The following is a 121,896-nucleotide window of genomic DNA, read 5'->3' as shown; positions in this document are numbered from 1 at the left end:
AGGTTTTGTCCCTGAAAGCTATGAGTATGGCCAGCAATACCAAGTCAGAATAGAAATAAATTGTGTAGGTGAGGAATAGGGAGTTGGTACTGCAAATTTACTGCCTATCTGATCTTAATGCTTTTATTTTCAAATTAACAAAACCCTTTTACTCTTGGGACATCATATCAATCATTGGGTTTTTTAGGTTCACAATATTTTAAAGCCTGTTGGCTGGAATGCTTAATGCTAATAAATTTTATTAGTTTATATTAGTAAGTATTAGTAAATATTTTTTAAATAGTTAACCTAAATGTCCAGAAGCATTAGAAACATTCTTTTCAAAACAGGGCTTTTTGGTATTGCAGCAAGTTTTGTTCAGTAAAGGTCTTTAACCCTGGTATTGCTATTCTCTTTCTTTTACCTTCTCCTCCATTCTGTGACATTTTCTTTAGTAAAGTTTATCAAAATCTATATTCTTAAGCCTTATCCTGAAAGTGGATTTGATAAATCTTTGACATTTCTTAGCCTTGTGGCGTATGTCTGAGCATGGGGCTGTGCATGGATGTGAAAATGAATAGCGGAAGACAAACTACTGAACTTCTTTTGCAAGTAAGTAATTTTGCGTCAAAACAAGTAAAATTGCCAGCAGTATATCTGTAGTATTTTAAAATCAGACAAAAATAGGATTGCTGTATTCTTTAATTAACATAGCTGAAAGTTAGCCAAATCGGCTTCGGACACAGCAGGAGACGTACAGTTTGTCCTGATTTTGTGGGGAATGAAAAAAATGTAATAGTTGGCACATGAACTAGCTGGGCTAACTCGAAATGTTACCAAAACATGTTCAACTAGATCAAATATGGTGGTTTACCAGAGATTAGCCCACATATTTTAACAGAACAGAAGAGCACAGTTTTAAAGTTGTATGTTACTGAAATAAACAAAATCTAGAGAAAGTGATTATCAGTGACACAAAAATTTTGAGGAAAACTACTTACATATTGAAATCAGTAAAGTCTTTTGGCCAAATCCTGGCATTCTTAGTGACACAGAGTAACATCATCCCCTACAAACAGTTTTGTTGATTTGGGAATCCAGCCTTCTATGGCAAATGAAATTTCAAGGTGTTTCAACTGGAGTGAACATTTTCAATTGTCAAGATGTCAAAATCCACCACTTCTTAATTTCTATGTGCCCAGTTGCATAAGATGGGTTTTGATGAGGTTAGAGGTATAATATTAATATGGGGTAAATTGGTTATTAAAGATAAACAAACATCAACTGAGTAAACATCTTATTAGTGCTTACAAAATCTAGCCTAGATGTAGTTCCTGCCTGTATGTGATGGAACTGCACTGTCTTCCTAAGCAGACACTTCCTTGTAGAAATTTAAGGGCAGAATTCTGTCATTCTCAAATGCACATCCTTAAGAAAAGATCCCCTCAGGAGTCATGAAAAAACTACAGAAGTCCAATAAGAAAACCTCTGATGAAACTAGGTGTAGGCTTCAAACCAGTCCTGTTACTAAAAGATAAAATGGATTCTTCTTGAGCTAGTGAGGACTGAATCCGGAGAAATTCCTTGAGGAGGGGCATTGCTACCCTCCCTGCAAAGTTTTACTGTTTTAAATTGCAGTTCAAATTCCTGCCAGTAAGGTGAAGAGGATATGCATTAAATTATTTCATGTGGCAGCTGCTCTCACCATTCACTTCTCTGTAAACAGCCCAGCTCAGTTTGGAAGTAACACTGGCCCCTGTGCTAGAGGGCTATGTGCAGACAGCTACCAAATTTACATTTAGTGGCCTTTGCAATCCTCAGAATTATTTTTTTTTCAAGAACGGAAGATTGCCTCATTCCCAGGTATGACATTTCATAGCTTTAGAAGAAACATTTACCAGAAGAACTTTTCTAAATTGCCTCACAGACTACAACTCTTAGTGTTTCTCTAATCTGGGTCATTTTGTTTCCTAGAAAGTACAGCTCATCATTTCATAGGACTGACTTTCCCTTGCACAGATGCTTTGCCTGTTAAAAAACTTTCCTTCAGAACCCACAGTATAACAGGAGCACCCTTAGGCAATAATTCCCAAATTTGGGCTTCTGACCCTTCATGATATTGTAGTAGTCCTGAGTGAGGTTGTGATTATAGCCAAAATTAAGTAAGCTAGATAGTCACAGGGCTGTGAGCCAGTCTGAAGGGGAACTTGCAACGGAGTTACTAAAAAGTCAAGTGGAACACACCTTACTCTTTTACCAACTTCCATCTTTGGGGAATTTGATGATTATACACATCAGACTGTCGATAAGATGTATCCTACAGTCACAGAGCTTGATGATTATTATAGTCCACACATTTTACAGACAATAAACACCAAGACAGGAAGCACAAAGACAAGAAGGGCCCCAAAGATTAAAGGGTGATGCAGAAATCTAGCCTTTCCTCAAGTCAGGGCCAGTTATTCACTTTGCAGGACACTCCACAGAGCTGTGACCTCTTTAGGTGAGACACAAGTGGTGGGCATCCTTCCACAAAGATCCTCAGATCTCTTTTCTACGCTGACCCCATATCCCTTTGGTGGGAGGAGGTAGGATGGCTCAGTCACCCCACAGGCCCTCTGTCACTTGTCCCTGATACATACTGTCAGCAAAAGCAGAATGCATCCAGGTTCTTTGGTACACAAAGGGATATGTGGGAGCATTTGTCCCCTTAGAGACTTTGTATGAGTAGAGGGAGCAGTGTTGAAAACAAAGACATAATTCTAGAGCTCCTGCAAAAACATCTGGCCAGCACTGTCTCTTAAAAAAACAGACTGGAGGAATGTAAACATGTGTTTGGCCAGTAAAGAAGTCGTTACATAAATGCTAATTATGAAGAGGATTTCCCATGTGTACAGGGCTTTTGACAGAACTTTGATCCCATGCAGGACACAAGTCTCAGGAGTCACATGCTCTGCCTTAGAACTATGCCGACACTTCTCTGAGCCCTAAGAAGCTGCAAGGACATTTGCTGTAGCACAGGAACAGAAGAAGCTTTGATGATTGAAAATGAAGTTTGCACAGCATCATGCTGAAGCAACTCCCTGTTTAATTAAACAGTTCCATTGGTCAGAACTTGTGAATATCTAGCTGTGATGCTTGGATGGCCCATGCATGACAAAATACTGGAAAAAAAATTCTAATGAGTCTCTCAAACTCTCATAATCTAGTTTAAACCTAATCTAGCTGAAACCATAATCTAGCCGAAACCAGACAGAAGAACCATCTATCTCACCTGCTCAGCAAGATATTATCTTCTGCCCAGTGCCTGCCTTTGGTCTCCCCTCACCTCCTGCATCTTCCCAGAGGTCTTTACAATGCCAATACAATTCAGGCTACACCTACAGAGCACACTACAGCAGGTAGGTGCAGTAATGAGAGGGATTGCTGAGTCAGAACACCTACAGTGTGTACTGCAACCCAGCTAGTTTGTTCATTGTATGGACTAAACATATTCTAAGGTCTTCTGTATCCTTCCTGACAGTTCTTCCCTCTTGTCCTTGCTTCCTATGCCTTTCTCTTCCTTCCCTCTCCCCCCTTACCTTCCACCCAAAATTGTTTGCCCCTTAGTCTTCTCGTGGCCCTAATCTTGACCTACACTCTTCTGCTGTCTTCTTGGGACATGCTTTTTAAAGTAGGATGTATTTAAAGATGCTTTTCCCTTAATGAACATCAAACAAATAGTTAACAAAGGCCATACATTTGCATTAGAAAGGGCAGTGGAGTCATTACATTTTTGCTGTTATGAGTGTAAGATTCTTCTCTTAGCTTCCAACGTTTTAAGCTGTTAGGATCTGACTTTCATGCCTTTTTCCTCCACAGTCAGGAGAGATTCAGATTAAACTGATCTTTCCAGAGGGATGGTGAGATTCTCACATGGGTAACATGACTCCAGGCTCCCACAAAGATCACAAGAACGGGGAAAACCTTTGGCTTTCTTTGCTGTGAATAGTGCCATTTAGCAAAGGGAATGACTCACCATGTCCAAAGCGAAGCATGTCCTCAGACCCTTGGGGTGAAGGCACCAGAAGACCAGTTTAATAATCAGCTTGTGGCATTGCTTAAGCAGGCAATGTGACACTCCTCCTGCCACTGCGGCTACCTCTACCTCATGCACTGCCCTTGTTCATGCAGTGTTTGTGCTGCGGGGTGATGAATCTCACCAGGGAACTAATCTGACCAAAAAATACCGCTGGTGTTTTATCAACACTTTTTTTGCAGAGTTACTTTTTCACTTGCATTGGAGTTTCCTGTTCCAGTTTGTGATGTGGCTCCAAAGTCGGGAGAGTAAAGGCGATGAGAGGTGGGAATGTACAGGCAAGAGTGGGAGTTTAGGGATATGAAAACCATAGGTCTTTGGCAGTCCAGTGACAGAATATTGAACCATACTTTGGGACTGAAACTTTCTGTTTGTCTTGCCTGTTAAACTCGTATGTCATGTGGTGCTCTATAAATAATGTCCTTTGAAACTATAGCAAGCCTATTTTAAAAGAGAAACACAGTTACTGAATTTATCACTGTGATTTATCTTCCAGCCCTCCTCCCTTCCCAGTTCCCTGTGGCTGAACTACTCATTAATGTATTTCACAAATGCGAAACAGAATACTCCATTGCTTTTGCCTCCATTCTTAAATAAAATTGTGAGAATCCAGCCTTTCAAAATGACTAAAAAAAGCAACAGGACTTCTACTCAGGAAGAAAGGGAGAGATCTACATTTGAGGCTTTAGGGGGTTTCACATAGCAAGAAAGAATTGAAGCATTTAAAACCCAGAATTCTTAAGTGACCTTTTAACTGAAGGAGTGTTTTATATATCAGAATTTCTGCCTAGATCCAAGGGGCTGTATAGGAGTTGTGTACTGGCATCAGAGAGAGTTTGTAGTCACGAGGTAAATGTACACCTTGACTTAGTTAAGATATTAATGCTGAAAATAGCAGTAAAATATGAGCTACAGTTCTAAAGTTGACAAAATTTGGAGCATATTTATGTGCAGTAAAAATCTGCCTCTGAAGGAGGAAATAATAGTTCATTGATAATATTGATTCTGAAATAAACTCAGTAGTGTCAGAGGTACAGCTTTTCCAAGAAGATGATTCTGTGAGTGCCATTGGTACCCACAGAGCAGGTGATAAATTATGCATCCTTGATCTATGGCCTCTAGCCACATTACCTTTTCTTTAAGTGATGTAATAACAAGCTCCAAAAAGGTGTCAAAACCCCAGCTGTATTTAATATTCACTCACAAGCTTTTGTCACAGGCAAGCATGATTTTTTGGTGTCTTTGACACCCGGGAAAGAAGGATGACTGAGAGACCTATAAATCTCAAAGTCCTGCTTCAGGCATAACAGAGTGCAGGAGAGAAAATTATGACAACGCAGCATCTACATGGTCAAAGTACTACAGTTGTAATAACAGCCCAAATAACCTTGTAAAGCTAAGGAGTAAACATTATTATCTCCATACAGAAGCTTGCCAAAGGTGATATGTGCTGGAATTTATTTTAAGTAAGATAGAACTCTTCAGTTCCTCTCTAGAAACTAACAAGAAGCTGCAAAGTAAACCTGTAGCAGAATTAAGAATAGATACTGTGTGTCTTGCTGGAATTCAAGCTCATACCACCTCACAACCATTAAAATTTCCTATCCAAGAGGTGGCTGGAAGCTATATCAAAATCTGGAGTTTATTCTGTTGTTGCTGCAGGGTGGGCCAGTTGTCTGGAATTTGTCTCCTGCAAATTGTCCTTCCTTTTGCATGTCCCTGAAAAGAAGTAATCTTTGTTTCCGCTTCTGGTGATAAACCACAAGTTAAAACAAGCAGGTTTTTCCTTGAATGCCAACCAGCTATTATTATACAATTTGTTATCGGATCAAAGCAAACATGACCTTAGCCCTCGGACAGTGCATCATAGCCCCATACCTTTCACATGGAAAGGAGGAGGAAGGGGGAAGAGAATACCTATCCTGCTTTGCTCTCCAGATGTGACTGCAGGTATTTTAAACTGTAATTATGGAGCCAGCTAAGCTCTTTGGCTTTCAGACTGCTGGGATGTCTTGCCGCCTCAGTCTATTTCTGGGCGCTGTAAATATTGCTGTTCATGTAGCAGGAAAATAACTGAGCCACAGACATGCTGACTAATGACTCAAAAATGTGAGGACAGAGAGAAGCCATACCCGTTTCTGAAGTCACTTGCTCAGCAAATCAGGAGATTGACGCAGCCTTTATACCTTTGTAATAGTCCTTGCTGCACCTGAGGGTTCATATTGTGACAGGTGTCCTTCCTCAACCTGCCCCTTTCTGTGCCTTGCAAGAAAGACAGACCAGAGCTCAAACTTGCCACCTGCAGGAAGCCTTTGCCAAGAACAGAGGATACTTTCCCAAGCTGATAGCTCTGTTGTTGACATTTATAATTCTTTGCATTTTACATTAAAGCCCACCTTCTGGAATTGAGTGGTAATGGGAGAAATTCAACTTTTGTTTATTTGTTTCGAAGGTTTCTAGTGTTCAGGTTTGCAAAGAAAGGACTTCTGAATTCAGGGCTCAGAAGTTAGAAGGAAGGGTAATCCCTCTCCGCAATTGCTATCTAAAGGAAATTATGCGATTTTTAAGCAAATCTTATGGTAATGAAATCTGAGTCATGATGTTTTAAGATCTGGCCTGTTGATAGTGCCTCTTTTAATGTCCTTTGCATAGTCCCACAGACTCTTTCACATCTGGTCGTGGACCCAGCACACAGTTTGTGCTGTATAACAGCAGCACAACAGGTTTCCTGATACCTGCTTGCATCTCAAAAGTCATGTCAGCTAGGCACTGCTTGCACCTCCACAATTACTTATTTTTCTTTTGAGAAAAGGAAGAGCTTTAGGCCAATGTGGATGGCACAGGTGGATGGCTTTTCCCTGCTTTTCTCAATACAGTGTTTTCATTAGCATTAAAAGTGAGCTCAGTACACAGTGCTGCTGTTCTTAAATATGGTTCTTTCTGTAAAGCTTCAGCTCAGCATTGTTTGGGCTCTGAAGATGATCCCCTTTTCACATGCTGCTCACACTTTCCATTATAGCATTTTGAGCAATTACAGAATATGTTACAGACTAATTTATCCCTCACAACACCCCTCAGAGCTGCACAAATGTGTTTTATTACCCTTCCTTTACTGATGTAGAAAGCAAGACATGGAAATAAAGGTGATATTCTTTCCTTTGTTTTTGTTTTTTTTTTGGAAAAGAGCCAAATTTATTAAAATCTGGCTGAATTTTGGGGGAGGAAAGTCAAGATGTGGGGACAAATCTGAGATAAACTTCTACTATTCCCTGGAGAGTGTTAAAAGCAGTTCTGCCATGACCTTTGGAGATCAGGTCTCTGGGAGATCCTGGACATGACAAAAAGAGGTAAGAGGGGGCTTTGTGATGAGATAAATTTTCCATCAGTCTCAGTTGAAGGTTCCAGTTTGCCACTGCAGAAATAGGAGGCAGCGAGTGACACAGAATTTTTAAGGAGCCTATATTTACAGGGACAGCAAGGTGGCTATATGAAGTGACAGGGCTTCAAAGTTCACTCAGTTCAAGTGGACCTTGAGAGGAGGAGCTGTTGGTAAAGAATGGGGAACAAACACCATGAACAGCAGAATGGTGGAAGGTTTGCTGTGACTCCTGTTCTGGTTTAGCTAACAACACCAATGAGCCCTCCCTGCTCTTGCTGCAGCTGAAGTGTTCCTGGCTCACAGAGGGAAAGGCCAATCCATTAGGAAAGAGAAAATTGGATTGATTAAATCAAACAGAATTTGGAATGCATTCATAAAGTCTGTAACTCGCAGTGAACAAGATATGTAATCCAAGTATGGGGGGGGGGGCAAAACAGGGCTTTTAACTTAATAGGAAAACTATATTCTAGTGAGAATGTCAGAATGATAGAGAGGTATCATCCCCTCACCCTTAGGACAAGGCATTGCTTGAGGGATCTGGATAGGATTTCCCAAGAGAATTATGAATTCTATGTTAGATGAAGCAACTCCTATACTTAAAAATCAATGGAAGGAGTCTCTAAAACAACTAGTACCTGGCAAAAAATTTGTGTTCTTTCACTTAAATTTGTGCCACAAACTGATCTTCCTCCATCCAGCTGCCTGTCCTAGGCTCCAGTTTCTGGAAAAGGAAGGAGATGCCTCTATCCATCACCTTTTTAAGACTCAGTTGACCCACCACTGTCATTCCAGAGGAGCAGAGAGAAATACGTTGTTCCTCTGAACTCTGTAATCTGTAAATTTGTTTGGGATTTAGAAAACAAGGTGATAGATGTCTTCTAAATGTCAGAGACAAGATAGATAAATGTTCCCTCCTTAACCTATCATTTTCTTTAAGTTTCCCCATCTGTTTCCTGTCTTCTTATTCCTTGTTAATTGTGGGCTTTAGAGCTAAGAACTGCTGTTGTATACAGCATGGACAGCCCTGTGGCCAGGATCCCTGACTCCTCAGCACTACCAGAACTGTACTGGTCACAGCGGCAAGCTCTCTTGAATACACATGCAAAGAGAGCCCAGTCATCATTCGTGTAGCTCTGTGCTTTCACTTCCTATATCCAGGAGAATCATTAGCCAACATGTTCCGTCCTGAGAGTGATATTTCTTCTTCTCTTCCTGTTTTCTTGTTCACTGATTTTAGTTAGCCTGGTATCCGGTGTTCCAATTTATATTCTGATCTAATCCCACTGATTACTGTAGACAAAAAATGGAAAAATCTCACTCAGGCAAGGAATTTTTTTACAGTAAGGCTGGTGAGGCACTGGAACAGGTTGCCCAGAGAAGTTGTGGCTGCTCCATCTCTTGAAGTGTTCAAGGTTGGACAGGGCTTTGAGCAACCTGGTCTAGTAGAAGACATCCCTGTCCATGGCAGGGAGCTTGGACTAGGGGTTATTCAAAGGTCCTTTCCAACTCAAACCATTCTATGATTCTATGGTTCTATGACAGAAATAAGTTCACAGAGCAGCTCATAAGCATAATTATGCCTTGTTGCAAGATGAGGGCTAGCACACATTTGGGTAAGGCTTGTCAGGCTGCATTCCCTCTTTCTTCTCCCACAGAATCTCTTCTTGAGGCTGCACTTTTCCTCTCACATTTTTATTTACTTTTGTCCCAACTAAGACCCCACCAACACTGTGGGACCTTCTCACCTACGTCCTTCTGGCCTTGGCCAAGCCAGTCAGTTGTGGTAACAGGAGGACTGAGCTTGACTGATCCCCCCAGTTGTGAGGTTTCTCTTCATTTGTCTTTTTGACCTTGTACAGAATAGCAGTTCTGTTCCAGCAGCTTACCAGAGTGTTGCTACTGTTGGGAGTCCTTTCCTCTTTGTGCCTCTCCACTCTTAAGTTTTTAACCTTTTGTTGTCATCTCTTTCCTTCTTTTCAGTCATTGTTCCCTGTAGTCCTTTGGCTTCTCCTTTTCTTTGCCTTCTCTGTTTTTTCATCCCTCCTTAATTTCTGAGGGAGTACTTTGATGGTGTTTCAGAGCTGGGCTAATTCCCATCCCTAAGACCCAGGGACAAAAGAGACAATGGCCAAGCTATGTTGGGGTAGCCCCCCAGCCTAAACCACTTAATTCTGGCTGCTTTTACATTTGATATCTACCTTCAGTCACTGTTGGAACCCTATCGCTTTTCCAGTCACTGCTAATGACTGATGAGGTGCTCAAGATGAGCTATTCCCTGGGTCATATAACTCACACACTGCTACTGATCTTGTTAACACAAGATTTTGGTGAGTGCAGTTGAATATGTTGCCTTGAGATCTCCAAAATATGTTTTTCAACAGATGCTAATCCTGAGCTACCCAAAAACCCATAGGTACAGGAAAGGCAGATCATGTTCTGCAAATCATACACTGGGATGTAGCCAAAGTACAAAAGAAATTAAACAAAAGCCTCAGTCAGCCCTTTGAAGGTAAAATGTGCAAAATATTTGCTCCTGTTAAAAATACTCTGACCTCTTTTTTTTTTCATGTGTCAATCTTCCTGCAAAATCATTTGCCTCTATAGCCTTTTTTCCTCTAACTTTGGACACAAAATACACAGTGTGGATGGCTGCCAAAATGGTGAGGTAGCTTCTCTTAGAGAAGCTTCTCCTCACTAAAAGAGGACATCTGGGCATTATCGGTTAGATTTTGTCTCACAGTGAGAGGAATATAAGATTTTTCTGCTTCCTTAGTGCTACAGTCTTGTGCAATGCTTCAAGCAAACTTCATTTTCACTCCTTTTTTTCAGAAGGGGCTGCATTATGAGCTAGCCAGAAAACTAAAGCCAGGCTGGTTATCTCATACAGCTCATAACATTATTGAGGAGCCACTTCCCTTGTGGCTAAGATTTTCCAAAGACATGGATAATCTGAATGTACTAAAGTCTCTAATATTTGAGTGGCCTCCACAAAATATCTCAGAAAGTCTGTTTTTGGAAAAACTGTGCTCCTCATCTGTAAAACTGAGTCTTTTTCAGTTGTCTCAGTGTAAATGGGCAGTAACAAAAATCATAGACTTTTGAAAATCTTGGCAAAGTTATTCTTCGACCTCATAGTTACTATGTACGTTTTAAAAGACCCCGCAAACTTGTTTGTATTATTAGAATCTACGCGCAATAATCCTGAACCCTCCTCAGACCTGTCTTATTTAGATGTGGATTCAGGCAAGCAAATAAGAATGCATTTATTATGGACATTTGGAGCGCTTCAGCAGAATTATCAATGCTGACTTTAGCTTGTTTCCTGAGGTAGACATGAGTAGTATCTTCCCTCCCCCATTAACTTTCTAGCTCCTCAATAAGACATTACAGAGAATTAGATTCTTCTCTGTTGCCAATTTGAACAGGAAACATTTAGCGCTAGTGAATAGTAAGTATTTCCCATATGCAAATTTGCTCATTTGCTGCCCCTAACTTCTCATTAAGGGAAAGGGTCATTTATTTTGCTTAAAGCTTTTCCTGGGAGCTATTAAAATTAACAAGATGCTAAGTGTTTTACGGAGGAGGGTCTGTAATTTCCTCAGCTGGTACAGCTGGAAAATCCACATTTATTTGTTCTCTGCTCAGAAATTACTGGGATAGACATGTACTTGCTATGTAAATACATTGTTAGTTTCTTGGCATGTGTCCTCATGTGGGTCAGAGTCAAGAAGGTTAATGAAATATTTAAAGTGAATTTTTGCACAGTATTTTTTTAGCTCTGCAATGGATAAACAACAAAGCTAAGAGCATGTTTGTATAAGATATTTAATCAGTTGTTTTCATCTTACAGAATGTATAGAGGCTATTATCAACATGTTCTTATACCACTTGAATGAGATTATGCTCTTCATAAATACTCTTTTAAAGGCAAATTTGAAATTCATTTGTAAAGTTGTATTGCTCTAGTAATGAGCAGCAGAGCTGGTGTCTCTCTGAGTTTGCTTTAATTTATGCCAAACTGTCTGTAGTTGCTCTTGGGCTTGAGCTTTTTAGAGGAGACGCACCTGTGTCACCCCTGTAGGTCCAAAAATCAGTGGAGCTCAAAGAATCTGAGTATGTTGTGTATAATAAAGACAGTATTTCTGACGAGCTCCCCTGGTCCAAGACATCCAAACCAAGGCATTATGAATTGTTGACTTTTTTCTCCATTTCCTTGCAGAAGTCCTTTAGCAATGGAATTTCTTGAATGTCATCAAAAGAAGTCAAACCCAGATGTGGACTGTGCCTGCTCAGTATGTCAGAAGTGGAACCAGCTTTCTGTAGTTTCCCATGCTGCAGTGAGAGAAGGATTAAAAACTAAGGTATTTGAACACCATGAAATTACCCACAAATGGAGCAGTGAATGTGTTCACAAGGACTCTTTGCAAATAAACAAAAAAATGTCACCACTTGGATAAAACAAGGATTGTAAATAAAATGCCAAGATCAAATAGCAGCTGTACCCACTGGAGCTGGAACTGAAACAATCTGATCCACTGAATTTACTACTTAACAAACAAGAGTTTGACTGATAAAAATGCTCTTAAGCCTTTCTAGCTTTGTGGTAGATACAAGATCACTCCAAAGTGGCTTTACAGGAGCAGGCTGTACTGGTGGAGCATGGCAACAGTTTGACTTTTTTCTAAGGAGTGGGTTTGGCATCTGCTGAACAGGTTGTACAATCATAGAATCATAGAATGGTTTGGGTGGGAAGGGATCTTAAAAGACCATTGAGTTCCAACTCCCCTGCCATAAGCAGGGACATCTTCCACTAGGCACATTGCTCACAGCCCCATCCAACCTGACCTTGAATGTTTCCAGGGATAGGGAATCTACCGGCTCTCTGCAGCAATCTATGCCACTGCCTCATCACTCTCCCAGTAAAGAATTTTTTCCAAATATCTAATCTAAACCTTCCCTCTCTCAGTTTAAAGCCATTTCTTCTGGTCCTGCACTACATTCCCTTGTCACGTCTCTCTCCATCTTTCTCCTAAGCCCCCTTTTACTGGAAGGCTGCAATAAAGTCTCTTTGAAGGCAGAACAACCCCTTCTCTCAGCCTCTCCTTACAGGAGAGGTGCTCCAGCCCTCTGATAACTTTTGTGGCCCTCTGGTCCCACTCCAACATGGTCATGTCTTTCTCCACTGAGGACTCCAGGGCTGGACATAGTACTTCAGACAGGGTGTCACCAGAGTGGAGTACAGACATGAGGCTCACCACTACAAGCCAAACACATAGTCTGAAAAACACCACGAAGTTTAGATTTCTGTTTTATTTCCATTCTGCATTTGGAGGCAGAAGCTACTGTCTTCAGTGAACTTGTCATTAACAGGATGAGAATGATACAGGACAAGTCTCTGACTCCATTTCTGCTACGGTAAAGCTGAAGTAATTCTGACTATTGGGATGTTTTGCTATGGATGACCACTTTTGAGCATTTAACTGTTTATTTAGTCCCTTCAGTAGAATCACTGATGTTAAGAGTAACCAAGCATGGTCTCAGTTGGCCAATTATTAAATAAAGAAGATAAGATTGCAGTTGTGGGCAAATTTCACACACACAGTACCACTGATCTTCTCACAGTGATACGGTGTAGAAAGACAACCTGTCCTGGTTTTAACAGTATAGGAACCAGGCATCTGAGACAGAGATGGTTTCACTCGGGTATTTTTAGAGGCATCACGATCTATTTGTTTGGCAATTTGTTTGATTGTGGTTTAACTTTTAAAAATCTGGAAATCAGCTTTCTTCTTTGTGGCAGCAGAGAATTTTTCATCATTTTCAGCAAAAACAGTATAAGGCATGGAATCTGGAACAGATATGGTTTTCTTTGGGATATGTATCAGAAGTTGGAGTTAATGGGTAGCAATAACGGAAATAAAATAAAATTCTAGCTTAAACAGTGGACAAAATGCTTTGTCCTGCTAAGACTCATCTGTTGTTCACTTTTTGTGAGACTTTTGCAAGTTCTCCAATCCCTTTTCCAGGATAAAAGTAAGCCACATCTTACAGACAGACGTAAACTCCTCTTAAACCTTCTGCAGTCATCATAAAAATCCAAAGAATGACATCAGCCTTAAAAATATCCACCTAGATTGTCAGCTGAGAAACATGTTGTTAAGACCAAAAATTTGCCCAACAAACTTGCAAATTCTGGTGATTTGTATTTACAAATAACCCAGCCATGCTAGTCAGGGCACTCAATATTTTTGACATTGTAAGTGGATATGCTCAACAAGTCAGCGTGTGCCTCAGCAAAACTGGGTGACAGGAATCCACCAGCTTAAAAGGAGGATTGCATTACGCACGAAAGGGAAAAGCCTGTTCAAGTGAACAGTTTCATTTGTATCTCACAGCAAATTAGGTTCCTTCACAATCTCCTCAAGGGAGTGTGGCATCACGAAGCCTTTCATCGGGGCCCTCAGACTGGGCTCTGCTTCAAACTCCTTCAGAAGAAGAGAACAAACATCCTCCTTCCACTGAGCCGGATGTTTTCTGAAGGTGGAACAAGGTATCCTCTGTACCTCAAAGGGAGGAAGGATCACATAACACCAGGCATAAATGTGGAATTACCCGTTTTCATAGGCTTTTTTATTATTACTACTTTTTTAAACCAGGAAGCTTTTCCACATCCCAGTTCGAGCTATGAAGTTCTATGGGTTTCCTCTGCTTTGGATGTACTGACATTCAAATCCCAAGCTCTCAAACAGTCATTATGTGCTGGGCATCTTAGCAGAGAGGGTGGCTGGTAGAACATTTCACTCTCATAACAGCCCTATGACAAGTACAGAAATGATGTATGTGGAAAAATATTTATCAGGAAGCATTTGTTGTATTTTTAGTTTCTCCTTTAAAGCAATTTAGCGGCCAGAAAGCAAGGGAGAGGAGAGCAAGTTCCTGGCATACTATCAGTAACTTCTCTGTAGACTTCAACTTTGGAACCTGGTGCTGACCAGCTACACCTGAACTTTCTGGGAGTTGTCAGCAATTCAGATTAGGGTTGAAGCATCTTTCTTCTGGCACCATGCAAGCAGTGATTCCTGCTGTTTTCTTCCCTTAACTCAATATCCTGTTAATCCTGTTTCAGGCATTGGAACAGGCTGCCCAGGAAAGTGGTGGAATATCCATTCGTGGAAGTATTCAAAAGGTGTGTGGATGTGGCACTTTGGGGACATGGTTTAGTGGCCCTGGGTTAATAGTTGGACTCTACAATCTTAGAAGTCCTTTCCAACCTAAACCATTCTGTGATTCTAATCAGTAGAGCAAAAGTTATTTCTGTAAACTTTTTCTTATATGGATCACTCTAGAATGAAACAGGTTTGTATTCCTGCTGTAGAGTTAGTTCCCCAGGAGGATGAAAAAAAATATAGCAAGGGTCTGTTTCTCTAGCAAAGTGATAAGTTTCAAGAAGGAACCTCTGTGACATTTGGTCATTTAAAACAGCTCACATTCCTCTGGACTCTTTTTTGTTGTTGCTTTAATTGTTTTGCATGTTTTGCCCACATATGCAAAAATACTTAGATGGAGATGTTGTTAAAAACATTCTGGAAAATTAATTTTTTCATTTATGTCCAAGAGAGGAAAGGGCGTGATTAGCTTAAGTGATTAGTAAAAAGGGATTTGAAGTTTTTCATCTCCTAGTGACTCACTTCTAGGCTGCAAGTTGCAATGATTTCAAAACTGGCCAATGTTTCACACTTGCAGCCCCATTTCCCTACGTGGAAATGTCTGTCACAAACCTCAAAACACCTAGTGTTTTCTATAAATTTGTGAATGTTTCCAATCTAATAGACTAAAAGATGAATGTCAGGGAGATGACCTACCCTTTTATGTATAAAGGATCTAAATCAAGGACAGAAGAAAGTAATTCTATAGGTCTTTGTGATTGATTTATTGTCTTGATAACGAAAGTTATTTTCTCTTTTACACAGTCAGGTTGTCCACATTGTAAATTCATGTTTATGGAATAATGGGTCTTTTTAAACATTATTAGAAACAAGAACTGCATAACCAGCAGCAATGGAAGCCTTTACATCTCTTTCATCACATGTTTATACTTTAGTAAAGCCTTTGACAAAGCATTCTCCTGGAGAAACTGGCTGCTCATGGCTTGGACAGGTGCACTGTGGGTAAAAAATTTTCTGGATCGCCAGGCCCAGAGAGTGTTGGTGGATGGAGTTTCATCCAGCTGCTGGCCAGTCATGAGTGGTGTTTCCAGGGCTCAGTGTTGGGGCGAGTTGTGTTTAACATCTTTATTGATGATCTGGTCGAGGGGATGGAGTGAACCCTTAGTCAGTTTGTAGATGACACCAAGTTGGGCAGGAGTGTTGATCTGGTGGAGGGTAGGAGGGCTCTGCAGAGGAATCTGGACAGGCTGGATTGATGGGCTGAGGCCAATTGTACGAGGTTCAACAAGGCCAAGTGCTGGGTTTTGTTCTTTTGTCACAACAACCCCAGGCAGTGCTACAGGATGGGAGTAGAGTGGCTGGAAGGCTGCCTTGAGGAAAAGGACCTGGGGATGCTGGTCAACAGCCAGCTGATCATGATCCAACAGTGTGCTCAGGTGGCCAAGAAGGCCAATGGCATCCTGGCCTGTATCAGCAATAGTGTGACCAGCAGGACCAGGGCAGTGATTTTGCCCCTGTACTAGGCACTGGTGAGGCCGCACCTCGAATGAAAAGAACAGAACAGACCAAGAAGCCCTGACAAAGAACAGACTTTTGGCTCAGCTGACTTCAGAAGATAATCACAAGCTTTCTGGAAGCCAATTTAAGTGCCATGCCAGAACACAGTCTAATTTCTCTGTTAAGCCCTTTGCCAGGAAATAAACTATTTCATTCAAGAGGTTATTGCATTAAGCAGAAATGACTAAGGCTGAGATTCTGAGGTCCAGTTCAATGCTGAATGTCACCTCACTTGACAAGCAGACCTTAAGTAACAAAAAAGGCATTCAAAAGTGAGCTTTTAATTCAGTTTTATTTTTAGCTGGACCTTCCTGCTTACTTCTAGATATCTTGTTTTTTATCAGAATGAGTTAAAGCTTCATGGAGCATAACATGAAGGAAAGCTAAGCTGCTATGGTACATGACTGAGTAGGATCCTACTGAGTAGGATCAAATGGGTGAGAAACTGGTGATGCTGGATGGCAAATAAGATTCCCTTCTCTGCACAGAGCAATGCCCAAGTGTGGTGCTAAGCAGAATTTATTGAAAAAATACAAAATACCAAATGTATTCACAAATACTTTAATCAGTTTGCTTTATTCTGACTTCTGCAATCAGAATTATTTGCAAATATTTGGATGACAACCAGATATTTTTTCACAAGAATGCCACTTCATTGTTCTGCTTAAAAAATTTCCGTCATTCAATTAGGGATCCGAAACAATGTCTTGGACAAAAATGACATGTTTGCTGCAAAGCAAACAAAAAACAAACACAAGCCCAGTGGTTTTTTTCCATTAAATAGCTGTCTTTCTCCAGCTGGTTATCCCAGTATAAATCCTAATGGAAGCAAGGCTCAGCAGTTTCTATCTCTGTAAACTCAAGGAAAAATGCAGCTGCAGAGAGTAAAGCTGATCTGGCCCAGGTACTTCCAAGAGAAGAATAGATCCCTTTCATAGTGAAGACAAAGACTTAAGCAATCGACCACACAACATGAGTAATGGATAGCAAAGTACGCAAAGAAATGATTCACAAACAAGCCATTGGCTGAGAGTTATTAACTGATTTGCTCACTGCATTCTGACATACACCACATTTTTTAATATTTCTTAACCAAAAAAGGTCTCCTGTTTGTTGCAGATTTTACCCAGAACTTTAGAGTGACTGGAAAGAACAGCATTGCTCTGAATTTAAATTTTTTTAAAATGGAAGTTGAATTGAAAAACCTTCCTTTGTATGAAACATGAGGCCTTGACCACTTTTTTATCGTTACAACTACAGCACTTTCCACAGAAGTAGGGTGTTAACCTCCGAGATGTGGCTATGTTCCAGCTCAGATGTTTTTTTTTCTTCCTGAATTTTCTCTGTAATTTCAGCTGGATGACGTATTCCTCACTTCCCTTCCTTTGTGTAATCCTGGTGGTACAGAATGGAAAAGGCGGCTGTGTTTCCCACCACAGAGATCGCCTGCTGCTGAAATGCAACTAGCAAGGGATATCTGCACAAAGAGAACCACATCTGTACTCTTTGATGCATTTAAGAGAAGCTGCATATCCACAAGGCAGAATTTACCCCCAGTTTATTAAGCACACTGTCATCCTCCTTAGATAATAGTAGTGCAGAAATGAGAGTGCTGTTATCCTGGGGATTGCTCATTGTCCATTCTTCACCCAGAAAACACAGGTTCTTTTTGTCAAGTCTCAAAAATGACAGAGAGGACCATGATTAACTGAGCAAAATTGGCAATTCTGCAGCATAATAAAGGACAAAAACTCTAGAGGAACAAACAACCTGTAGATGGTCCAACCTTATAATACGTAAAACTAACCCTGAAGAGCTAAAAAGGAGTCCAGTCCGGCGTCCCTTCCTCTCCTTCACATTAAACCTTTTGCTTATGCACGAGTCAGAAAATCTTCTCTGCCATGATGTCTTGTCAGTAAGTGGTGCCTTTTGGAAGCAGACATATTTCTCACATATTCCCACACTACTGTTCTAAAGTGAAAGACTGCTTCTCTTTTTTATAGGCATGAATCTGAGACAGGCCTTTCTTAAAGGTCTCTGAAAGGTCTGGGCTGGCATTTTTCCACTGCACCACAATCTCCCTCTTAACATGGCTACGTATCTGGGCCTGGAATGAGCTTGGCTGATATTTTGGCAGCCCATAACTAAGTAAAGGAAGAAGAAGAACTCAGGATGCTTTTCAGAGCCTAAGAAGCCATTTAATAACACGAGGACAAAGTCAGTCTTGATATTGCTAATATTCCATAGGAAATTCTCCTCATCCTGAGATCTTACTTCTGTAACCTTCCAGGATTTCTTTGCATAGTATAAAGAGAGACACAGCCAGAGCTGACATTTGTGACTGAGATCCATCTCTGCTCTGAAGGTTATAAAGCCATCCTCCTTTCACCGGTGTGATTTTATTTTTAAAAGCAGTTCTCCTGGCCGGCTTCTCTGCCCTCAGCCGATTACGTAAAGTAAACTATTGACATATGCAGACCAGTTGAGGCCATTTCTTCTGTATAATTCAAACCTTGTTTTAAAAGTGAAGTTTTAACATGTTGTTCTTTCTGAATATTCCACAATATGTGCTTTCACGTTTGGTTATATAACATTACATTCTTTTACAATAATAAAGCTGAGTGTATTTTGGAATTGTTCACAGACTGAGGCAGTTTAGCAAATGGGACACATCCAGATGTGAAAACGTTCTGTGGCTTGGCTAGACATGTTACTAAACCATTTCTCAGACATCCAAATGATGCTTAGGATGAATTTAGATTTCCTTTCTGAAAGGGATCTAGCACTTTCTTAGTATGCACAGAGAAAGCCATCCTATTTATGATGCTGGGATTCTGCAGTTAAATGCGATTTACCAATATTTAACTTAATTCACTAATTGTTAAAACTGCTCATAAGATTAATTTAGGTACTTATATAACCTAATGGCCTTGATACAGGAGAATATATAAATAAATAATAATGATATATTGAATCCAGTGTCTTCAAGCTTCAGACTAGGGGAAGAGATGACTGGCACTCATGTGTCAAGAAAACCCTCTTTGGTAGATTTTCATGTATAGTCAAATTGCTATGATTTTTCTAGATTCACAGGTGGGTACTTAAACATAAGCAACAGGGGGATCTACTATTCTAACAGAAAAAATAAAATAATTTGTGAGTTTGTGGGGCTTTTCTGTTTCAAGAAGCTGATGAAGGGATGTGACATAAGCAGGGCTATTGCTATACATCACCCTCTTGGGTGGAGGCGGGCAGCCTATGTGCTGCAATGAAACACCTCTTTCCTCTGAAGGCATTTTCATGATCTTGTGGAACAGAAAGTCACTCAGGCCAAAGCTGTGGTCTGCATCCCCAAACAGACATTTGAGAAATCCTACATACCTCTGCCAAGAGTGTGACATCGTTGACATGAGTCTTGGCACAGGGGATCCCTTGCCCAGATACATCCATTGTCTCTTTCTGCATTATCGTGTGTGGCCATCCCTGCTGCAGCTACGTGATCTGCACATTCAATTACTACAGCATACTGCTTCACCCTGGCCCTGTACTGCCATCAGCATAAATTTAGGCTTATAACCTTACAGGGTAGATCCCAGGACTTACATACATTGGTCTTGTATTGTCTCTGCACAAGGAAAATTTCTATGGACTTCAGGGATTTCATTACAGCCTCTGTGTGCCACATATTTATCTGGTCACTCAGTGTATCAGCTACCTGGCACTTCATTTGTCTATTGCCTGGGAAAGTGAGAGGACTAAAAGTTCTCCACTAGGATCAAATAATCTGCTTCAGTTGGCTTATTCCAATCTCAGATTCTGGTCTGAATCAGTCAGGACCCGTCCTGTTAACTCAACAGCGTTTTTGCTGGTATGAAACAATGGGTCTATGTCAACAGTGTGCTGGTCTGGCTTTACATCACATTGAAATCAAAGCAGTCATCATGTCATCAGCCTGTAGAAACCCAGTGCTGAGTTCATCCACAATAGTTATTTAAATCTGCCTTTTTTTTTTTTTTTTGAGCTGACTTTGATGGAAAACTCTGGGCTGACTGCCTTTGACTTTGCTATTTTATGTTGTTTGTTGTTTTGCTTCCTGGTTATTATTGATATCCCATCATTAGCCAAATACTTTCTAACCACAAGAATTAGTGCAGCCACAAATTTTTTTTTCTTTTTTTCTTATTTCTTCCTTTTGCTTGTAACTTATGAATATTTATTTATAGAGGTCAAAATCACAAAGTGTTTTCACCATTTCCCTGCGTATAGGCCCAATACAGTGATTTACCAAGCAACCAAAGACTTCAGATTTATTACCTCACAGCATTTATTGGTTTTTTTTAATCCACAGAATTCTTATTTATCCATTCAAAGAATCATCCCGGCACAATTCAGTTTATTGCAATGGTGAGATTCTAATTCAAATGTTGAGCTTTGGCTTTCTTTATCAAAGTTACTGTTTTCCAAATATGCTTATCTCCAAATACCCTTCATTTGCAGCTGCAAGATATCTGGGTGGGAAATAAGAGACAACTTAGAATTGTGTGCCAGATCTGCTTTTTTTGCAGATGTGCCATGTACACAGAACAGCCATCTGTCCTTGCCAGCAGTAAGAGATGTATAGTAATGTCTGCACTCGGCTTCACAATGCCGAAAGCTTTCTTTCCAAGGAAAAAAAATCTGGACGTTTCACTGCACTTATATGGTATTTTGTAGCCCTAGTGCTTTAGAGCCAAAGGAAATGTACATGTCCAAGAGAGTTTCTGGATACACAGACAGTATTCTTGGAACTAGATTTAACTGCAATCATCAGGGAAATCACTTTGTTGCACTCCTTATGCTAGGATAGCCAATGTGCAATGCAGTGTGAGCCTCCATACAGAGCAGAAACCTTTCCATTCTTTCTGAAAGCAACAATTTCATACATGATAGATTGATGAGCAGTACATACACACAAAAACATACAGAATTTGGTTCTCTTTACAGTTTATCTCTGGGAAGCCTCACACTCACATGTCTATTAATCTATCAGGTCTGTTCTGGATACTTACAGTTCTGCTCCAGATCTGCCTCAAGGGTTGAGTCATCTCACAAACATCAGGCATCTGTAGCATAGATGTCTACAGCTAAACTAGGCATCTGAATTGCCTTTCATAGTCACTGGACAGAAACAGGCATTTGCAGGGACAAAGGTTAGGGACCTTTTTATTCAGAACTGGCCTGTGTTAGAGATCTAACCTCCATGAAATGGAGTTTGTCCTAAAATCCACTTAATAGATCTTTATTGTCTATTAAGGAACCTTGGGTAACCGACTCAGATGTATACATAAATGATACAGTGACATCTGAGCCCTATCCCTTCTGTTCAAAGTAAAACCACCCTGATTTGACATCTCCTGTGGATGTGTAGTGTGTTTATATTCCATCTAACTAAGAGAGACATTTCAGCCTTCACTACCAAACCTGTTTATCACTCTTCTCAGCACTGTGTGCTGTACATGATCCTACTTGTCACTCAGCCCCATACACTGGGTATCAGTTTTGACTTCTTTGACCTCTCTTGATTTAATTTAAATACACACTGTCTCAATTGTTTGGGTTCCTCTAGGATAAAGCCTTTCCTATGCATCTCACTGGCAGACATTATGTGCGAGCTTTAGGTCTTTTTCATGAACAAGCTCCAGAAACTGTCTAAAATCAAACTACTTAGAGTATGAAACTCATTGATAACTTTACTTAGAATATGGATAACTTAACCATGTACAATCCACATACTACATGCATAGCCACATCTACACTATTATACCAACTTCCCCTTCAGTGCTCATCAAACTTCAACTGTATCTCCTCACCTTCACTGAGGTCCACAGCTTTTCTGTCCTATCTCTTCCTGTCATCTGTATTGAGAGAGTGGCTCCTGCTTCTGTCTCATTTTTGACTTTTTTTTTAAAAATATATTCCTGTTAATTATCTATGAACCCTGTTTATGGTTCTAATTCAGATTCCTTCTTGCAGCTTTCCTTGGCCCCGATGTCTAGAAAATACCTGGCAATACAGGCTATCTGACAGACTAATGCAGTTGCATTGTTTCATCCCTCTCTATATAGATCTATTTGATTTTGTCTTGTATTTAGATTCTAAAGCTATTTGCCCATGTGTATACAGTTCTTAGATCAACTTCTGCTGAACCACTATAGTATAGAAAGTAAATAATAATACTCAGAGACTTATTTTGTAATATTCAGGGTAAATAACATTTCACAAAAGCTTTCTGGTGGAGATTTCCACTGTCTTCTTTCATAAACACTAACACTGTGCTTCTTTTGTTAGAAATTCTTCATTCTTCTTGTTTTGATTCTTTCATGCTTCTAAGTTTGAAAAGCTTCAGCTAGGTCCTGAAGCCGACACACTGTTGCAAACATGCACTTCTTTGGTAAAATTCTTGCATTTTGTTTGTGTCTGTAAAATACCAGTTTTAGAATAAAAGATTATGACTTTTTTTGCTCAAATAAGGAAGAAAACTTCCAGACTGTAACAAGTTTCTACCATTCTCCTAGACCATAAAGGGTTACACTTCAAGTGGACGTCGGTGAGACAAGATTCATTGGTAGTTTTGTTGGATCAGCTGGTATAGCTTGAAAATTAGACAATTTTCCAAAATATATCCCTTTTTATGTCCCAAATATGTCCAAAACTTAGTGTATATAAAATGTCTAACATATCTCACACCACAGAAACAAGAAACAGATAAAACACAACAGGAAAGGAGTAATATAGAGCCAAGCCCTGAGATACCACCTCATTTGGTCTAGAAAGAGCACAATCAAGGCTACATCAATAATGTATAGATTATTTTTTCCAAAGGATATCATTCTACTTAACTAGATGGAATTTTAGAAAATAGGTATTTAAACACCCATAAGGAATTACTTCAGAAGAGAAAGAAAACCTCCACTGATTCTGTGGAGTAGCTGACAAGTGCTATCCTAGCCTGGAACCCACACAGAACAGTTACAGCTGTGATTAAGTCTTAGGAGATAAATATCCTTCTTTGAAAATGTCCTTCTAGACCTCCTATCCTGCCCTCAAGCAACCCTCACCTTTGAAACTAGGGTGCTAATTACAGAGGTGCGGTTTCTTCAGGTCTTCTATTTTGTATGATGTCTCATTTTTGTGCTATCTCCAGTGAAATCTAGGTGAGGCATAACAGGTGGAAGAATTAAACTGCTGCATGTCAGTAACTAATAATGCAAATATCTATAAGATGCAAGAATTAATTATTCACTGAACTTATTTTTCCCAAAGGTATGAAAGTTGAGCACTGTCAGGAGGCAAAACCAGTCAACTGGAGAATCAGCCCAGGTACCTGTCATCATTAAACGTCTATCTATGCCTTGTTAAAGCATTTGGCAACACGGACTGTGGCTGAATGGAGCTGCTCAGAAATGGATATAGGTGCTTCATCAGGATAGAAATCCAAAAGCTCCGTCAAGAAAAGACAAAACTGCATCTCAGTGAAATCAGTCAGCATTCCTTCTGAACTCTGCCAAGATTTCTGAGGCACCTCAACAGCTTTGCCTTATCTTGTGTGTCCTGTTCCTCTGGATAACTGTTTTCTGCTTTATGCTAAACATGCCTTATGTGTTGAGAAATGCTGTTGATCTGGCATGGTGCCTGAAAACTTTTGCAGATGGGCAGGAATGTTTTATTCTGATAAAGAAAGGGCTGCAGACGCAAATATTGCAATTCTCAAGAAAAAGGGAGGAGAATATCTGGTGGAATGGGAACAACCCTTCTTTTCTCACAGACAAGGCACCAGCTTTACCCACTATTTCGTCTGCGAGAAGCTGAAGAACCTTCAGCTCAGTGATTTATCATCTACATGAGTAACTTTTACGAGAGACAGTGAACTTATCTGATGTTAGTCATTTGATTGCAGCGATTGCTGCTGCTTCAAATCTGTTGATCCTGACATTTTGGCAACATCTGTGCACAACTTGCTCTATTACAGCTCCAGTACTGTCACTTTCCTTCTCTCCACCAATGTTTCGATTTGATGCAGTGTCTGTGCAGCACTGTGAAATCTGTCACCTTTATGTAACACAGCAATGTTCCAAAAAGCAAATCTTTTTCAATTTATACTTGGAAATTTCAGTCTTTATTTAACAGGATTCACTCCACAGGGGCCTATTCACATTAGGCATGAATGTGGTCTGAGAGGAAATAAAGACTGTAATATTAAGCCCTGAGTTAACCTTTTCTTTTTTCTTTTACAATTGTAAGATTAATAGCCTTGGATTGCATTGCATCCCTTTACTACGCTCATAGCAAGGCACACAGGACCAAAATGAAACCATCCTAAAGTAAATGTCTAAAACAGAGTGGATGACTGCTGCTGCCTCCTCCACTGATTGCATGTGGACTCCGAGGGGATTAGCTGAGACAGAGTCACCTCTGCTATGGACATGAGGCACTGGGGGCAATGAAGCCCATCTAAATTGCCTGAAAATAACTCAAAATACTCAAGCAACTGTGTTCCAGCACAGAGTACCTATGATGACAGTTGTCGTAGGACAAATGTCTCTTTGTTCTGCCAATGAATATAGTTTGTCCCTGTAGCTCAAGCAGCCTGAGCAGCCAAGCAGATAGATCAAGATTCAAGATGGTTCTATGTGGGCCATATTTATTTCTTTCTTCATCCCTGAAAACCTAAGGAATACGGGTACTAGTTGTTCAACTAGAGCATATATGTTCGGATTACATCTTTATTTACATCATCACATGTTATTTTGTCCCACAGAACAGGGTACAGGAAGATTTCACAGGAGGATGGAATTAGGGCAACCTTCCATCTGGCATCTGCTTAGCTTTCCAATCTATATACATGATGTTTTGAACAGGATATATAGGAAATATAACTGGAAGTTGCCTGAGAATCCTGTTCATGGTGCAGTTAGGAAATAGAGTGGAATGGTAAAAGATGAGAAGACAGTGCAAAGAAATAAGCTTATTTTTTGGCATCAGTTTCCTTCTCAAAACATGCTGGAAAATGGCAGAAAAAATGAGGTTGTCAGCAAAGAATAAGGAAGGAAGTTACAAGAACATAGAATAAATGGTAGTATGACTCAAAATCTGTGTATATTCACTGTAAAGCTTTGAAAGAGTTTAAGATTCAACGAGATACCAATAAAACTATATAGCACACTTGTCAATGCTCATCCAGTGTTTTAGTGTTGAGAGGACAGGGGAATTAAAGCTTGTGTCTGCAAACTTTAATAATGATCTCTGAAAAGGAGCATCAGCAGTGTCTGTTTCATTTAACCTTTTACTGCTTTCTTAGGTGTAGAATAGGCATTGTCAGCCCTGTGGTTGCTTTAGTAGCAGCTCCTGGCTGGAAACAGATCAAGCTTCTCTAGCTCACACTTTCCTCCTGAATGCCTATATCATGCAGATGATAGAACATCATGTAGGACATCCTCTAGTGTGTGCTGATTCATACTTGCAAATCCATATAGTAGAGCTGTTCCTGGTCTTATCCACTGTAATTTTTCTGGAGCAGATGGCCTGCATGCAGAAAGCAGAAGTAGAAAAATGCATTCTATGTGAAAGTCATATTGGTAGAACAGATACTTTCATTCTATATGAAAGTCATATTGGTAGAACATCACACTTAAATTCAAAGTGTTATGCTTTATGTTCCTTGCAAAAACCTATGTTGGCCTTGTCAATGGTAAGTCTGGATAGCCTTGGAATGCACATACATGTCTAATTTTTCACAGAAACATCTTTAAGTACTGGTCAAAGTGATACATACATTGTGACTGTAAGTGTTCTACCCAGAAATGTGGAAATTCAGAAAGCACTTATTTTGCCTAGTTGTGAGTGTTTGCCAGTTCTCATCCTCCCAGGTGAGAACTGAGAGTCTCTGTGATAGTCAGTACAGCAACACTAATTCAGTGTCATTTCTGGATTCTTTCTATGTAAGAACAAAAGGAAAAGCTCTTCAAAAGGATAAAAGTCTCTCAAACTTTTCTGCTGTGGAGTCCTCCAAGTGCTAACCATATCAAATTGCCTCCTTTACCTAGCAGCTATCTCCTGGTATATCTTCCAGGATAAGTATCTGGCAAGTACATACGGCCAACTGCCCTGGAGTCCTGTAAGTCCACTTTTAATTCCCCCTCCCTGGGTCTCCTGGGGTCTTTTCTCTCAGTCCCAGACACACACCTTACTGTCTTAGACTCCACAGGCCAGCAGCCCATTTGCCTGATAGTCTATAGACAGATGTTCTCTGACAGACCCAGCAGTTGGTGGAAGATGTGGCCATTGCGGCCTGTGTCATCACGTCTCCCCATCAAGGTGGTTATTCTTTCTTCTGTTTTAAAGTACCAACTCCATGGGTTTCTTCTGGCAAAGCAGTGAGAATGCTACCTAACTCATTTGAGTGAAAAAGAGACAACTTGGCTTAAAAAGTTTAAATAATTCATTTTCACAATCTAGGTCACTTTGCCAGAGATGGGTTTGGAAGTGCTTACATGAACAACTCAGATGACAGATATGAGGAGTTGGGAATACATAGAAGAGAGGCAGCAAAGAAAATTTGGGAGTGATAATTTTTTCCAGTGTCACAACTGAATCTAGAGGAAGGTATCAGCTCATGAACTGAAACTGTGGGCCACCCAGAAAGAACTGACATACACAGCTAGTAGTGAAACCATGCTTCAGTGTCTGGGATACTGATTAAGCTACAATTCAAAATGGAATGACACACTAAAAAGAAGATAAAATATGACAGATCCTTACATGTCTTTTGAAAAGGAAATTTATATCTCATCCTTACATTATAGTACTCTGAACGAATCCATCAATAAAATGAATCGGGAAGTATCAGGAGACAGAAAGTTGGACTTGAATGAGCCTTTGAATAAGGAACAGCTAAGCTATCCAAGAGAAGTAAAATACCATTGCAGGCCAGACTAGAGAAATCAGCAATTACTCCACCCATTTACATCACAGCCAAGAGTTAACAATGAGTAGCCAAAAGTTTGGAGTAGAAGCTGCAATGATCAGCACGGCCTTGCTGTGCAGCCAAAAGACAGGCAACATCCCAGTCCTGGCAGCTTGGTGTCCTACTACAGCACTTTTCCTGTAATAATGTGTTATACAGACCTGGCAGTGATGGTGGGGACAGTGTCACCTATTCAGTCACAAATGCCAGAAGCAATGCTGTTCCAAGATCTGTTCTGAGGAGAATGATTAAATGAGAGAACAAATGCTCTTTCTATTTGCCATGATTCTTCCAAAGGAAGACCATCATAAAACACACACACCAATAAAACATTTTCTACCCAGACTAAACTATTGCTTACATAACAAGAAAAAAACCTTATATTATTATCTGAAAAATTGCCATCTGGGTGCTACTCATATTATATTCCTTGTTTGAAGTGGATATATTAATGAATGTTCATTTCTGAGCTGGAAAATGTGAGAAGTAGGGAGGCAAAACCTGCAGACTAGCCAGTATTATTTAAGGAAGGAGAGACCCGGAGACAGAGCAAAGAGTTTCTGAAGGAATATTCTGGAATAATGTGCTCAGCTTGGCCACTGTGTTTAATAAAGGATATAGCTGAAAGAAAGAGGTTGAGAGATGGGAAGCAAAACTCACATAAAAATGGAAAGCCATGGGTGTTAAAGAAAAAATGCTGAAGCTTAATTTTAGAAGCAGGACAATGAGGGAAGACCATGATGAATTGCATGAAATGAACACTTAGAAGAGGCACATTGGGATTCTTCCATTCATGTGCTTTTCACAAGAAGCCATTCACTGAAACAGAATTGCAGTGAGCATGAAAGGAAGGAGGGAAATGTTATTTCAAACACTGTACAACCCCCGTTGACTTACAAGGTGAGAGATTAGCTGGGCTGAAGAAAGTAATTTCTGATTTTTTCATGAGTATTTTCTGTGTATTCTCATGAAAAACGGAAACATCCTCATTTAAAGGAATAGAGATGAAACTGTGGTATGGAAGAGATAAACACCCTAAAATTCCATTGCATGAATGTAGCCAAACTGTAAGTGATACTACTGGGGAGAAACAACCAACCATAAGTATTCATGCACCCGGTTTTATAGAATCTGGCAGTTACCGTGGGTAGGATGCTAGACAAAATAGATCACAATCCCAATCCAATATGATAATTTGTAAGTGTAAACCAGCACTTTGGTGTGCATCATGATTAAAGATGATGTCAGAAAACTTTAGACATCTATATTTTATTTACCTTTGAGTGCCAACAGCATGAGCTGCTTAATCTCGATGCAGTGTTTGTAATTTTTTTGTAAAAGACCTTCAGGTCCTCCCTTTCACTACAGTGACAGATGAAGTGCCTTGTGCTATAAGGATTACATGGGAAAATGCATGTAATAAAGTCCTTGTCCTCAGATGTCTCCAAAACAATACGGTCTTAATATGAAAAGAGGCTCCTACTGAAGGCAGAATTTGCTGGGGGTTTTTGATTGTCTTCTTCTAGACTTTTCATCTTTGCAAACTCAGCACAGTGTTGGACTCTTTGATAGAATTATGGTATGTAATTTCAGCCGAGAAGGTGCAGAAATCCCGTGTGTATAGTAACTGTGCGTGTATATGCATTTAAAGTTAGGCATATCTGTAATTGCTGAGAAATTGTAAACCCAAGTACAATCTGGCATTAGCACTGGGCACACTCCATCAACTCTGAAATAAGGTAAATAACTCTGTTTTGATTGTTTGTGGCAGCTGGCTGTATCCCAACATCTATTTAAAAAGAAAGTCATGCCAATATGAGCTAGAGTAATTCCTGGTATTATATGAGAAAACAGAGATATATGAACTATTTTCTTTACTCAACAGCTTTTGAGACTTCTCCTTCTGGAGGATGTGTCACCAGCTTTTGGTAAGGAATTTATCACTTTACAGATTGCTATGAATCAAAACTACAGTGAATATGAAATGAACATGCAAAGGGAGAAGACAGATGATCATCACCAGCAGCCTGACGGCCAGTGCCTGTTTAGCTGCTGTGGGAATCTGTGTATGAGCATGAGTATCATTAAGATATTACATTTTCTTTAACTGTGAAATGACATTCCCTGGGTAAAACAAAACAAAAGCTGGATTAGCTGATCACCACTGTAACAAGCCTCAAACCAAAACAAAGCAGTCTTTCTTTTTCTTTTCCAGTATTTAAACATCTCATTGTCGAGCCAAGAGTAAAATAACACTGTTCCAAAGAAGTCTATACATTATCCTGATGTGCAGCAGCTGAAGATTTAATCAAGGTTGCTAACTGGGACCTGCTCCCTAAACCTCTGGCCTTCTGTTCAGTATTTAACACAGTGGCTTCATTCCAGCTGGTATGTTCAGGGACTCCAAAAGTATGCTGATCTCCAGTTTTCTTTGTAGTCTGTAGTCCAAGATGTAGGCTCATCCAATGACAGTTTGAAAATGCACTCCTAATATTATGTCTTCCATGCGTCTGTATTGTTTTGACTTTATAAATTTTATATATCAGATGGTCAGCTTTGAGGTAGCTTTAGGTCTACAGATGAATTGTGAGGATGGCATTGAACTGTGGTGTTCTGCTATGAGGTCAGAGAAACTTCAGGTTGTGACTCACAGTCACAGGGAGATTAAAAACGTCTGTAGGGGCTGACACCTATAATATGAACACAGATTTCAATGTCTTCCATTGTGTTGACACTGGAATTTGTCCAGACCCTTGATGAGCTGGTTCTGGGCACCAAAGCAGTAGGAAACTGCTTTGGGGGAATAAGTGAAAGTTTTCTGCAGATTTATTGCCTTGGAGAGGGTCCTCAAGGCTCCTACGAGCATGAGAGTTGGCACTAGGAACAAGATGGGATGACATAGCCAGGGATTAATCGGGCTACCTTAAACTGTCACCGAATTGTGACCAGAGTTGGACAGCCACTGTGGGTCAGAGCCTCATAGCTGTGGATGGAGACCCTTTGCTGTGCTCAGCAGCATTAGCTGCTGCTCTCCAGCTTCCTCCTTTCATCAAATGGTGTTGGTGCCCAACATCTGCTCATAAAGCTGCCCTGTTGGGTCCCAGTGAGCCAGGACACTTCCCATTAAAGGAATTAGGCAAACCAAACCATTTGGGACTGAAATGGGCTGGGAGACAGGTCTGCCAGCAAACAGGGGACAGTCACCTCCAGAGGAAAAATATGGGAAGAGGTCTGATGAGCTGGCACACAGGATACTGGCAGCAAGCACTCCTGCCTGTGGTCAGAGCTGTTTACAAAAATCATGCTGGTTTCTACTCTTAAACAGCTGGCAAGTTTCATATTTGAAAAACAAAAAAACTAAAAAAACCTACAAAAAACCAAAACAAAGCACACACACACAAAAAAGCAAACAACCCCCCCCAAACAAACAAACAAACAAGAGACAGACCTGTAGGTGGCTTGATAACAACATTTATTCTTACAGGAGAGAAATACCAGGTTTCTCTAATTTAGTGAAGAGAGACATACTAAGAAGTGATGGTAAGAGCTGGAGCCAGGCAAATTTCACAAGAGAAATAAGGCACAATTGTTCAACTGTGAGAGTGATTAACCAGTGGAACAGACTACCATGGGAAGCAGTAGTTTTTCCATTTCTTCAGGTCTTCAGCTCAGGACTGGATGTCTTTGTGGAAAATACTTTTAATAAACATGAGATTTTGGGCTCAACACTAACTAATTCAGTAAAATTCAGTTGTGCTTATTAAACAGGAGGTCAAGCTGGAGGATATAATACCCTTTCTACTCTTAAAAATCAATGAGGTGTAAATGAAACAGCTATTGAACTCCACTATGGAACTGGTTAGCAAACACATTCCTATGCTTTCCTTGTCAGTGGCAACGTTTTGGCTGGAATATTGCAGCTCCTGGTGTCCAGGACAGCATCTTACTCCTGCTTAACCCTCCTCTGAGGTCAGCCTGTCTCTGTCTGAAGCCCTTTAGCAATGATTATCTCAATTCAATGTTCTTTCTGTCTATTTCACATTGTGTTATATAAAATCAGAACTACAAATTATGGGAAAAAGAAGTATGCTTTAGTGCCATGTGAAAGGTAAATAGAAAGAAGCAAATTTAGTTAGAGACAGCAGATGCTACATGTGAATGAAGGCCGAGTAACAAGTTTTCTATCCAGTCTTAAATCTGCAATTTTCTCAGCAACTCATCTCAAAAGCTCTTTGAGTCCTTAAAAACCTGTTGTTTTTTTTCTTTCTCCTGAAAATAATAAAACAACTCTTAAAAGAGCACTTTTCCTCAACAGGGTCCAAAGTCCATCACTGAGGAAACCATCATTAGTATTTGCTTCAGGTTTATAGATGGAGGTGAAAAAAGTGAGTTGCCCATAGCTAGTCAGAAACTAGTGAGGATGATCCTGCTGTCTATATCTCAGACAAGATTACAAGTATACACATATCTTTATTTTATTTCAAGAAACCAAATTTATTTTCCTAAAAGGGTTTTCTGTGGCTGTATTTGGATAATAATCCTGAAGAAGGTGGGCTAAGGGATGCTCTTGCTCATAGTTGGATCTGATGATTTCTGCCAAATACAGTTGATCAACAGACAACATGCAGTTAAAAGCTGTAAACATTTCTGGCACCCTCTGGAGTGCCATTTCCATCCACTGAACATCTTTAGATGTAGTTAAGATGTTAAGAATCAATCTGTAGCCAGTAGTGTGTAATGTGCATCCCAACAGCAAATGGGAGATCAGGTGGGAGAGGAGTAGATGCAAAGTGCCTAGTGCTCAGTCTGAAACTCAGGATGCAGTTGTACAGCTGCTCTGCATGCACAAAACTGATGTCTGTGTGCCACTGGCATATTTACATGAAACCATGATTAGGAACGGTCAGCATGTACGCACTTGGACTGTCTGTGCACTTGGCTACACATTTTAAAAGCAAGCCTTCAGTCTGAAGATGAACCAAAATTTCTACCATTGGTTTACAATATTACAATACTTTTTTCATCCGTGAAAGAGTTACAGCAAATATCCAAGCATTGGCCATGGCACACAGAAAGGATCTTGAAGGCTCCACAGTTTTCACAGTCATTTTTTTTCTACCAGCCAACTCTATAAACCACTTCCCAGCAATAAGCCAACATATACACTGTGTGAAAACATTAACTCTTTAGTTTCTCAAGGGTTATCAGAAATATGTAGCTACTCTGAGCTCAAATCTTACCTTGGCCCTAAGGGTGAAGGAAATGGGCCAAGAAGACTTTCCCCTGATTGTGCTGCTGTGTAATCTGTTGGGCTATTTCATTCTCTACTGTTCCTTCTTTCTTCCTTCTTATCTGCTCTGTGCCTGGAACATGTCCATATAGAAGGAACTTAAGAAGCCATTGGCCTTATACAGGATCAGTTATGCCTAAAATATTCCTGACTAACATTTCTCTAACCTTAAAGCCTCCATATACCATCCTCCACAACAATCTATCCCTATTAATTATCTATCCTTATGTTTTTCCTATGAGTATACTGAGTCTTCATTAGTGTCATTAAAGCCCATTGCTTCTTCTCCTGTAGAAAAGAATTTAATTCTTCAATAATGACTTTTCTTTTTTTTTCATGCTTGTTATCATCTCTCTTCTCAGTTTTCCGTTATTTAGGGTAAGAAGTTCCAGTTTGTCTCATTTTTCCATTGCAGGTATGGTTTCAAACCTCTCGTCATTCCTGCTGGTTCTTCTCTGGACACTTTCCAACAGAGACAAATTATTCTTGAAGTGTAGTGCCTGGAACTGGATATACAGATAAGACATTAGCTGCAAAAGTTGACATTATTCAAGTTTTTATCTGTTATAATCCCCTCAGTCTCCTTCCTGAGGCCTGGTCTTTACTTCTATGTTCTCTGTCCCATGCTTGTGCACTTGAACATTTCTGCCTAAGGGCAGTACTTCGAATTTACCTCCATTAAAAGCTATTTTCAGACCCTTTTAGAAATGCGTCAAGAGCTTTTGGAATTCTAATCCTATACCACAGTGTATTTTCAGTTCCCTCCCACTTCTTTATCACTTCCATGTGGAATGTGTCCATTTTCCATTCCAGAAGCTAAACTATTATTGAATAGATTGAAACAGACTTAACTTGGTAATGCTGCTACACTAATAAAGGATGGCAGCAAGGAACAGTGCAATGCAATCGTGGCAGCACTGTGCTAGTTTGGTAATGCCCAACACAGAGACAGACCAAGTTTTTCTTCTCAAACATTTTAAGGTCTTCAAGTGGAAAAGTGGTGCAAAGACATCCTGGGCCATAGTTTAACCTGTTATTTTTCAAAGCAGCATCAGTTTATGTCTTCTGTTCCCTACATTCCCTTTGGCACCTGTACCCCTGCACAGCCTCTTCTGTCAGGCCGACACAACTATTCATGTGGCCTAGTGGTAAATCAGGTTTGGGGAAAACTAAAACATCACAAAGAGAAGAAGCGTAGCTCACAGACAGATGCCTGCTCTGAACCAGGCCACCACAGAGACTGTGCCCACACAAGGAAGGGGACAGGAAAGTGTGCTGGAAGCATATGCTCACAAAGGGTTTAAGAAAAACTCAGCCTTTGTTGCTGCTTGGAGGAATTGCCCATGCACCTCTCTGCTCTTGTTTTTTCTCTCTGATGCTGGCCATAGTACTTAAAACTACACTGTTCTTTTTGGCTTGGTTAATTTTCACTCTGGTTGGATCCCTGATTTGTCTGACCACAAAACAGGCATTGGACATAGGAAAGAGGTCCCTGAAAATGTAGTTTCATGACTGGCTTTCATTGAGATAAAATGATGTTTTGGCCCAGAAACGTTTCCTTTACTGTGCCTTCCACAGCTCAGTGTGAGGCTGTGTGACTGATAAAGGACATGGCAAGTACCAGCAGCGTGTCCTGGGGCTGGTACTTCAGTACCTCAGGTGCTTTCTCTTTTACTAAGGGCCTTTCATCTGCAACTCCAAACCTGCCTTCCGCCCCCAGCTCTGTGTCCTCTCACCCTGGCTGCCTTGGCAATTTTCCCCAGAGCTCCTGGAGCAGTATTTTTCCCTTGTTTTTCTCATGCTGTTTTTCTCATGCTGTTATTCTCATGACCTTGCACCTGCAAACCCCTGATAGTGTTCTCAGCAGGTTCTCATGGGAAGCGACTGCCTCCAGCGTGAGAATCATCCCTTCTTCCCCCCTTTTCCTACCATTTTGCTTTCGGTTTGCATTTCAGGGGGCACACAGCTTAACAACAACCCAGCGTGGAACACCCACAACATAAGTGGTTACAAGCAATAGCATTTGTGTGTGTTCCAACAAACATTGTATCATTGCTATGGTAAAAGCACTAGGGGGGGCACCTGGAGAGAGTCCAGGAGAGGATGCTTTCTGAGGACCCTCTCCTTACTTTTTTCTTAGCTGGCCATGTAGAAGAGCTCTTTCTTTTCTCTCTTTCAATCTCTCCCTCTAGCTTATTTTCACTCTTAGATTCAATGTACGCCTTCAGCTATGAGCCCCACTAATAAACCTTTGTGCATGTGAACTTGTCCTCATACCCTATGTGGGTTAAGGCATGGAAGGCAAGAATCCCCCTGACAGCCTCCTTGCTTTAGCAAAACCACAGTCCTAAACTAGTTCTGCAGCATCATGCAGGGGACAGTGCAGCTCCATGCAGTTTAAATGAATGGGTTTAACTGGTGGGTTTGGCATCTTGTGTAGTGGAGGGAAGGGAACACACGGCTGAGGCAGGAGAAAGAGCGACAGTGGAATGGCAGCTACACTGGATTAGAATAGCGTGAAATCATATTCTAAGTGGGAAGAAAAAAACATAAATACCCAAGACTTTCCTCTTTGTAGAGAGATAACAAGTTTACAAGAACTGATGTGACCAGAGGAACGGTTCCAGCACTGAAAGCTGCCTGTCACCACAGAGACAAACAGCTCCTGGGGAGCAGGGTTCTTGGGAAAAGAAAGAGCAAGAGCAAAGTGATGAGGTGATAGGACACAGGAGCTGTTCCAGCAGCTGCTGGTGTGGACTGTTGCCCTCTTAGAACCGCTGGCAAATCTGCCTGCACCCTGTTACGAGGTTTCACAGCTACTTTGGAGATTTTCCAGTACAACTACTGAAAAATGAAGCTGAAATATGAGCTGAGAGAATAACCCATTTATTTAAATATAGATTAACCTTAGGTGTTGGACCATTTTCCCCAGCAAACAATTCCTGCACCAGGCAGCTAAAGAAAACCTGAATTACAACACATAACTATGTCTCTAAGGCATTTCTAAATCATCACATTTTGTTGCAGTTAATCATTGCACTGATGTTTTAGCACTGTGAGTAGCTTCTGAAGATGATGTCAACACAGTCATCATGGCTGTGTGTGTTTCAGTGGAAAATATTTTGGGCTAAGCCTTGTGCATGACTGTTTCAATAGAAAAATATTTAAGGGAAAGTGTATTGCCATGGTAAACTGTAGAAAAACTAGGGTGCTGCACGGGAAAAAAAGCCAAAGTTACATACAAAGGCAAAGGCCAAAGCTGCATTTTGCAAAATGTTATTAAATTATCCACGTATTTTTTGCATTAGCTGCTCCTTTAGTGAGTGATGCTTTCACAGAACAGACAATATGGCACAGGGCCTCAGTCTGTACTATCTTCTCCACAAATTGGCTGTGTAACAGGGTGGTTTATCCAGGAAGATTCCCCGGTGTTAAGGAGAGATCCAGGCCAAGAGCTCCCTGCCGAAGGGGTGCTGAATAGTAATGGAAGCATGGGGCTTTCCCGGATGCTCCTGACCTGTTGCACCTTTCCCAAGTTGAATGCAAATCTTTGTGGGGATCATCCTTCTAGTGTTTTTGGGAAGATATGGAGAAAATCCTAGGGAGGTAGCTGCACATACTTCTGCTCACTATACAGAAGCCAAGTGAAATACAGTTTATCTGAACATTAGTTTCTTATCTTGGCCTTTCAGATTCTTTGATGTTATGGTGATTTAGTACTTTAATATCCATGCTCCTACGAGTTAGTTCTGGGATGGTCCAAAATGATGGACAGCAGCCTTTAGCATATAGGACATTTTTAAACTGCTGCTGATACAGGCCACACCACCAGCCAAATTCCTGTTGATGGCAGAGGCTGCATCACAGAATCATTATTGTACTTTGTCACCGTGTTGGGCTGCAGTGTGGGCCTGCAGATCCCCCCATTTATTTCCACAAATTGGGCTCGAAATTCCCTTTGCAAATATGCTTCATATACTGGAATATGCTGGTCTGGTTCAGTGAGAGCTCCTCCACACACAGAACAAGCTATTCTGGAGGAAAGGTAACTTTAAACTAAACCAAAGGCTTTGTTCACATAAGCTGTGTGCCCATGAGGATTTATTTGGTGACAATAATGATTTTAGAAATTCTGCCTTTTTTCCTGCCACCTCCCTCTCTTCCCATCAATTGCTCTCGGCCAGTCCCTGCACTGTGCCAGCAGAACTGTTTGTGTACTTTGTGAACAGATAAGGGAACTGATCTAATACAACTAGGCAAAATGGAGAGGTGCTGTTTGTTTTCTTCTGCCAGTTCACTTGGCTTGTGTGATTCATTACACAGCTATGTAAATCACTGCTTGGCAGAGAACAAAGGGCAGGTGGAAGCAGGAGACATTAGGTGGATGGGGTGGGATGGGACTGCCCGAGCCACATCACTCCTGACCATGAAGCCACAGACTCAGATGATACTTTACTGACACTAATTGCACATTGCTGCCACTCTGTCATCATGGCAGCAGAGCTGTTAGAGTAGCATAGAGAGTTCAACACCTTGGGTCAAACCCTTTCACCCTTGATGACAAACCATGAACTTAAGTGGCACACAGGGGGATTTCAGGAGATTGCTGACCTATAGCTCACCACTACCATCAGGATGAGATCTTGTTTCTCAGCCATCTTTCATTCCTGGCTGCAGCTTCCTTTCTGGTGGTCATCGGAGAGTTTGCATTAGTCTGGTTTTGCCCATTAGCTAAAGAGGTAGGACCACGTTACTCTGCGCTTGATCAATTTTCTTCTGAGTTAGTGAGCTGAACCGTTTCATTGGTAGCCTTTTGAAAGCAGAGTCCATGGAAGTACACTGGTGGAAAACCAGAACTAGGAACATGAAGAAGGTTTGGAAAGGGAGGGGGGTGAGATATCCTTCCTTCAGTAGCGTTGAGCTGTTAGATCAATTCAGCTGTCTCATCTTCTGATTCAGATACGTCTTCCATTTTTATGCACGTTGATAGCTCCAGCAGATGATATGATGTATCCATATCATCTTGAACTTCTGCAGGAAGATTTAAATGTGTGAGCTGTTCCTTGCCTTCAGAGCATGAGTCAGCTCAAGGTCTGACCCATTAATCTTTCAAAAGTGAGAGAGGGAAAAGACTGCAGCCTTTTCTGGCTGTGGCATTCCTCTTATGCAAAAGGATGCTATGGGTTTCTGTGTCGATGCTTTTTCTTTGGTTTCTAGTGTTGCTGTTTTCCTAAGGCAAAAACTATGTTAGCTGTCAGACTTACAAATTCAACTGATGTTCTGAAAATCCAGCCATGTTTTCGGAATCTTAATAAAAATACCAGTAAAACAAGCCTCTGTAATTGGGGATGAACTGACAGGGCAATTGACAATACATGGAGCAGAACAGAAACCACCTCAGTTGCCATGTCTGTGTTTTCCCACTGAGCTAATAGAATTTAAAAAGATACTTTTTTTCCCCAGTTAATTCAGTACTCCCGAGGTATACACGCACAGAAAACAGTAACAACAAGAAACACTTCTTATAGAGCAGCTACAGGTATCAGGTAATTTAGGTGCAGGGCTATCACTGTAGATAGGTAAAATAAGGGTTACCTAAGGCAGCATAATATCGGGGCAGCATAAAGGCCAGGGACCCACTGTAAACGCAGGAGTTCTAAAAAGTCAGACTCAGCTGCTTCACTGAGTAACAGAAGAGTTTGAAGGCAACATGTATCGCCTGGGGAGAATACCAGTCCACGCTCCCTGCGGCAGTGGGAACAAGAAATTTGTTTTCCAGGGCTCTGCTCCTTTATGTCTGCCCACTAGCTCTCTATTCCATGTATCCTCCTTCCCCAGCACAGCACAGCCCCTTCATCTTTAAGACAGCAAAATTCAGTGCCACCCACATAGTTAAGAAAGCCCAAGCTAATTCTAAGACTCTCTAGACCATCACTATCTCCTACATTCTTTCTTACATATCCTCTACTGTGTAGTCTTTGATACAAAAGTACTGGACTACCGGGGCCATCTGATTGCCAAAATCATCACCAGAAGAGAGGAGGGTGGAGGTCTTTCTGTTTTATGTAGACTACTTGAAGCATATCAAGGAAGAAAGACACCAGGATGTCTTGACGAAGTTTTTAGAAACAAAGGTGTGAAGGTACAGCCTTGGCTGCAGCTAATACAAGACTGTAGAGATGAAAATCTTGAGAGAAATGAGCAAGTAGTAGAATCACAGCCCTGGACTTCAGGAAAGCAGGTTTTGGCCTACTTTGGAATCTTCTTGGTAGGATCCAAAAGGAGACTAACTTAGAGGGCATGAGGCCAGGGCAGCTGGTTGATCTTCAAGAACCTCCTCTAAGAAAAAGAGCAATCCGTTCTGATGTGCAGAAGACCAAACAAGTATGGTAGGAGGCCAGCATGGATGTATAAGGGACTTCCAGCTGAGCCCCACCACAAAAAGGAAATGTGTGGAAAGTGGAAGCACAGATGAGCTGCCTAGAACGAATACAGAGACATTGCTTGAGCATGCAGGGCTGGTGTTAGGAAAGTCAAAGCTCAGCTGGGAGATTAAACCAGCTGGGGAGGTGAAGGTTAACAGGAAAGGCTTCTGTAGGTACACTGGCAGCAAAAGGAAGGCTGAGGAAAATACTGGTCCACTGCTCCACGGAGCAGTGGGCAGACACAGTGACAAAGGACAAAAAAAAGGCTGAGGTACATAAAGCTTTTTCTCTAATGGTTTTCATTGATATGGTCTGCTCTTAGTCTTCCCAGTTCCCCAGGGTTAGTAGAGTCCATAGGAGTGAAGCAGTGCCCAGCACAGCAGTTAGGGAGCACTAAAGCCAACTGGCCATACCGAAAGCCACAAGACCAGATAGTGTGCTGGAGGAGATGGCCAATGTCATTGTGAGGCTCTATCATCTTTGAAAAGTTATGGGGATTTGGGGAAGTTTCTGGTGACTGGAGATGAGTAAAGGTTACACACATGTCTTCCAGGGGGGCAAGAAGAAAGATGCAGGGAATGACAGACTAGTTTACCTAACCTCAGTCCTGGGAAGGTGGTGGAGCAAATACTCCTGGAAGCCATGTCCAAGCACATGAAGGACAATAAGGTAATTACCAGCATGTATTTACCAGGTCAAATTGATTGTTTTCTACAATGTGATGACTGTGTGGACAAAAGGGGAGCTCTGAATGCTCTAAAGGTTTTGCAAAGCTTTTGATACGTCTTTCTATAATATTCCTACACTCAAATTGGTGTCATACAGCTGGATAAGTGGATTATAAGGCAGGTGGAAAGTTGGTTGGCCCTTGTTTCAAAGCGTGATCAGCAGTACAAAGTTCAGTCAGCTGCAGGTTACTAGTGGCATCCCTCAGGGATTGGTACTGGGGCCAGTACTATTTAAGGTCTATTATTGATGACCTGGATGATGCAACGGGGGCAATCACAGCAAATCTGCAGACAACCCTAAACTGAGGGTGAATGGTTGATACATCGGAGTTCAGGACTTCTATGCAGTGTCCCAGACAGGTTGGCAGAATGGATTCACAACAACTTCATACAGTTCAACAAAGCCAAATGCAAAGTCCTGCACTAGGGGAAAAATAGCCTTATGCAACAGCAAAGGTCAAGGGTCAACAAAGGAGCCTGGAGTAAAAAGACTTGGAGGTCCTGGTGTACAGTGAGGGGAACATGAGTCAGTAGAGTGGCCTTTAGGCAAAGAAGGTAAACCACACATGGGGCTGTTACTAACAAGAGTTATTAGCCAGTAAGTGAAGTGGTTCTTCCTCCCTCTTTGGCACTTGTGAGACCACAAGAGTCCAGTTCTGAGCTCCCCAGTAGAAGATATGCTGGACTAAACCCAGTAGAGAGACACCAGGGAGAGAAGGTCAGGGGACTGGAGCTCATGATGTATGAAGACAATCTGAAAGAACTGAGTCTTGGCCTTAAGAAAAAGCTAAGGAGAGAGCTGCCTAATGGAAGGATGAAAAGAAAACAGATGCACAGGGAAAGGATGAGGGGCAAATGACACAAATTGAAGTATGTGAATTTCTGACTAATTACAAGTTAAAAAAGGATTACCATGAGGCTAGTAAAACACTGAGAATAGGGGACAACAGTGGCTTCAAAACCATTTTTTTTTGAAGGTACTCATAACTGAACTCAATGAGGCCTTGAGGAACTGGCTTTAACTTGCCCTTCTTTGAGCAGGGGATAGAGATGATGAGCTTTAGAGCAGATTCTGTGCAGAACTGTGCCTGGAAGAGAATGAATGAAAGGAGTGAGACATTTACTTTCAACCCACACATATAAAAAGTATTTCAATGTCCCTGAATGATCCAGAAATATTCTGGTATGCATAAAAAACCCCAACAAACCCAAACCAGACCGTCTCTTAAGATCCCATGTCTTCAAGGCATTCCAGAAATGTTTTGACATTTATTGCAATCCTATGAGAACTCACATTTGGCAAAATCTCTCAAGTACCCACCATGTGCTTTTAAGATACCTCTAAATCACTACTTGAAACTCAGTGCAGACTTAAAAGAAGTATATTTTACTGTTCTCCCATTTTCCTCTATGCACTATGTCAAGGGCCCTATTGCTTCTAAGTTAATATATGTATGGTATTTATATAACAGTATTATAATAATTAAACAAATAATGAACTATAATAAATAAAATATTTTTTCATAATTTCCCTCTAGGATGTAAGAAATGCTTCTCCCATAACGCTGCTGAGAAACTGAGGTACAGAAAAGCACAGAGGCTTTCCAAAGAGAATCTCAGCAGAGCACAAATGTTTAAGCAAATTATCTGAACTTTCAAGCTTATGTCCAACCACACAACTAATTCTTTAAACAAACGCTTGATGAAGTGTGCTATGACATTTGGAAACTCCGTTCCCTGGTATACCTGCATTTCATGTATTTCAAGAAAGCAGAAAAGGACAAATGGTTTAGACTAAGAAGTGTACAGTGAGGCCAGCAGGATTGTCAGTGGTGAAAGAAGCCCTCTAGCATCTGGAAGATAGGAAAAGGCATAGACCGGCCCGGACACAGCAAGTTGGTGAGGGAGACTGAACTGGTTGATTTTGGGTGAGGAACCTTTCCGCATGCCAGCCAAGAAGAACAGGCTAGCTGAGGCTTTCACTTTCCTTATGATTTAGCTGAGCCTTATGATGTAGATGAGCAGTGGAGTTGGACATGCAGCTGGCCATCTGGAGCATGTCAGCTGGCAACTGCACAACGAAGGGGAGCTGTCTTCTCTCTGGTAGCTCAAGGGCACCCACAGGGAAAAGTTAAAAACTCTCACCACTGAAAACTTTGTGCCTGCCCTTCTTTCAACAAATGTACAGCAGTTGTGATCTAGTCTTAATTATAAGATACCCGTCTTTTTAGAAAACATCCTGTCATATTTCAAAAACAAGCTTGTGTATTTTCCCACAAACACTTTTATCAAAACCTTGATCTCACAGCACAGACCTGGGCAGAGCTTTTAATTGTAAACTACCATCCTTTGGTATGTAATGCTTCATTGGAGCCTACAGTGCTGCAGAAGAAAAGAGAGACTGTTTATTGCTAACACTATAGTACACGCACCATTTGAAGTGTATCTCTCCCTCTTTATCTCCGAAGTTTATGCAAGATGAAATTTTGCATACAGGGCACGGCTCACCTCTGTCACTGCCCTCAAAGCAGTTTTTGAGACTGGAATGTCTCCCTCAGGGAGGGAAGACTTGTTTCTGCTCCTACAAGAAAAGCAGATAAGATGCTGTGCCTGAGGGCAGATTACTTTCCCCCTTTGTTAGAAGACTTTTTTTTTTTGTTGTTTTGATTTTTACTGTTCATAATTATTATGACTCTGGGACCTGTGGTTTCTGAAATAAATAAATAAAAACCTGGCAATTGCAGTTATTTCATCTACAGCTGCAGAAGTAGCTTGCCAGGGAGTACAGAAGCAGGCAGCAGAGCAGAGCCTACGTTTCTTATCCGGAAACACTGTTTTCAGACTTCTGTGGAGCGAGCAGGAGAACACACAAAAAACCCCTTTAGGCACGAGGTCCACAGAGGGGCCGATAACACCCGTGGCGACAGGGGCTGCTTGTTTCTCTATCACACGCGTGCTCGGGCTGCAGGCAGCGATAGATAAGTGCCGCTCCGCTGCCGTGCGTTTACGACACGGATTACCACCAGGCTGAGGCCCCAGAGGGAGTGGGATGCCCGCGGCGGGAAGAAAAGGAAAGCAAAGGGCGCTATCCCAGCACTCTGCCCGCTCCGTCGCCGGCCCGCCCGGGCAGCGCGGCCGCTTTACGGCAGAGCCATTCCGGCCTGGCCGTCCGCGCTTTGCGGCTGCGCGGCGGCGGGTGGGGGGCGGGGAAGATGTCTGAGCGGGGAGAAGCCCCGGCGGCGGCGGCACCGGCGGGGGAGATGCCGGCCAAGAAGCAGAAGCTGAGCAGTGACGAGAACAGTAACCCCGGGGACCTGTCCGGCGACGAGAACGTGAGGCCGGGCGAGGGGGGGGGGGAGGCGCAGGCGAATGGAGCGCGGGGGGTGGGTGGGGGGGCTGAGGCGGGAGCGCGCCCGCGCGCGCGCGCGCGGCGGGGCCTCGCGGCGGAGGCGGGCGCGCGGGAGCGCTGAGGGGAGGGGGCCGCCCCCGCCCCCCCCGTCCCCACCTGAGGGGACATCGCCCGCCGGGACCCTCTGGGGCGGTCCTTGGCGGGAGAGGGAACGAGGCGCACAGGGAGAGCGGGGTGTCAGCGTATCTCCCGCCCGCCCCGGCTCGACTCGGGGGCCGCCCCGCGAGGCCGCCGGAGGGAGGCCCCGCTGGAAGAGAGCGGGGAGTGTTGGGGGGGAGAGACACTCGCTGTGCCTCACGTGGGTGAGGGAGGCTTTGAGGCCCGAGCTGTGAGCGGGCTCTGTCGCGAACTCTGCTACAAAACGTCAGACTTGATTCATTTTTTATTTTTTTTTTTATTTTTGCTGCAAAACAGCAGAATTTTCCATCGTTCCTGCAGTTTTGCATCGTGTGTCTTCACTGTCACGTTGTGAAGTAACACGCGGCACAAGTTTATGTAGTGCAGCCCTTGGGTGAATGAGGAGTAGGAGATGGTGCTCATAAACTCCTGTCAGCAGGAGAAGGCAGCAGGCGATGGGGACTGTAATCTCTAACTTAGGTAAAATTCTAGTGTTCAGAGCAAAGGTAATGTGTTTGATATAGAATAACTTTATACCTGAAAAGTAAACTTAGTTTAAGGTACTGAGCAGTCCCTTTATGTAGGTACTGGTGTGCAGGGTGTTATTTGCCTGTTGGTTTTATGCAGTGTGGGGTTTTTTTTCTGGTTAGAGCACTTACCCAGCAAATGAGGCGTCTGGACCGCATCCTCCACAGGCTTTGGAAATGCTGCTTGTGAGGTGACAAGCAGGTTCAAGATGCTTCACACCACTGCTGCTGGTTTTGTTTTTCTGTTGCTCAGCAGCATTTGTGAATCCAAGTGTAATTTGGTGACAGACATTCAGGTTTGCTTTGGTGTCAAGTTTTAGGCTATCAGTGACCACAGAACACATTGCTCAAAGGAGCTGTGGATGCCCCATCCCTGGAGGTGTTCAAACCCAGGATAGATGGGGCTCTGGGGAACCTGGTGTAGTGGAAGGTCTCCCTGCCCACAGCTGGAGATTGGAACTAGATGATCTTTAAGGTCCCTTCCACCCCAAACGGTTCTATGATTATATGATTCTCTGGTGTGGGTTGTCTCAATGGTGAAGGGATTCCCTTTTCAAGAGCTTGTTACTGAACTCCTGAAGTACTGTTACTGCTCCTGAAAGATGGGGGATTCTGTTTAAAAGTTGACATAATAAGCAATGCAACAACAAATTACAAGCACAACAAAAGTTGACATAATAACAACATGAAGTGTTGATTTGGAAAAGGTGAAGAAAGGGTGTGTTTTGTTCCGTAGGTATCTGTGCATGTTTGTCCTTTATGTGGTACTTGCAGATACCTGGTGTGGTTGTGCCACGCTGGGTACCTGGTGTTCTTACAGTGACAATATCTGGATAGTCCAGAGATAATTCAGTGTTGTCAAGTATTAAAATTGTGGCTAGCAAGTGTGCTTGGGAGATGACAATTTGGCAAAGTCTGAAAATTTTAAGGATCACAGTGAAGAAACTGAAAAGTGTAAAAATTGTTAAACTTGGTTGCACATTTTAGGGAAAGGTTGGCTCTTTTAGGGGTACAACGTGAAGGGAATGACTCCAGATTTGGCCAGTACACTTACAGACTTGTGTGGCATTATTCTTCCTTTTGTTCCTCATGATACCCTGATTTTCAGAGTCATCGGTCAAACAAAGACCAACATACCTCTACGGGTGTTTGATGATACAGACATGAAACTGGGACAAAGAATAAATGTTCGTTGGGAATTGGTGTATTCATGTTTATAGTTGGGCTCATTCTGTATTCCTAGTGGTGTTCCTAATGCAGCTTCATGTTATACTTAATCTCCTCCAGTGACAGGCTGTTGTCTGCCTCTGTTCCCCTTAGTTCAGCTCTAGAAATTACATGGCTTCGGGATGAACTTTTTCCCCCCCACTACTCTAACAGAAAGTGGACAGACTACCTTGCCAGAAAAAAACCCCGAAAAGTTGATTTTTGACGAGCTGAACGTACTGCTATGGAAGCACAGGGTTGGCAGTTATGATGTGAGTGAAGTGTGCTGTTGTGGGCAATGGAGGGAAAGGTCCTTTTAAAGTGGTGTCCTGCAGTGAGACTGCACATGAAATTGTAGTTTCTGTTAATTGTCCAAAGCTGAGCTAAAATTGCTTAGCAGCTGGATGCGTTGTTTTGGGTATCCTTTTTCTTTTTTTTTTTTCAGTTTTCTCCATTTTTATCTTAGCTCTGGCTGCTAAGGATTGGAGGGCCAGTTGGATTAGTTAGCTGATCAGCTGATCAGAATTTAGCTTCTAGTGGAAGCAAGTATCTGTGTGAAAGAGCAAGAGGGGAAGGTGGGACTTCCTCTTCTGGTGGCAGTGCTGACTTGCTGAGAACTGTGCTGTGACTGATGCTGCTGAGGTGTACAGAAGCCTCACAATGGCTTGGTTCTTGGTGTAGTCAAGTATCATGTTTTTTACACAGCTCTTCCTTCAGTACTTCAGAAGTACTCATTTCATCTGGATCAAGGATATTTTCTAGGGGAAGCAGCTGCTTTATCTTTAGACATTTTCTTAAGAGCAGCTACCAGTATTCTGAAGAAACTTCACTAGATCACAGTTCACATCTCTCCCTCTTGGATTAATCCTCATGTGACTCACGTTCTGTTTCTAGGGAGGAATGCTGTTATATTAGCAATAGATTTAAATACTTGAGTCTAAATAACACCAAGTGCTGGGAGGTCTCCCATTCTTATGTAGGAGAAGAAAAAGGGAAAAAGGCCAAGTGCTGCAAGATTAATTGAATTTATACAACCGTTAATGATCTCTTTATGACATTCTATATGATTTGGAATGTTTTCAGGATGATGCCGTTAGTATTGAAAGCGGTACTAACACTGAACGCCCTGATACACCAACAAACACTCCTAATGCACCAGGAAGAAAAAGCTGGGGGAAAGGAAAATGGAAGTCAAAGAAGTGCAAATATTCCTTCAAATGTGTAAATAGCCTAAAGGTAGGTATGTATGAGCTTCAGCATGGGAATGCTGGGTACCACTTGCTGGCAGTAATGTTAATGTTGACTGTGAGACAGGGTCAAGATAGATACTTTTAAATATATGTAAACAGTGATGTTCCATGCTGATTGGAAGAAGTACCTCTCTTATTTGGAATAGCCGAACTTTTGAAGAAAAAAGATACTGAGAAATAGGAAACAGAAGGTAGTGCTGTAATTAACCCCATTTTTGTACAGGTTTGCAAAGTAATATGTGATGTTGTAATTATGTATTTCATTGAAGCTGTAGATGCTAGAGATAAATATAAGAAATGGAATAAACAAATTCAAATAAAACAAAACCTGTGACAACTCCATGCAAAGCACAGAACCTGTACAGATTTTTCTACCTTTTGAAATATCTTTAGAAAAAACCAACCAAACAAAACAAGCCTACAATTTTGGAGTAGCTTTCTCCTCACACTTACCAGATCAGGTACTGGTATTTTCTGTCCAAGGCAATTATCATAAATGCTATATAGTGCAATTTGGTTAACTTACTGTGAGTGTTGTGATTATATGTTAGCACCTGATCGAGGTAGTGTTTATCTGCTCACACAGCACCTAATGGTCTTAAGAGAAGTGGATTCATGGACTTTACTCCCTGTTCTGGTGCTTTAGGATACTGCTATTTTCTTCTGCACTGGTGACAGACTGTGGTGGACTGAATGAGTTTTCTCATTCATGATTATTTTACACTACCAGGACGTTCTTTTTTTCTCATTCCTCAGCCTTGTGTGGGATATTTATGTGGCAAAAGCTGTAAATATGCCTTATGATTTGATTTTTATAAGATTTCTAAATAAAGATCATGTCTGGAACAAGATGGAGTTTTGTTAAACTTTATATTTAGCTAGCATGCAGCTAGCTCCGTGGTAGGTATTTTCTGCAGAATTGCTTTAACAAGTTTTTGTCATTCCCCCATGCTTGACTGTTGAGCTGTGCTGATGTAGCCGTTTCTGAACTTTGTCTTGGGGCTGCCTCACTGAATTGCTGGGGTACCTGAGTGGGAGAGGATGAGAGGTTTGGATGATGGAAACCTGCTAAGTGAGCTTTGCCATGGGAGAAATTGTGATATGAAGTTACACTGACAAAAGTATCTGGGAAACAAATTGATCTTATTGTGTTCTTGAAGTATAAAAATTATCTCCAGCCCTCTCAGGGTGTAGGAGGAAGGGAAGTTGTTTTGTTTTCACCAAGGTAGGCAGCAGTTCCTGTGATTCGAGTGAGTCGCCCCCACGGATGGTGCTATTTGTGACTTCAAGTCATACTTCAAACACAGAGGTGGGCCTTCGGGCACCCAAACTTTGAACAAGTTCTGAGTTTTTTTACTCATGTTTGTTTTCTGTCTGCAGACAGAAAGGGTTAGTATTTTCAAGTGTCTTCTGGGAAAACAAAACATTCCCTCACCTCACTGTCAACCCAGGCCCCACTTGTAGGGTGGGCCAAAAGACCACCCTATGACATTAAGCAATCCCTGACTTCTCTGAATTTGGATCAGGGCCTTGGAACAGATTCCTGTGCAAGTGGAATCAAGCTGTGAGGGAGTAAATGTAGCATTTCAACTAAATGGATATTTTTATTAGCTTTTTTCCCTATTTCTCTTTGAACTGAAATTAATAATAGATATGCATGTTACGACAAAGACCAGGTAGCAGCCAAATTTGGTTTTTTACTTTGTGATTGAGGAAGCCCTTCTTCTTTTCTTTTTCCTGTTCTTCCATACCAATTTTGCTGATACTGAGGAGATAAACTCTAGTGGCTGAATGCTGTATGTGGATTTAGAAAGACACTGGTGACTCTTTGGATGTCACAGCATATATCCCTGAGTTTATATGTCTTTGAGCTATGCTGTAAGATGCATGTATTGAAGTTAATGAAGGATCAACATGGTTTAAAGACATAGAAATTAATATTCTTTAGGGGTGTATAAATTAGGTGTTTTACTACTTTCATACTCTTGGTTTTTCCCTCTTATTTTGCTTTTACTTTTCTTCCTTGGGGGAAAAAAAGAAATATGGCTATTACTGTCTGCTTTGAATGTTAAATGGTTATGATTCAGCCTGAAAAACTGAGTACTTGCTAAATATGCTTTTTAAACACTACTTTGGAAGTTATTTTGGGTGAAATTTAAGCATCAAGAAAACAAAAATATAACTTGGAAAATGACAGGAAATAAAAAGCTGACTTCTATTTTTTCTTTTTGCAGTACTAAGTTACTGTGAGATGTACTGAAAAATCTTTGCTCTCTGTGGAGTGAATGGAAATAGAGTTTATGAATTAGCATATACAGCTAACAGTTGCACATCCTCATACATCCATTTGTGTTTTGATGATAGATCTTTCAAATGAAAACCGTGTGTGTTTTGCTTTGTTGTGCTCCCTTTAAAACAAGGCAATTGTTTGCCCTACTTTTTGCTTTTGCTTAAGGTGTGGCTTAGAGGTTGAAAGCAGCCTGCTGTTGTCTCAGCTTCTCCTCGCTGTCCCCTGACCTGGGAATAAGTATCCAATGCCATGTCTAGCTTGTTGATGTGTTAAGGAAAGGTAACTAAAACCACTGCCCATAATGGCTTGATTCCACTTCTGGGAACTGGAAATGCACTTGTGGTTAGTTGGTTCCCCGCTGGCAGTGTGGGTGACAGTGCGTTAAAATGTATTCACGCAGGTGATTATTTTTTGTGTTGGCTTGGTATTTACTTCACTGCTTTTGGTCTAAAAACAGGTCTGGTCTTACTCTTTGACTGAACTCGAGTTGGTATTGAGTGAGTAAGGGCAGAGCTAACCATTGATAGATTATTTATTTACTTTTCTAGCAATTCTCCCCTGCTTTCTTTCTCTGGTGCATGAAGAACTGGAGTACTTTGGATTCTGTGCCCTTTATTCGTATTTGTGCCCTTTATTCGTATTTATTCATAGGGACAAGATGGCATATCACAGTTTTACTTTTGGACCAGCATTTGTGTCACTCTTCTGTCTGTACAAACCAGTGTCAGATTCGCGTGACATACTTGGTATCTGAGCATAACCATAATGTATGGCACCTAGAAGTATAATGTTTTGAAAAACCTGCTTCATTATTTAGTAGTTGGGACAAAAATTAGAACAGACAGGTATTTTCAAAATAGTTATATACTGTTTCTGGCCAGTAAGGATATTGGTAGTTTAAATGGGAGCATAGCTTCTTCGGTTATGATGGCCTGGTATATTTCTGCAAGAGCTTCTGCCTGGCTTCTTCATCCATCAAACACCAGCAAAACTGCAATATGTACACTTGTGCTCTTGGAGACTGCAGCACTGTAGCATTTCGTGTGAGGAATGTAGTGTGGGTCAAGTAAGTAGATTAAAGACATTTGTCTTGCAACGAAATTTTTCCAGGGAAATAGGTTTTCCTTGAAAAAGCTTACTAAATACTTTAGGTATGTACTTAAATATAAAAACATAGAAACAGTATAGCCCTCTGTTGTATCTCTCTACTTAGCCTGGATCTACTTAGTCTGGGTCCTACATATAAAATCAGAAACTTCTTGCAGCTTATGCTGGAAGAATCTCCTGTCTTGAGGGGGAAAAACATATTGCTCTTACTCTTCCTATTTCATTAAATTTATCAGAACCAGGGCACATGACAGAGAACAAGGTTATTCCAGAAAAACAAGTGCAACCCCTGCTAATGTGTCTGTAATAAAGCAGTAAAAGTCCGTGCATTTTACCTGTGTTACCTTCATGCGATAGGTCAGAAGCCCTCAGTATTCACCAGTATGAACTCTTTCGAGCAGAAATTCAAACTCAACCAATTATTGATGGAGAAACTTAGGCATTCCGAATTTGATCTCTCAACCATTCTCTTCAAAGAAGACTTAAATACACTCAAAAATAGAGGCTACAAAGTAAAATTCATAGATTTATGGCACACAAAAAACCATAGCCTTGTGTATGCAATTTTATGGCTTACAGTTTACCTCATTCTTCATCTCTAATTTGACTATGATGCTTTACAGATGCTGAATACCTGCTTTTTCCTTCTGTCCTGGGGTCACTAATAACCTGGCTACTTGTCTCTTTCCTAATATCTCATATCCCTGGTCACATAAATCCATTTGTTTGTTCTTTATGTTGTGATGGGTAATACTTTCAGTTAAACTTAGAATGATTCTTTTTAATCTGTATTCAGCTTTGAAAGTTAACTCTCTTAAGAATTGCAGGAAGGCCTTCATGTCTGAAAGATTTTCTCCCTTCTCTTACTAGCTCTTATAGATACGTCTGTTAATAACAGATACTGCCTTTCTCAGTAAATAATGCTATTTTAAATTTTTTCCAGACTTCCTTTCCTTTTCTGAGTGGTGTTAGACTCCGTAGCCACACCCCCTCCTTGAATTTATTCTTTGGTTCTTGGATAGGCCAGGGCTGCCAGGGCCAGTACTTCTCGTGTTGTCTCTGAAGCATTGCCATTTGAGGGCTGCTTAACAGCCGTCATGAGACACTTCCTTCCTGCCTGCACTGTCCCAGACAGTCCCCTGTGGGGAGGCACTTTAGTGAACATTATTCTTGCTGAAAACATCCTGTCAGGACAGGCCAAAATACTGTTATCAATTATTAACAAGCACCACCATATTCATCACAATTCATAAACATATCTGCTTTTTCCCCCCCTCCCTCTCTGTTTAAACTGATGTGAGCTGTGTAAAAATAATATTTGGCTTTTCTCTCGTAACTGTTTGTGAAGGCGATCTGAAAACACTTTGTAGACATGAACTTTGCAGCAGTATTCTGATATGCTGGAGAGAGTTCCTCATGTCTGTGATGAAGTTACAAGACCTAACTGTAATGAAATAATTAAATGTGGCCCTTCTCCATCCTTATACCAGTATAATTCTTCTTTGTCCTAATAATTAATCTCTGTTAAGTTACAAATCCTTGTGTAGAAGTAATTATAATGATATAAAATGTGTATAGATATGACCTTAGATGCAGAGACTGCCTTGCTGAAAATTGCAAAACAGAATAGTAGACCTGCAAATATAACTTGGGAGTTCTGCCAGCTTCTGGCCATAACTGAGACAACAGTTCTTCCCCTTTACTTTTTAAAAGCTCGGTGGGGAAAGAAAGGGAAGGGGTGTGTTTGTCAGAATATTCCTTTAACCTCGCTTAAGACAGCCAAGTTAAAATGTGATGTTACCAAACTATCCTTTTTAACTGTTCACTATCTGAAATTATACTAAATGTGAACCCAGTAGTTTGAGGAGGGAAACTTCTCAATTAAACTGTTTACCACCATAGCTGAATTTCACAGCAATTATATGCCTGTGGGTTTTGTTGGTTTTTTTATCTCTAATTTTACTTTCCATCTATAGGAGGACCATGGCCAGCCTTTGTTTGGAGTCCAGTTTAATTGGCATAGTAAAGAAGGTGATCCTCTTGTTTTTGCCACTGTAGGCAGCAACAGAGTGAGTAATCTTTTCTTCACTATACACACTTCCATGTGGTTCTGCATGCACTCCTTTTCCCAACCAATCCCGTTACCTGTGCTTAGTGCGGATACAGAATACTTAATATAAACAGCTTTATTTCTAAGATATGTAGCATCTGTTATCTGGGACAGTTGCATCCTTTGGTTTCTTTATGAAGTCATGTGTTAGCTATTTGGGAATTAACTATATCATGAAAGAAAACATCCTCTAGTAATATGCATGTGGGATAAGCGAGCAAGGTGCATAAATGTATCTTCTCAACTAAATTACTCTTCATAAATGTTATTGTTTTGAAAAGGTCATGCACTCTAAACCAGGATGAGAACTGTCTGCAATGACTGCCTGCAATGATGCTAGACAGCTCAGTAGCTAAATTAATGGCCTGTGAGGAGCGAGTTTATAGGCTTTTTCTGAACCAGGATCTATGTCATTTCAGCCTTGAAAATTACTCCTGAAGTGCATTCTTTGTGAGTGTTGAGAATAAACAAGCCTTTTATTTCTAGGTTTGTTCCACCTGGCAAGTCACCAAAAGTGCTAAACTAACTTTAAGCAAAGGATCAATGACTCATTAAAAGACCAGGTCATGTTGGAGATGGCTGCAATAACTGATTCCAACAAGAGTTTATCTTAAGAGAATTCAAATAGTAGACCTTAAAATCTGGGAAGGACAGCTGACAAGTCCTGGAGCGGTGCTTTACTGAAACATTTCTACCTGTTGAAAACAAATGGATAATGGATGAGATTTAAACCATAGAGGCACACGATCTCTCCCCATCAGGCAGTCAGTACACAGGTGCATGTGATTTCCTTTTGAAATATCACAGATAAGCAGCAGTCTCTCACAATTCTTTGTTTTTGCTTTTTTCTCCAGGTTACTTTATATGAATGTCATTCCCAAGGAGAAATCCGTCTGTTGCAGTCCTACGTGGATGCTGATGTATCCTTTTAAGTTAAAACCCCATATGTTTCCTTTTTCTTTATGAAAAATTAAGAAGTTTTTTAGGAAAAAGCATACAAAGGTTTTGTCTGTGATTTAATACTTTGCTCATGTGGTGCATTCCTTATGTTAGATTCAAGTCTTGCCTCTTTCCCACATCCTACAGTCCCTCCTACTGAAAAAATGTTAAAAATGCAGACTCATGGACCATACTGTATTAAAATACATGAAAACTGATTCTCCATCAGTTTAATCTTCCCAACACTAATATTTGTATAATGTTTTACTGCTTTACAGTGGTCTCAGTTTTTCTCTATGAGTTGAATCTGGGTTTAAAGACTAAGAAATAGGTTTTATGCTCTGAAGGATTAATAACACGTGTTGATCACTTGCAGTATACAAGTCAGTAACTTGTGAACTCAGTCTTGATTCATTATTCCCAGTCTTTGGATGTTTTTTGAGAAGGAGGTTCAAAGGTGATGCCATGACAGAGAAGGTGTTCCTTGTATGTTAGGGAACAGAAGTGAGGAATTGGCCTCTGTAGAAAAGGTGATGTTACTGGTATTTGCAGATGTATAATTGAATATGTGTCTTTTTCTTAATTGGTTCAGCAGAGACTCCTGGGCACTTGGATAAAGTAGCAAAAGGTTTACTTAAAATAAAATCACATTGTTTAAAAAATAAATCTCCTGTTTGTTCTGTATTCCTCAACATAAGATGTAGGCAGATGAAAACTTCTATACCTGTGCGTGGACATACGACAGCAATACAAGCCATCCTCTTTTGGCTGTGGCAGGGTCCAGGGGTATTATTAGGATAATTAATCCTATTACAATGCAGTGCATAAAGGTGAGTGTTTACAACTTTGAGATACAGCTTGTGTTTCAGTAAGGCATGAAACTTGTGTCTTCTAAGTATGTGTAAACATGAGGGCAGATGGTAACCTGGTCTTTAAATTCTATCCCAGCACTACGTGGGCCATGGAAATGCAATCAATGAACTGAAATTCCATCCAAGAGATCCAAATCTTCTTTTATCTGTAAGCAAAGGTGAGGAAAAAAACCTCTTTTGTTTTTGTATAAATCAGGATACTTTGGATTGGAGTTTGGTCTAGGCCAAAACCTCTATGAAATTTTTTATGAATGTCACTGAACAAGTTCACCTTGAAAGTCGAGAGCAAATCATGCTCTCTTACGGCTGTATATCTTGTAATCATTAAATCTGCAATAACCATAAGTTCACCTGTGTTGCAACAGCATTGTGAACAATGCTGCTTTTTAGGAAAGAAGAATCATGAGCCTTGGGTTCCCTCTTTACTTTCTAACAGTTGAATTAAATTTTTCTGAGTTGCTGAATCACGTTGCCATCTAGTGGGGAAGTCTTAAGGTTGCAGATAGCAAGACACCACCGTGTGCATGGGGAAAAACTTGGATTCTCTCTTGCTTGGGAGATTTAGTTGGACTTTGTGTAAAAAGCTTATTAGTGAAGGGAGTTTTTGGTATGGTGTCTTAGGGGCTTGTCCAGAAAGTTTTAACAGTCACAACTTCCTAATCTTGACATTTTTGTTAAGTAAGGGAATGATCTCCACAAGAACTATCCTTGGAGGAATAGGATATGCTAGGAATGCTCGAGCTGGAAACACATAAGGGGACCTTTGACTTTAGTGTATTTGGAGTTACTGATGAGGCTACATGAGAACAGGAGGTGGGAACTTCTCTGATGCTTGCAGCTGTCAAGTTGGTGCTGTGGGTCTGTAAACATTCAGTTTCTTGAGTTCTGTGTATTTTTGGGTTCTCTTTTTAGTAACATTTTGACATTGGCCATAGTACTACAATTTTTAATGTGCAGTCTCTGGACCAGGTACTATCACGGAGAAGGCATGAGGCAGGAGAGTACTTGAAGTCTTAAAACTGCTTGGCTGAGAGGTTAATAGAAAAAGAGGAAAATATTTGGGACTGTGTGGCCTTCTGTGTCCCTTCTGGAACTGTGGGTGTTGCTGTAGTTCAGTGCAGTATACTTATGGAATCCAAAATGGAAATACACTAGAGGTTCCCATTTCCAAATGTGAAATACAGGAGAGGTTTTTAATTAGAAATTGTAAAAACTTTCTTTAAACAAGTAGATTAGTCTGATTGACTTTGGAATACGTCTTGTCTATATAAACAGTTTTTCCCCTCCTTACGGTCTGTGGTTGATTAAGAATAACACTTTAAAGGTTAAATAAAAGGAAAATCAGATGTTGATGTTAGAATGGCTGAAAGGAATTCTAGCATTTTTTGATACATAAAACTATTTTAAAATGAAAACTGAAGAAAAGCCTATTTATCCAAGATCAGTTGTTCCTTTGTTTTTTGGGTGGTCTAAAGGTCCAAGTGTATTTTTGCTAGAAGCTGTACCTAGGGGAGGGGGTGGGCACATTTTCTCAGTTGCAGAATTACTCTTCACAGTAGTTGAGTTGTAATGGCAATTTTAGTTAATGCAGTTCTGTTGCTTCTAACAAGTGAAGAGGAATTAAGTGCTTTTCTGATGTTTACATGAACACCTGTTATTGCAAGTGGTTAAGCTGAAGTATATTATTCAAATGTACATATAAAAAGCAGCATGTAATTTTATTTGTTGTTTATAGATCACGCATTGAGACTGTGGAACATCCAGACAGACACGCTGGTTGCAATATTTGGAGGAGTAGAAGGGCACAGGGATGAGGTGTTAAGTGCAGTAAGTGGAAGACTGTGGGGCAGTGATTTAGATTTACAAAGGGTAGTAAGCAACTTTTTGTCTTCTTGTGCACTGTTTTGATATTTTAACTACTTAAAAAACCCCAATTGGAAGTGCATAAATACTTTTTTAAGGGGATAGACAAGTTTAAATCTAAGGTGTTTTGATTGACCTGGCCACCTCTTGCAGACAGGGCAGGTGTTCGCTTTCTGTGTCTTTCAGTAGCTAGTTTTCTCACAGTGCAGCCTTGAAGTAAACAAAATAGAGCTCAGTGGGGCTAAAAAGAGTAAAAACTTTTCATGACGGTCCCACTTTTGAAGTTCTTGAGAACTTACCAAGTCAAAGCAGCACAAGCAAATAAACCTTGAGAGACATGGTAGTGAAGGAAAGAAGTTATTTCAGTTAAACTGTTTTTCAGTGGCTGTTTGCAGCCACTGATACCTAGCAAATATCAACTAGATTAGTTAACTTTTAACAGACTGCTCTTAAGAACTGTTTCCATTCCTGTTGTGTGACCTGAAGGGTGAGGAGTGCATCTTTAGGAAACCTGACACTGTATGTATTTATTATTCATCTATGTTGTAGCCCTGGAATTCTACCAAAGTTTCTTCTATGGATTCTACTGAGAGAGGAGAACTAGCTGTAGATTCATTGTCTGTCACTGCTGTTGAATATGCCTCTCTTTCTTGAGAGAGAGTAAATGTAATTATCAAGAAGCTGTGCTGCTTTGCAGTGAGCTGGATTACATTCTTAGTTTTTTCTGTTTGAAATATGCAGTTTTATTGCATTCTCTACACAGAAAATGCTGTTTTGATGGAAATGGTGGCATAAAATCTGACTTTATATAATACAGTGTAGGCTGGGGGTGCTCAAAATTATTTTATATATGTAGGATTATGATCTTCTTGGTGAAAAAATCATGTCCTGTGGGATGGATCACTCTCTAAAACTCTGGAGAATTAATTCCAAGAGAATGATTAATGCTATCAAAGAATCTTATGAGTACAACCCAAATAAAACCAACAGGTACGTAGTCTTCATCTTCTTGGTTGTCTTTGCAAAACATAAATACTCCTATCAATGGTCCAGGTTAATTCCTTTCCAAATTGAGAGTTCTTGGGAATAGTGTGTGACCTAGATAGTGTGCTGGGTTCTAAATCTCTCTAGAGTGTGTGTCTTATTGATGTTTGCTTCAGTGAAATTTTACTAAATTCAGATTCTGAGACTTTTATTTTTAAATACTTTAATCATTTCTTATTTGCTCGACTAGGAAATGTCTAGAATTATTATCTTTAGGCTTGTAATTCATGTGTTTTGAGTTGTCAATGCCTTTTTCATCATCTTAAAATTTCTATAAGGGAATCAAATCTATGTAATTAAATGTGGCAAATAGTTTTATATGGAGTAGTTTATTATTGTATGTTATTCGACTTTGGGGTGGGGACAATTTTACATAGTAATAACCTTCATTTTCATCATTCTCTGATTTGACCTCAGATATGAGTAAATTATTGAGCAAATTATCAAGTAAACATAGCAATTAGATACATGATAGATAAATCCTCCTTTATGAAGTTCCTCAACTTTTTAATCTTAACTTCCAGTTAAACCATTGAGAGAATTGAAGAGTCTAAAACACAGTGAACATGTTCAGCAATGAGACTAGCTGTGAAAATACTCTCGCTTTTTTTGGTAATGTTACCAAATATTAAATGATGCTTTTTTTAGCGTGCTTTTTTTAAAATGATGATTTTTTTTTTAAATAGTGTGCATTTCTATTTAACAATTTAGATGTTGCAGAAGCAGCATCAAGAAAACTGAGCCTTAATTCTTGAAGTATTTGGTGACAGGAGCTGTATTCAGCATCTGAAGGAGTGGTTTTGCTCAGCACTGTCTCTGCACAGTCTTGTACATGGGAAACTAGTTATTTCTTTAGCAATGAGGATGAGAACAGGGACTGTTCCTAGTATTAAAAAGAAAAAATCAGCATATGAAATCTGCTTTGTTATAAAACTTAGAAAAGATGGGCTTATTCTTTTAACATCGAGATATGTTAAAACCAGCTGTTAAAAATTAGACTTTTGCTTCTGTATTTCTCTGAACCTCACTTGGTAATTTTCTCTATAGGCCTTTTATTTCCCAGAAAATTCACTTTCCTGACTTTTCTACGAGAGACATACATAGAAACTATGTTGACTGTGTACGGTGGTTGGGAGATCTAATTCTTTCCAAGGTAATGTTGCAGCTTTTTCAGCTACATTACATTTATTTGCTTGTTTTCAGGATCCTAAACAATAGAAGTTTTACTAGCATTTGAGTCAGATTAAATTACTGTCCTGTGTCAAATGATTTTGTGGAGTGTACTGTGAATTTTGTCAGCTATCAGGATGTGTGGATAAGCAGCTTACACTTAAAAAGTAAAATTATTACTACAGTTGTACCTCTGCTCTTTAGCAGGGTACAGGGTTACTAGCTAACCATAATCTGCATGGAACCTATAGAAAGGGAATCTACAGATGCTGATTAGGGATCCTACTGCTAAAGGGTGAGATGAGGGTTACCATAAATGGAATAACTTTGACTAATGTGCTGTGTCCACTAGTAACAGTGGCTTGCAGATGTTAAACCAGGCAGTCCAACTGCCTTGATGCCAGAAATTGGTGAGTGCACAGTCCTTTTAGTCAAAGGGATTGGGTAAACAATCCCTAAATCAAGATGAGTTTAAGCTGCTTATGAAATTGTGTTTAAGCACATCTGGTTGACTTCCTCTGAAGTGGGTGAGGGAGGGCTCCAACAGTCCTGTTGCCTGGCAAAGCTGTGAGGGTATCAGGTTCCCAGCGAAGGACAGTGATGTATTGTTGGTGATGTGGCTGTGATCTAAGGACAGAGGTGAGATTTTTGGTTGTATGTTTTGTAATGTCATTGGGGAAGCTGTGAGATGAAATGTTTGCTTAGAGTTATAATTAGACTGATTGTGCAGTATAAATTGTAAATATAGGTGACTTTTTTTTTTCATTGTTTTACTCCAGTCTTGTGAAAATGCCATTGTTTGCTGGAAGCCTGGCAAGATGGAAGATGATATAGATAAAATCAAGCCCAGTGAGTCCAATGTGACCATTCTTGGGAGATTTGATTACAGCCAGTGTGACATATGGTACATGAGATTTTCAATGGATTTCTGGCAAAAGGTATGTGTCAGCTTTGACTTTTCTGTGTTTGAAGGTGTGTAGTTTTGCACTGATTCCATGTTTATGGGCATAGGAAAAGTCTTGGTTCATGTGATGCTTAAGAAACAGAATGGTTTGCTATAAGGGCCTTTCTATGAAGGTGGAGGAGCTCCAGATTTTTTCATTCTGGGTTCTGCCTGATAGAAAAAAATTCCACCAAATAAATACTTACTTTCCACTAAAGGTATGGTTACTGTTACATTCCTCCCCTATCTGCAGGGGTTGATAAAATGTAAGAGGGGAGGCAGATTTTATAGCCTTTCTAACTCCTCCAACAAACTCATTAAGTCATTCATGTTTAAACATTCATGCACAAATTATTAGCTCTAGAGCCTTTATAAAATTCTGATTTCATTCTTTGAGAAAGTATTTTAAAATTCCTTTATCCTCTGCTTTCTTTTAAAGATGCTTGCTCTGGGCAATCAGGTTGGCAAACTTTATGTTTGGGATTTAGAAATAGAGGATCCTCATAAAGCTAAGTGAGTATTTTATTTTTGTTACGATGGGGAGTTAAGTTACTTTACTTTTTCCTTTACTGATAACTATAGAAATTCTTCAATACTAGTTTAATACTAGTTATGTTCCATTATATCTAGTAGGTAAATAAACATGAGCCCCCGAAGGTTAACTTTTATCATATTTCACTGATTTATAATTTACATTATAGAAGTGGCAAGAGGCCCCATTCATATTGTGCTGGGTACCATGTGTAGATATAGTAGAAGAGAGTTGATTTCTCACAGGGCTTACAAACTAGTTGGGTGGAAGTCTTGCAAAGCAATTAAGAGAAGATGTGCTGGGTGGCTGTAGCACATGACAAAGGCAAGAGAGGTGAGAGGACTAGAGTAATGAGAGTGTGGACAGGACAGAAAGGACAGAGTAATGAGCACAGTGTGGAGCAAACAGTGTGGCTTTCCAGTTCCTCAGCTGCGTGGCCAGGCAATTTTACAGCATGTATTTTAAATATATATACATGTGTATACATATAGATAGATAGATAGATAGGAAGATGCATATAGATAGATATGTATGTGGCTAAACATACAAATACAAAAAAAAAAAAACTGAAACAAAAAACCCCTCCAAAACAAATCCACTCTCAAAACCCACTGTGTATAAAGTGGATATATGCTATATATAAAAATACTATATGCATTATATTTTTATATACCCTATATAATATATTATACGTACTTATATATATTTATATATAATCCATGTAAATATGTGCATGTACACATTAATGAATGAAGTTCCTGAAAATGCTGCAGTCTTTAATCACCCAATTAAAATATTTTATTCCTAACTGCTGGGAAATAACATTGATTATGAAGTCCTAAATAATGTGATTCTATAAGCTTTCAATCTTTTCTTGAGTGAAAATTGGGTGGATAAATAACAACAGTGGATGAACAGTTAAACTACTGCTTTCCCAAGTCCACATTTGGAATACAAATGCTGTAGCAAGTGCAGATTTAACATTGCAGCTGAATAATTTTCTTTTATTTATAGGTGCACGACTCTTACTCATCCTAAATGTGTTGCTGCCATTCGACAGACCAGTTTTAGCAGGGATAGCAGTATCCTTATAGCTGTGTGTGATGATGCCAGTATCTGGCGCTGGGACAGATTACGATAAATTACTTTTTCTTAATTCATAGTAGAAAATATATTTTCAAATTATAATATAGTCTGTTAACTTGCTAGTACAGTAGATGCATTTAGTGTAGACTTTCTCGAAGGTTCAGCAGGCTGGAGCTGAACTTAGTGATGTTTACATTCTGTGTATTGTTCTGCTTGAAATTGCTGCTTTTAATAAAAAGAAGTATTTTTGTAAAGTTTTCTGAATTGTCCATTTTAATTATTTCCCACAATGAGTTTTCTCTTATGGCCTATGAAATTCCTTTACGTACAGCTATCACATAAACACATGACAACTTGCTAGTAATTTGGTATATTTATGCTTGCAGCTGTATTTGCGCCTTTTTTAACTGAAAACCTAATGAAGCTATTACGCAGAGACCTCACAAAGGAAATGCTACACTTAAGAATACAGTATAAATAAATGTATTGATCATTTCTAAAAATATTTTTAACTCATTCCTTAAGATAGTTGCAGATTGAAATTGATTTAAGTTTTAATAATCTCAAATTAGGATGAGCTTTTCACCATTTTTGTTACTGATTAGGGGAAAAAACCTTACTGGCTTTTTTTTTTTCTTTTGTGGATCACATTGCTCTTCTGTTTGAATTCTGTCTGTCTAGTTACTGCAGGTATGTGAAAGTTAGTTCTTGGAAATATATTTTAATTGCCTCTGTCATTATTCCCAAATAGCCTCCTCAATGCTTTACTTGCCTTAGGAATAAGGAATTCTAAAATCGATACTGTTTTATATAGGCTTAAATTATGTACAGTTTATAAAAATGTAAGGGGAAAAGTGAATAAGATGGCAGAAATTATTAGCAGTGATAATGTTCAAAACGCTTGTGTGTATCTTGTCAGCACATAGTTGGAATGCTCATGTTTGTGTTCTGGAAGTGGTCCAGGACATTGTGCAGTAGCTGTGTGTGCCTGAATGAGGAAGAAGGTTAATAACATTTACTGAGCCTGAACCATTTACGTACTTTTTTTCCCTACTGTGCCCTTCTTATCCTTCACCATAACATGTTACTTGAGAAGAAGTATGAAGTTATTATGTAAATACAAGTACACTATCGTTGTGTGCTTTTCTGATCAGTAGATTAAGTTAAGTAGTCCTGTCTGCTGCTGACTTGTTAACTGCATATCTGACTTTTATCTTTCAGGACATTGCTTTTTCCTGTTTGTTACAGTTTGGGAGGTTTGTAAATACTCTGTTTAGATTAACTACCTGTTCAGTTTGAAGTAATATGACTAAGCCAGTTTTGATTTGTGTCCTTGGGAACCTGCAAAAAATGAAGCCTAGAACTGGCAAGTAGTTTACAAGTTTTTAATCTGTAATATATGATTGTTTTCCCTTTTTTTTTTTCTTTCCCCTCTTTTAAATCATTGTCCTTGCTACTGGGGACTTGCAGTAGTACCACAGCTCTGTCCAAAACTAGTGTTTAACTGAGCTGGATTCTGGACCTTATTTTGCTTGCGCAAACCAAGTTCTGGCATGCTCCTCCTTGTGCCCATGACTGTCTAGTCTAAGGGAACATGATCAGGAAGCCAAGTGTAAAACCACAGAGTTGGGCAAAACCAGGTAAAAGCCTGAGTGCTGAAGGGAGGAAACTGAAATTCCTGCAGAGTTGGAACACAGATTAGCTGAAGAGGTATACAGGTGAGACTGGAGCTTGGAGAAAATGTTTAGTTCTACTGCAGCTCCAGAACTGCTGGCACAGTATGAACCAGTGTTTATGCAACAGCGAAAGCCCATGTACCTCATAGTTCATTCTGTGGAAAGTATGTGGGGTTGGCAGTCTGAGACATTATGGGGCTGGGGTTGGGAGAGCACTGCAGAAAAGCAGTGGGAGTGTTCAGGCTTCCTGCAGCCTTAAGGAAAGAACTTTGATAGGTGACCTAAACTATACTAAGAACACTGGGGGTGGAGGCTGGTACCATTTAGCCTTTGCCAATGCTTTGTGGTAGTGTGCCCTTAGACTCAGTCTTTTGTGTTTTCCCATGTCCGGGGTTGTGAGTGAAATGGAATACAAAGGCAGTAGGGATTTTTCAGCCATGGCTGTTATTTTGGTATGTAAGTGGTACGTTCTGACAAGTGAGCTGCTCTGTTTGAGAGGAAGGAAAGGAAGGGTGGTGCTTGACTGGTGAGAGGCCTATCACAGCTAGGGTCAGCTTTAACTTCTCTATTAACTTACAAATGTGCTGAAGACTGCTGTCTTAAAATGCAGACAAATGTTCCAGCAGCTTTGCCCTGAGAAACCTGAGTGGAGCTGAAATCAGGTTAAAAGTGTTAATGAAGAGAAGAACTTGTAAAAGTAGAGCTGTAACAGGCCAATTCTCCCTTACAACAGTCAGCCCCATCTGCTTTTAGGATTAATAATATCAATAAGATACACAACAAGGGGAAAAAACCTCTTTGTCAACATGCGGACTCATAAAGCTCAAGTGAACATAAAAGTTGTGTATTTATTTCACTGGGGTGTTTTCTTTCTAGAGTTGCCTAGGTTCTAGACTGAAAAAAAGGAGAAAAAGTAAAATTATTCTGTGTCTTCTGGAAGATACAGAACTATTAGTTATAATCATTATAATCATAAAAAGAATTTAAAGAAGAGTTTAATATTTTCCAAAACCTTTTCACTTTTTAATATATGCTTTTGTGGAACATACCTTGAGAGCTCCAGTGCCAAAATTCTTCAGCAAAAGAAGTATGGTTTAACCCTAATATTGGAGAAACCTACCAAAAATAGCCCAAAAGAATATATGTTCTTCCCCATTGTCTGCAGGCCACCTGCAGTTCTGTTCTTTGACAAATTCTGTAATAGACTCCTTCTGTTTCCCATCTGAAGACAGGTGAGGGAGAGGGAAAGTCAGGCTGTGCAATACAGTCAGGAAACTGTTTCAGGAGGCTGCAAGTGTTACAGACGTCTGTTCTTTATTAACTCTGCATGAAAAGCACAATAAAATTTGAAAGTTGCTGATCCTGTCAGTTATTGCACACTGAATATCTCTGAAGTGATTTGTCTTTCATCCCTTAACCAAAAAAAAAAAAAAAAAAAGCTGAAGAGGTACCCAGAGGTCCTTGTCTTATTCAACCAACTTTCAGAAACTTAGAAATTGGATAAATAATAGGCTTGGACTACAGTCCTGACTTTTAGGAAGAGACTTTGCACAGAGGCAGCAAGAAGGTTTGTACCACAGGTGGAAGTAGAAAACAGGTTCCTGATTGTTCACTCAGTGGTTGAATCTCTGCCTCGGGGTTAAGGTCCTGTTTCCTGGCGTGTTGCTCCATCTGGTGGTGACTGAATAAAGAACGTTACCACAATGTAGTTTTAAATCGGGTTCTTCTTGAGGCTTTTAATTTTAAGCCAAAGAATTTCATGCAGATATGGATTGAATTTGTCCTTCTTAGTATATGTAGGAGTGTGTGTTTTCTTAATGTGTTTCATGCTCGTGTTTCACCACTGATTGTATTTGGGAGCTCTAGTTCCATGGCTAAAAGGCAAGAAAATAACTTCTTCTGCAAGTGCTGCAGAGAAATTCAGGTTCACCTCAGCATGTTTAATGTTACCGTGGCACTGTGTGCCAGGAAAACAGTTGCAGTAAAGAAACGAAGCAACTTTTTTAAAAAAAACGGAAGTACAAAAAAAATCTTCAGCATAATTAGAATTTTGACTACTTGCCATGAATTTCACATCTGGTTCTGTGTAAACCAGCAGCAATATATGCATTTAGTTGCTCACTTTATTTTTTCCTCTGGGCACTGTGATGCTTCTATATAATATTGTTCTCCCATTTTAAAACCACTGTGTTGAGGTAATAAGTATTGTTGGGAGCTACATACCTATAGAAACAGATCCTTCCCTGGGATCTCACAGGAGTGAAAGTCCGTGAGCCCATTCCTCTTCAGGCTTTCAGGTGCTGCTCCTTTCCTCTGCCTGTCTCTGACCTTACCTCATGATGATGCTGAATCCACATGGAAAGATGTTTAGCAGGCTGAAACCAAATGCCAAATTGATCAGGCAGAACTAGAAATGACAAAAACGTGCTGTTACAAGACCCTGGCGTTTTCTTACAATAAATTTTCGTAGATAAACTGCATGCCTGTTTTCCTCAAGCATCCTACATCATGATCACACTGTGGGATCTCACATAACTGGTGGAATTCAGCAGTAACCCACCATAATCATGTGCCTCACAGATGAGAAAGAAAAAGTGCTTGAGAAGCAGTTCGGCCATCCCTACAACCTGTAGAAATTAATCACTTCTTACTTCTATAGCAGTTTTGAAAGGCACCTTTCTGATACGGAAGGGGGATGGAGTCTTTCCCTCCATGAATTTCTGATCTGTGAGCTCAGTCACAGCAGGAAAGAAAAGTAATTTCCAGTGATATTCTCAAGCATGTACCACATTCAGTAAGCTCAGACAACTGCCCAATGTGCAGTGGCTACAGCAGTGGGAGAAGTTCTTGATACACACTGTTGAAATATTCAAAACCCATATAAATACATGTTTGCTTTCACAGCCTTGATGACTGGAGCTGAGGCAAGGACAGTCGCAGAGCTCATGCTGGACTTAGTCATCCCACCCACATGGTCTAGCTGTGGCTTCATGAAGCCCAAACAACAATCCCACCAGCATCATGGCATAACCAGAATACAGTTTTGGTCAGAACAGAAGTAGCTTGTTACTACAGCTCAGAGTGACAGCCTCTAGCCAAACAGGGCCCCTAGGTTTATATACCTGTAGGTTATATGGCTCATTCTTCACCAAACTGTGTCAGATAATGAGAGCTGTAGAAAACTGCAACAAGGAGTACCCTACAGCAGAATTTGACAGGTCACACAGAATGATCCTAATGACCCATTCTGAGTAGGGAGTTCAGCTTGGGCGTCTGCTAACTTCCCTTATTGCTGCTGCTCCATGAACATATGGACTACAAATGTGTCTTTAAAAAAGCCTTTAGTTGAGCAGGAGATCAAGTTCTTCAGGGCTTGGGCCTGTGACATGGCTTTTGGGAAACAACCCTGAGCTTTGTTCAGTAAATTACCTGGGATAGAATTAGTTTTACTTTCTAAAGGTTGTTCTTAACACATCTTTCCTGGGTTTCATCAATCTTCTGTTTTCCTCCTCTTCTGACCCCCAGGCTGAGCTCATGCCCTTTTTGCCTTGAGGCCCTCAGGTGAGCTCCACAGCTATTATGCAAGGGAAGAGTCCATTTTCAGCTGAGGTGTGAACTCAGGACATATCCTCAAGCAGGCTCAAAAGCATCAAAGGGGCGTTTCCATTCTCTGGACAATTGTCATCCTAAGGCTGACTGGACCCTTAAAGGCTTCAGTTTCCACTCACTGAAGCCAATATAAACTTTTATTTTCATGCCTGTGGTTTGGGAATGGGCCTTAGTTACAGAAAGTAACTTACAAAAGCAGGATACATTCTTCAAAATAGTATTTCTGATCAAGCTAATCTAGGTCTAGTGAGCCAAAGGGTCAGCTGGAGCTCACTTGTGAGATACCTGGGCACATCTGGCTGTAGACATCTCATAGGCTGAAACTGCACTCCTTAGAATTACTATGACCACCCCAAAATTCTGTGAGGTTATAAGCAGATGTGACAGCCTTTGGAGCCAATAACCAGCAGCATTATCAGACACTCCACATCTGTTTCAAAGGGAAACAAGATTTCACTCTGTCTAATTAGTGGGAATAATTCTTCTAGAATAGCCAAGGTTCCTGAAGATTCCTCTTCATTAAACTTTCATATAAGAAAAGTTAAGGACAGGTACCCCGAGATCAAACTCAGTAGTGTCTTACTGCCAAAGAGGGAAATACTGTTGTACCATTTATATGAGCTGGGGACGGGAATATTGGCTGTCCACAAAGTAAAAGAATTTACAGTGCAAGTACCAGCAGGAAAACCATCAGCATATTCTCAGTCGCACGATCACCCTTCAGAATGAGGTAAAGAAGGAAAAACTGCATTTGTTTTGTTTCCAGCACCCCCAAATACCACACAATTATGACACAGTGCTGCCATTTTTTATCTTGTAATTTTTTCCACTTCAAATGCAGTTTCAATAAAATACTTCTATGCATGCACATAGAACACTGATTTGTTGCAGCCAAGTACTTCAATTAAATGAACCAACATGCAGACAAGTAATTTTCATTGATTTTAATTTTAAATACTGTTCAAGAGTAATATAAAAGTTCCAAGTTTGTCTTTCAGACTAATCGTTGTTTGGTTCTCTCTCCAACCAAAAAATCTTCAGTGAAGTTACTTGATGCATCTTTCAGGTAACACTGTTCAGAAAGAACTTCAAATGACAGAATTTATGCTTAGGTTTTCCAAAAGAGAGGGTTCTGTGTCAGACGTCTCTGGAAGTTCTCATACCTAGAAAAAGAACAAAAAAACCCCCCAAAATAACAGCTGCTGCATATAAAATTGTTGTGGTTTTTTTTTAAGGATACAAATAATCAGTCTATGCAGAGAACATGATAAAATACATCTACTCCACATCAGCAAATTAGTAAATCCCAAATCCTCCTTTCCAATTCCATATCAAGAATATTCACAGATAGACTTGTGTATTTTAACAAGATGTATTTCATTAAAGCAGTATCCCAGAGGAGGCTCATTCAAGCTTAGTAAAATTGTAAGTGAATTTAGATTGGATATTAGGAAAAATTTCTCCACTGAAAGGGTTGTCAAGCACTGGAACAGGTTGCCCAGAGAAACAGTGGAGTCACCATCCCTGCAAGTGGCAGAAAGAGATGTAGACGTGGGCTTATGGATGTAGCTTAATGGTGGACTTGGCAGCATTAGGTGAATGGCTGGACTCGATCTTAGAGGTCTTTTCCAACCTAAAGGATTCTACGATTCCATGAATTAAAAGTAGTTGTTTTGTGCATAATATTTCTTGGGCTAGGAAATCAAAGTTTGGGCAGGTACAAGTGTGAATCTGAGGCTGCTCATCATCTTAATAATCAGGCCAGGTATCTCACAGAAAAACCCCAGTAAAACCAAACTAAGAAAACATGATGTCATTTAGGGATGCACTGTAATACTGGGAAAAACAAGGCAACACCACTGCTCCTGAATCCAGTTCAGATGTCCCTGTACTACTCCTTCAGTGCTTCTTCATCTAGGATGCAGAGCCAGCTTATCCCCTCTCAGTTCCTAGGACAGTGGAGATGAGCTAACGTGCCTGACAGACTTGAGCAGGCTGGCACAGAGACCACAGCCTGCAGTTCCGGATTGCTTCCTCATAGGCTGTGCACCCTGCTCCCAGGTAAGGAAGAGGGGGCTGCAGGCAATTCCGCGCTCAGGCTGTGCATCCATTTGCCTTGCAGTTCTAACAGAAACCTTGAGACAATGGAGTCCCCATTACTTTTCCATCCTCGCCAAGTAATTCTAAATTCCACATACCTTATATATGGTAATGTTTTAGTAAAATCAAATGAAGAAATATAATTCTCTAACACATAATGGAAACATGTATGCACACATGCTGTCCTAATTTTACTTTCCACACTCACAGAAACAAGCAAACCACAAACTGAACATCAGAATTCACTGTTGACCCACAGTGAAGAAATAGGCAAAGTATACAATTTCTGTGCCCTTCTAAAAGAAAAAAAATTACGAAGCCTATAGGCTCTGACACATGAAAATTTAAAAACCCCTTTTAATCCCCACAAACCTAAGATGTAAGGAATCAAAAGGTACTGCCAATGAAACAAAAAAAAAACCAACGAAAAAAAGCTTTCGTACACCTCATAGTTCCTAGCCCAACTCAAATGAGAAGAGACTCAAAAGGGTTTAAACCATTTCAGCCTGATCCAGACTGACTACTCTCAGAGACCTTATCCATCTATGTTCATGGAGTGCATAGTTACCTTCTAAACACAGGAGATCTGCATCAAGTTACACTCCCAAAGAAAATATATGGCTTATATTAACTTATTTATGAGATCTGTACTAATGATAAAACTGTGTTCATATAGCCTAAAATGCTGATTTAAAAAGGGTTTAGGTTAATACTATAGAGGCTAAATAGAGCCAAACTGATAGGAAGGAAATTTTCAGACATCCTCAAGGACTGCCTGCAGTTCACCATTTATCTCTAGACTACACAGGATATTCCCAGACAGTTATTTCTTAAACCAGTCCTCGGAAAACAACTGTCAGAGAGACTTGTATTTACACTCAAGGATCTTGGTGACAGAACCAGGTCAACTAGGAACATGATTTCTCCATCGCTCACATATTCTTAAATAATGCACCTATGCTGCAACTACGTCTAGGAAGAGACTAAATATAACAAGTAAGCACAAATTGACAAGTATCAGTGTGTTCCATCTTCCCACAACTCCAGAGCGTTTGCATTACCAGTAACTGAGTGCAAATCCACATATATCAAGGGCAACATTTCTAGAAGCAAAAAGAATTCATAGGTTGTACAGCACTTTTCTAATAAAAAAGCTGACAATTAAATATAAAAACAGTGGACAGGACCTCTCTATACTAGAGATAACCAAGAACAAACACTTTTTAAACATTTTTGCTTCATCTCACTGAACAGCAGCGTTCAATAGTTTGAACAATAGTATTGAACAGTGTTCAACAGTATTGAACAGTAGTTCAACACTTAGAAATCAGATGTTTTAATAATGCCTACTACAGATCATTGCCATTACCATTTCAGAACTACATTTGCCGGAATGAAAGCTTCAGAAGGATTTGGGGTCATCTGTGCCTGAGTAACAGCAAACGAGGAAGCAAAGTTATAGAAGTTATCCAACATCTTCTGAGTGAACTGAAATAAAAGAAAAGACATTTAAAGGAAGTTATTTTTTTCATTTTGAACTTTTATGCAAATGTTTAACAGATACACAATTCCTATATGAAGTAAAATTAGTATTGTCATTTAAAACACAATTGGACAGTGGATAAAGTAGATCCAGGGACATCCATTTTAAATTGATCAAAGCATTTTAATTCTCAGTCTTGCCCTCAGATACATCCAGTATTCATAAATCATTTTCAGTATCTCCACTTGCCCTCTCCCTGCTCTATTTCATCCAACTGGATAAACAGCTTTGGGAAAGAACATTTTCTGTTTGTGAAAAAGAAGTGATGCAGTGACAAGAGCTGTCCCTCTCTGCCAAATTAAACCATCAGAAGACCTGCAGACCAGGTCAGTGCTGCCATTCCAGCTACCAGCACAACACTAGCTGTTAAACCAGCTGAAAATTCTGCAGTCTCTCTCGTTACAACTCATCAGACTCCAGTGACAGGGCAATTTCCTTCAGCATTCACCACAGAAGGACTGCTATCTCGACATCCTTCGCCACAAAATCTTGCAGGGGAAAACATGAAAAAGATACACAGGACACTCCTAAACTGTAGGATAAGGAAACAAGAGTGAAAGAGAGGCCAAGAAATAGCAAGTCCCATATGCAGAGGTTCAGGTTGTAGGACATTCCCAGCCAGTCTATAAATACACAAGTTTACAGTACTTCCTTATTTCCCCTATTCTTTTTATTAAAAAAAAAAAAAAAGCTATGCATTTTGATGGGAGAACAGGCCATTTTCATAGAAAATGAATGCAATGAAATGATGCAGGAAAACTGAACCTGAGTCAATATAGGCAGAGTCTTGTGCTTCCCTCCACCTGCTCTGACAAAAGGAGCAGAAGAAATGATGTCCCAGGAGCCTACCCTCAGTCTCACCCCACTCACATGCAGAACTCTCTAGTTTTGTCCTACTTTCCAAACAACCTTTTTATATATAACTACACATAATTAAAAACCGGCATATTCAATCATAAATCTTCATGAAACTTACTAGGAATGTAATGGGAGAGCAACTCCTTAACTTAGGGTAGCAACGGATGATTTTGCCTTTAAAAAGATATTGCTATAATGTAGCAGTTTCAAACAGATGATGTTAAATATTAAATGAAAGCCATTAGTCATTCACAAACATGCTCCCAGTCATATATGCCTTTCCTCTGCAATCTACTCCTTCAAAGGTTTCCTTCAACTTTGACATCATGCATTTTCTCTGTAGGAGTAACTATTACTTGAAACTTTGGGTCAAGTGCATTTCTTGAAGGCAATATATGATTTCAGTTAAGATGCTACTTTTAATAGAAAAATCTACCTAACTGAAAATAACATTTGTAAAAATGTTATGCAATCATGAGGTGCGTTTTTTTCTTTAAATACTGTTTTCAGAAAAATCTATGAGCACCCTTGCAAATGACCTGAAGTGGTCACATTATTACTTCATGACTTAACTACTGCTCTAATGCAAATTGGTGAATCAGAAATATTTAGATGCCATATGCCCCTAACAACTCCAGAAAAGCTCAATTAACTGTATTATACAAAAATAGCTGTTGGTCAACTCCTAGTCATGGTAATTTTCTCTAAGAGACATCACCTATTGGCAGCTATAATGTATATAAACTGCAAAAGAACATCAGCTACAGTATCAGGATTACTGTTCCAATTACCAGTCTACCTCAGCAACCTGGAAGGAAAGTGAGAAAGAAAAAAAGGCCTGAAGAAAAGCCTCACCAACTGCTGATATGTTAAAAGATAATGCCAGAGCTGTCAGTGTTAGGGAAATCATGACCCACCATGCAGGTCTAGCTTGCCTTGAACTGCTGTTAGACGGTCAACTAACTGCCAGAGCTGGTTGTGGATTTCCAGAGGTTCAAACTAACAGGCTGAGTAAAAAAATGGCACATGTTGTAGCGCAAGGCCTGATCCACAGAGAAAGAACTGGAAAAAAGAAAAATCTTTCTGTGGGGGAGGGCACAATTCTGTAGTTCTGCAGAGCTACATCAGAAGGATTTCTCAAGGGTCAGTGGTACACTTGGATATCTATTTGTGTCTATGTCCAGCTCTGCCTTGACTTTTAGTAATTTTTGACCATCCCTGCAAGTCTATGCACTGGAGTCTCAGCACCTATAAATGACCCTGAGATTAGCTCAGTTGGTTAAGACTTGGTGGTAATAACACCGAGGCCATGAGTTCAATCCCCTGTATGGGCCACTCACTTAAGAGCTGGACTCAATGGTCCTTCTGGGTCCCTTCCAACTCAGAATATTCTGTGATTCTGACCAAAGATCCACTGTCTCTTACATGTATTTAATCATAGCTGCTCCTCTTAGGAAGTATCATAAATAATTTTATAGCAGAGTGACACTGACACAAATAAATCTATTGGCCTGATGACACTGAGCATGCAAATTCCAATCCTTTACAGGAGGCAGTTTTTCAGTGTAAGGAAAAGTAATTTCAAAATATTAAATCTTCTAGCCAAATGATTTGACAATGATTAGGTTGGTTTCAATCCTACAGCCACCCACGGCAGCTTCTCCTCCCCCCATTAGTCTCAATTCTTAAGACTTTCATAGTACAGAGAATTTCTGAAAACAGAATGTCCAAGCTACCTCTGTGAATGAATCTACTGATGACACAGCAGCACTTGCAACAGGAGTCTGCTGGGCCAGGTTCTCCAGCAGTTCCACTGAGATTCCAATCTGGGCCACTGTTGGCGTCTGTGGGAGGTTCATGGCACCAAAGGGATGTTGACTTCCCTTCCCTGAAAGCACCACGGACAGCACATGTTAGATTTGGCACACATGTGAAGACAGTGGAACTTAAATCACCGTGTTCCTTCTGTAAAAGGTATTCCTCAGCTCCTGTCAGAGAAATCTCCCTATCTCAGAAACACAGAGAAATACCAGACAGGCACAAGTACACACAAGCACAACAGATGGAACAGTGTGACTGGTACATTTAAAAACCACAACAGATCATAAGGAAATTTTAAAAAAACATAAAAACATAACTTGAAAGCTCCCTATGAAGTAAATGGATTCAAGAGGAAATACGATCTGAGAGTGAAAGACGGCAGAACCTTTCTCTATGGGAACCAAGCCTTTCATTCACATTGTAGCAATTGCTGATAAACAGAAAACATGCAGCACTGCTGAACAATTGTTTAATTCACTCATTAAAACACAGGGTTCTGTGAAACTGTTCGTGCTCTGAAGAAGTAGAGAACACTACTTCAAGATCTCTCTGACTCAGGGAGGGCTGGGCAGCCCCAGGTCTCACCTGAGCTGCTCAAAATCACCAAAAAAGCAAAGGTCAAAGAAACAGCCGTGGAACAGAAAGACCTATGACTTCGCAAGTGCCACAAAGTAAACAATGAACTGGGCAGGAAACAACCCCCAAATCATCTGCCACTCACAGAGGCATCATCCCAGACCCCTGCCCTCACTTCTGACCTTTCTCAACCCATACTTTCAGTCCCAGCTTCAGCCAAGGTCTCTGCAAACAAGGACAGACAGAGTCACTTAAATCTGCAAACAGGGACAGACACTTAGTCACTTAAATCATGTACTCTTCTGTCAGCACCTGTAAAGGAAAATGCAGGAGAAGGGTCTGTGGGACCACAATGCTATTAGTACACAAACACTAATACTCCACCTGAGTTTGTGCAAACATAACAGACAAGTACCCTCTTAACACAGATGATGTTCCAGTAGCAGTCTTTGGTCCCTTACTAGCAGGAGAAAGAAGAGCTAATCAAGAGCTAATCAAGGTCTGTCCTACAGACCAGTCAACACTATATTGAGCTGCAAGAAAGGCTAACAGAAATCTAAAGCACCATCTGACTTAGTTCCATGGTCAAAAACTCATCCAGATCAGTTGAACTGAGGCTCAAGACTGAAGATCTCAGGAACTTGGCCATTCTAATGCAGAGACACAAGGCACTACCAGAAAGAAGCTAACAGCCAAACCATATGGAAAGTACATTCACAAACACAGAATCCTTTTCAATTGAAGCCAAGTGCTACTCCTCACTCCAGATCCTACAACTGCAATACAGTGCTACATTTATGAGTAAAACACTCACTATTAAAATGTTACTTTACGAGGCCAGTAAGAAGAGTTATTCTCCTGAAATGAAATGCTATTTAGAACCTCTTCTTAGAAATGTCATTGCTGTACAATCTCAACCTTTACTAGTGATAGATGCTTGCTTGATAAAGGTAAAATTTACTTAAATATTATAAAAAAGAGAAAAGCTACCAGAACCCAAATATCACCCAAGTTCATTATTAAAAATCCCCAAAACAGGAGAGCTGGTGTTAGTTTTACATCTTGTAATATCTTCACCTCAGAAGCTGACATTTACAATAAAAATATAACATATAACAGGCTCTATTAAATATGTAATTTAAAAAGACAGTCATGATCTAAACAATAAAATACATCCACTCTGTCACTTGGCATGCACTCCAATGGAACCACCTCCTCGGAAAGATTTCTGCCTAAAACAGTGAAATAAAAGCATCCACTGCCATCCTTACAACAACTGAAATACACTCCACATTTTCGATGCTTGGCTCTCGTGATTAGCATTCCGTGCCTTACAAATGCAGAGAACACAGCACGCTGTTAATCGGTTCTGAAACACAGGCTCAGGTTTTCACAGTCAAACCCTATGTCACAGCAGAGCAACTGCTTGATTCAAAATAGGGAGCCCTCACTACCTTTCAGCCCAGCCACATCAAAAACCTTACTCATGTGTAGGCCTCAAATGCAGATATCATATTAGAGCATGAAGAGCATCACACACTTCATTGCATGCACAGCAAAGTCTGTAATGGAAAAGGCTATCCTGTAACTTTAATCCCACTTGTCAACATTCTTTCATAAGGGTGCAAAATCCAAGTCCAAAGTTTGTTCTCTATTTCTACCACGCCTTCAGGCACAACTAAACAACAAAAAATTTTACAATTCCAAGGCAGGGTGTACTTCTAAGCCCCTTCTTTATGTGCAAACAAACAAAACTCATCCCACAACAAGAAACTCTGCTACAATCACTGCTTCAGAGGGAGCTGGTAAACAGGGACACAGCTTCGTTCCTCTCAAAAAAATGCAGATTTCAAGTGTTAATAATGTCTCTCAATGATTCCAGCTCTCTGTTATCCCTTTCTGGGATATCCCTCCCTTTCTACAATCACGTAGTCTTCTCCATCACAAAATTGTTTATGGCCATGGACACGTAGACCATGTAGCTTATACTGACCCCACAGACAGAGATAAGCTGCAGACAACAACGGGAATGGCAGAGCTTTCACAGAGATTAAGCACAGCACTGTCTTAAGGCCCTGCAAATGCATCCCGCTACATCACGGAATTCTTCTGTGAGAGCAGCCCTTGCCTGGAAATTAAAGCTAATCACGCAAAAAGCATCTAAAAATGCATTTTCCTCCAAAGCTGTCTGACAGTCTTTCAAGCATGAGAAACATATGGCAAAAGCACCAGTGATATGCTCTGCTGTTTCACTAACCACACAACTTTGGGATATACAAAACCACGTCCCCCAAAACTTTCCTACGGTTGCTCTTTCTGAAGAAAGCCCAGATTTTGAGGAATGAGTATGATCAGAATTCATATTGCTCTGCAGCTTGAGAGCCCTGATCTGATACCACACTGCCACATCCAGGATTGATTCAAAAGAAGGCCAACTACCTTATGAATGAATACATTTTATCACAGGAAGCTCAGTGCTTAATTAAACAGAGATTCAAGTTACAGCTGCAGACTACACTCAAGCCCACAGAAGATGTGTACTACTTTATCACCATAACACTTTAAACCGCCTGACTGACAAATCTGTCCCTTTAATATGACAAAGATGTGCCGTTGGAAGCTGTTGTCATTTTTATAACGTCCATAGCAACCCCACCATAAATTCAGGAAAACATACACACACCTTCTTCAGGTAGCACCAGCATCCTCTGACTCGAGTCTGTACTAAAAATGCTGAAACATTTGCAAAGCTGCTTTCCAATGATGACACCCTCTATTGGATAATTATATACTGCAACTGCACCTGATTGGGAAACACTAGCTGTCCGAAATCACTGTCAGGCTCTACTCCCTACAAAACCTGTCTGAGCTACAAAAAACACAACCACTTAGCAACGGAAGGTGAAAAAAAATGCTGCAGGTATTTCTAGACAAATGCCTGAAAACCATGCTAGGGAAGTTACAGGATCATTTCTTCTCAGGTTGTTTATGCAGAAGCACAAAAACACATGTCAAACCTGCTCAGAGAAATTTCCAGATCAACACCACGTACAACACAAGATGAGTGAGAAATTTCACTGGGAACATTAACACACACACACACACAGACTTCCACCAAGCTGACAGGCTGCTTCCAGTACATCTGCTCAGAACTATCTGAAAACACAGAGCAGGCTGCCTTTTCAAGTAGCTTTCTGTTCAAACCCACCTTCACACATTTACCCCTTATGCATACAGGAACATATCTGTTTCACCAATTGCTATGTTCTACCAGTCTTACCAGATTTCAGACCAGAAATTTTGAAGATGGCACTTGGCTTCTCATTGGTGACAAACCCCAGCAGCTGCCAGACTGCCATCCCACTCTGGTCTGGATAACAAAAATAGACAGATCCTCCCATTCCTTCTGGAAATGGTATAGTTCCCAGCATGAAGACCACTACATGGTTGATATTTTCATAGTCGGGTAAATCAAATACAAATTTGTCTTCAGCCACTTGTTGGGGAGCTGCTTGTACCTAAAGAGAACAAAACCTTTATTAGTATTAATGCGTTTTTCATTTTTGGCTGTCACTGTGAACTTCCTTTTACAGAAATACACCTAAAGTGGCACATAACAGAAAAGTGAGGAACGTACTAACCTAAAGAGCAAAGAGCCAGATAAAAGTCAAACACAGCAGAAGAACAACTGCAAAAAATATTACCAGAAAGACACAACAGTCTTGTTCTACCTGCACTTAACACATATCCCACCCGGGACTACAGGATCAGAATACCTTCGCTCCCCACGTGCGTAGGAGGAAAGTAGGGTGCAGAAGAGGTTGCCAAGTCAATAAGCAGTGGCTGTTGACCACCTGGCTGGCACAACCCCAGGATCATGGAAACCTGTTCACATAGGAAATACAATAGACCTTGAGAAAGGCAGTAGAAGGACGGCTGAATGCCAGAGCAAAAGATACCCTCATCTTTACCCGAGATGCCACATCCTTGCAGCCAAGGCACGATCTAGACTTAAAACGCTTCTTTTAAGCTCCCAGCTTGTCTCTGAGGAGACAACATCAACAGAGGGCATTGCAACCGCCTCCTGGCCAGGAGGCTCTACACCGCAGCTGCCTCTGCGGACGCGGGGCAGGAGCCGGCCGAGGCGCCGGGCAGGAGGCACAAGGACGGCGCGGTCCCCTGCGCCTGGGGCCGGGAGAGGGGAATGGCCCTGCGGCAGCTCCACCCCAGCCCCGAGCAGGTTGAGGGCCCCGCCCGGGCCCGAGCAGCGCTCACCAGCCTGCCCGCCACCAGGCAGCCGAACATGGCGGCGGCCGGCGAACCCCTCAGATGCCTCCTGGCCGCTCCCGAGCCTCCATGAGCGCCGGCCCCAGGAAGTCAACACGCCCCCACTCACCCGGCGCTGCTGAGTCACTTCCGCGGCGCCGCCGCCAAAGACTACAACTCCCATGGGGCAACGCGCGACATCGCACGGGCGGTGCTGGGCGGGGCGGAGCGGGGCATGACGGGAGCTGTGGCGCGTCATCGCAGTGATGAACGTCGTAGGCGGGAAAAGGGGAGATCTCCTCACACACCTCGTAGAGCCCCGGGTCCCGCAAGCCCCTTCGCTGCCTCCGAGTTAAAGCGTGGCGGGGTTTTCTCTGAGGAAAGAGAGTACTTGGTACCCGGCAATTAAAGTCGGTCTTGCTATCTGGCTGGATCCAAAGTGTTTAAATCCAGATAAACCTGACCAAAGCAATCAGGAACAAGTAAAATCTGCATTCAAAAATAAAAGAGAGAGAGAAAAAAATGGAAAAGTTAATCAGAAAAGCTGCGTGATTAGGCACGGTGACATACACCGGGTGCACTGAGAGATGACTGCTGTAACTGTGTATGATGCTGCACTGTCTGGAAGCTCAAATTCCCTCACAGATACACTGAAGAAATGCACACGTCGTGTGTGTTTACTGTGTGATCTGATCCTCAGAGCCATTTCTGTGCTGGGAGGGTTGGGGTTGTTCAGTCTGGAGAAGAGAAGGCTCTGGGGAGACCTTTTAGCAGCCTTGCAATACCTAAAGAGGCTATATGAGAGCTGGAGAGAGAGTTTTGGCAAAGGCATGTAGTGACATGGCAAGGGAGAATGGCTTTAAACTGGTAGAGAGCAGGTTTAGATTAGATATTAGGAAGAAAATCTTTTCTTTTTTGTCCAGAGAGGCTGTGTTTGGCCCATCCCTGGAAGTGCTCAAGGCCAGGTTGGATGGGGCTTTGAGAAGTCCGGTTTAGTGGAAGGTGGTTCTATTAGAACTGCGTCATGGCAGAGGGGTTGGACTAGATGATCTTTAAAGGTCCTTTCCAACTGAAACAATTCAATGATTCTATGATTTCAGAGTACCTACTGTCAGACTGCACTTGGTGGTCAGAGCCTTTCTTGACTTCAAACTCACGTTTGTGAGTACAGTGAAAGGTGTCTGTGTTTCCTCACCCCAGGGACTTTGGGCAGGTAGAAGTAGGAGTGTTTTCAACAAAGGTATCAAAGAGTCTTTTCCCCTTCTGTTTTAGCTAGCCTTCATTACGATAGGTCCATGTTAATGCAATCTAGACATGGCACGAACTCAAGCAGACAAATACAGATAAAATGGTTACAGGTAGCTGATGGCTACAGGCTTCTCCGTCAGTGTCAGGTGTTGCATTCTGCCTTTTCAGATTATGTAGGTTGTCTTTCCTCTCTGAGCATGGAAAGCAGGTTTACTACCTGCTTAAGCAACAGTCTCAGCTCCTGTCTTATTTAGCTCTGAAGTGATTTAGCTGCAAATATTACCTTACTGTTGGCTTGGACACAAGTGGCCACTGAAAATTAATTCAAGGCAGAACCAAGAATGGATGGGTTTGTCAGCATGAATTGCTGTGGTATTTCTCCACCTTTCTCCTACACCCTAAAACGTAACACCTTTGTTTTAAATTCTGGGGAGGGTCCACCTGCAGCATAAGTGGAAAAGGCTATAGGTGTTTCAGGTTATACAAATGAAATACACACAAGACTGAAGAGAAGAATATGATATAAGATACTAGATATAACCCTGGATCCTGCACATTGTCTCATATTTTCCTCTGTAATGAATAAGTTCATTCTTTGAATTTGCAATGCTGTACTAGCATGATCAATAATATGTCTTATTGCTATTTGTCACTGGTGGCTGACAATGAACTTTTTGTATAGGCATATATTATCTAGAATTTCTGTGATTATTATGTTTAAATAAAACAAATTTCAAATATTCAATTGTTATCTATCTTCTCTTGACAAGAAATAAAATACTGAGTAAGCAGAGTGTAAGCTTTGGAGGGATGAGAAAGGACAGCTCAGGACATATAGATTGGGTTTCAATCTCTATTTACAGGGCAGTTCTCTTGCAAGTTAGTACAATAATTTTTAAACTGCATCCATGCTTTTTTGGCTGAGGGAAGCTCCTATGCTTCATTGTTTGTGATCTCCTGGGTGTCAGAGCACAGGCTGTCTGGGTTAGATGGAAATAAATAATTTCTCAGTTTGACTGGGAACAGTGTTCTTCACTTCTATAGAAGCTCATTCAAATCTTGTTCTGCTGTGTCTTCTGGTGTTTATACAAATATTTTAATTCATTCCTCAATCTTAATCATACCTTTTTTAATATTTCTGTTACAAATCTCTAGGAAACCTCTCCCTTTTTACCATGCCAGTGTGCTGCTCTGGGCTCTGAAACCTGTGATTAAACCCATCTCTGTAGGAAATGTCAGGGTCTTTCCTGCAGTCAAGCTCACTTTGGTGGACAGCTTCTCCTGTCCTCGGCCATCCCAGGCCCTGGGCACTGCTCCTGTGGCTTATGGCAGAGGTGTATCACTGAGGAAGTTCACAGGGTGGCTTTTGTTGCCCACTTTGCAGTAGTAAAGTTTTTAGCAAAGGGTGGCTCTGCCTTTCCAAATGCTAAAAACTTAGAAAATACAAAATTAAGACCCCAGCGCCTGCTACCGGATGGAGTAACCATCCTGTGCCTTGCAATGTGTTTATGTGAGGGAATTATGAGAGCAAGATCTATTAAAAATCCTGATGCTAGCCCACGGTTATTTGTACAGGCATAATGGAATATGTATTTTGTCCGATTCGCCTCTTGAATTCAGTAAGAAGCCCGGGTGTGAGAAGCGTTGAGGCAGTAGTGCAGAACAGCTGAGTCCCAGGCCTCATTTTGGACGTGAACCTTTGCAAGTGAGTTCTCCACTTGGCAGGTGCTTTTCCAGCTGGCCTTGATGAACTGGAAAGAAAGAAAGTGTTTTTAAGCTTGAGATGTTTCAAATTAGTGGAGGGTGGCCAAGCTCTGCAGTGTAACCACTGAGGCACAACGAGAAATCTGCTAATTAGGCAAGAGCTCAACTCACATTGCCAACTCGCTGCAGACTTCTGAGATTACACTATGTGTAAGATCTCTGGTCAGGGCAACCCCATCTTGCAGGCCTGATCTCAGCAGGGCTCTCAAGCACTCTTGCTTAGGCATGATTTTTTTTTTTTTAATTTAAACCTAATTATTTAGTATTTGCCTAAAACTTGTTGAGCCTGCTGTGCAATGTGCAGCAGAGCCATTACTCCTGCCCTCCTGAAAGCTAATCTCAGCCTGTCTGTAATCTTGCCCTAGAAGTTACTTGTGATACTGATCTCTACTTGAGCCCCCACTAAGATCTGTGGCTTAGTGCCATTTAGGTAAAAGAAGGTCATACAGAGCAGGGATGTTCCCTGTGTGAAGTAAGGGAAAGTATTTCCCATTCAATAGTAACAGATAGTGGCACAACACAGAAAACAGTTAAGTGTAGAGAACCCCTGAGAAGAAGGTTTCTATTCCTGGGTGAGGCGAGAGCATGGGTAAAAGGAAGAAACCTCAGGCAATTTGAGTCCACACTGACACAAAACTTCACCCATACATTGGTGGCTGGTGTGCCCAAATATGGACTGGGATTCCATGTGAACGCAAAGCCCAGCAGCATCTACATGTATGTGAGCATGGGTGCAGGAAGGTATGGATGCTGGATGAGAAAGAACTGTGAAAAGTAACTTCTCTTCTGAATAAATAGTAATTTTCTTATACTTTGAGTCAGGTTTTTTCAAACTAGTCACAGTTGTAAAAGCAACAATAGCTTGTAAAAGATTAATGTGGCAGGGTTTTTTGTTGTTAGTTTTTTTTCTTTTTGGTAGTTCTCCTTTCCTTTTTCTCTGAACACCTTTTCCTCTTGTTTTGTGTATATTTCTGGTGTCTGCCTAGTCTCCAGGCTAGGATTTCATGAATCTGTGCCATTTGCATGTTTTCCAACTTGAGGAGTTCTAGCCTATGTAGTCATTTGTTGTGTCGAAGTTATTCCATATTTTTTGATCATTCTTGTCATTTTTTGGTCCATTTCCCGCAGATTCACTGCAGGGGAGCAGTCAGCCCTGCAGCCAGTTCTAGCTGTCAGCAGCCAGGAAAACACTAGACAGCTCTGCCCAGAGGTAGGTGTCTCTCATTCTGGGAAGGTGGTAGAGCTGTCATTGTTGGCCATGTGAGATCAGATCATATCGAAGAATGGACTCTTGTCCTGTTCCCCTGACTTAACAGGCCTTGGATGTTTCAAGAGTTGATTCCTCTGTATAGCTGAGGAATCTCAGAACTCTGCTTCTTGAGAGGTTGGATGAGGCTACCCAAGAAAAACTTGAGTACCAGAAGGTAATAGGGCTGAGGATGTTTGGGGTAGTGGAAATGTGTGATAGGCAGAATACAGTTATGTAATGGCAATGAAGGAGCTACTGCGTGGGATAGAGGAGGAACAAGGCTAAATGGAGCATACAGGAATGTGATGTTGAGTGGTTCAGGGTCAGTGACTCTAAGGTCATTTCAGAAAGAGATTTTAATTGTCTTTCTGCTGGGCAGTAGCCTGTATTTGTTGTGTTGCTGCTTTCCTCGGTGCTGTTAACCAAGTTCACCCTTTTGAAGCCAGTGAGCATTTTGTTTGCAGAAATAGGGATCGGGAAAAAATTACCAGATAAATCTACAGAGGTTGCATATTTACTTGGAGACTGGAAAAAAGAGCTGAAGTTCTCAACTTAGTTGAAGACTAGCTATGCTCTTTTGTGTGTGTTCAAATAATTGTGTGAAGCAAACAAAATCTGGAGACAGTGAACACAGGTGCAATTAGTGGCACTGTTTTATATTTAAAGATTTTAATTTGCATTATAATTTTCCATTATTATAACCTTTCCTTGGCTGCTTCTCAACTTTTCCAAACTTTAACTGTTAGGACTAAAGTTCTTTTCAATAAGTGCTTCCATTGGTTTATTTTTTTATATATATAAAATTTTCAGCCAGAATGTTTCAGTTATTTCCAAGACATGGGTCAAAAAATGCATTGTTTTGCTCAAGCTAAAAATATAAAATTTGGATGACCTGTTCTTTCAGAAGTCCTAATTCCCTCAAAGTGTAAAAGGAGGGACTTGCAATTTGCTGGCAGGTAGCCTTGAGCCAGAAATGATGCCATGAAAATGCACTCACCTGTATCTAGGTATGAAATATTTGGAGAATCCCAGTTTGTATGTGCTCAGGAGAAACCTATATAGCAGCACAGATTCCGTCCATGCTGAACAGGTCTCACTGTGGGCTGCAGAAGTTCCTCTGTAGCTGCCTTTAGGTTGAGCAGCAAGGCAACAAGAGAGTACTGAGCCCTTCTCACCCAACTTAACAATCTGAGGGAAGTGCCTAAATTAAAACCAGGGTTTCCCTCTGTTCTTTCTAGACAGTGGATATTTAATTTAATTTAAGTGGGAGGGATCCAGTCGTTTCTCCAGCTCACAGTGCTGATGTTTAGGTGTGATAGAAGGTAAAGGGGAGGAAAGGAGGAATACTGAGGATGGGGAAAGCCATAAGGGCATTAGGTTGCAGCAGAGGACAGGAAGAAGGGAGAATATAATTCACTTTTTTAGTAGTGCTGCTTTTTTGAAATTTGGGAAGTGGTTTTAAGACCCTCTGGGCAAGTGAAAGAGATGATCACTGGTCTGGTCGTGAGAAAGTGCCTGGCTTAGTGACCTTGCATGATCTTTTCTTTGCCAGTTGTAGAGAGGAAATTGGTGTCTGTACTGTGATTTTTTTTTCACTAACCAGCAAACTTGAAGCCTTGTCATGACAGTGTTATCTGATAGCACCTGACTATGATTCAGTGAAAGCTTTAGCAATGACAGAACAGATTATTTGTAATGATATAGGGGATCATGATATCATGATTGGATTACATGATATAGGAGATCATGTAATTTCTATCTGCTCCTCAGATGACTTTTTAGAACTTGAGTTCCATGGAGGTCTTACTAATCTTTGCTCCTTTAAGATCTCTGAATTTTTATGGAGAGGATTATTTTCTCCATGTTGAGACTGAATTTACACCTTTTAAGTGAATGACACTTTATGGCCAGCAGATGGTGGTAAAATACCAGGGTTTGGCCTGTTAAAAAACAACTGTTCATGTCACAAGTTGAGACTGACTCTGGTTGTACCTCTGCTGAAAAACTGCTCCGTTCAGTTTCAACCCTAATCGGGATGAAACAGTTCATGAATATATTAATGATACATAATTAACTATTAGGCAGTGGACTATGCTTGCAGGACCAAAATAGTAATGCAACAGATAAACAGTAGTGCTAGACCCTTACGGAATGTTAGACATCTTTATGCAAATAATCCCAAGAAGCATCAGTCTCCTCCATGCCACACACACACACACAGAGATACATGTCCCCACACTCCCCCACTCCAAGGTCTGGGATACAAGCAAACTAATCTTTCTGTGTGTGCTATCCCAGTGCTTAACTTTCCATCTGCATTTAGAATTTAAAATCAACTTCACAGCAAAATTATATTTTGTAGGTCACTACGTAAGTATTTTTGGAAGACATTTCTATTTGGTTATGTAAAATCCTCTTAAGCTGCACAACCTCATTAGAGATCTACACTGTCTGAGTATGTCTCCAAGCATGGCTTTTCTTAAACACTTCAAATACCCAAGTCTGGCTTCCCTAAAGTTATTAACATCAGTTTAATTCTGTTTCATCTAAAGTTGCTTTGCCTTCTTCCTGTATGCATGAATAAAAAGAAACTAGCATACAACTGCTTAAGAAAAAAGTTTCAATTGATTTATAGCATAAGCAATGCACTTACTCTCCTGACTTTATTGATGAATGTTAACAATAGGTATTGTCCAAGCATAGTTTTCTAGGTTCAGCTGTGCTAGATCCATAGGTTTGTGTCTTCTGCTCAACTGTACATGTTCATCGCTCCTGTTAAAGCATTTTGCTTCTTCAGGTTGCCTGCTAAGTGTTTCTCAAACTGTTTTGGGAAAAATAACCTGAATTAGTTTAAGCAGATTCAATATTAGATCTGTTAACTGGGCACATTGTGAATGAAACATATCAGTGGGTAAAAGGAACACAGAACAATGTGACAGTGCATCTTCAGGTGGTGGTGTCCTGTTACTTTTTGATCAACAGTGCATATGGAAGTTCCTCACTCTTAGTTCTTGTTTGCACTGTCCTGTCATCTACAGCCAATCCTTGATACTCCCCCTATAGAAGTATTCACAAGAGCCAGCAGATTTTAGATGCCTGAGATCCTCTGATACATCAAAGATGGGCAAGGTATGGCTCTCTCATAGTGAAGAAAACTGACAGAGGTTTTCTACCTTGTGTACTGTTGGTGTTGATATTCAGTGGGCATAATTGCCCTGTTTTTCTTAAAGTCTGTAAAGAAAAGAATGAGTAAGAAATTCTACACTGTTCAGTGCTGGAACTGGGAGAAGGTGAGAGGAATATGCAGCTACTTGAAGGTGAGATGTAAACTGATCTTGAGAGTTTGTTCACAGGACTGCAAGTGGTTGACTTTGCATGTCTTGGTCTGTTATAACTTGACATTGAGACATCATAACTGACTGTTTCTGAACTCATTCTGTCCCAGGTGAGAAGGTAACGTCCCTGCATTTCACTCCACAGCATGCAATCAGGTAGACCATGACAGCTACAGGTCTCAACTAATACACACCAATTTGCTGGTTCTCTGTGTATGGAATGGACTAAGCTTAGTCAATGTGCTGTTGGTAGTTAACCACATGGGTTGTTAATTCCTGATTTTAGAAACAGTAGTAACTCTTCATTATACCTGACTCTTTTTTACTTCCCTGTTCAGAATGGAGAACCTCTGCATGGTCATCTGGCTGTGCTTTGAATCCTTGGCTTTGCTGACATCCCTCCCACTACTGTTTTTCTGGTCTTCACTCATGACTGCAGACGACTGCTCTCTTGGTGGAGCTAAGCTAACCTAGATGTCCAGAAGGTCCTGTTGCATTTCAAAACTGGCCAAGTACTTTTTGCTCAGTTTCATCTCACTAGATACAATAGGGGTAAGATCAGTATCAGCTTAAGCCAGGGTGCACTCGGATTCAGGATCTGAGCATGCTGTTTATGTGTGCTGAATACCTCCACAAGGACAGGTGTAACTAAAAGAAGCACTTACTCTTATTATCATGCCAATAAATCAATATTACATAATACATATACCACTGTCTTTGCAAGCAGAAATGTGGGGTGAGGGGCTGAATCTAAGGCCCTCATATATGAGCAGTTGGTGAGAAGCAGCAGTACTCTTTTAAAAACTTTGATTAGAATTTCTTCATGTAGAAGAACCAACATCTGAGCTGCGTGCTGCTCTAGGCCATCTCTACCTGAGTTGGTTGTTGGGTGGCTTGAGCTGTTTAATAAGGCAAATGTAAAGGAAGACAAAGTGATTTGTGTTGTAGAGGCACATTTTTAGAGCCTTTTCAAAAAATTGTTTTATTCAACCTGGAAGAACTTTTTCTTAAGACAAGAACTTGCCTTTTTTTTTTTTTTTTTTTGAGTGGGTTACTTAAGATTTACCAGTGAAAATATGGAATATTTTCCAATAGACTGCTAAAGCAGTCTAATGAAGTTCCATCAGGGTTACAAGATTTGTGTGTTTAAAGACTTGATCCATAGTAACTAATCTCTGCCTATCTGCTAATTAAAAACATGCATTAAGAATGTGGTTAAGCCTTGGCTTCCAGGATTTAGAAAAACACACTGAGATACGTGGCCAATCTTGAGATGCCTTGAACTTCTTCAATTCCTGGTAAGTTCAAAAGCTGTGATAGTACTCAGCAACCCTTGTGTGGAAGTCTGGGAAATCACTGAGGTAAAAAAGTTTTTTCTTCATGAAACCTAATCTGCATTCCAGTCAAACCAAACTGTATGTGGCTGCTGGCAAACACTGTCATTGTACCAGGTGAATGGTGCATTAGCAACTTGGACAGACTGATGCTTCCTACCCCAGTGCTAGAGAAAGGGCATAGGGCTGAAGGATGGGTAGGAAGTATTACACATCTGTAGCTGTTGACTTCAGTGAAATGTAGTAGTTTCCATCAGGGGAGGTTATTCTCCATGTTTTCCCAAGCTTCCTTCAGAAAAGCAGTGCTTGTTCTTCTGAGAGTTTTGTAATTAACAATCTGCAGTACCACAGTGCTCATTAAACAGCTTGGTTCGTATTTGTGTACTGGACACAGAAACAAGCAGCCTGAGTTCCGAATTGCTTTCAGTTTTGCAGCCAAATTGTGCATCTCTCCCATGAATATACTTGGATGACTTTCTAGTTCTTTTTTCTTGTATTCCAGCCAATCCTGCTGAACAGTCCCTCAGAGGTCACTAAACTTAGCTCTGTTTTAAACTGTGGGTCTGTATCGCAAATACAGACGCAAATAGTGTTATTTAAGCATTCATATGCATCAGTCCACTGGAAGAGATGGACAGCCTCACCTAGCCAGCATTTATAAGCTCCCTTAGGAAGAAGTGATGTGTTCCCCCCCTCATCTGACAAATCCCTGTCCTGTCAAAGATGTTGTAATTGATCTTTGTCATTAAATTCAATAATGTCCAAATTTACAGATCTACCTTGTTTCAGGCTAATGTAGATAAATGAGGTTCATGGTAAAATATTGACTTTTGCTTGGCATCTATGCACCTCAGCACTTTATGCGTTTGATTAGCATACAAGCAAGGCTGTAAAATCAAATAAATGAATGCAAAAAGTAATGTTTTATTCTCTTTAAATGATATATGAGACTTAGCTATTTATAGCAAGGGTTTGGGAGAGAAATGTAAAGCTAAGCCAATTCTAGGAATGCTGATACAGGAGATCCAGTGAAAAATTGATATTCGTATGAGGAAACTTGTGTAGGGAAAAGTCAGAACACCATGTAGTGGTGTAAAGCTCATTTGTTTGTGCCTTGATCACAGTTTCTACCCAATGCAGCCAAACGTTATATAAGAAGCATTTTTAAAAAATAGGGCACATGTTTTTAATGCTCAGTTAGTGGAGTTCCTTGCTAGGGACTGTGATAGATCATTTGTATGGAAGTCTTTAAAGCAAGATTTTATACTTCTCTGCAGGCAATGCTGCAGCTCAGCCGTGGATGCTGGACTTACTAAAGAGAATTCTCCAGCAGATGATCATTATGAAGGAGTCCAGATGGGACGATTGTGCTGGTGCTTGCATGGACGTGACACACTCAAATTAGAGAAGGCTTATTGTGCAAATGCTGTGATGTGTCTGAGGTACGAAAAATCAACTGATATTTTAATAATTTAAGGAATAATGTCCTCAGAGAGATGATTCCCTTGAAAAATTGTTTATCCATTGCAAGGGAAACTGCTCAGATCTCACTGAGCCCACAGCCAGGGGAGTTTTCAAAATATCTCACTTGAGCACAGGAAAAATACTGACTCATTTCAGACTTGTATGCATAGTGATCCATGCAAAATACAAACAGGCAGATCTTCAAGGGATGTAAATTTCAAAAGGTCCAATAAGGAAAAGTCTTTATCAGATGAGAAAGATGCTGTGTCTCCAAGAATGCTGCATATGAGCCATTTTTCTCACAAATAGTGAGGACAGTACTATAATGTAAAAAGTGCCACCAATGTAAACACATTGACCATTTGTCTGTTTTCCTTGCTGTCAGTATCACTGTGGATTTAGACAGCAATCAGAGCACCTCATTCAGCTTTCATTTGAAGGGGGGGAGGGTTTTTAGCACAGATACATTGGGAAATGGCTGAATGGGGAACATGAGCAGAACAGTTCTCCCACTAGTGTAATACCGAAGTGGGTCACTATGGGATACTCTGATTTTGGAGTGAAAGTTATTTCATTGCAGATACTTAGCTTGCTCCCAGGACAGAATCAGTTTTCAGGAATAGAAACTTTTATTTTGGAATAAGGAGTCCACAAGGAAAGATACTGCAGAAGAGCAATTATCCACCCATGTGTTCTGACTGGCCTGTAATTACAGAGTGTCAGAAAACTCTGAAACAAAATGTCATAGTGGCACTACTTCTTTCCACCTCCTTAGTTAGTGGCTGCCCTAGCCCTGTGCTCCAGAAAAGCTTTCCTGGACAATATTGTCATACTGCCAGTCTCTGAAATGAGGAGTTCCTAGTTAAAATTCCTCTCAGGCGTCAGACTACAGAAAAAAGAGAAACAGTATTCAGAAGGACTAGGTATCCTCCAGAACCCATTTTTCAGATAAACATCTCTGTAATGTCTTCCCAAAAGATTTCTCTTTTGTGAGAAGTATTTCTTCTGTGGATTTTGCTGCCTGTTGGGTTCCCCGGCTGTTACAGAAGGGAAGCGATTTTGCTTTAGTGGGAAAGTACTGTATCTTGAAGCATCACAGGAGTCATCATTTTCTCTTCTGAAGTTAGGAATGAGATAGCATTACACAAATGGATCCTGGGAGGTGTCAATTCATTACCAGGTCGATCAGAGTCACCTGTGAATCGTGGGGCAACTGCATAGGATCCATCATGACAAACAAATGTAGACATCTGAGTCACTGATAAACTGGATTGCCTTTACAGCTAACACAAGGAAATATGTGCTTTCACTTGAGCTACTCCAGATATTTGCTACAGGATGCAATACCCCACAAGGATAAAGTGCCTATTTCTTCCCAGCTTTGCAAAGCTAACCCAGAATGACCAGCTCAGGTGTAGAGATCTAAACTGTAGAGATCTACAGTTAAGAGAATTAGGCTGAAGCCATAGTGTCTTTTAATACCTTTTATATAATAAATCTGTGTCTTTTAATCGTGATCCTCAAAGAGGGATAAAAGGGCATGAACATGGATCCTGTGTTCTCCTAAAGAGACAGGTTTCCGGTCAGGACATTGAGATACTCTGAGAAGGATTATCTCCTTTTCTATAATGAAAAATATTTAACAGATCTTGAAAAGTTTAGCAATTTATCTATGGGAAAAAGAAAAAAGAAAGTCTGACAGTCCTTCACACAATTTCTTTGTTCCAAGGTCATAATGAATTACTTTTGGAGAACCATGGAATCAGTTGTCTATGTCCAATAAATTATGGCAGGTAATTAAGCTATTCCTTTTAACTTCAGTGCTTCACTCCAGTGTCCTTGTGGATCAAAAAAAAAAAAAAGGCAATAGTGGGTGATTGTTTTTCAATAAAGAACTTGGATAGATAGTTCCCTGTAATTTCATAAAGGCATTGGTGGAATGTTGTCATGTGTTTTCTTCTGGGAAGAAATACTGTAATTAATTGTCTGAGCAGAAATGTTTGGGGTGGGTTTTTTTATTATTTTTATTTTTTTTTTCCTTTTTTTTTCTTGGGAAAGCTCTTCTTCTCAGCTTTTGATTCATTGGTTCTATAGGATAGTATGTAGGCTTCTATAGGATAGTAGGTTCTATAGGATAGTATGTAGGCTTCTATAACTAATTTTATTTGTGCATTTGTAGGTCCATGCTTCTCATCTCCTTATGATCTTTGAGAAGTTTACACAGGTAAGACTATTGATGAGATAAATCTGAGTTGTTACCTTTATTTTACAAATGGAAAAGCGAGACATAAAAGAGTTTCCATTGTCATCAATGAGCTTTGTATCAGGCTGCAAATGTTCCAGCCAAGATGTCACAAATTTTCTGGCACATTTGGGAAAAGAATGCACAAAATCTAAAACTCATTGAGTGTACAGAGGGTAACACAGGTCATGAGGATGAATTAAGATGACGGATTGCGCTCAAGCTTGTGCAGTCCGTGCCTTCTGTTTTAAATCACCACTGTACTCTTCACAGGTGTACAAAGAGCTAAAATATTGAGACATGCACTCATTTCAACTGGTGCAATATTGCTTGTTTCCCTAGCTGTAGTAACACCCACAAACACGATAGCAGCCCAGTTTCATAGCACATAGGCATATGTATCAGGCAGTCTACCCACTCTCTGGGTTCCCAGTGGCTGCCTGTTGCACAACCAGCAGATTTCTGAATCCCTTGGATGCCAATCCACTACAGTTGCAAAAGGTCTTTCACATCTAGGGACTGTTCTGAGATGGAATGAAGGCACAGTACTGGTGATGGAATTTAGCACTGCTCAAATAAAGGAGGACAGAAAGGCCTTACACCTCCCAGGACTGGGCTTTGTCTGTTCTAGGTTTGTCAGAATAAGTTTGCTTTAAACTAAAAGAAAAAATATAGAGAAAAAAGGACAAAAAGATCCTAGTGAATAGCATCATCTTCATCATGACACCATTAAGGTTAATAAAATGTTAAAATGAGGCAGTGCTCACCCACTGTTTTATCTTTACTTCATTGCTTTTTTCTACTAGCAGTGCATCAATAACCTGCAGTATATTCTAACTGATTGAATAAAAAGTTATATTTAATTGGGAAATCAATGAGCAGGAATAGGACACTGAGGTCATATAGATTGTATCATCCTGACCAATCTAACTCACTTGCCCTTTGAGCTGGTCTTTCATCATTATATTTCACTTGCCAATTCCTCAACGGTCTTAATTATGGCCACAGCAATTTGTCTTCAAATATCACACTACAGTGAAATCTATGCATCAATAAATACAGCTCAAAAGCGGTTTTCCACACTGCTGGAGAGTTAATTGCTTCTATGGTTAAAGCAAATGCTGTAATTTTTTACATTTGTGGTGCTTTTCAACATCTTCGAGTGACTGGAGGCCATTCAGGATGGTTAAATTAAAGGAAAACATGTATTTGAATATGAAGATTGGTTCTGAGTAATTTTTGACACTTTATCTGTACAGAACATTCTGCTCTGTGCTGCAGTTGGAGCATGGCTAAGAAATAACAGAGGGCACTTCAAAAAGAATAACTGGCACATTTGGAAGGATCTGCTGGCTGTTCAGTTTTTGCCTGCCTCTTTTAAACACCAGCTATATATAGGAAAAATGAATACCACATTTGCAAATTTCACCCAGTCTAGGAAAACCAGATTTTTCCGTTCAGGGAAGTGCTGTCCTTGTGTTTGCCCTCTGCAAAGCATGGATTTCTGAATGCTACTTGGAAAGCACGGGGTGCAAGTGAGCCTTAAAAAATTGTCCTAAGCAAGAGTAGTGGAGAAGTTCACAGCTATGGAAGACATTGGATGGGCTGGGTGACATCCTTGCAGGATTTCATTGAGTTACTGCAGCCAACCCTCCAGGTGATTTAGGGCATATGTGTTTTTATTGTGCTGTTCTTTTTGCGCTCAATATCTGTTGTGCTCCCTGATTCCTAAACCAACATTGTTTTCTGTAGTGGCAGCTTGCCTGATTTCTGAGTGGCTGTCAATATTTTTTTTCCCTCTTAATAGGTAGCCTAAGGCCTTCCTGGAAAATATTTTGGCATCTTTTCTGCCTGCTGTTAATTTATCAAAGGTGGATGGGACAGGAGCAGACCTGGGGCCACTCGTACTGTGATTCAAGTACGCTCTGGGCGCTGACGTCTTCTGAGTTCCTCTACCAGGAACACATGCTCGGTTGCTTGGAAAAAAGCATTTCAAGGGAAGCAGTGTGCATGGGTGATTAATTTAACCTGCAGCTCACGAGAGGTTCCAGTCCACATCGTACCATGGATGCAAATGGGCAGTCACTTTTGGGGCAAAGAACTCAGCAGTGTTCTTGAGGGTGAAGAACAAGATCAGGGCATTCTTGTTACCTCAATTCCTTGCCTCCAGACAAAGATGGTAATGATTTGCTTCTGTGGTGGTTTAAGGCTGCCATTTGAGAAACAGGCAAGGAAATATTGTTGTTCTAAATTCTGGGTTTTTGAACTGCTCAACAGTATTTTCAGCAGTAGTTGCTTGACTGTATATGAATAGCTAAATATGCTTTGGTGCTACATTCCAACATCTGTGTTTGGCATTTACATGAGCCAAGGTCAAATATTAGGTCTTAACCATATTAAAAAAACACACTGGTTGTTAATTTGCTTTTTCTTTGTCTAAAACTTCAGTCATGCAGCTGAGTAACCTCTCCTGACCAAAATTTTAAGGAAAACAGATTAGTGGTTGTGAAAAGTTTTGATTTTGATGCTTCATCTTTTTCTGATAAAACCATTATGTTGAGACATTTCTGAGAAGCTGTAAATTTTATCTGTGAAATATCTGGAGAAATGTGTTATCTTCTGAGGATTATTTTCTCTGCAAGATGTAGCATGCTCTGAACTGGTGCTGTAAAGGCACCAGGAGTACCTGATTCTGAAAAAAACATGTCAAAATAATCTGTCTTAAAACTATTTCTTCAAATAAAGATGCTGTTTAATGTCCCAGACATGTATTGCAAGAAACTTAGTCTCTGAGGCAAGCAGAGTAGAACTATCGAATAACTGTGCCATTGGATGCATAAATAACCAGAAGACCAATCAATTATATCTACTTTAGACATAATGGAAATAAAGCTGCTCTAATTGAACATTATCACAGGCTTTGATGTTCTTGGCTTGGATAGCAAATATCTCAGCTTCTGCTTGGAAGATTATCTTGGAAAGCTATCAGCCCACACAGGGGTACTGACAAGACAAATACACTTTAGAAAAACCACAGCACAGACTCTATGCCTCAGAGTCTCTCAGTCCCCAAAGTCTGCCACAAAAATTGACAGCCCCAGGAGAGGTTTTGACTTCTACCCTTTCAACATTGGAAAGCCTTTTTATTGAATTTTCTTACATAAAAACAATGTGTTGGACTTACCTCACATTATGTTCATGTCCATGTGTAAAAAGAATATTAAAAATTACTTCTTGCTATAGGGGCACTAATACTGTTGAGTTTCATCCCTACTGTATTCACAGTGTTTTGTCAAGGATGCAAAGGCCAGTACCTGCATTCTCATGGATAGGTTTGAAAGCTCTGAGGGATAAGGATTGCCTCCAAAAAAACCCCCAAAGAAACGTGGAGTCTATCTCCAAATAAACACATACTATCTAATACCTGTCCTTGTAGACAGGCTTAATGGAGCCCACCCTGCCATGGGCAGGGACACCTTCCACTAGAACAGCTTGCTCAAAGCCCTACCTAACTTGACCTTGATGTACATAGTAGTGAATAATGACTTTTATCTAGAATTTCAAGTGTCTTCCAAAGTTCTTCTTTTTTTTCATTTCTGAGTATTTGTGCCAGTGGTTCCCAACTTTACTGCCCAAAAGGCAACAACTCTGAGACAGCAACACACTGTGTGTTGCCTCCTATATTGAGCATTTTGTTCCTGGGGACCTCAAGAAACAGGGGATCCCACAGCTACTGGAGGATCTTGTGGTGAGCTTAATCCCAATTCCAGGGATAGGGATCGCTTTCTACATAAGTAATGTATTTGTTTGTAGGTAGTTTATGGATGGGTAGTTTAAGAGATTGGGGTTAAATGAAAAACCTATTGCTTCTGGACAGTGAGAGTGCTAAAAAATAACCCAAACCATGTGTTATGGACCTGTGTCCTCATCTCAAGTCTTACCCCAACATTCAGAGTTCTGGCTCATACACAAAGAAAACAGGTACTCTTTTTGTCATGAAAACCCTGTAGTTGGTCCCCCCTGCCTCTGCACATATAAATTACTTACTGAAATGCTACATCAGCAGATACTCCTCTTGATCTCATGCATACCGCATTTTACTTCTTTGTTTGGTCACAGGATCTTGTGTTTTGTGATCTGTTTTATGGAGCTCTTCAAAGCAGACAGATCTGTGGGCTTTGTACAGATATTGGAGCTATTATCTAGTTTGTTTTGTTTTGCCCATGGGGCTTTGGGTAGATTATCTCCCCTCGTCACATAAACCCTAACTGTACGTTTTCTATGCATGACTGATATGGTGATGATATATCATCCTACAAAAGCTGGAAAAGAGTGTTTTGTGACTTTGCCCTGAGCAAACCGACTTTCCTAAAAATGAAGCTTTGCTTTTGTGAATGCTGCTTGAGTGTTTGCTTTGTAAGATAGTAGTTTTCAAGAGTAACAAGCTCTATAGCTGTGTATTGCAACATTTTCCGTCTACAAAGAATTTGATCTCCCAGAGGAAATAGCAATGGTTAAATGTTCATTTCTGATTATTCTCCAGTCAATTCAGTGTTTTTCTCGGAGTCTTTTCTGTTAGTCACAAGCAGTGAAATAGAGCAAAAATTGTGAAAGGTGTCACTGTAGACAGCTAACAGAGAAATACTTTAAGGAAGAGGACTGTATGCAGACATTGTATCCAGATGTGGTAGGGATTATGCAGATTTCTATCAGCTTTTGCATTTAATTAAAGAAACTGCTAAAATGTAATGATAGACACACATGCAAATGAACTGAAGTCATGGGGTTTTTACTTTTTTTCTGGGCAAAGGTTAAGTAGGGCTACTGTTTCACCAGAATATTTCTTGAGCCTATTATGAAGTTCTGGTGCAATTCCATTATGTCGATCTTGACTACCCTGTAGTCATATCAAAATAGTGGTACTTATGCAATAGCTCTGGTGATGTCAATAATGTATATACTTGCCACAGGTATATAGTAAAGGAGAAACTGGAGTAGCAGAAAAGAGGCATGGCAGCACAGAGAGAAAAGAGTCTTTAAATATGATTAAATAAATTATGGGTTGATTCTGAGCTTCCTAAGCTGGTGCGTATACAAACACCACTTTTACTTTTAGGGAAGTGTGTCCTTTTCACACAACTGAATGCGATTAGAGTTGCAGATCAAATAATTTTTCATGCTGAATCCAAAACTTGGCAGAAACAACCTTAAGAAAATGAAATGAATGGAAAATAAAGTCCATTAACAATATGCAAAAGAGAAACTTTACACTTGGCAGGTTCATACTGTAAGCACACTTATGTTCTTCCTGGAATGGCAATGTGAAGGTAAAAAGCACTAGCATGACTTTAAATCTTCAGGAATCTTTGAAGAAAATAATCACCTGGGAAACTGAGCAATGAGTTGGTGGTGGCAAGTAGTAAAAATTTTTGAGAAGTTACCTTCAGTGAAAGAAATAATTGTGTTATAAGCAAGAAATGTTGATTCCTGATTCTGCAAGTTATACTAAAACCCTTCTCCAGTTCCTACACGTCCAAAATAGGAATAACCCCTCTTCAGTTACAAAGGAATTTGTCAAGTTTAATCATCAGTAGATGATTCCCATAAAATCCAGCTCTCAGTACTGCACTCTACCATCTGAAACAGTGCCAAGTCACTCATATGTCTTGATTATGGAAATTTTCCATGATTAGCCAAATTCATGCCAAATTCATACCCACCTTTGTGCCATTTGGAAAACTGGAACCGCAGCAATTGCTTTTCAAAAGGGATGAATGAAGGGAAAGTTTGTGTTCAGTGCGAGTTTTCTCCAAAAGATTTTGAAAAATATTGCTGTTGGTGACACACTTTCACCAATGTACAATGTTTTGCCCATAAATCCTGGTCTCCTAATCCATATCCCTTAACTGAGAGACATCAAATATAAAAATTTTTGGCAACAGGAGATGTTATGTAGTTTCAAACTTAAGTACTGAATTTTCAAGTTGCTCTACTCCTTGACATCTGAAATTATTTCTCATAAGTCCAATAGACTTACCTGTTTAATTCAAGTCTGGCCTTTGTTTGGGTCATTAGAGGAAGCTGAAATTTTGTGAGGAAGAAACTGATTTTTCTTTTGCAAAAGCATGAGAGTCTTAATTCTATAGTCAAGCAGATAGCCAGAGCTAGAAGAATAATGAGAAATGCATTGCTCCTTAGCGGCACAGCTTATAATAGTGTGAGGCCCAGAAGGACACGGGAAAAGAAGCGTGTCTCAATGTCTTGGTCCTTTTTGCTTCCAGAGGAAAAAGCTACTGTAGCTCTTGCTAAAGTATCAGCTCTTCTGTGTGTATTAGCAGTGGCTGAAGAGAAGGCAAGATCAAGGCTCTTCTGCCTCCTTCCTATGTTCTCCTTCTGCACCAGTTTGTGTGGATGATATGTTTGAATGTGATCTGGATGAGCTGGTCGTGTGTGTGTATAAAAGAAAGGGTTGAAAGTAAGGAAAGCTCAGTCCTCACCATTTCCCTTGGTAGTCAGAAAAAGCAAAGCTCAAGGTAACGCCCTTTTATGTTGCAGTACTGGTACAGGACATGCAAGGAAGTGGTTCCAATACATTGGCCCACACTGACCTTCTGGGAAAATTCTGTGGGTTTAAACAGTAGATACTCTAAGAAAGGTGTGGAAAACCTCTGTAGTCTGTGAGAAAGACAGAAACGTGTCACTTTTAGAGGGAGGCCTGGGTCCAGATAGACAACAGGATGGTTGACTCTTCTCCAGTGCTGTGACCACTCTTCTGGTCTGTGACCAATACCACCTTCTGCACACAGGATTGCAGAGTGGAGAGAGGCAACAAAGGTCTCAAACGACGGTCACAGTCCTGGGGGTCATACTCTGTCCTCTCACATGGTCTGACAAAATGGTGGTAACCATGAATCCCATTCATGTGATTGAGAAGGCAGTACCCAGGTTTTCCCTAAAATGGCTAAGAGGACATCCAGAAAAGAGCAAGTACGAAAGAAAAAATGACATTTTTGAGCTGTTTGGCTAAAAGAATATCAGGAAAAGAAGAGATATTGAAGAAAAATAACATTTTGGAGCTGTTTGACTTTATGTTGCATCATAGAATAAAACTGCCCTGAAAAAAAGAAACTCAGATGCAGCTGGGATATGTCCTGAGCCTGGAAAACAGTTGTCTAGCTTACAGGCAAGAAATTAGGAAGAAAAACATGGAATACTGTGTGAGGAAAGTAAGCCTCTCCTCAGTTCTACATGAAGGCTTTATGAAGCATCGGCTTTGTATTAAATTTACAGGCCCTTTTTCCCCCACAAAGGTGATCTCTCCCCTGTGAAGCAATTAGCTATTGAATCAGTTTCATATTCATCCTTCTGATTCATGCCACACATTTGTGTTCATTGCAGAGGGCAAGTTATGCCCCTTTTGGAGAGAGCCCTATATAATTTTATAATCATCTGCCAAAAGAACGTACCTCAGTGTAATTTGTGTTGCAAAACTCCACTACTGTGCAGCGCTGGGCTGGCTTGCAAAGCAGGAGAGCTGCTGTGGTGGTTGTTCAGCAGTATGAGCTGAACAGCTGCTTTTGGGAGGTGGCCTGGTGAGACTGTGTTGTGTCAGTGAACAGGGATGCTCACAGGATGTCTCCAGAGGCAGACAGCTGTGCACTGAGATGTTCTAGCATGACATTTTAAAAAAAATAATGTGTGATATTTAGCATTTTTCACAACCACAGGCAAGGTAGAGGTAAGCGAGTATTTTTTTGCTCCCCTCTGAGCAAAATATCCAGAATTCTGCCACTGCTCTGGCTTTGGGCAAATGCAAAGAAGATACTCAGATTAAACATACAGTTGAAGACACATTTGATTAAATGAAAGACAGTGTAGATACTGGTATGGCCAAGGGAATTATTTCTCTCGTTGTCTCTAGGTCTGGTATAAGCATTGCTGTCATCATTCCTCTAAGTAATAAAGATACACACTGCAAATGAAAAAAAGACTGTCTTTTCAGAGTCTTCACTTTTCTTCTCTTTCTCACTTGGGGAAGAATGTGTAAAACTGGCTAAAGTGACTGACTGACTGACCCCCAGCAGGGTCAACCAGACCCTGCTAAAGAACAGATTTACAGATGGATACGTGTGATCAAATTCTCAGATGCTATGATAAGGTGTACAGTACCATAGGCAGGGGAGGCATCCCAATTCACACAGTATGATGCAGCATATGGAGATCAGCTCAGTAAGTTAGAGCATAGTGCTAATAATGCCAGGGTCACGGTTTGATCCCTGTACGGGCCATTCACTTAGGAGTTGAGCTTGATGATCCTTGTGGGTCCCTTCCAACTCAGAGTGTTCTGGGACTGTGACTAACTTTGGTCCACGTTTTTAATTTATATCTTTAGAGTCATATTGTGTAAATCCATTACACTAATCTTCTGCACCAGCAATTTTCATCTAGATCAACTTGGTGCCAAAACACTAAATCCAAAAGGTCCATGCATTGAAGTTCCTTGTGAATAGGTTTGCTGTTCAGGCATCTGCATTTCTATTTAGACCATAAAGTAAAAATTTGAAAGCTTTAGGGTGAGCAACAGAATGCCTAAATGAGGTCACTTTCACTAGTTTAATTTAATTTTCAGTGTAGATAGACATCTTGAAGCAGATGAATAGAGAAGAGGAGATAGTTTGAAAATATGCATGTGAGTTCAAATATTAGTGTTAGTACAATGGCAAATAGAAGAAAAGGCACATAAGCTAAAGAAAACAAGAAAAAAAAAAGAAGAGAGGCCCCCAGACAAACCATGATGCTTTCAGATCTGGTCATCCTTTTCATTGGTGGAGTGGATGAAAAAAGCTATCTAGAAGAGTAAGGAAGCATGGCAAAACTATTGAATGGAAGAATAACATAGCTGAAGAACAAAAGAAAGTATTCAATGAGTAAGGATACTGAAATGAAGAAAAAGAATAAGACTAGGAAATAATGAGTCTGTACCTTCTATAGCACAAGAATTAAAGAGACATCTAATAAAATTTCCAGATAGTGGATTTCAAAACAACATCAGGCATTCTTTTCCATGAAGTGCATGATTAAAATGTGTATATCATTGCCCCAAGTTATTTTTGGTGCAAAAAAAGTGAAGAATTTTTAAAAGAGTTGCAAGGAATTAATGCAAAATTGATCCTACTACATCCTACAACAGCATGTTGCAAATGGGAAACACTGTTGTAAGAATTCCCTGTCTCACTGAAAGTCTAAGGAAGTCTGAAGCGGAGGAGATATGCCAGGGAGGGATTGCTATGGATTTTTCCTGTTTTACAAAGTCTTTTTCTAAGCACCTGCACTACTTCCAGTGAAATATCAGGGGTGTGACCCTTTATTGCTCACTTGTATTTCTTAATAGCTGCACGCATTCAAAGCAGATCCTCCCTTGTCTCTTATTACAATCATTGGATTTGATCTGTTTTTTCAGACTCATTCTTTCTAATCCTCAGTGAGGAACAGGGAAGCACATGCTGTAGAATGTTCTTATTCATTACATCAGGTTATTAAAGCCCATTGTTTTCTTCAGGATGTAATCACTTCAATAACTAAGAAGTGAAAAGTGTCTCAATTCTGAAATGCTTTGGTAAGTTAACATTTGATTTTTGTTTGCGGTGAGCATCTGGCTGCACTGATCACTCTCGGAGAGGAGAGACTGAAAGGAATGCTGATTTGTGTATTCCAGATGAACTTATTTCTGGAAGTTACATTTTGGTCCCAAAGATTAAACTCCCTGCTATATTTCATATGTTTGAAGGACAGTATGCTTTATTTTCTTTAATAGCAAGCTCAATATTGCTGTAATGTCTTCAGATCCTTTTTGACTTTCTATGCATGCTCCTTCTTATTTGTTCCAGTTAGCAATATGTCTCCCAGAGAAGAAGCAATGCCATTTAACTCCCAGAAGAACAGGCTTTTCTGCTCTGAAACACTGAGCAGAACTCAGTGTTATTAACTTTAAAGGTACTTAAGCTAACATTCATTTTAGCACATCTCATATTACTAGGCTGGTACATCTTTAATAGAAAATGAACCACATATTCCATCCTAGTATTTTCTTGAGTGCCAGTAAGTCCTCATTTCTTTCTGCTTATTAATTGTATTTAGCTAATTGACACTGATATTAACTGTACTGAAAATGCAAAGTGCTTTATGTGGCAGCACAGCTGTACATACACTTTTCAGATATTGCAGAAAACCAGTTCCTTTGGCAGATATAATCTCTAATTCTTCTAAATATATAGTTTTAAAGAGGATCTCTTCATGTATGGTTCTCCCAAATAACTTAGGGTGGGATTCATCTCTACTCAGTAGGTACCTACACCAAGCTAATCACCCTGGATTCCCCTTACAGTTACTGAAACGCATGTGTAGCTCATGCTTTTCAGAAACAAACATGGACTTTGCTTAGGCTGGAATGAATTTCCCTCTGATTACCAAAAGGGTCTGCAATGTGCTTGCACTGTAATGTCTGTGTTTGATCAGCCAAATCTTACCTTCATTTCTTAATAGTTTGCTTAGAATAACAAGATGTTACAGAATGAATGGTGTTACTGATGGGACAGCATATCTGTACCTCTTAGGACATTGAGTCCAGAATGGGTTGGGAAATGGATGGGTTACCATCCTACTTTGTCTTCAGGCTAAATATGCCTCAACTCTTTTTCTCTCTTCTTGTACATGGGTTCTCACTATTGTTACCCTCTGCACTTTGAACAAAGGTCTAATGAAGTGCAGGGTGAAAACCTGGAGAGAACAGACTAGCCGAAGCTATCGCCATGGGATGTGTTCTCAGGGAATATTTTCCTGCTTGCACCTCCTACTAGTGTTTCCCTCGCTCATGCTATTTCTGGCTTATTTTCAGACTCCAATCCACTACAATGTATAGATTGTTTCTGCAAAACCAAAGCGTGAGTGGTTGCTCCCCTTTTGTGTGAGCACTGTTGATCGCTCCTTCCCAAGTGGCATGCCTCACCCTGCTGAACAGCAGAATTTCCCTCCTCCCTCTCCTGGTACATTTCTCCAATTTTCAGGGTGATTTTCAACACTAATCCCGTTGTCCAGTGGACTGGCAGTTTCTTCCATCATGGTATACTCATCGTATACTTATTAAACACTGTCATCCTTCATCCAGGTCTTTAGCAGTGGTGATTACTACAAGACCTAAGGCTAACCTTTGCTGAACAGCACAGCATATGTCCTACTTACTGTCCACAAGCCATTTTTTTGGCCATAGTAGGAATCTTCATTGTACAGAGACTGAAAATCCAGATGTGATGGGGATGGCAGCTGTGGGGGTGGGTGGGGGACCGACATCCAAAATCAGTTTGGTCATCCCAGGCAGTAGTCCCTGCACCTAAGCCAAGGCCTTCCCATACCTGTAGAGACCTGTAGATAGTCCTTCCTGTACAACCCTGGTACTAAGTCTAGTCAGATGTTGGTCATGGAATTCAGAGAAGTTCCTGAAACAAGGTATGAAAATGAGGGTCATGAGATGTTAAAGCCTCAGCTGTTTGTTCTAGATTTGATCTTGGGTACAGAAATCATTCTCATTTTGAGTATTTCTATTCCACTGAAGCCTGGGAAAAGTCAAGTTATAACATGTAGAAACATTATCCCATTTTGCCTTAGATCCATCTTTTAACAGAAAATATATTTTAAATAATGTGTCAAGTAGAAAATATCACATCATGCATAAGGCAAAGGAAGACTTGGAAAATGAGGATTCAGGAACGTCCCACACACTCTGACTCTCAATATGCTAACTTGAACCAAAATATGATTTCTCTCTACAAGAAATTTGTTTGCTACAAATATATTTATTTCTAAATAACTTGTGTTATTTTGTTGTAATTTTTTGAGCAGATAGCCTTCCAATTCAATTTTCCGTAAATCTTTTAGAATACTTTAACGACAAAAAATGTCCTTGCTTGACTGAATTAGTTTAATTCAAAATGATGTAAATTGCCAGTTCTAATAATAATTTAAATCAGTAAGTGGACAGCTTTGATTTAAATAATCTATTATAATCTTGTTTTCAATTTATAATTATTTTACGAAAGATAGCTTAGTCCTTACTGGCAAATTACCATTAAAACTTCTTGATTTGGAAATGAATACATTTCCAAATGTAGGGAATAAATGTGGCATTTTTCTGCTAACCAAGACAACATTTATATATACTACGTGTGTGTGTATACAGAGACTTATACCTATATAAATATATATGCGGGATTTGATATTTGTCAATAAGTAGTAACTTAGCTTGACATATATTCATTCTGATCTTTATGTCTCACATATTCACTATCTAAGATGATGAATGATACATTTCCTTTCTACTAGATGATTAATGTTTTATGTGCAATTTGTGTCAAATTACATTTAAATGGCAATAAAATTCAATTAAATGCACAGAAACACTTCAGTGATTAATTTCATATAGCTACCTTCAGTGTGGTACATATATCAGAGAAAAAAGTTAATTAAAAATGATTCGTATTCAAAACATTATTTAATAAACACATGAAATATTACCATTAATTAGTTATCAAACCTTGCTATTTCTTGTCATCCTGCCCTTTAAGATTTTAAGTTTGCATTTCTATAAAAATTTAAGCAGTAAAGATTTATTTCATAGTCACAGAACTATGGAATCATTTTGGTTGGAAAAGATCTCTAAGATCAGTGAGTTCAACCATTAACCCTAGCACTGTGATTCCGAAAAATCTGGTATAAAGAACTGCTCGGAGGCTTTGGATCTTTGAGCAACAAAGGTATTTATAGTCGATGTCGGGAGCAAGCATGGTTCACAACACAAAGAACTTGCTCAAAGGGGTTCACACAAAAATTAGGGGTTTGTACAATCTTCATATATGGTTAAATGCATATGCATATGATTACAACATATATCTTTACATATTAATAATAGGAGGAGTATAGGTGGAGCATAGAGCAGTGCTTCTCTTTGGCACTCAATTCTGGGGGTACATCATGTTCTTTGTTATGGGTCTGGGGTCTTTTACTCTTCTTCATCACCATGAATTCTTTACCTTTCCTTTGTTCTTGACCAGCTCAGTGAAGCTTGGAGAAAGCCCTGGCTCCAAGCTAATTTCTTTTATTCAAGTGTCTACCTTATCTTACTGTATCCTAATTTATTGCCTGTAGGCCTATTGAAAATTGCCTCTAGCATTCTTCTAAGTTTTGGTCCAATAAGCAGAACAGAACAAACTATGGTAACACAGACCGACTAAAAGTTAGGGGGCCCCTTCGTAGGCCCAAAATGTCTCAGTTAACTCTTCAGGATCTAGCCTCTTGTTTCACCTGTTACTAAACAATGTCCCCAGGTACCACATCTATATGCTTTTTAGATACCTCCAGGGATGGTGACTCAACCACTTCTCTGGGCAGTCTGTTCCAGTGCTTCCTTTTCACGAAGACGTTTTTCCAATCTAAACCTCCCCTGGTACAGCTGAAGTACATTTCCTCATGTCCCGTCTGTCACTTTTTAACTGGGGGAAAGTCTGACCCCTAACTGGCTATAGCCTCATTTCAAGTAGTTGTAGAGAGAGAGAAGGTTCTCCCTGAGCCTCCTTTTCTCCTGGCTAAACACTCCCAGCTCCCTCAGCTGCTCCTTATCAGACTTGTGCTCTAGACCCTTCACCAGCTCCTTTGCCCTTCTGTGGACTTGCTCCAGGACCTTAATGTCTTTCCTGTAGTGATGGGCCCAAACCTGAACACAGGATTTGAGGTGTGGCCTCACCAGTGCTGAGAAAATTTAATTTAAATGAGTTTAATTATATTAGTTTAGATTTTAATAAAGATAGTTATAATTCTAAATGGCATATTTTAAGGCAAAGCACATTTCTCTGAAAAAAACCCTAATTTAAATAATAACCAGGTTTTATCTTCTTTATTAACACACAGACTTAAAGCAAGGGAAAACAACAATTAAAATGAAAAACATTCATTTAATTGAAGAAGAGAGGATTCACAGGTCATCAATTTAGGAAAATATATGAAGAAAACAAAACCACTGCTGAGTGACATTAGACATCAAATGTTCCAGGTTAGACTACTTAATGCAGGACCACCTGGCATTTATTTGATTCTGGCAATAACTACAATAGATGAGTACTTTTTCTTTAGTCTTGCTACACTGCAGGGCGGGAGGGAATATATTCGGTTTTTGTCAGTGTGAATGAAACTTCCACATCTTTATGGGTATTTATCTCCAACTGGATGAGTGGAAGGGTGTGGGAAAAGGGCACTCCGCCCTGCCCCTGGCATGGGCAAGGTTCAGTCTGCTCATCTGGTCTTTGCCCTACTTGTATCAATCCAACTTGAATGCCAAGCCAGGAGGACGTGAACAAACCTGGATTCACCATCTGGGTGATTAGTTTCATATGAGAAGGACTAAGATCAATGCAACATTTTTGAATGGGAGCTGGTGTGTCCAGTTTGGTTTGGAGTCCAACAGAAAACAGGGAAATGGCTGCAAAATTCAATGTAGATTGACTTGCTATGCCTGTTACTCAGGTAAGGAGCTGACATGGTCCTCCTGGAGTCCTGTGCTTATTTCACCTCTGCTTCAGCCAGACACATCTGTCCCTTGTTTTCAGGCTCCCTGTTTGTTGCAGGGCTCCTGGGTCAGCCTGGAGGCAGCTTGCTTGGGTACTGCTGGCCGTGGGATGAGGCAGTGGGTGCGTGTCTGTGCAAAAGCTGTACAGATTGTCACCAGTGTAAAGCAGAAACTCAAGAAATCCCAACACTTCTGCCAGCCTTGACTTAGAAGTAAATCCAAGTGGGGATTTTGCTTGGGCCATTTTAAAATCCTGATGCATGTGTGAGGTGGAGGGCAGCACGAAATGGGTGTATCTGTTGTATAAATGTCCCTCTTATTGATGTAAATATCCTATGAGCAAGTGGCAGGCATTTGCAGACATTTGCAGGTCATATCCAAATTCATTCTGGTGCTGAAGTAGAGATCTTGAAGCAGATCATAAACAAGACATTTCACAAAGTCCCTCCAACTCAACATAATATTGCATGTAAATAATGGCCTTTTAGTGAGCATCTTCTTTTGAGTAGGATGTAGGGAGGTTGATATTTTCATGGACATTCCTTTAAAAAGATGGAAGTATTCCTCAGGAGTAGAAGAAATTACTGCAGGGATATTTGTAGGAAAAGTCAAGGTACTTTTTTCTACACAGGAAACTTAGGAAAATTTCTTCAAGGTGTAACTTTTATTAGCACAGCTAAACTTCAGTTTCACAGTTAGAACCTTACTATACACTTGTTTTGGATCCCAAAAGAGTTAATTTCTGGCTGACATCAAATATATGGTAAATATAAAGTTACCCCAGGAAAGATACAGAGAACTGATTTAATGTGTAGTAGTCTAATAATTTGTTTTACTCTAATGTCAGCAAAACTGAAAAAACCCTAAGTACAGGGGAAAAGCAGTGATCTGGGTGTCTAGCTATTTACTTCGCTCTTGTTATCAGGTACCTGGAAAGGATGCAGTCAGATTGATACCTGTATTTAATGGTAGGTGTGAAAATGCAACCTCACATCATGCCTGCAAAAATGAAAATCAGCTTTATAGGCCTTCACTGCAGCCCTGACCAAAAAAGAGAGAGGTCCTTTGGACTGTGACCACTGAGAAAGGCAGAGCACAGCTTGCTTGTGCTTTAGAGCTGATAGAAATCTGAAGTCTGCCTGTTAGCTAGTTTCTTACTTCTTGTTCTAAATAATATTTTATCTCCCTCAAAGAAATAATTGTAAGACCTAGATTTTGGCACAGAAATGTTTCTGGGGATTTAGGTGATGCTGATTGACTTCTTCAGAGCCGCTGATGGATGCCTGTTCACCCTTCTGTCCCTCTGTTTATATTTAAAATGATGGCAAATGTAACTCCTTGTTGTAACTCTGAGCTTAGCAGTTGCAGCTTTCTTTGGTTTTCCTTTCTTCACCTTGTTTTCTAATCTAATGGCTGACTGAATGACATATGGAGCCTTCCAGGTTTTCATCCTGTCTAGCAGACTGGGAAAAAGTCTGTGTATTTCAGTAGTAATCTACTACAGAAATCTATTGTAGATAAAACAATTATGTCTTTCATTTGTTCTTTTTTTTTTTCCCTTTGGCTGACATACAGTTCTTTCCAACTCTATAAAGGTGTTTTATTACACTTACTAAAAATGTCAAGGATACTAAACAGCAATGCATAATTTACAACAGACTTTGTAGGCAATGGAGTTCTTACAGCCACAGCTTCCTGTGAATATATTTATTACTATTTTACTACCTACTGTAGTATCCAGGCTCAACTTCCAGTCTATTTTGTGAAAAAAACCCAGAAGGCAAGGAGAGATAGGGGCTGCTGCTCAAAACAAGTGGGTGATTACTGGACATTTGCCAGTTTACCTAAGATAAATGGATATTATTAACCTTGTTGACCACATTGGAGTGCTCTAATTATCCAGAAATGCAGGCAGGAAAACATTAAACTAAAGAAATGTGCTTGAAATAAAGTATTGGGATGCTGAAAAAAAGAAGTCATCCCATTCTAGCAAGATTAAAGTGACCTTTGTTGCTTGTTAAAAAGCAAAGTGAAGATATTTTCCTTCCATTTTAAAATTTGGGTTCATTTCAGGAGTTGGTGTTGGTTCATAATGTAGTGCAAGGTTCAGATGTACAGTAATCATGATGACATAATAATATGTTGATGTCAACTTGACAAGAGTGATTTTCATAGGCACTAACTATTTAATGTATTAAGAATGGAGTTTAAGCAGCCCCTAGGAAAAGATTGCAAAGGTAGGTAAAATAGCTTGAAAGCTGTGTTTATAGGGTAAGGCTTTTGGAGCAATGTTTTAAGTACTTATGCCACACATCCTCTGCAATTTTGGTCAGAAATAGCATTTTCTGTCTCTGTATTGATTTCTACTTAAGTAATGTGCACAGATTTGTCATAATTTTAGCACGTTTCTTCAGAAATTAAGGGAGCAAAAGAAACAAGTGTTAATTAAGCCCTGTTTAATTTTAATCTACTCTGACAGTCAATACCTCAATACCTCACAGTCTGTGCAATATCGCTTTATTTACCACAGGAAATATCTTAAATGCTGAGACAGAAGTCAGCCTGAGCAGAGGGATACTGAGGAAATTTGTTCATGTTAATGGCTGCCTAGGCTTGAAGTAGCCCCAAGCAAACCAGCACACGGTTCTTTCACCATGGCTCATAGTCCTAGCACAATCTCTTGAGTCTAGATGCCTCTTCTGAAACAAGGTTCCAAGATTCATTTCACAATCCCGTTAGGAGCTAGCTATCAGAGTATAGAACAGCACCCACAGTGAAGGTGGCACAGCCCCCAGATGGAGGGAGCACACTCTCCACTGGCATCATCTTGCAATAGGATCTGATGATCAACCAGTCTTCAGAAATTAAGTCACTTGTACTAATTTTCATTAGCTTTGCTTGAAGAACCCTAAACTACACTTGGGACCACCTGAATGTATGATGCTAAGTACTTAGGTAAGTTCTGGCATGACTGAAGCTGTTGGTCGGAAACAGCAAAGAAAACTAGATAGTATTAATATCCTGGAGGCATTAACTCCTGAACATCAAACTTCCTTCTTCCATAATAAATCCTGCATAGCAAAAATGTGCAAGGCAATCAAGTAATCTGAGCATCTTCTTTCATTTTTTTTCTCTCTTGCTTAATTTTGTATCTTTAGCTAGAGGTAATAAGATGTGGCTCTTAGCAATCAAAAGGGGCCTGAATCTACTAGCAGAACACTGGATTTTTCTAAGTGATCCATCTAGAAGAGTCTCACCAGTGCTGTATGCTTCTGAAAACTTCCTTAAAACTGATGTGCTCAGTTTAATGCAACTGCATTTCTTCATGGAGCTCCAACAAATACTTGGTTGACTGAGAATAAAATTCCTTTGAAAACTATTATCTTTGTAGACCTGCAACATGGTATTGCCTTGGCTGGTAACAGGCCATAAACTTTGTGCTGAATTTGCATGACTGCAGGACTGAGGCATGTCAGGTTTGCTTTTTCTGAACTCTTGGTGACCTGCCTGAGCTCTGTTTTACTTGCTGTAGCTGTAACAGCAATTTTTCTAATTGACCAGGTGTCTACGGCTAATTTGTTTTACTTTTGTTTGTCTTTCTATTGTACCTCCATAGTTTTATGGCTTTAACATGATGATGGAGTATAGAGAAATACGAGCCTGGGAGGAGAGCAGAAAAGTGGAGACTTAGGAAGTGTCATAGAGGAACCCAGGCAGGGGATGAGAAGAGCTGGGGCACAGGCTGAAATTGCAGACCCAATGGCTATAAACAACTCACCCATGAACAGTTAAAAGAAATGGAGACCTGGAGCTGCTCAAACCTGGTAGCAAGGAGAACAAAGAACAAATGTCTAACCTGTGTAAAAGGCATGATATACAGTGAATTTAGATGTGGCATGGAGCTGCAGACAGACTAAGAAAAAGGAAGGTATAAAAGCATGTTAATAAAAATATAAAATGGACCCCCAAGTAAATCCATAAACCCCAAATGGATAGCAAAGAGAGGAAGAAGAAACCATCAACATCATGAAGATCATACTCCTTCCAGTTAAGGAATCCAGACACTGATGGCTTGCCATAACATGCTCTATTCACACTGACTTGGGTTTAGATGGCCAGGTTTTGGTAGTGGGGGGCCACAGGGATGGATTTCATGAGAAGCTGCTGGAAGCTTCCCCCATGTCAGGCAGAGCCAATGCCACATGGCTCCAGGACAGACCCACAACTGGGCAAGGCCAAGCCCATGATGGTAATGATAGGAATGATAGTAGTGCCTTTTTGGTAACATATGAAGGAAAAGAAAGTTATTGCACACATGTAATTGTGGCCAGAGAAGAGATTTCATGGAGAACTGTTGCCCATTGGAGAGACCCTATGCTGGAGCAGAGGAATGGCTCCTCTCCCTGAGCAGCAGCAGGAATAAGGTGTGATGAACTCACTGTAACCCCCCTTCCCTGTCTCCCTGTGCTGCTGAAGGGGAGGAAATAGAGCCCAGGAAGGGGGAGGGTGGGAAAGTTCTTTTAAGATTTATTTTACTTCTCTTTATCCTGATCTGATTTTTTTAGTAATAAATTCAATTAATATCTCCAAATTGAGTCTTGTTTTGCCTGTGATGGTATTTGGCGAGTGATGTCTCTGTGTCCTTATCTCAACTCATGAACCTTTCATCTCTCCCCTGTCCACTTGTGGAGGGGAGTAATAGAGTGGCCTTGGTGGGTTCCTGGCCTCCAGACAGGGTCAACCCGCTACACTCACCTCTGGAATGTAACTACCAACATTGTGATGCAGAAGAGCAGGGTAAGGGTGAGCATCAGGAAAAGGAATAGAAATTAGGATGTGTATGTATAACAATTGTAATCATATTATTATGATTATTATGAGGGTTTTTTTGTTTTGTTTTGGTTTTGTTTTGGTTTGGTTTTTTCTTTGCATAGAAGTATTCTTTTTTCCTTAATAATTAGATCTGGACTAATAGTGATTAGATGGTTAAGATTTCAGTTATACAAACAGTCGATTCCTGGCTTTATATATATCAGGTATGCTTCCTTTTCGCTTATAAACAAAATCTTGAGGATGAAAAAACACAACAGGTCTTACTTAGGGTTAGAAGGATAAAGAGGCTGCACTTATAACAAGCCTGTCTGAAAGAAAAAAGACACACAATGCTTATTAAGTCAGACTGGAAAAGAGAGGTAGGAGAGTCACATATTTGGAAGTCTATTTTATTTATGTATTTTGGGTAGAACTTCCTATGTCCTCTAGTATCTCAACATGATGATACGTGATTGATATCGTGATGGTTTAATGCAGAGAGTCATAGAATCATAGAATGTTTTGGGTTGGAAGGGATTTTAGAGATCACATAGTACCAACGCCTCTGCAGGGACACCTCCCACTAGACCAGGTTGCTCAGGGCCCCACCCAACCTGGCCTTGAACACCGAGAGGTTTGGGGCACCCACATCTTCTCTGGACCACCTGTTCCTGTGACTCGCCATGCTCACAGTAAAGAATTTCTTCCTAATATCCAGTTTAAATCTCTCCTCTTTGCAGTTTAAAGCCATTCCTCTGTGTCCTAACACTACATGCCCTTGTAAGAAGTCCCACTCCAGCTCTCTTGTAGATCCCCTTTGGGTATTGGAAGGCATACATCATATGATGTGTTAGCTGTGGTCACTGTCCCTTCTCTTCTGCTTAGTCTGTGATTAATATAAAGAAAAGTAATTTTGTGTATCTTGTTTTCACTGTGGAATATGAAATTATCTACCTTGCATTCACCATAAGTTAAGGGCATGTACTTAACTACCCAGACTCACTGGATAAGGAGCAGCTTATACACTAAGTGTGAGGTTTTTTTTTCCTACCCACATTGTTTTAGAATAGTAACCAGAAATGCCATGCAGCTGCATGAAGCATATGAATTCCTACACAAAAGGAACCAATCTGTATTCTAACCTATCTACTTATCTGACTTGGGTCCAGATGCAAATCCAGGCAGTGCTGTAGAAATAGTGACAAGTTCAGGCCTTCAATTATGAAGTTGGAACAATTTATTAACAGTTCCTAGAGTCTTATCAGTTGTTTAATGTGCTTGTCTTTCCTCATAATGAATTTTTTTATTTTGGAAGGACAAGCAATATATTTCTTTCCCTGTAACCTGCTGTATTGGACGAGGCTCGCATGTCTCCAAGGGAGGAAGAGTAGTGAAGTATTGTTAGCTCATAAAACACCTTTCACTTCATTCAAGTTCATTTCACATATTTATAAATTAATCAGTCATTTTGCAAAGTGGGCCATAGGAAGGGAAGAACTGAGTGTCTCAGGTTGTACAGCAAGATCTGAGTGGATTCAGGATGAGAATATGGGATGTCTTGGATTTTATAAGCATACTCTTGCCTCTAGAAAGTGGAGGCTAGTTCAAATACAGGTCTGAGGACTTGAAGTAGGATGTATGCAAAATTAAAGTACCCAGGTTCCAGGTTCTGACACAAGCATCTTGCTAAAATCCCTGTGGTATGTTAACTCACAAATCACAGCTCTAGTTGAGTTCAAGGTAGTTTAAATTCAGAAAATATTGTCCCTTCCTCAAGTCAGACTAAGCAAAATGAGTCTTTAACTCCATGACAACCTGACGAGGAACTAAATATCACACAGAAAAAGTCTTCTGGAACTCCACTGGGTCAGGTAGGTTAAACAAACTCCAAAATACATGCAAAATAATTTTCTATTTGCTTTCTTTTTTGAAGTGCAGCTGCTAAGGATAGCATACCCCTCTCGTTGTATTAGGTAGCCAAAGGATTATGCTGTATCAAGCGATTAATGGTCAGTGCACTCTTCAGGTGCATAACCACATGGAGAATGAAAAAAATCTTATTTAGCATCCCAGTTACACTGTTGCAGTCCTTTTCTGTCTACCTTTATAGCCCTCTTTCCGTATGGTAAGTGCTCAAACCCCTGAACTACAAAACACAGCCAGACAGCAGTCACCTCCTGAAAGAAAGGATCCCCCGTGCAGTTTTTGGAAGCAATGACTGTAGGAGCCCAGAAAAATTGAGGGCTTGGACCAGATTCCTTCTTCTCCTTGGCATTGTCTGCTCACCAACAATGATCTGCTCTTTGTCTGATCAGTAGGAATGACTTTTCTGAGGCACACTCTCTACACTCAATGCTATTTTCTGGAGTTCATAAAACAGCTGTGGGGTCTGTAGTATCCTTTAGGAATCTAACTCAGGCTTCACAACTAGCCCTTCAAACTGGACTCTCAGCTACATTGTATATGTATAAGTCTTACAAGGAATTCATATGGAGCAACTAGTGGTGTGCACCTCTCAGAAAAGAGTAAAAATCCAGAACTTCAGAGTATTCTGCTAGCAGTGTTCTGTCAGATATTTTTCTGGATGGTTTTTATTTCTTTCTTTTACTTCCTTTTACTTTAATTCATTCTTTCTAAAGTGTATGACATACACACACAAGGGAAAATTAAGTTTCATATGGCACTGGTTGCATGAAAAACTCTCTAGTCCTCTGCCCTCTTCTGCCTCATACAAAAAGCATTTGATGTAACTAGTTTCACATGGTTACTAACAGGTAGTTGTAACAACAGTATGACTAAAAAAAAATCCCACAACCTATAGGAAGATTGTTCCATATTCTTCAAAACAACATTCTTCCTTTCAGGAAAAATCAGCTTTAATTTTGTGACAGCATGATAAAAAATTCATGACTTCCTGATATTGGCTTCCAAATGTGAACATGTATGTGTTAGCACTCTTGCCACCAGAGTCTGTGGGAGTCAATGAATTCTGAGTCTGAACCCTCCCTGTTGAAGGGTATCACTCTGGATGTCAACTATTTGTGATGTTGTTTCACACTGGTTTTTTGTGCTAAATCAAATGAAGCAGCTGCATTTCCAAAAGGTTGTTAATTTTAATAGCAGAGTTCCCCCCCCCCCGAGATGTGTCCTGCTCAAGTATTAATTCTCTTCAATTAGGCTTCCTAGATCATGCTGCATTGATCAGGCAATCAATTGATTGCTGAAGATCTAACCAAAACAATGAGTCAGCTGTTTCTATTCCTTATGAGTTACCCCTCTTTTTTTCCTACTCAGTACAGCTCAGAAATATGGCATTCAGTTTGGTGTAAACAGGCACCCTTTGGTGCACATAGCATCTTGTTGCCTGTCTTTGTTTCACAACTCAAAGGAAAGTGCAGCCTTATTTCTAACATCACAGGAAGCTGACAGATGGAGGGCTGTAAATTGCTCTGTGTTTCTGTTTTTAAATAATGCAAAAATCAAGTGGCCATTAGATGGACTCTGAAACTGTAAGCCTGATTCAGTTGTGCTGTGTTGCGGTGCTGTGAACAGATGTTTCATCTTGTTGTGCTGTGTTGCGGTGCTGTGAATAGATGTTTCATCTTGTTGTGCTGGGTTGTGGTGCTGTGAATAGATGTTTCATCTTCCCTACTGTTTCAGGATAAGAGCATCTTGTTTCTTCTGATGTTGTGGGAAGTTGTTTCCCCAATAGAAGTGATTTGTCAAAAAAAACCACAACAACTTGGAGAGTCCTGGGATAAAAGAAACAGAATACATTCAAACTTTGCCCTTTGTCAGAACAAACCCCAAATTTAGTAGCTTTCAAACACAGGACTTAGAGAGCTTTTACCTGAGAAGTGTGAATTCTGATGACCAGCCAGATTAGCATGCTGTGCATTCTGTTCTCTAGAGTTTCAAAACAAATTTAAAATAACAGGGACTAGAAAATAATATTTGAAATAATAAAAATCTGAAGGGAATATCTGTTAAAGAACAGTAAGTGTTTGAACAGTACAGCTTTACCAGAGTCTGCTGCAGCTTGTAGAAATCCTTTCCTAGTCTTCTGAGGGTTTTGGGTTGGACTGCTCATGAGTTGGAGAAAGGGTAATGGAAACATTGATATTCAGATCCATGGTGGAGGCTGCTTAGACACACAAAGAGAGGAAATTAATTCCACAGTGAAGTCAGACCAAAATGTAATTTCTGTTAGTTCCATCATGAGAAGTAGCTGAATCATAGAATCACAGAATCACAGAATATGTTGAGTTGGAAGAGACCTACAAGGATCACTGAGTACAACTCCTGGCCCTGCACAGGACCATCCCTGAGAGTCACACCATGTGCCCAAGAGTATCATCCAAAGATCTCTTGAACTGTGTCAGACTTGGTGCTGTGACCACTTCCCTGGGGAGCCTGTTCCAGCACTCAAGGCTCAGGGGGACTTCAGGCAAATGTCCTTGCACAGAACACGCCCATGCTGATACTGGCACAAGATTTAACTGAAGGTGGAGCTAAAACCAGGATTAATTCCTTTTTTAATAATAAGTTCTAGATCAGAAATGTAAATAGCAAGTGAATGGTACTTGCTTGGACTATTTGTTGGTACAGATACATGTCTGGCTGGCTCATTACAGAGTAAGCACAGCTGTGGGTTGAGTTGCTGTGAAAAGTGAAAGAGTGGAATTGTGCACTGTAACAATAATTATTGATTGAAAATATACTTATTGAGACATTTATATGTTTTTTTTTCTGATTAGGATCAGGATGGAAGGAAGAAATCCTCTGACAAATCTACATATGAAATTTTGAAGTTTTTCTTTTCAAAGCCATCTTGACAAATTATTACATGTTAGTTTTTATTTTGTTTTGCTTTCAGAAAGTATTTTTATAAGCATTCTCATTTGTAAAGGCTTATTTTAGTTGAACCCAAATTCCAGATCTTCTGTTCTCTGTTTATCTTTGCCTTAAATATGAAATGAAGTCATAAGACCTGTTCTTGATCTTGTCCTTCTGTTCCACAAGAATCAGGAAAATTAATATGAATGAAATTTTAAAGACAGAGTCTGGGGTAGTGACCTATCAGACTTCAGTGAATGTGGTTTGTATCCATTTTGTTTTAAAGCAAATGATTTATTAAAAAAACCAAAGAGTCAGAGAACTGGGTCCTGTGGGAGGAGTTACAGAATATCTCAAGTTGGAAGGGACCCATAAAGATCATCGAGTCCAGCTACAGTACCATTCTTTGTGTCCCTACAGTTAAGTTCTTGACCAATGACTATTTTCCCCTACTTGTGCATGCATATAACACATGCTTCCCTTCTTTATGTCCTCCTGTTTAATCTTTGACATCCTCAGGGGCTTCATTTGCAGCCATACACAGTAAAACATCACCAGTGACAGCAAGGTTGCCACTCTGCTTCTCCTGCAGAGAATGTATTAATGCATTATTGGCATGTGACACTTTAATCAGTCCCACCTGTTTGTCCAGCCATGCCCTTCACTTGTGACAAACTAATGTGAGAGAAGCAAAAGCGGTATAAGAAGCGACCTGTGCCCAACCAACATTTCAGCTTATGTTTGCTATTTTCGTCTGTGAATATAGAATTGCTTATGTATTAACTGCAAAGGGCTGTCTCTGCTGCTAAAATGCTCAAAGCAAGGATGTGATCATTTGTTGAAAGACTCACTCATCTTAATCTTGAACACTTCCAAAATTGCTTTTTGGGCATCTTTTTGATGCTTCCTTCAAGCTTTCGGCAAGGTGATATATAGAAATAGCTGTGTGGTGTCTGTATGAGCATTTCTGGGCTGTCTGAATGCTGACTACACAGTACTTAGACAATGCATATGTCTGAAAGATGTGCTCCTTCTCCTAAAGAAGTGAAGCTTGGCCCAGTTATTGACATCAGTGAGTTCTTGGACTCTATTAGTCTTCCTCTCTCTGGTATGTTACTCACACTTCATACTTCTCCACAAGAAGTATATGCAGTGCAGTATCCTCTGGGACAGCTCATAGGTCCAAATGAAAGAGGTAAAATTTTAAGGTACAAACCAGTTATTTCTCTTCATTACACCTTCATTTTCTAATTGCTCACAGATGCCTGTGAGCATTGACTGCTTCATGTCCACATGCTAAAGGTAATTTTCCTCTATAGTTTCTGTGTTCTTTCTCCATAGTTCTTGGCATGGTGGGCCTCCTTGGTATCCTGGGATGTCTTGATGACCCAAAAATATAAATTCTTTTTTTTTTCTTTGTTTTCCTTTGAAATGTCAGAAACAATATGAAAGCTGTGTTACAGCCAGACTGGTGTTTTCATAGGATATGAGGCTATGTGCTACATGGCATGACAACCTGTGAAGAAGTTTGAGATTAGGGGAGCCTGCTGAAATACTGTTGATAACTCATGGCTGGGGGAGCTAAAACTGGTGCAATGTCATCCATACTGCCATTTGGAAGATGTGCTTGCAGGGAAAGATTTTTTTAGGCAGCTCTGGGGCTTTGTCTTGGAGAATGAATTAATTGGGTTGCTCAAAGTAGACAGATGGGATCCAGTATTCAAGCTTGCTCCTTGGCTGTCAATCTCTTATTCATCACTATCTGCCTACTAAGTTCAAATATTGGCAACAAAAGTCAATGAAGACCGAAGAGAGAACAAGTGAAAAAACCTGAATAGAAATAGAAACAAAAAATGGCAATGTAATTGCTTTCCATGGTCCGTGTGGAAGATGGTGACTGGGGAGAACTCATTTGTACATCAGATGTACAAAATGTGCCTGAGGAGAAGGATCATGGGCTACTAGAAAGAGTGGTAGGAGCTGAAATGATATGCTAGTCCAGAAAAACATGAGGAAGAAACCCAGCCAAATTATGATGGCAGGGCTTGTAGCATGCGGGAGTGCAGCTTGATCCACTTAGAGTAAACAAATAATATTGGTCTCATCCTGAGAAAAAGACTCAGTGGACTTGATCCAATTAAAATAGAAGCAGTGAAGCAGGAAGGACTGAAGTAAATCTTGCTGCTGTTCTTGAGCAGTAGCAAGGGCAATGGGATCTACAAAGCTCTTCTCCTTATTAGGTGAGTGGAGAAGGACGGATGTTGCTGGGTAACTTCCTTGTCACTGTCACTCTGGAGAGTAAGAAAAGTATGACATTAGGAAATTTAGGCCTGAAAAGGAACCAAGAATGAGATATGTGGACAGATGCAATAGAAAGAAGTGAGTAGTCCTGAGAGAGTTTTCCCTTTCCAAGTTTAAGAGATCGGAGAAGATGTTTAATGATCTCTTGGCATTTTGACTTCTGTGAAGTTTTTACAGAAATAAGCATTTACCAACACTCCTTTAGTCTAAATATAACAAAAATGCAATCAACTTCTCCACAGGCTTCTTGTACAGTTACTTCTCCATCATCAACGGAACTTGAGAATAATGGTCTTTAGTTAACTGACTTTGCTGAGGCATTTTCAAAGAAGGTAAAAACTTTGGAGGAACAGAGGAGTGCACAAAAAGTTAACTTTAGAGCTCAGAGTCACTTCAGATTTGCAAATGGCATTGTCATTCTTGCAGAAGCCCTGGAGAGACAGGGAAAGAGTAATTAGGGAGAAGTTCATAGTAGGTGAGGAATAATTAGGAGCTGCTGTGAAATAGCTGATGAGGACAACTCAGAAAGTGCCTGGGAAAAAGAGCACTGTAGCTCATATACATGTAAATGAGGTACACTTGTGATTAGAGGTTGGAGTTTAGATGTAGGGTCTCTTTTTGCATCCATCTGTACTCCTCAATTCATTCACCCTTCCTTGCTCTTGAACCCCAGCACCTCCTGTTTTGGAAGCATTGTTACCCTGCTTGTTACAGTAGTAGTTGAACCTGTTTTTCCTAGATGGGATCCGGAGATGAGGAGTCAGCTAGACACAGATGTTAGCAGAACATTAATGTTGTCTTGGTATAAAGATTCTTAAGTTTGACTCTAAATGCTGTCTGCTGTTTTGTTTGGGGGCTGGTTGCTAAAAGAAATGATGCCCTCATATGTGCTCTTGACATGATACAAAAATGTAAGTGGAAGAAAGATGAAGCCCTAGTTTTATTTTCTCTAAACCCAGAGATAAATAGTGTAGTTAATCGATATAATATAAAGGTAATATGAAGACAGGCAAGGTGTTTGTTAGAATATGATCTCTGAGCAGTAGTTTTGGAGTGAAATTCTGAACTATGGAGAGTCTAGAGGCAGTAGGTTGGCATACATGAATATTTGAGGGTAGTACTTCAAGACAGAATTACTGCTTCTAGTTGGGGTCCTGTGGCTGTGGTAATGTCTGGAGCTATTTTTAGCTCCTCTAAGCAGAGGAGCTAAGCAGAGTACTGTGGTGTCAGTATAACCAAAATCCAGGAAATTCAAGGTTCCTTTTGTTGCAGTGGTGTGACAGGGGTGGGTCCATGGGAGTGATACAGCTGAGGCTGAGGACTGGGTGACCACACTCTGGGATTTTGTACTTGATACCAACTCTGGCCTTTTCCGGTCAGTGGTTTGAACATGTTGTCCATGTTCCTGGAGCAACCCATTTGGTTTTGCTTTTAATAGAAACAGAGCCCATGTTATTAAAGACTAAGAGGCATGGTTCAGTGGGGGCAGACGGGAGAGTCACTTCAGAAGTGTCCTTCTGATCCCAGCTAAGCACTGAAGCAGATGTCCCAGACTCTTTCTGTGCCTCTGGTGCCACTTTGTAAAAGGAGATGAAGTCTTTTCTGCTTTACGGCGATGGAAATAGGACAAGACATTCCTAAGGAAGAGGGGAGATAAGAGGATAAAATGAATGATGAACACAGCTGTGCAGACTGGGTGGCTTCTCTTCAATTTGACTTACCCTGTCAAGGATCCCTGTGGGGCCATCCCATGATGACTGGTGTGACTGCACTAAGATTCTCCATCTGTTATGTACCCTGTCTTGTGTCCCTTACTCAGGTGGATAAGAAGTTGTTCCAGTTGTAAGGGCCAAATTCACCTGCCCTTATCAAAAAAAGATATTGTTTCTACCTCAAGAACAACACTACAAAATGAAAGTGGTGTTATCCTCACCTTAGAATTATGCATCACGAAAATTCTGCTTCTTTGATTAATCTATTATTGGCATTTAGACATCATGATGTCCCTTTAGCAACTTGTGATGTTTTAGGCTATTTCATACTGTTCAAGTTACATTTATTTTTATCAGTTGGAAGAAAACTGTTTTTCTTCTACACAGCAATCCAAAGAAACTATCTGCACCTGTCTATCCTTATGATAGATGATCTTTCTATTTTCATTATACTTTTATGAGATGAGCTTATTAAAATGTGAAAATAAAGCCAAGCAAATCCACCACATCAAATAAAATGCACCAATGCATTTTTACTATCGACACAGAAAAGTTTTTTTCTCCATCGGGCTACCTTGCTTTTTAAATTAAATGTCAAGTATCATGTCTCCCCTAGAGATCTGAGCTATAGAGCAAAGTTTAGATTAGCCAACTACAGAATTATATTTACCTTAATGCTTATTACATATCAAATTACTGTGCTGCAACAAGAATAAATATTGGATCTTAAAGTTATTCCATTCAGAGTTTTGCTGAAAGAAATTTGACTGCTTTAGTGCAGGCAGCTATGTGGCAGCCAAAAAGCTCATGTATTTTAAGGCAACACTCAGCTAAATATATGGTCATCCTCAAAGCAAACAGAATTTCTCTTGCTTCGTTATTCAGCACATTTGTTGTTGAGGTGTTACATCTGGGCTCCTGAAATCCATATTGCAATTCCACTCACAGCACTGTTACAAGGTGAATAGGCACTGGATTCCTTCTTTTACCAAAGGAGGACTTGCAGCACAAGGACAGGTGTTCACAGTAACAACCTGACATACCTCATGGACGCAGGAGGCTGCTCTGCTTGTGCCCAGAATGAGGATGCCTGAGCCCTCGTGTTTGTCTCCTATGTTCAAAGTGTGAACTTCACAGGGGAAGAGCCATGTGGCTCAGAGCAAGTTGTGAGCATCCCATGCACTGAGGATACAACCTTGGCCCAGAGCTAGCCATTTTCTTGGGCAGAGGTGTCCCCACTATAGGCATGGAATCAAGAATCATGAGTGGACATCATCATGTAGACCCCAGTTCCCTCTCCATTCCTAGACTTGTCCTGTTAAGTGTTGGCCTGTGGGTCAGATTTTATGCTAAATTCATTGCTTTTCTATTTTTTTATGGTGTGAGGGCAATGTAGAAAAAATGGGTTTGGCTACCTTCTCAAATTCCTTCCAGTCTACAGCCTGGCTTGATTAAGGTCTCCAGCAAGCCAAAGTAGAGGTGAGTACAGAATGAGACAGTGTTATTTGTCAAAGGTCATGTAGAACTGGGAGAAAATATGAGGAAAACAGTATTTGCCAACTGCTCAGACTAAAAAATGCTGGTCAGCTCTTCCAGGTTTTCTGGGCCATTTACATTGGTACAGTCTGTTTCAGGGTGAGGACCTCATATAACTTAAACTGGCCTTGATTGATTAACTTCTGATTTATATAAAAACACCTCTAAATTTGCATCTGAGAAAGACTGGTTTAATCCTGTTACTTAATATTAAATTTTAAAACTTCAGGTCAGGGGGTCACGGCAGTTTGGTAATATTATCTTGGATAAAAATAGTGTGACATTATTCCAACAATATTAATCTTAATGAGATGTGCAGTCTTACCATGTGTGTATCAAGGACACCGTATTTATACATTAACTTTATTATGCCAGTTAATGCAATTAGTGTAGTGTTGCTAATGTAATTAAAAGTTTTATCAGTAATCATATAATCTCCAATAGGATAAGTATAAAGGGTTATTAATGCAGTAATTTATTATTAACAAGTAGAGAAGCAGCAGAGCAATAAGCTTTGCCTTGCTGCTGTAGTTCCTTTATATGTCATCACATTTTGGTTTCCATAGGATGACTGTCATTCCTTATACTGACTACTGGCTGCTGCTGGATTCTGTCTAATATAATTTAAAAAGGACTTGGCACCCTTTTGAAGATCTCAGTGTCCCTCAGTCAGTTTTGTGGTGCATAATTTTTCTTTCACTTTTTCTCTTTGCTTTTGACAGCTTGCAGCAAGTCTGACTCTTATCTGATCAGGATTCCTGTCTGAGAAAATGATCTTTAAATACCTTCAGTTCAAGGACACTGTAGAGTGTCTCTTTCAACTAATATAAAGTACCAAAATAGTGAAATTTAATGAGATAGAACACTAAATTGATTGTCTCAGAAAGAGTACCTAAGAGAGTAGTTAAGATGATGTGTCAATCACTTTGTCTTAACAGCTTGTACTGTCATCATGTGACATTTCTATAGACTAGCACGAATCACTTGGTGTCAAAGGACTCATATTTGCACCTTTGATTTAACTAGCAGACAAAAATCATTAAAGGGCATAGACTGCTTTGCTTGGTTGAGAGGACACAGCTTGTGTGGCTTAAAACAATTTAAAAAATATTGAAGCACTAGTTTTAGGACAACTTTTAGTTGTCTTTAGTTTTATTTTTCCATCACAAGTGTCAGAATTTTGAGGACAGCCTGCACATGTTTTAATTCTGCTGGGTCATTTGATGCCTGGGAGACAGACAGTTATTCACAGAATAGTTTTCAAGAGGCAATAGGCTGAAGTCCACTCATGTTTCATGATTCAACATGAGTCATAATCCAGGGAAAAATCTGATTAGTTGAGGTGTATCTTCAGATTTTTCATTGGACTGAGTCTTACTCCAGAAAGAATGGCATGGGTCACCCATGAGTTGGCTTGCTGAGTACTGGGGAGTGATCTGATAACGCTGACTACACAGCAGCTTCATGACACAAGAGCACAATAAACCAGCCTGGTGATGCTAGTGAGTCTGCACCAGCAACTATGAATCTGGATTTGGGACCTTGCCTGAATAAGAGTTGATGGATGAGATTACAGCTGCTTCTGTGTGAAGTGATAAAAAACCAGTTGTTTTTCTGCCCTCCTGATTTTCCCCTCTATGTATCTGTGTTCTGACCCAGTGCAGGAAGTGCATATATCAGGTACACAGGGCTACCTTTGTATTCCTGCTATCACAGACAATTTGATCCTTGTGGGTCCCTTCCAATTCGACATATTCTGTGAGTCTGTAATTTCTACTTCTAGAAAGGATGCTAGTAAGTAATTCTTAGGAAGGAGTTTGAGCCTTGGACTTTTTTCACTCTTTAGCCATCCAGAATCCATATTTGGTGTAAAATTTAATGTAAAAGCAACATGTAAGTTCTGCCTGTGAAGACAACAATCTGAGAGAGAAAGGAAAGGGATTAGGAGCAGAGGAGTTACTTTATATACTGCTGCATTGGATATTACTATGTGGATTAAGAAGAGACTCCCAACATTTAGGGAGAGCATAAGCAGATATAGCAGGAGAGCAAAGGGATATAGCTGTGAACACAGAATCACCTGTGGAAGGAGCTTTTCTGGAAACAATGGAAAGAACAAAATGCAAACTGCATAAAACTGGAATGAGAATAAGGCTTTTAAGAGTGGGGAGGTTCTTAAATGACTTGTAAGTTAGGGCAAAACTCTCCTGGTTAACTTTAAGAAGGACTTTGTGGTATTTTATGAAACCAGTCATACCTGGTTTCTTGGACTTGGTAAGCCGGTTGGTCTTCAGTCCTATCTTTTTAAAAGCTTTGAATAATAAGTTAACAAGAATAATGCCTAGGAGAGACTCAGGATAAAGGTGCTGAATTTTATACAGAGCCACATAGAATCTGCTCTTAGGAGGATATTATTTTTATAATATATTGGTTATTCTGTATAGTGATGTTGATGAAAATTTGTCAAAGATCAGTTTGGGCACTTTCTATGCTAAATAATAATGACAGAAATATAGGACCGAGTTATTACAGAGTTCTCCATTCAGAAAGATCCCAAAGCATCTACATACTGCTGTGCCTAATGAGAATCACAGGCTTGTCAGCCCTTCCAGTGAAATAGAGCTGTCAGATTCTCAGATGTAACCAAAGAGGGGGAAAGAGAGAGTGAGAGCTACCCAATGACATTTAAAATTCCTTTCAAGTATGCATACATAGTAAAATGCCAGCAACGGGGTTAGACAAGTTCATAACAAGCCTCAGAAATGGGTTACTCTAAATGAGAATTTAGAGGTCTCAATAATAAACCCACACACCTGCTTCCTCAAAATTGAACCTTTTAATTGAATTTTCTGCTCATGTTGGTTCCTCTTTGAATCTCTTTCCCCACCTCTGAGTTGTAGGTGTGCCCTCAATCTCAATCTGAGCCATCTGTTC

General features: G+C 40.3%; 2 protein-coding genes and 2 long non-coding RNA genes across 7 annotated transcripts; 2 read left to right on the top strand and 2 right to left on the bottom strand.

Annotated features, from left to right (window-relative positions):
* The first annotated feature begins 601 nt into the window (after window positions 1-601).
* On the top strand, window positions 602-13,375 carry LOC135409429 (uncharacterized). The gene is made up of 2 exons (XR_010428188.1): window positions 602-3,096; window positions 11,656-13,375. It is a non-coding gene; the product is annotated as an uncharacterized LOC135409429 (long non-coding RNA).
* Window positions 13,376-40,672: 27,297 nt separating this feature from the next.
* Window positions 40,673-42,755, bottom strand: LOC135409425 (uncharacterized). Its single transcript, XR_010428184.1, has 3 exons — window positions 42,336-42,755; window positions 42,037-42,185; window positions 40,673-40,692 (listed from the first exon to the last, which is right to left on the bottom strand). It is a non-coding gene; the product is annotated as an uncharacterized LOC135409425 (long non-coding RNA).
* A 37-nt stretch (window positions 42,756-42,792) lies between these two features.
* Window positions 42,793-60,326, top strand: EED (embryonic ectoderm development). The gene is made up of 12 exons (XM_064644905.1): window positions 42,793-42,936; window positions 45,947-46,099; window positions 51,487-51,579; window positions 52,475-52,540; window positions 53,264-53,389; window positions 53,508-53,589; window positions 55,167-55,258; window positions 56,151-56,284; window positions 57,386-57,491; window positions 58,288-58,446; window positions 58,891-58,964; window positions 59,998-60,326. The coding sequence occupies exons 1-12, from the start codon at window positions 42,817-42,819 to the stop codon at window positions 60,122-60,124; spliced, it is 1,332 nt and encodes a 443-aa protein (XP_064500975.1). The 5' UTR covers window positions 42,793-42,816; the 3' UTR covers window positions 60,125-60,326.
* A 5,957-nt stretch (window positions 60,327-66,283) lies between these two features.
* HIKESHI (heat shock protein nuclear import factor hikeshi) lies at window positions 66,284-76,660 on the bottom strand. Of its 4 annotated transcripts, none has more exons than XM_064644908.1 (6): window positions 76,528-76,658; window positions 76,027-76,137; window positions 75,533-75,713; window positions 71,592-71,743; window positions 68,824-68,942; window positions 66,284-66,517 (listed from the first exon to the last, which is right to left on the bottom strand). In XM_064644908.1, the coding sequence occupies exons 1-6, from the start codon at window positions 76,555-76,557 to the stop codon at window positions 66,463-66,465; spliced, it is 648 nt and encodes a 215-aa protein (XP_064500978.1). In that variant the 5' UTR covers window positions 76,558-76,658; the 3' UTR covers window positions 66,284-66,462. The 4 variants fall into 4 exon arrangements, 3 of the variants coding, with proteins under 3 accessions (XP_064500978.1, XP_064500977.1, XP_064500976.1); XM_064644907.1 differs by lacking the exon at window positions 76,528-76,658 and adding an exon at window positions 76,224-76,455 and having other exon boundaries at window positions 75,533-75,770; window positions 76,029-76,137; XM_064644906.1 differs by lacking the exon at window positions 76,027-76,137 and having other exon boundaries at window positions 75,533-75,770; window positions 76,528-76,659.
* Between the last annotated feature and the right edge of the window lie 45,236 nt (window positions 76,661-121,896).

The sequence above is a fragment of the Pseudopipra pipra genome, chromosome 2 (genome assembly GCF_036250125.1).
Source record: "Pseudopipra pipra isolate bDixPip1 chromosome 2, bDixPip1.hap1, whole genome shotgun sequence".
In the NCBI taxonomy this organism is placed as follows: Eukaryota; Metazoa; Chordata; class Aves; order Passeriformes; family Pipridae; genus Pseudopipra; species Pseudopipra pipra.
The sequence above is the reverse complement of the archived record's forward strand: the minus strand, read 5'-3'. Positions and strand labels throughout refer to the sequence as shown.

What these genes read in the sequence shown, in the direction of transcription:
- EED (XM_064644905.1), top strand. Translation starts at nt 42,817, where the DNA reads ATGTCTGAGCGGGGAGAAGCCCCGGCGGCGGCGGCACCGGCGGGGGAG. An exon ending in TTACAATGCAGTGCATAAAG is followed by an intron (nt 53,390 to 53,507) that starts GTGAGTGTTTAC and finishes ATTCTATCCCAG; the next exon opens with CACTACGTGGGCCATGGAAA. An exon ending in GAGATCTAATTCTTTCCAAG is followed by an intron (nt 57,492 to 58,287) that starts GTAATGTTGCAG and finishes GTTTTACTCCAG; the next exon opens with TCTTGTGAAAATGCCATTGT.
- HIKESHI (XM_064644908.1), bottom strand. Translation starts at nt 76,557, where the DNA reads ATGTTCGGCTGCCTGGTGGCGGGCAGGCTG. An exon ending in CAGTAGATTCATTCACAGAG is followed by an intron (nt 68,943 to 71,591) that starts GTAGCTTGGACA and finishes CTTTTATTTCAG; the next exon opens with TTCACTCAGAAGATGTTGGA. An exon ending in GCAAATGTAGTTCTGAAATG is followed by an intron (nt 66,518 to 68,823) that starts GTAATGGCAATG and finishes TTCTTTTTCTAG; the next exon opens with GTATGAGAACTTCCAGAGAC.